This window comes from Corvus hawaiiensis, chromosome 8, assembly GCF_020740725.1.
Source record: "Corvus hawaiiensis isolate bCorHaw1 chromosome 8, bCorHaw1.pri.cur, whole genome shotgun sequence".
Classification (NCBI taxonomy): Eukaryota; Metazoa; Chordata; class Aves; order Passeriformes; family Corvidae; genus Corvus; species Corvus hawaiiensis.
Window position 1 is genome coordinate 10,011,649 of NC_063220.1, and position 110,143 is coordinate 10,121,791.

At 41.1% G+C, this 110,143-nt stretch overlaps 3 protein-coding genes and 1 long non-coding RNA gene across 7 annotated transcripts; 1 reads left to right on the plus strand and 3 right to left on the minus strand.

The window, feature by feature from the left end:
* Window positions 1-7,410: 7,410 nt before the first annotated feature.
* Window positions 7,411-73,109, minus strand: SHOC2 (SHOC2 leucine rich repeat scaffold protein). Of its 2 annotated transcripts, XM_048311358.1 has the most exons (10): window positions 72,988-73,109; window positions 72,107-72,257; window positions 47,992-48,926; window positions 34,881-35,018; window positions 22,611-22,741; window positions 19,688-19,876; window positions 18,284-18,406; window positions 16,053-16,190; window positions 15,452-15,569; window positions 7,411-13,580 (listed from the first exon to the last, which is right to left on the minus strand). In XM_048311358.1, the coding sequence occupies exons 3-10, from the start codon at window positions 48,692-48,694 to the stop codon at window positions 13,372-13,374; spliced, it is 1,749 nt and encodes a 582-aa protein (XP_048167315.1). In that variant the 5' UTR covers window positions 48,695-48,926; window positions 72,107-72,257; window positions 72,988-73,109; the 3' UTR covers window positions 7,411-13,371. The 2 variants fall into 2 exon arrangements, with proteins under 2 accessions (XP_048167315.1, XP_048167313.1); XM_048311356.1 differs by lacking the exon at window positions 72,107-72,257.
* Window positions 73,110-80,123: 7,014 nt separating this feature from the next.
* Window positions 80,124-84,896, minus strand: LOC125329322. Its single transcript, XR_007205124.1, has 3 exons — window positions 84,511-84,896; window positions 81,363-82,028; window positions 80,124-81,111 (listed from the first exon to the last, which is right to left on the minus strand). It is a non-coding gene; the product is annotated as an uncharacterized LOC125329322 (long non-coding RNA).
* A 71-nt stretch (window positions 84,897-84,967) lies between these two features.
* BBIP1 (BBSome interacting protein 1) lies at window positions 84,968-86,003 on the plus strand. Its single transcript, XM_048311089.1, has 2 exons — window positions 84,968-85,077; window positions 85,159-86,003. The coding sequence occupies exons 1-2, from the start codon at window positions 85,032-85,034 to the stop codon at window positions 85,332-85,334; spliced, it is 222 nt and encodes a 73-aa protein (XP_048167046.1). The 5' UTR covers window positions 84,968-85,031; the 3' UTR covers window positions 85,335-86,003.
* A 2-nt stretch (window positions 86,004-86,005) lies between these two features.
* On the minus strand, window positions 86,006-105,019 carry PDCD4 (programmed cell death 4). 3 transcript variants are annotated; one of them, XM_048311088.1, is made up of 13 exons: window positions 104,943-105,019; window positions 100,777-100,924; window positions 99,511-99,607; window positions 95,893-96,189; window positions 95,258-95,352; window positions 93,480-93,593; window positions 92,993-93,214; window positions 92,633-92,730; window positions 91,010-91,124; window positions 90,044-90,151; window positions 88,862-88,972; window positions 87,958-88,097; window positions 86,006-86,752 (listed from the first exon to the last, which is right to left on the minus strand). In XM_048311088.1, exons 3-13 carry the CDS (start codon window positions 99,548-99,550, stop codon window positions 86,692-86,694), a joined length of 1,401 nt encoding a protein of 466 aa, XP_048167045.1. In that variant the 5' UTR covers window positions 99,551-99,607; window positions 100,777-100,924; window positions 104,943-105,019; the 3' UTR covers window positions 86,006-86,691. The 3 variants fall into 3 exon arrangements, with proteins under 3 accessions (XP_048167045.1, XP_048167043.1, XP_048167044.1); XM_048311086.1 differs by lacking the exon at window positions 104,943-105,019 and adding an exon at window positions 104,615-104,746; XM_048311087.1 differs by lacking the exon at window positions 104,943-105,019 and adding an exon at window positions 101,848-101,957.
* Between the last annotated feature and the right edge of the window lie 5,124 nt (window positions 105,020-110,143).

The window sequence follows — 110,143 nt, forward strand, 5'->3', positions numbered from 1 at the left end:
TGGAACATAAAAGGCTCGTTTCAGCACTGCAGGAGGAGCGATGCACAAGAAACCTCTCTGGCTGTCTGCATGTTACTGGCATTGTGCCCCTCAGGCACTTCAATGCCTATGGGAGAAGGGAGAGTGAAATGTGCATTTTCTCTCTGCAGCACCCACAGATACACACACACACGTACCTCTGTGCCAAGCACAAGGCGAGTGTGTTTTTATGCAGTATTGTTTTCTTTATTCAGTTCCCTGTCTGGGAATTCTCCCTCCTTGCTGCATCCTGCAACGTGGCCAGAACTAAACACCAGGGGGCCATGCCTCAGTGCTGGGGAGCAGCTCCATTCCCCTTCCCAGGCTTCCCAGCATGCCAGCTCGCACGATAGATCCCACTAAAATTAGCCAATAACAGTGGAAACATAGTAAAAAATAAACCAAACCGTCTATGGACCATTCCTAAAATACTACAGGGACCTTCCATACCGCTCACTATCAGGTCCTCGCTCATTGCCTCTCATAAAACCCTGTACTAGACTACAGTGGGCTTTTCCATACCTATAGGACCACATAGCCAAAACACAGTGAAAACACAGCCAAATCCTTCCAGCCCTGGCCAGACCTAGGGTAAGTGATACTCCCCAACCTGCGGCTCCTGCTTGGAGCCTTGCTCCTGTGGGCACTCCCTTATCTGCTCCTGTGCAAAGGCTCCCCTCAGCAGCAATGCCCAGCTAGAAATAACCAAGCCAGAAGCACTGCCACACTCCTAGAACAAGGGCAAGCAGGTCAGTATTCCAGCCAGTCACAAAGGGAATGGCTCTCTAAGCCTGCACTGCAACAGCTTGCCCCAAGAGGTGGTAGATGCCTCGTTCCTAAAAGGGTTCATGGCCAGGTTGGATGGGGCACTGAGCAGCCTGATCTAGTTGAAGATGTCCCTGCTCATTGCAGAGGAATTGGATTGGACTAGGTGACCTTTAAAAATGCCTTCCAACCCAAGCCATTGTATGATTCTATGAAAAGTAGGTCATCCTGGGCATGCAGAGTGGCACCCAGGCTAGTACTCAGCAGAAAGGTTGGGCACCTTATAACCTTCCCTAAATGAAACCAATCAAGTTTCTGCAGCTCAACAAGTTACCCTTCATAAGCAGAGTCAGCGTACTGTTTAAGACAAAATTGAGACTGTGTCCCTTTAAAGCATTTAATTTCCCAGCTGGGAGACGCTGGCATTCAGTTACTCAGCCGAGGAGTAACTCATTCTTTCAAGCTCTACTCCCCAGTGTCCAAACATGTGCACCTGCCCTTTCCCTCCCCATTCTTCACCACCTACATTGCTACCTCTGGGCCAGGGACTGCCATCAGCAGCATTCATTCAATCCCTCTTGCGAAGGCAGGAGAGCCCCAGGTGAGCTGTAATTCTCTGGTCCATCACCCATCCCCAGCAAACTCCTCCAGCACAGCCAGAGCAAAGCTTCCAGTGAAGCAAACAGCTCTGAAAAGACAGGGCACAATAGAGAGCAGCCATGTAGTGATTGCAATTCCCACCTGCCAAGGTGTGGGTCTCACAGCAGGTTCAGGTCCTCATGGGAAAGGGGAAGCAGATCATACACCCTCTTCAAAAAACAGGTCAAAGCAAGCTGCTACAGCAGGAGACAGCTTTCTGTACGTCCCTGGATCACACAGGTTTGCCATCTGTGTCTAGCACAGTTTGCCATGTCTACATCAATGCAGGGTGTCAGCACTGGAGTTAAAAAGATCAAAGAGTCAGGGTGGCAGCAGCAGTTCTTGAAGGCTGAGCTGTGTAAAATGTCCAGGGAATAATTGCCTGAAATTGCCGGGTTCCCAGAAAGCAGAGCACGTCAGCGTGGTTTCACAGGGAGGGAGGCCGCCGGGGAACACAGCGAGACTTCCTGTGTTTTCCCTTATTCCTTACTTCACCATCTAGTGGCAAAAGCAAATAACACTGAGGAGCCATCCAGGAACGGCAGCGGCTCTGGAAGGAGATCGCACTTTGCACCAGCTCCTCCTGCTTAGATCAGCTGCCTCAGCTGGGGACATAGAGGAGGATGCAGGCAGCATCCAGAGCCCTGCAAGTCCCCCAGTCCTAAATCCTGGCCCTGTATAAACACTCCTCTGCACAGGCTGACTCCCGTCCCAGAGAGATCACTCTGCCCACCCCATGCCACTGTGTCCCTGCTGTCCCCAGCCCAGCTGTAGCCCCCAGGCTCCTGTAACTTCTCCCCCAGGCAGCAGTTCCTCCTTCCCCCGCCTATCCTCAGAATGGCCCCAGGTCCCAAGGGGACAGTAAGCGGGGAAAACCCAGGTCTCCTGGCAATCAAACCCAGCACAGGCTGAGCCAAGCCCCCAGAAAGAGATGTCATGGTGAGCAGAGCCCTTCCAAGTTGAGACTTTTCCTTCCCCACCTCAGCTGAGCTGTTAACCAGGGCTGCAGTGAGTAGAGGAAAAAAGGGTGTTGGAAAGGGACACATATCTCCAAGGAAAAACCTTCACTGTGGCCTCAGTCGGGTGTTACGAGTGCCTGAGGTGCTGGGGAGAGTTTGCCTTCATCAGCTTTCCAGAGCTGCTTTCTCCCTTTGCTCCCCCTTTGCCATGAGGCCATGGCAAAGGAGAGAGTTCCACTAAGGCCAGGCCTCCTTCCCACATCCCGGCCACAATCCACCCCCTTGGACATGGCAGGAATGCTTGCACATTGATCTGCTCCATGTGAGGGAAGGAGAAGGCACCTGTCTCTGCAAGGGGACTACCCAGAATGGGGAGGTCACAGTGGGTTCAGCCCCCACAGCCGAGCCAAGTGCTGCCCATGTTTGAACTCCGGCTGGTCCATCGTCCAACACCTTCCTAGCCTGTGTGGTGATAGCCAGGCGAGCCAAAACCAGAGCAAAACTATCTTCATGTGGTGGGTGCAGGATGAAAGGTTCTTCTCTCCAGGGCCAGAGTTTCCACCTTCACAGTGGTTTGCAGATTCTGCATCCATCATCGTTACTGCGCTCATTCCCACACTGCCTACAAGACAATTATTCCTACCCAGATTGCACAGGGACATTGCAGATTGCAAGGCACAGTCACAGGAATATTGCATAGGGATATTACAGATAGCAAGGTACAACTTGTTTTTTCCCTGAGAGGCTCAAATTAAGTTTAAACACCAGCTTTTGATGTATTTGCTTATTCAGCACTGCCAGTTGCTTTTCAGCAATACAAACTGGCTCTCTCCCCAGGAAACATTTATCCTATCTGGGAATCAAGGATGGTAATGCATAATGAGGACAAAGCACTTAGAGAAGGCAGGCTGAGTGAAGCACTATATCTCCACTTGCACTTTTTCAACTCAGATTTTCCTTTTCCCTGGAAGCATCCTAGGTACCAAGGGAAATTCCTGCCATACAAAATTCAAGAGCAAAATAATCCATGTCATTCCCTGAAGCGTAACAGAAAACCGAGCACGTCAGCAAGCATTAATCTCTGCTGCTACAAACTCTTACTTTTTTTCCCTGAGAAGTCATTTTCAACCCTGAGCAGAACAACAGCAGAAAATTCTTCTGCCACAACTTTGTCTTTGCACTCTGATGAAGGATACAGCAGGTCAGTGCTCCCATCAGCATAGGACGCCATCCCCATTTTCACAAAGCTTGATGTCTTTAACACCCTCTGCCGCTCCAAGAACAACTGATGGGAGCCATGGCTGAGGGAAGGGAAAGGAGGAATCTCTGCTATTTCATGTACATTCTGCTGTTCAGCTTGTCAGAGCCAGTGAAACGCAAGGGCAGGAGAGCGAGAGGGAAAGCAATCTCTGAGAAACACTGGAGCTCCCCTACAAACAGGGAGCACTGAACCCATCCTGAACTCTTTCTTTCCACTTGTTGAGGCCAAGCCATTTGCTGGGCAAAGACCACAAAGTGGGAATTGCCATACAGTATCCAAGCAATTCCAGAGGTGTAGTCCCAGTGCACTCAGACACGCACAGAAAAATAGAACAACTGAAATCTCGGCACCCTTTCATTCTAGCTAGGCTATAAATATTCCCCTAATCTTCAGAAAGGCAGCTCACTGCTACTGCAACTGGCTTTAACTGACAGCACCTCAAAACAGTTTTGCTGAGAAGCCCTTCTGATCCACCAGCCACCCAGCCACCAGGCTCACGTGCTTCCTTAGGGGGGTTTCCAGTGTCCCTAAGCACTGGGACACTTTGCCAGGCCAGCAAAGTCCTCTGGAGCTGAAGTCACTGAAGATCACCATTGATTCCTCACTACAATCCAGTTTCAGTTTTCCTTAAGCAGAGCAAAAGACAAGAATGGTAAAAAGCAATTGTGGCAATTTAAACAAATCTCTTTTAAAAATGTAAATTTTTAAATGTTTCTGGGGAATTACATGTCTGTATGAAATGAGAATGTCATTTTCTTATTAATACTTCACTAACAATTTAACTGTGGGAGCATGTGGGTTTTCCTAAAGCAGAAGTGATGAATATTATGAAGCATTACACATATTTCAGAACTCTTTATCGGACTGTTAAGCATTTTGTGTCACTTCAAAAATTAAACCATTCATCCTTATTCCTAAATGGTTTGGAGCACAGATTGGCCACAGAATTGTCATTTAATCAAACTTCATTCCTTTCCGAGTCTTGACATGTACCCCAAGCCAAATCTTTTATCTGGCAAGTACTCAGACATCAATCCCTTTACAGGGACTCTGAGACATGATGTAAAAACCTGGCTGTGTCCAAGGAGCCAACAGAGAAGCCGTACAGCAAGGCACAGCTGTGCCATGTGCAGCTGATCCATCTTTTTTATTTTTCTCTCCCAGCCATCTGTTCCCAAATCCTGTTTTTCTCTTGGTGTTTCCATTCTGCAGTAGAACTGGAGGAAAGGGGCTCATAACCAATACAAAGCAAGTTCAGGAGACTTGGCTGCACCAACAGGTACATGGGGCAGAAGTCACCGGTCCTACACCATCTTTTTGCTCTCCCTGCCTTCCTCCACTAACTTCAGCTCAGCACAGTTTGTGAGGCACAGGGGTGAGATACCTGGCTGCTGGCAAAAGAGGGAAATCTGAATTAAGAGAGGTGACAGTAAGAGCACAAGTGGAGAGGCTGTGATCAGATGGGAGTTGAAGAGCTCACAGGGGAAAAAGAGGCAATGCTAGAAAAGCCCCCCTCTCATGGGGGATTCTGCTACTTCCAGATATGGTTCTGTTTTAAACTGACTTCAGCCCTCCCCAACTTTCAGAACACTTCTTCAGAAAAAGCAGCAGCCTGGCCTCAGGACCATCCATCTGGTGGAGCCACAGACCCAAGAATCTTGGCTGTGCTCTCCTGACTGCCGGGCTGTGCCTGGAGCTGGAGCCTGGGCTACCAACAGCATCAATCAGGAGCTGCTGGCCCCAGAGTACCACCCACTCTCCACTTGGTGCAATTTGCTTTTAGGGAATTTCCTCCAGTGCCTTTCAGTCTTTCCAGGCAAACCTCTGACTCCCTGGTGCTGCTGGGACTCTCCCCTGGTCCCCCACATCAGAACCACATGGCACTGTCTGATGCGGCTTTTTGGGCAGCTGGAAATGCCTGGCAGGCCTAAAAAGAAGTGCTTGACTTAGAGATGATTAAAAAGCCTGAAATCAGAGCTGCCTTGCTGACCAGCAGCTCCATACCTAGTTGAATTTCTTGCCCACTGCTGCTCTGGCAAGGACAGATAATTCTAAGTTAGCTGTAACTTCCCCCTCAGTTAACATTACTTGGCATGGACTAAAAACGATGAGGGGCATCCAAAAACCTTGGGTCATATGGAGAGAAGAGTTTTACTGCACTGTCCTTACCACGGCTGTTTTCAAACACCATCTTAAGATTTTCAAGGAAAAAATGTATTTCCATTAAAACTGACCACATGAAGTTTGTAAATCCCTTCAGGCAGCACAGCTGTAATAATGCAGGACAGAATGCAAACCAGCTACTACTAGGTCAAGCAAAGCCAAGAACCAAACTACAGCAAATTAAGGATTCATGATGAGTCTTAACAAAGAAATACTTAAGTAATAGAAAGGAAAAAGAGGAAAGAGCTTTTAAAAGGAACACTTGTGCGCAATTTTGCAGATAGCATCTTACTTGGAGGCAGTGGGGTAGACTGATCTCTAAAGACTCTTAAAAGGTTTTGCAGTGGAAAAAAACAGTTGCAAGGCACACAGTCAGATCATTAACTGTGCAGCCCAGGCTGCCAGCTGCTCACTCAGAAACTCCAGATGGCTCCTCCTCTAAAACATCATCATTTGATCTTTGTAATCAAATTATCTCCCACTCTTACAATCCGAAGTGAGGCACGGAGTGAACGAAGAGATGATGTATTTTATTTGACTGAGATGGATTGCAAAAATGAAACAAATTAGCTTTCAAGGCACTCAGCCTCTTCCAGTATCAAAGCTAACCATCTCCAGCCCTTTAACACCTTTTTTTCTACCATGGCCATCACAAAGAGCTCACAGCACCAGGTGTGCTCTATAGAGCTGCCCAGTGTTCAGATTTTATGCAGTACTTGTACACTAAACAACATACAGTGGGTATCTAAAATGCTCAACCAGTGGAGAGCAGGACCTGTCACTGGAGAGCAGCACTGGGACACTGGGTATCCTGAAGCACTTGGGCTGGATTAATCACACAAACATGTCATGTGTTTGTCTCGCCAGGACACGCAAGACACCATCTGCATATTTCTGAGGCCTTTTGTACAGCCTTAAGGACATGGGGTGGCAGAAACAAGACATATTCTTCACTTTTCACTCAATTAGAGCCAAATCGTGTGGTGGTTTTTGAGGCCAGGCTCATGTGGGGGATGCTCACTTCAACCATGTGAACAAAAAGTGGTCACAACCAGCAAATTCCCCGCAGTCCAGGTGGCTGCTAAGCTCTGGCTGACACCAATTGCTGGCAGGATGCTCCCAAGGTCAGGGAAGATTCCTTTTCTTCTCTCTTTTTTAACTATGAGAATTTCTTATGTAGCTTTCTACAAAGACTTCAAGCAGGAAAATAAAACCCAACCAGGGCAGTCTCTAACTTCTCTTCCAAAAAAACCAGTAATACCAGAAATTTGACAGTATTTTCAGAAAAAGTTTGGCTTAGACAGTTTAAAAAGGTCATCTGAAATATTTAAAAGTCACATCTTCCAAAACAATGAACTCTTACTATCATGAAGAGAGCATTTTAAATCCTGGCATTATTTAAATCAGCACACTATGGAAAATTTCCTATTAATTCTGTTTTTTATACCTAGTTGCAAGAGATGATGGACGACAGTTACAGCTAATCAGAGGAAACAATTATTGCAGAGGGTGGCCTGTATCTGAAGTATAAATCCCGATCTGATCCTTGCCTAGTGGGATTATTCCCCACCAGACCTTAGTACTAAACTTTATCACCCACTCAACTTTAATTTTCGTAACAGAACTGTACTTTTATTTCACAAAGCAGTAGTACACAAAGAACAAAAGAGGTTGCTAAAGGCCATGAACTAGGAAAAAGACTCAGAGCTGGGACTAGAAAACCACAGAGAAAGGCAGCAAGAATTATCAGAGAATGGAAGAGGTTTAGTTTGAAGAGAAGCTAAAAAACTAGAACTCCATGACTTGGAGGAAAAAATGCTGCCATTTATGAAAATAAACCCAAAACCTTCAAGAGTGGTAAAAAGCAGATGAACAGGAAAAAAACTGTTCATAAATTTCTAGTTCTACAAGAACTAGGAGTTACCAAATGAAATAAGGTGGCGTAGTTTGAAACAAACAAAAGGAAGTTCTTTTTCACCTGGCATGTAATTATATTGTAGAGTTATTAGACAGAAGATGTCACAGAGGCCAGAAATACATAGAAATGTAAAATTAAAAAAAAAAAAAGAAAAAGGAAAAATAAAGTTTCTTCCGTGAATTCGTTTAATCTATCAAGGCTACTAAATGCAGTGATGCAGATGCTGTTTCCTTTTTGCAAGCCCTTCAAACTCTGGTTGGTGAGGTCTGGAGCAGTACTGCAGAGGAACTGCACATCCCTGTTCTGCACATCTGCCACAGCCCTGTGAGACAGGGGTGGATGGCAGGTGGTCCAACATCACAGCACGGGACAGCCACGCTTGCGAGAAGACTGGCTTGCTTTCAGAGTGCCAGATCACATATGGTTACAGGCACTGACTCAACTCAAGATGGAGATTAGGTATTTTGATCAGGGCCTCTACTGATTTTAATCAACAGAGATCTGATGAAATGACAGAAGCACTCATTATTGCACAAGTGACTGCTGCACACTACGAGAGCCAGTTCCAGCTTTTTAAAGCAACCAGCTACGCTCCTCTTCCTCATGTCCAAATTCCTGAGGTCTTTCTGTTCTGACTTCCAAGGATACTGGCTTTTTGTTTGTTAGTTTGTAGGGCATGATGTAAGCATGACTTTCTTGAAGCAGTCTGTGCAATGAGCTTCACAGAGCTGAAAGACATCAGTTTAATCAGTGCCACGGCAGCTTGGCAATACTGTCTTTTATTGAACCTGAAGATTAAATGCTGGTGTCTCCCTTTTAGGCATCACAATTCTATACCTACTTTAATTTTGTTGCTGCTGAAATGCAATTTGCACTAAAATCCAAGATTTCTTTTCCCCATCAGAGAGAAAGCTGTGGGATTTTTTTTTACTACATGCCCTACTAAACCATAACAAAATAAATATAAACGTTTTTACCAGCATTTGCTTTATAGAAGGTCTCCAGTCTACATGACTCTGAGTAAAGCAGTTACTTTCATCCAACTTTTGAAGTTTCCTGTAATTGCTCTACATAAAAATCTATATTTTGAGATCTTTCGAAGAGTGGTAAGTATATAATGAGAAAGCAGTTCTTATTAATTTGAGGTCCTGCAAAAGTAGACTTATATCCAGGTTAATGTCAGACTAGAAATACTAGAAAACTTTCAAAAGACTCAGTGGCAGCTTATTTACAAACATACTATTTATAATGAATGCATTGATACAGAATGACTCTTATAAAAAAGCAAGGCAATCTTTTATATAGACATAACAATCAACATTACAATAATTCAGATTAAAAGTACATTTTTGTAGACTGTTTACACTCTCACTTAGCTTTTAACCACAAAATTAGTGTGGTCTGATATTTTTCCACAGCAAAGGTCCTGTGCAGTCCTGGTTAAGATCTAAATCAGAATAATAAAAAAAATATTTCTTTTATATTTGCTAATGTGAAAACAAAACCCATTCATAGATCCTATCACTTGTTTGCAATTGTCCTTACTGTGCCTTGAAGTTTGTGTTGCGCAAATTACTGCCAACTGCACATTTCTAACTAGAAGCTACTCTGGCATGTCTACCTGATACAACTGAGGTGTGACACTGACAGGAAAATTCTTAGTTGCATCCAGATACAAAAAGTCTCCTGATATGGATTTGTGCTGATTCAGAAGTTTAATTTATTTGGGGGTTAAAAAAAAAAGAGAGAAAAAAATAATCTCTCAAAGTTTTCTAATAGTTAAATAAAAGATATTTCTCAAACTCTGAGGATTGAAGATGACACTTGAACTCCAGGTGACACAATGAGTTTAAGCACTAACCAGAGAGACAATCTAAGTACTAAATGAGCAATCACAACCTTCAAGAAGTCTAAACATGCACGCTCCTAGAAATACTAAATCAAAGAGAGGCACTGAAGCAAATATTCTACAATCCAAATCTCTTTCTAGAAGGGGTGCATGAAGGTCAACATTTCCATTGGCATCTGCCAAACTGAAAAGTCTCAATTATATAGCTATGTGACCCAACTTTACAAGCAGCATTTCCACTGCATTTATAGCAGACAATTTTGGGTGACAAATATGGGACAGCAAGAGACACAGCTTTAATGGGTTTATGCTAAAGAATTTTTGCAAAGAATTATCCAACAACTTCCTATGTAGTAAATTAAAACGCAGTATGTGACCAACACAAGTCACAACAGCAACTGTTCCTTCTTTTCATTGTTCAACCAATCTCTGAACTGCTTTATACCTTACCAGACTTCCATAATACTACCTTTTCTATAGTAATTTAGCTTGTTAAATCAAGGCATGATTCAGGACAGTGTCTTTATGGGGCATGACTATGCATGTACATAGGCACAGACACATGCAAAATTGGTATTTTGGCTATGGACAAGCAATCAAGGTCATAATTTTGACCCAAAGTAAAGATTGTCACATTTTTCAATAATCATTCTAAATTATTTCCCTCAGTATAGCAAGGAGGCTAAGTATTTAATACAAGTATTTGGCAATCACTTATTTCTCAATCTTATTTTCAAAAATGCTGTAAATAATTAATTTCTCCACCTTGTCTATGCTTTCATACATGTATAGATACATAAATACATTTTTTGTATTTATGTATACATACAGTTGCCAAAATAAAGTTCTTTCCATTCATACTTTAACTGATTAGGGCAAATAAAATTCTTACACATGCGTAAGCCAGTATGTGTGTTCAACTGAATGTCACCAGGCAATAACACCATTCAGAAACTACACCAGTTAACAATCCAACATCCTGGGAAATGCAAAAGTCTGTTATTTCAGGAGGTAAGACTGTTCTGAATAATCAAAATGGCTGGATTTATATGATCTATGTATAGATCTGGATATAAATCCATGTATGTACTTAGATGGATTTATATGCATGTATTCCCAATCTGTGCCAGATATTTAATACTTAAACTTTCAGACCATTTTAGAGAACTTTTCAAATTCTTCTGACTGGATTTCTCCTGTATCAAAAACCTCTCTCACACTGCTCTTATTCAAATCTCCCTTGAGACACAGAAAAAATAAGCATTCACCTCAAAGTGTATAAAATTAAACTCCTAAAACAGGGCTCAGGATTATCTGACATTGCAACAACCATACTAGTACAAAGATAGTTTGAAAAAAATATCCTGTTTTTAATATAGTAATGAATTAAAACATAGCTTTATTTATTCCTATAAGTGTACTGAAAAGAATAGCTTGTTTTTAAGTGAGTGTAACGAGCACTATTTTGGTAGCCAACTTCTCCAATTCACAGGAATTTATGTGAGAGAGGGTCAGCTCCAATCATACAGTCATTAACCATGTACCTTAACAAGGTGAATAATCAACATATTTACAAACTAAACAAATTCAATCCCTTGATCTCTTATAAAAATGGGATTCAGGAGCAGACAGGGAATGAGACCAAGACGCTTGGAAACACAAGGGGTCGCCACTTTTGCTTTAAGGAACCATATTAATCAAACCAGTTTCCCCCCTAGTGACCTGAGGGCACAAACACGGACTCTGCAGTATATTCAGAACTTAGATTACAGTCTTGATAATAAGCATTTCAGCATCTTCATATTTTAACACCTTAGTGCTGAGAAAGATTAACTCAGGCAGAACTGTAAGGAACTAGCCTTTTATAAACTAAAGTCTAAACTGAAAAGCTACAGTAGATGTAAAAAAAAAAGGGGGGAAGGGGAAGGAACGACAGAGAGAGTGTGTGAGAAAGAATAGAACATTACTTAGTAAAATCCAGTGACATCTACAATAGTTTTACAGCATGTTTAAGCCCTCTAAGGTTTTATATCTCCACCTGCCTTCCATTTAAAACTTACTCCTTGTTAATGAAAAGACATACAACAAAACAAAATGCAAATAGATCAAGGAAATACATCTAAATAAGCATGCCTGAAAGCCAGAAATAATATTCCCAAACTTCTGCATGTGAAACAGATTTCCCATGGCATCCACTGATTTGATTTTGTGCAAAAGGTACAGTCCTCTAAGTCACGCTACCCCAGCAGCAATTCCAATGAGTATAAACTGAACAGTTTTTGGGTAACCATGGAATGTGACTGCCTCAAGTTCTTACCCTCCTGAAAAAAGACAACTGGCCCTGCAAGTGCAGCAATAGTGTAAATCTCCCTGAAGCATCTTCTGCCTTTGAAACAGCCAAGAAATTAATGATAAAACTGATGTCCACTACCTACAGTGTTTCTCTTGAGCTACCAGCATCTCTGCACAAATGAAAAAGGTGCCTCTTTTTTAATAGATCGGTTTAATACTGAAACAGATAGGATGAAGTTAAAAAAGAATAATCAAGATACTGAACTGAATATTTTGAAGCAAGTGCCCCAGCTGTGGGGGAAAAGTGCATTTAGTTCAGCAGCAAAACAGCACAGTGTGAAGATATTGTGCTTGGACACAGAAGTTCCGTAATGGAAGGAGGTACAAGGCAAGTCAAGATATAAAACCATAGTACATTGTTAACCAACCTTAAAACTTACATATATTGCAGTGTTTAAAAGTAAGACACATTCATTTATTGTACAAGGTCTATAAGGAATCCTTAAAATTGCCTGTTGTAGTTTATGACTCAACATTGTAATAAAAATGTACATATATATTATTTCCTTGTCACTTAACTGTACTGTTAGACCTCATGGACTTGTTACTTCACACAACGAAAACCGCTCTTCACTGAGGATACTCCACATTTTGACCAATCTGAAAAGGTTTACTTGTGCTAGAAAAGACCAACCGCAAAAGGCTCAGTTCAGATATGTTATGCCTGCAACTGGTAACTCAGGGAAGCAATACCTAAAGGAATTCAAGCTTCTTTTTTCTTTTCTTTTTGTTTCGACTGCATCCTTTTCACCTGCCAGTTGTTCTGATGAGTATGTTTTTAGTATACAAACCGGTTGATAAAAATTCATCAGCAGAGGCATATAAACTCTAGATATGATTGATTAAAACAGAGCAAATCAGAATAAAACAAAATCCAGTGATTTACTCTGACTGTAAACAATATAAAAACACCATTTGCTTCAAATCTCAAAATAAGTTAAAAGAAAATCCCAACCTCAGGGCACATGACCCTTTCAGGTTTTGACACAAAAAAAAAAAAAAGAAAAAAAAAAAAAAAAGAAAAAAAAAAAGGGAGGGGGGAGGAAAACAGAAAAGTTCATTATATAAAGGTTATACATTTCTCTTAACTGAAAGTAAATCTAAACAAAACTGGTTTTGTCCCTTAAATTTAAACTTTGAGTTCATTGGCAATTGCTTTAAATGAACTGGCATTTTCAGATTATTCAGACAACTTCCATCAAGTTCAGCAAAGAAAACTCAGACAAGCATTTTTACAGAATAAAAAAAAATCTAAATGGCTATGATTCCTCTATTAGCAGAAACACATAATGCAGTCTTAAATTTGCCTTTTTATATTATTTATATATTTATATATATATATAATATAATATAAACCACATATATTATATTATATATACATATACAGACAATTACAACATTAATGCAGTTTGTATTTTGTACAGTGTATTGGACAATTCAATGAGCATCAGACCATGGCACGATATGGTCCCTGCATTTTTAGGAACTGAATGATGAAGGAGGGTCCTCCTGCAACAATCTGAGGTGGAAGGTGGCTGAGTGGGCAGTTCTCAATACTCATTATTGACAGTTTGCTGCAAAGAGCCAGCTCAAAGGGAAGGCTGTGCAGATTGGGGTTGTCATTCAAATACAGTTCTTCCAGATTCTCCAGTGTACCTAGTAAAAATAAAATAATAAGTAGTAGTAGTATCTTTTTCATTCATGCAGTTTATAACTTTTAGACAAAGGCTCTGAGTCCACTTGAAGATTCTTTCCTATACAGAACCTTGAGTCAGTGACCAGACTCCTATTTCCAAGAACAGCCAAGTTCTGTTCACCAATACCAAAGAAAGAACGAATTTTCTTTAGTTTTAAAAACATCCATTACTACATCTCCTTTAGGTAATAAATGAACAGCAAATAAAGAGAATAAGAGAACTGAGAGGGATTTCACAGTAGCCATTCAGGGCTATGCAAGTGCAGGCAATATTGAACAGCTATCTAGTCAAAAGGACCTAGAAAATACTTATACTACACAGTATCTATTATCTCTTTAAAAATATCTATATTATACCTTTAATGTAATTAGAATCCATACATTAAAGACCTGAAGCTGTATCTGTCATGTGCCACAGGAAAAAAGCAGAAGAGTGTGGCTTCTCTGCATAGCAATGAATTTATTAAATGGAACTAACCAGTGTGAAAATTTTTTCCTGAATTCAAATTTTACAACTTCCTCTCCTACAGATACTGCAATACAGGTTGACCAGAAGATGGAAAACAGAGTAAATCCTTCTTAAGACTTCTATTCCTCTTTCCAAAAACATGGAAGTCCTCCCCAAAATATTCCCCATTTTCCAGTCTTACATACCATAAACATCTATAACCTAAGAGACTATTTAATCTTTCACAAGAGAAAGCAGTAGGCAGGACTCATGGCATGGAAAACCAATCAAAAGGAGAAACTATAGAAGAAATAATGAGAAACAGTTGATACCATGATACATGAAACAGTCACACCTGACCATAATTCACTGCTCTCTCATGTGTGAAGACAACCAGCTTTAATAACCAAACTGTACTCCTACAATAGTATTTTAAATTTTAATTTTTACTGATTTTAATTCCAGAGTTTGTTTCCACAGCATCCAAACACTCTTCACTAGCTTATGAACTAAATTTAAAAACTCCAAGTTTAGATTATTTTAGGCTTTTCTCACATGGAGGCACAAGATGAGCAGCTGTAATGGCTCCTCACCAAAGATGCTGCGAGAGACAGACCACGTCTTCCTCAACTGCACATCACTGTTTCTGACCACATTTTGCTTGGTGTAGCTTGTCCCATCATTTTTTCCTCCATAATAAGCTCAAACTATAAGATTTTAACTTAAGTGGTCAGAATCATGCTCTGGGACTAATATAATGGAGACTAATTATGAAAGAAACATTGGCTCCCAGTTCCAGATGCTCTGAAACCCACCTAGTCTGAACATCACAGACAAAAAAAAAAAAAAAAAATCCTATTCCTTCCCTTCTGTAAATCTCCTCCACTTTCTTTTCTAACCTCATCAAGGTGAAAAACAATATGGGGGCCTATAAACAAAACTGTGTGCAGAAGGACTACCAGGAGAAACATTTGCTTCAGCAGCCTACACCTTACACAAGGGTTTTGTCTACACCATGGCATTAGAGTAGGATCAGTGCACTTCCTTTCCCTCTCCAAGAACAAATTTATAAAGTTGAGTCATGGATAACACAAAAATTGTGGGACAATTTGGAGGTAAGGAATGTCACCATTACAAGTTGGTGTCTGTTCAGCAGCTTTCTGCAGCAGAACTGAAAGAAGACAGTGCATCCTTTCCACTACAGTTCAGTAAGATAAAGATCGTACGCTCTAGCACTGTTCCTGTGGCACACGCTTCACATCAGGCTGTACGTATTTAGAAGTTTCAAATGAATTTTGTGGCTTTTACTGATGAGCAGAATAGATGCCTATGATATGTGCTTTGCCCAGACACACTGCATCAAACCAGACAACGCGATCTTACCAATTTCCTCAGGAAGGTGTGTGAGAAGGTTCTCTCCGAGCCCAAGGTGCGTCAGATTGGTAAGGTGACCGATTCCTCTGGGAAGGGTGGTCAGCTGATTGTTAGTCAGAACCAATTTCTAAGGGAAAAACACATTTTTACAAATTAACTTAATGATTTTTGCTTGTAATGACAGCAAGTAACAAGATATGTAGCTGACAAATGAAGGGGTTCTAATCTCCTGAATTTGAAGAAGAAAAATTTCAACGATTCAACATTTCAAACCTCTACTAAGCATCACTAAATGTGAAAGTAAAAAAGTGCATAATAAAACACATGCCTAATGTGTTTTATGAGCACGACTGAAATCATTCCTGGGGTGGTATTGCACTCATGGTACAACAGTTATTCAAACTTCAAAATTTTGTTTGTTCAGTATTGAATAATAAAGCTGGGGAACAACTAGTGGGGACTAATTACGGGTGAAGTGGCACAAGATTCTGAACTTTTGGCTCTGTGTCCACGCTCAAATAGTTTCCACTCATCCAACAAGCTGCAATTAAATCAGCATGGTGTAAATAAAGGACGTAAAGATGTTTATCTCGACCAATTATTGTTTCACCTGCAGATCCTTGAGGTAAGCTATTTCATTTGGCAAGGATTCCAGTTTGTTTTCCTCTAGATCTAACTCTCGGAGTTTCCGTAGATTTCCAATTCCATGGGGAAGTTTCTTTAGGAGATTGTTTGACAAGATAAGAACCTAAAAAAAGAAATAACAACCAAACACAGAATTTCAGTAACATAATAAGTAAATAACAGATTAAGATACAATTTTTTTATATATTTTCAAGAAATGAAGTCCAATATTAGCCTACATTTACATTAAGGAAGTAATTGGAAATGTAAAAAAAAAAACCAAGTGAGTGATTTAACATAATTTGTTTCAAGTCTTTAATGACATAAATATATACATTTAGAATATACTTCTTTCAAATATTATTATATGTAGTAATAAAGGCAAAGCAAAAACAACAGAAACCTCCTTTCTTCAAATGACCAAAGAAAAACAATTTCTTCCTGAATTTGCCTATCATTTTGTTATGCTTCCTCATAGCCATCTCATAATCATGTTTTACATTATTTGCTGTGCTTGCCAAGTTCTCCTTAAAAAGCTTAGTACTTCCTCTTCTCCCTATGTCCCTTTGGTTAAGAGCAAACAAACACACAGATGGGAGCACCTAAGCAGAACATTGGTTTTCCAAAATGGGCTGCCATCACGCACACCCATGCCTACTACAGTGCTGTCTTCTTGTTTTTCTCCTCCTTTCTGAGTTGAATTATAAATACCCCAGGTTCAAGAAGTCTATCCTTATTTGCAGGGTCAGTTAACAGAGTTACTCATTATTCCACAGGCAAGTTAACAGGGGTTACACTAATACACCATTTTTCCTCCAGAGAAGCCCTGCAGTTCTTGGAAGTAACCAAGCCTCATAACAGCATTGTGAGTAGTAAGGTAATGAATTACTGATTAAACAATGCTATTATCTAGTTATTTAAGAAGGCACATTGAAACATGAGGATGTGAAAGAGCAGCCAGTGTGGACCCTCGTGCCAGCCACACACAACCAGCCAAGGCTGCAAGTGCCTGTCTTCTACCAACAATCCCAGCTCTCACTGGCTTCACGTAATGTGAAAACACCCCAGGCAGGAACAAAATAAAAATATGGTGAGAATCAAAGTGAAAATTGAAGTGACAAAAAGCCAAAGCCTGAGGATTAGCACAAGCAGCATTTCAGTGACCTTCCTTTATGCACTACGACATGCACAGAGCAGTGAGAACAGTAATGTTTTAATCGCGTATCAAGAAACAAAGGCAGGAACAGACAATATTACCTACGTGCAATGCAGCTGACTTAGCACTGCTGTGGGAACCTTCACTTTTGTGTAAACATCGCCCCAACAGCCCTTTGTATTTGATTTTTTAATTACAGAGAAACGCAGTGGTAACAGGTCTGCAGACCAAGCAGCTCTCGAGCTTCAGCAGCCAACAGACCACCAGCAAACCCAGTTGTTAGAGGTTACTAATTTCCCAATCACATCAACCACACTTAACTTAAAAGGGAACTGGGCTATTAAATAGCTATTACTCTGTCATATAATTTTTGCCCCACACTGAAGGAACAATTAAATATTCACAGAAGTCACATTAGAAATTTGCAATTTCAAATATACCCTTTGTTACACTTCTTTAACAGATTTTTCCCAGCAGCTCACAGAGCCTACAAAGTTCACTCAACTGCCCAAACAAGTACCTCTATCTTTCTGTCCCTCCAAGGCATTAATTTGTTTCTGCTGATGGTACTCTGAGAAACTGGATGAGGGGACAGAGCAGGTTTAGTTCGTGCTTTTAACCTACAAACTCTTCCCCCTCAAAGGCTCAGAATTCGCACCTGGCTCCCTACAAGATTCACAGAGCTGCACTCAAGCCACCCCTGGCTCTAGAACGTTTCATTATGTTTTTCTCATCCCTGCTGCTTCCATGCTGGTCTCCAGGAACTGAACCGAGTTCAGCAACATTGCATTTACAACACTAATTCTCTGTTGAGAAAAATCTTCTTTCTACACCGCTACAAATATATCTGTACGTAGTCGTTTGTGCACACTCATCGAGGGCCTAAAGAACAACATTCAAAAGCCGTTGACAACAACCACAAACAGATGCAACATCACATTAAACAGCAAAGATACACGTACTTATTTAGCTTTATTTGACCCGAAAGTAATATTAAACGTGAAGTAGAGAATGCCTATGTTGCAGGCATTCACGTAGCTGTTAATTTATACTCTTCTCACCTCAAGAGAAACAAGCCCAGATACATCCTCAGGGATTTTTGTTAGCTGGTTAGTCGCTAAGTTCAGTTCTACCATACTCGTCCAAGTCCCAAAGTCCAAGGGGAGAGACGTCAGCTGATTGTCCTATGATTTAACATATTGAACGTTTAGGGTCTGCCCTGGCAAGAAGTTGGCAAGGCATCTGACAGATTGAACAAACTAACAGAAAAACTTCATTATAACACAGTCGACAGTGAAATCAGAAGAATAAAATGTTGGCCAATTTTTTTCAAATTCCACCAAACATTACTGGTACCAACCTAGAGTTACAGAATTTGTTACTAATACAAACTTAAGTGGAAAAATTAGAAATACATAATTCTCAAGATCTCACACAGTGGTTAAAACACTTTTTGTCCTATTTTTGCTGAATACAGTGGATGGTGGGTTAAAAAAAAGAACAGAAAGTTCACCATAACTTACAAAGGTGCTATCAGCAAACATCGAAATCCTAAAAATATATGGAGTTAAAAAAAAAGTCCAAACAAACCAATCAGGAGAATAAACACCACCACTAAAAAAAACCCACCAGAACCCACACACCAAAACCCCTGAGGGGGGGAAAAAAAAAAAAAAACCAACAAACCCACAACCAGAAAAAAAAAAAGAACCAAAAAACCCACATATGCTTTAATGGCTCAGAGTAAAAGCATCTGAAATTACTCTGAACATGCTACTGCTCAAAATGTTTCTAAAATATTTGATCTAGACCAGACACTTCAAAATCTTTTAAAAAATGGTCATACAAAGTTCTGGTAAACAGGCAAAGCTACAAATGGGTACGTGATAAAAACCGGACTTAATGCAAATTGAGGATTCATTTGTGTCAAACTATTCTAGAACAGTAGCTGAGCTTAGCTACTGCTCAAGCATTTCTTGAAATAGATCTATTAATAGAAAAATATCATCTCTTTTCCCTACTCCTCTTAAACCACATTAGCACACTAAAAAGTTCTTTTGCTGTGCTCTTCAACTATTGCCAAAAGTCTCCAGACTTAGGTTTTGAAAGACTATATTAAAAAAAATTATGTTACATAACTTTGTTTATAATGTAAACTGTAACAGTGTCTGAGGGAGAAATAAGCTAATCTACAGGCTTGTGTCCCATGTGAATATTCAAGAACTTTGCAAGCAGCTTTCTTGTTTTCATTGTTCAAACTCAAGCAAATGTGACAAAATCTTAACTAGTAACATCTTGATAGCACAATTTTAGACTAATACAGAATTGTTTCTATATATGACAGCAGCAGCATCCACTTCAGCGTGATAAATTCATTCCTTACATTATTAAGTCTGCCAGAATTCATGGAGCAGCAAACAGTGCTCCTCATTGATTTTACACAGTAGCATGTTTCTGTGCCTCACCTTCATGTTCAGCTTACTTAATACTTTCGCCCTAGAGAAAATTCCAAAGGGGATTTTATTGATGCGGTTGTGCTCCATATTGAGAGAGTAGATTGTGGAGAACTGGGACGGGCCACCCACAGGATAGGACTGGAAGCAGTTCCTGGCCAATGTTAAACTAGTCAGTTTGACAAGGCTGGATAAAAGACCCTGTAGAAAGAAGAAAACCACACAAGAACTTAGGACAGATTTATTTCAATGCATCTCTTTTCCCTTATGGGTCTAATTAGAAATGTTTTTCCCCCCTCAAGTCCATCCCCTGAGGAAGTGTTGCAACACACAAACCAGTGTTATATTTGATAAAACTTCCACCAGCAACAACCTCTGCTCACAGTCATCAGCCACTACCTTATTTCCCCCTTCCTCCCTGCATGCTGACAGATAGAAAAAAGCAAACATACCACATTTAAAAGCACAGGTTTGGGAGGTTTGGTAACTCTTTTCTCCTCTGAAAGCAATTTTTCTAATGACACGTTGCTCCAGGAGCACAGGGGCAGCGTGTCCATCCCCAGTAGCTGTTTTGGCTCCAGCATCTCACCCACATCCAAATGGGGCCCAAAGAAATATCAACCCCACATACTGGCTCCCAAAAGAGGCATTTGATAACTCCAGTACAAATCTTTGGTAACTTCATAAAAATCCATATTGTGATCACAACTGGTAGAAGTTTCTTGTTAGTGTCTTTTAATTATACTGTAATAGTTTCAGATAATCAGACAGAGAAAAAGAATAGGAAGGGTTTGAAAATTCCATTGTTTTTTCCTTTTTCTAAAATATTCCTAAGTTATTACTGCTCTATTTTTTTCCCCCTTAAGAAATGAAACAAGAAGCCTGTAGTTAAACTGGATAGCAACTGCTGTCCATTGAATCCAGAGTTTCATTTCTCTTGACAATCTAATTAGATTCTGAAATCCCAGCAGCCCATATCTCAGTTTATCTGTTAGTTACGTGCCAAGCACGTTGCTGGAAGTGTGGAGATGAATAATGAGATCTAAATTACTGCTGAAGTGTCACCTTTGCTTATTACTACACCAACCTGAATCCAGCCCTATTTGCTTAAGTATTACAGAAATTGGAGATTTATGCATGGCATTACATACCATAAATAATGCAACATCTGCAATCAGGAATGAGCAATAACAACATAATGATTCCAACCATATTCCTAATGTCAGTATTTCTGGATTGCCATTTGAGCTCTATAATCACTGTAAAAGCTTTAAGAATATGGCTTTGCTGTTTCACCAGGAAAGCTTTGGCTACTTTTATAAATAGTTTATTAACATTATTGTAGATAAAACAGGATCAAACAAGGACTTATCTTCATGCCCTGGCTAAAACTTTAGACACTGGGGGCATCTCAGCAAATATCAATGAAGCGTTTTTCCCCCTACAGATAAAATAATGGACCTTCAAATCAGTATTAATCTAACCTAATAATTAATTAGTATAATCTTTGATTAGGAAATATGGCTTCTACCTATACTTTAATTAACAGATATTAGTCCTAGGGTTAGGCAATCCCTGAGCTCTAACACACTTTATTGCTTCAGATGGATCCTGGCATTTCAAAAAGCTGGTTTTGAAGTCTGCTTGTATACCAAAAAAATATCTAAAATATGTTAGGTAATTCACTCTAATAGCCTGGAGTAATTAAATGCATTTGAAGGGAAGAAAGAGAGCTTTGGCAGTACAAAGAGAACAATGCTCTTACATCTGTGAGAGCTGTGGCAGTACTGCCTTCTTCCAGCCCATCCTTTTAAGATAAAATATTTATTAGGCATTGTGTCAGCAGCTTCAGCTATGTTTTGAAATTCTGAAATTTCTTCTACAAATACAGTTCTTTGTCTTATAGCACAGCATGCTTTATTTTAAACAGATTACAGTATAAACTATACATTTCTGCAAGCTTGAGTGTTAACATATTGTTGGCAAATACACCTGAAGAAGGCAGCACAGTCACAAAGAAGTTTGTACTACGGTGAACATCTTTTAAAGCAACTAATCACCCCTCACATTAGCTTTTTGCAATTACACCATAGTTGCTTGTGTAACACGTCTGGGTGGGGTGGGCTAGCTTAGCTCTCATCCTAAAAGCAGCCTGGTGGCTTTCACTCAGTAGCATTTTCTTAAATTATAGTCTTACCCAAACATTTATTAAACTCTCTGTTTCAGTCTATCACTGCTGAGTTCAGAAATTTATCTGAAGAAAATTAATTACTTACTGCCCTTTGTTACTGTAAATACTTTGCTGAATTCCAAGTGCATTTTTCTCCCCTCTATTTATAGTTTGCAATATACATCTTTAGATAACCTTTTAACTCGCTTTACACTAGTAATTTAGACAACTTGGGGTCATGGGGATGACAGCTTAGGAAACCAGTTTGAGCATCCTTAAAACAGAAGAGGCTATAAAATTTATGTTGTGTCATGAAGTCTTCATCTTAAAACATTCTAAAGAAATGGAATAAACATCCAAAATAAGAAACAATCACATCAGATTTTTTTTCTGACATCTCAGCAATTATTTCCAGGCACTAATGCTTCATGAAGCAGAAACATTGAGAAACACTTATCTAGCTTTAAGGGTGGGAATCTGGACTCATTATTTAAGGTTTTCTAAAGATACAGGACAGCATATACAACCACATGTATTGCTCCCAGTTTTGAGTCAAGTTGTATGACATTTAGTCCTTCAACACTGATTAAATATGCCTAATATTTACACAATCGACATAATTCACATTACATTTAGGTTAAAATAAAGGGTATTCCTCAGAGTTAAGATGGAAGATGAAAAAATTTCCCGTGTTGCACCTCCTTTACAAAACATCGATGTCCTCCAGCAGCATTCCCTCCCCAGTCCACTCCCTCTATTCCTCACCTCTGGTAAAGTAGAAATGTTGTTGTTCTCCAAGTTCAGCTCATCAAGTTCACTGCATTTTGCTAAAGACTTGGGAATTGCTGACAGCCTATTGTACCTCAGGCCAAGACGACTTAGACTGGACAGATTTCCTACAGGCAGAAAACAGGTGTTAATATACTGTGAGAATCACACATACACACAGAACAAGGTGTGACTTCTGATTCTTCTGTTGTCTCACACTCTACACTTCAAAATTTCAAATGGTGAAATGGAGCTGTCATCCCAAAATGGGAGATACACAGATTCCAGTGCTTTCCAATGCTGAAGTCAACCATGCAGAAGTAGATTGTGCATATTAAATATTATTCTGATGTTCTGCATAATATGCTAAGCAAGCAAAAGGCCCATGTCCTATTGTGAAAGTCCTTCTATCCTGATCTTTATGTCAACAAAACATACTATCATTTTCCAGAAGTCCCCAAAATGACTTTTTAAAATTACGGACAGTATCATTCAATGCCATGACTCATATTACCAGAACCTGGGCATGCATCATACAACTCACGTCCTGGCAAAACAATTTCCTCTGCAGGGAAAAAAACCCCAAAGCTTTACCATCCTCCAACAGTAAGAATGTCTTTAACAGGTGATAGGAAAAACCCAAAATTACTACATTTTCTGAGTGACACTGAAGAAAAAGTCTGGAGGAAGTCTACAAAAATCTGGAAAATAGTGCATGTAAAATTATTTCCGAATATTGCTTGCCTGATGGTCCCACCTGATATGTCTTTCTGTCAGGGAATAAAAATTTTGACAAACTTGCAACTTGAAAATTTCCAATCTGAAGTTCCCTTTAGCTCCAACCTTTACCATCTAACAAGTACTAAAGACCAAAATCAACAGCTCAAGGATGCTGTTGAACTATAGGGTGCTGGGGCATTCAGCCTCTCCTGCAGGTACCAAGGCCTTAAACTTCACTGTAAAGTCAACTGGCAAAGAAACTTGTCTTCTGGCTCATCCCTACAGTCAGAAGAGGTGTCTGTGCAGGTGTGGACTTCGCACCAGGGGAGCTTGTGAACAGGTTCACACAATCAGTTCCTTGCAAAACATTGCTGTTTTACATTCACTTTTACAACCACCCATGGCACAACACCTTTGTTCTGCAAAGTGAAGCACCAGACAGACAAATTAGAAAAGAAACACAGGATTTAACAAACGTCAAAATGAATAACCAGCAGTAATTTTAAAAGATGAAGAGGCCTTAATATGGACAGTCTAACTGCTTATTAAGTAAAGGCTGTATTAATGCGTATGCACTCATACAAAGGTTACTGGAGCACAGCAAAGGAAGAAGTAAATGCAGAGTCTTATCTGCTAGACAGAGAAAAACTTTCAACAAAGCAAGCGGCAAAATACCTCTTTCCTGAACCTGGTCAAAATATACTGTAAAAATGCCCCTATATTCCCAAACAGTTGGGAATGTAGATAATAAAAACTTGAAACTGGGAACAACAATGTTGTATGATTTGCTCTAGTTTCTAAAATGGAGAAGTCACCAGAGCAGTAAAAGTAAAATAAAACAAAACAAAAAAAGCAGAAAACAAAAAACCTTAGCTCTCCCATAAAACTGAAAATGAAAAAAAAAAAACCAAAACCCACAAACCCCTTAATACAGAACAAAAATTATCTACATCTTACAAGTCGAGAAAAAAAGAGGATGAGTTTTCAGTGCGTATCTGATATTTATCTAAGAAGCTTGGCAACAGATTTTACTTAGTACCATCAAGAAGTAAACAAAAGTCAAAACAGGTAGCTACACACCATTGCTTAACTAGTAGCATCACTAGTAGTATCTTCTTGGGATTTTTAGTTTGTTTTTTAAAGTGCTTAATTCTAAGCAAGTATAAAATTAATTTTTGTAGAAGCAGCAAAGAAAGTCTTCACTCAATCAGGAAAAGGCGTTTAAAATCCAGGGCTATCAATATTGCACTCCAGTGCACAAATCTTCATCTTTTCCTGTTAAATCCTGCAGTGCATTTACACACTAAAGAGAATAATTAAGATCTATTCTGATCCTAGAGTCCACTAGCATAAAGACACACATATGTATGTAATTTAGCTATTTCATGCTGTATTTGTGAGATGAGGCATTGCTGGATGAATAAAAAACTGGCCTTGCTTCACACAAAAAACATCCTACTGCAAGGCTCCAAGATCGTTAGGATGTGCCATCCTAGGGATGAACAAAGCACATCCTGACTGTTTCTCTAAATTGTTATTTAATATTTTACTAAAGAATGAACAACAAACTTTACACAAAACAAGGCATCAGCCTACTATTCTTTTCACTACCTAAACCTTGCGCTAGATGCTGATCTGGATTTTTCAGGTGAAAAGGACGAACAGGGAAGTAGACAGCATGATGCCAACTGTTGCTTAGCAATACAACATTGCTGTGCCAGTTCCCAGATTGTGAGCACAGCCTGTATGTATATGGCTCTCTTCCTACCAGCAATGTGGCATTTCAGAAAAATGAAACAAGGCAGCCACTAGAGAGTCAAAATGTACCGTAAGTTTCCAGAAGAGAATGACACACGTTGGTTATCCGCATGACATTATCAGAAAGGAGGCATAAATAGCAGCTCCCAGTAATTTTTCCTTATCATAAGTAGCATTTCTTAATAGAACTTTATCACTGTTTCTTTACAGTTATCTTTCTCCTCCATGGAAAAGGTATGCAAAGGCATAACAGAAGACACATCCCATGTGTACCACATTCCTTACGACTGTTTTGCACACCACAGCACTAAATACAGTTATTCCTGAGGACAAAACCAGTAAGATTTCTGCTAGAGCTGCATCTGCTAGAGCACCTCTCCCATTGCTCCTGGAAGGACTGTCCTGAGCCCAGCTGATGCAGGCAACATGAGCCACCTTCTCATTTCAAGCCAGAATTTATTTACAGCCGATTTACTGCCACTCAATCTTCAGCAATCTTTTCATCCTCAGAGTTCATACTCACACCTCATTGTGAATGCATCGAAGTGTGAAACCCTTATTAGCTTTTATCTTCACATGCTGGACAAGCCAGATCTTAGTCTCACCTTCACAAAACAGGATGACCCTTGCAGCTCTTCCTCTGCTCAGTGTGTTCAAGCTGACTTTTCTTTTTAACAGGAATGCACCAGTACAATGTTAACATTTGCTTCCACGGTGCAGGGGCCAACAAGCTAATGTGAAAACCAAGTGACAAACTGTTTTACAGCAGAAACTGTTACAAGTTGCTAAAGATCACACCTTGTGCACTGAACCATCAAATAATCTCGTTTACAGTTCCCTGAGCTCAGGGTTACCTAGCTGATACTCGTATTTGGAGTTGCTTTACAGTGCCTGCACTCATCTCCATCATTTCCAGCTCAGCTATTGCTTTCCAGATGGAACAGCACTAGGTATCTGCTGATGGGCTGTCAGGTTAGGTGTAAGAAATAAGGCAAGAAAGGTAACAACTGATCATGATGAGCTCAATCAGACTGTCATCAGGACCATTTGCAGATGCACTTTTGTCACTGAAGCTGTACCTCAGCAGCTCCTCTGAAACAACCCCTCGCAGGTAATGACTCAGAAAATGCTGCACTAGATGTTCACGTACGTGACAGTTTGATAACCACAAGCGAAAAGCAGATACTAGCAGGAAAAGCAACAAGTAAAACCCCTTCCAACTTGTTCTCTTCGAGAGCCAATTATGAAAACCCTTGTAAACTCAACTGCCTTATTCACTGGTACTCCTAAAAATAACATCGTAGACCAAGCCCTAGACACACACCAGGCCTAAGCAAGTAACTGAAAAATTGCTTTAGTTCAACTTTTGTCAGAAACAGTCACTCTTGGGAATCAGGTTTCACAGACACCTTATCTCAGGTCCATTTTCTCACCAGCAGAGTACAAACACCCATCAGCAGGTTCCAGCTCTCAGGGTTGAAGCAACCTAAGCACAGAACTCATAATCCCTTCACTGGAATGACTGCATGTCTCTCTCAGGATTAGCCGCTTCATTTACACAGAAGTGAATTAAAAACACTTGGAAGCATGCAAATCCAGAAATATTAAATTAAACTGTTACTATAAAAGGGACGCGAAATAGATGGTTTAAATTAAATTCTTTATTAAAAGTACTTCAAAAAATATTAATCAAAGGAAAAACAGGTGTTTGCCAATCCCAAAATAAAGAAAGGAAATAAAGCAGGAAACTACGTTAACAAAAACGTATTTTTTAGTAAGACCACCTGAAGTGGTTCAACAATACATCTCTTTTTTAAGTATTTCAAAATCAAGAGAAAAAAGAACTGGTAAGCTGAATAATATAAAGAAGTACAAATTCCCAATTCAAAATTCTACCCGTGCTTTTTAAAGGGAGTGACAAATGCTCTCTTCTTCTGAGATTTACCACACCTCTTCCTTTCCCTCCCTTAGTTAAAATAATCCTTCGAATTCCCTATCCTTAGATGAAGGGTCATTATTAATGTGAAACTTAGCTCATCGAGCTAATTTGCTATAAGGATCAGCTGTTTTCTTTTAAATAAACCGAAAGCATCAGATCAATTTAAAAATCTGTTCACTAGAGAAAACTCCAGCTGATAACATTAAAAACACAAACTGGACTTATAAAGAGCTGTGCACATCAAAACCCCGTAAGACCATAATCAAAAATAGACATAAACTTCAGCATACAATAAAAAATTGCAGGAACTTGCTACAAACAACATGGCACTATTAAGTATTTCAGATGGTCTAACTTGTATAAATATTCTTAGATTTTGATTTGACTCAACTTGGCACACAATGAGCAGTTACCTACTAAAGAACATGTTTTACATGGCCACATGTTACTTCATAGAGTGCCACGTGCTTAATTCACTGAGGGATCTTCTCCTAGCAAGGAAAAATTGCTACTTTGCATACAAAAGATACCAGGTATCATTTTTTACAAATTGAAAGCAAGAGGTACAGCCAAAATTAATTTTTTTTAAATTAAACTTGATGTCACTTTAAAAAACCATACATGAATTAAATTTAATACGCTACATGGTATTAATCTTGCAGTGAGAATAACAAAGATGACAATATGAAATAAATTTCAAATTGTATGGGAGATAGTAGACATGCTAGAGATGGGCAGTTGTGGATAGAGATTAAACACTGCATTCAGATATTTCAACAGTGCCTCCTGGTCTTAAAATAGCCCTGAGTCAGAAGATGCGTGTACCACACTTGGTACTTACTATATACTAGTTTTCCAGATGTCAGCCATACTCTGTGACAACTTTTTAACTGTTTAACAGATTTTTAGGTGAAAGGAGCTGTTGGCATGTTTAATCTAATCTCTTATCAGAAAGCAAACCGGTTCCCCTGATAGCTGTAGAGTAAAACGAAAGGCTTCAGATAAAGTGTTTTATTTAACCTTCAGTTGCACTCCACAAGCAGAGAGCAACAGCACAAAGTGACTGGTCCAAAAAGACACCTCAAAAGAGGAAACTAGAACAAAATTCCAGAGTCATTATTCTTCTGGTCTGGGGACAACTCCTTCCTAAACCAAAGCCTGTAGGTTTGTATGAATTTAAACTTGTGTCACCGGTTGCCATCTGAGAGAGATCAAATCCTTTCTACAATCCCTACATCCCTAATGTATAATATGGTCTGGCTAACAGTTGATGCCTGAGAAAAATAGGGAATGGGCACAGAAAGGTGATGGGGGTGGGAGGGCAACCACTCTTAGCAGAACTGCAGAAGAGATGAGAACCCCTCCAGATTATTGCTACTAACTACCAAAGCCAAAGCATGAAATGTAATTATTCTGTTGCAAATACAAAAGTATAGTTAAACACAATACAAAGTTTGACTTAATTTTACTGGTTTAACAGTAAAGTGACTTTTAGTGTATTTTAATTTTTCTTTTCCGCCACCAAAACCTTCTCATATACCAGGCAGGCCAGTGTAGGAAGCAGAATCAAATTCACAAATTACCAAAGTCAGCAGGGTCCATCATTTTTTGCCCTGCTCAAACCAAAGTGCATTATCCTCCTCCTGCAAAGTCTAGGAATTCTCATGAAGATGTTACCTATTAGAAAACTATTTAACATGACTTTAAAATTAGTCTCTATAACCCCTAGGAGTTTAAATGCCATCTGAACAGAGCAAAGAGTTATCTCTACTTTCAGTCTAACGGTATCATCCAAAGACAGGTTCTCCCTCATTATTTCACTATTAAAAGGCTAAATTGTGACCATATGGGCAGTCAGTTATTTTCCAGCTCTGATTCCAGACTGTAACATTGCTGACTGTGTATGTGTGAAAGATGCACACAAGATACTTGCAAAACCTGAGTGACAGAAGCTCAGGTACCCATCATGTACCACACCCAACACCTGCATAAGGCTAGAGAGCACAAACTCTTAGTGACACATTTCTGAAATTGTCTAAGCAATGAAAATTCAACTTAAAATTCATTTAATAGGCGTTCATCAAAATGCATGTAACTCACAGACCTGCTCGTCTCAATTCTGATGTGTTCCTTTGAATCACTCTTTGCTTGTGCCTGCTTCTCACATAAAGAAAATATTATAGCCTTTTTCTTTCTGCAGTATACTAATCATTCTGAAAATGCTGAGCTGCAGTTATAATACATCCGTACACACCGCATCTAATTACTGAGTGATGGTACATACCCTCACTAAAATAACTGTCCCCACTCTAGTCTTACCAGGATGAATATCCAACCAAAATACAAAATAAAAAATATTTTCATAAATACACTGAATCAATGAACTCAGAATTAATTAGCCACTAGAAGCTATCCTAACCTTGAATGGAAGCAGTACTTATATATTTAACTATATTGGGTTTGCATTGGAAATGTATTAATTAAAACATAAAACCGAAATTATAATTAGCTAAAAATGATACAAAAAATACAAAAATATTTCACATTGCAACAGAGACAAACAACAGCTGGACCTTATTTTGATCTATCAATGAAAGCATTGCATTTTACTCAATTCACACTGCATACAGTAAGACAAAGCAACTGAAATTTATTTAATTTAATTTTTCATTGGTAGTCTTTTTTTCCCTTTTCAAATTACTATTTAAAGCCCTTCTGTGAAATGAAAGACTTATATAAATATAAATCACATTGTATGAGCAGTTTATACCTCACTGGCAATGCAATAAAAACATTAACCTTTCCTAAGTGAAAGATGCATTTAATTTTTTAAGTCTGCCCTACTATACAAAGCAAACATATAAAATGTGTAACACATGAATATACCTTTATAATTTTAGCTAATTAAGAAAAGTGAGAATTATTTTATGCAGACCAGTTCTGGTCTGGGTTCCACTTTGTATCTTCCCTGCAGTTAAATGATGCCCAACAGTAGATACTGGGAGAAGAACCTAAGGAAAGGGGAAAGGACACCCTGAAACTTCCTGAAGAGTGAGGGAAGATTTTAACAGTGACTTCCCAAATGTAGAAGCAACTGTTCTGTTTTCCTTCTGCATAACTGGCATGTTGAGCTTTTAGCATCTACATCTACCATGCAAACACTGAGACCAAAATGTCCCCTGCCCATCACATGCAGTACTGTCTGATTTTCACTAGTGTGAGGCAACACCTCACAGCCTCATCCCTGCCCTTCCAAACTTGGAGGACAAAATGAGCAAGTCACTTCCCACTTGACACTTGCCTGTCAATTTCGCTGCTTTACATTTACTAAGTCTAGAATTGAAGCCAACAAAAACCAGAAGTTTCTTTGCCTTTATGAGACCACCACGAGAACTACACAAGGCTTATAATAACACAAATTTAGAATGTAAGAGTGGGAGCCGCTGCTTTCAATCAGATAAAGAAAAGGCTGAGCTTATTGCAATTGCCCAACAGTAGCAGAATCCAATTAAAGAAGTTTCATTAACAGAATAGTCCAAGAAAAAAAACCTTAGACAAAGCACCAAATGTTGACCAGATCTCCCATAAGTGAGCCTATGCTTGATGCTACCAAGCACAGAATGCTCACTGACCAAAGCACAAGGTCATGCTTAAATGATGAGAGTATGAATATTGCTGTGAAAGCTGGAGCAGAAGCCTCTACACTTTGCTCCATCAGAAGGGTGAGTAATGAATAACATCAAACCCATCAGTCGCGTCTGAACGTTGCCCCCGATCACTAAGAGAGCTGCAGGTGCTCAGACATTTCAGAACAAGACTTCTGCTTTTGCTAAGCCAGCCAAATTTAAAATATCATTTTAAGTTAGTTTCACATTTCTTCAGAAATATCTTTATTTCTAGGCACTTAAAGCTCTCAACCACAATTTTGCATAACCTGAGCCATACCAATTCCACACGTCTGGTTCTGGTCAGCACTTCATGTTTTATCAACTGTAGGCTTTAAGAGCACAACAGTGTTCTCAGACGTACACCAGGGTAAGGTTAGAAGCCTGGTTTGGAGCACACTTTCAACCAGCAAAACCAATAAATAAATAATATTTAATTTCATGAAAGCTGTGATTTCAGCTTCTGAGCTATAGTGCCACAGCAAAGGGCAGGAGTGTAATGAAGAGCTGTAAACATGCCTCCCATTTTCCTAACCATCTCTTAGGAACAGTGCTGTATCAGACACTGGAAAGTGTGTCCACTGGAAGAATTTTTTGTGCTTTCAAAGTATAATTTTGGAACATTTACAACTGACTATTCTTTTTCTTATTAAAATTTCTGTTGCCTTAGATGTCTGTAAATATGGCACATTTGACTAAAATCAAACTGCACACGTAAGAACACAAAACTAGAAAATTACAAAGCAGATGAATCTGATTTTTTTAAAAGCTGTAACTCTGCTTCTATTTCTTTCTCAAATAAGTTTTTCTATGCTTTTACATAAGAAATTGTGAACACATTTGTACTGAATGCTAAAATTAAAAGTTCAAAGAGGGAACACTCACAATGCGGTAATTGCAGGACAAATTATCTAAGATATCTTGTAATCCTAAGAAACAATTTACTCCACCCAAAATTTGTTTTCAGTCTCAACAGTTCAATTAATAATTTTAATATAAATGTTATGTTCTTCACCTTCTTCTATATAACTTTTGGATATATTAGCGTGCCAGCTAAGTATACAGAGATAAGACACAGTGTAAATAAAAGTAGCTAAGAATTCCACCCCCCCAAAAGAAAAAAAAACCACCCCAACATGGTAGAGGGGTGCAATCTGCAATGAAAATACTAAGCAGCTACGATCCCACTATGATTTTGATTCTGGGCTTGAGACTCTTGGAATGTGCTAAGACATTCCACAAAGCTCATTTTTTTACAGGAAGTTATCTAATATAAAAAGTACTCTATAATTTTCAATCAACAGAAATACAGATATGAATGTATTAAGCCAATATCTACAACACAAGGCATTAGGTCACTTCCTGACAACTAATATCTAAAATTGACATTTGTTACTGCACAAAAGCATGCTTATACAGCATTAGTTGAGGGAAGAACTTGGTATTTTTACAGAGTGGGTATATTGGCTCTGCTACCTCTGTAATCACCGCTGATGCATAATCCCTTCCCTGCCACTCCCCTGCATGTCACCCTCACGTCCCCTCCCCACAGCTCCACAACATTTCAGTACATGCTGTTAGTTACCAAAGAAGCTTTTTTTAAAAATTGGCAGATTTAGAAATCTTTCTTTGGTAAAACCAAAACTTGTTCAGATAGTCCAGCAGTTACTTTAAGAGGGTTTTTTTGATGGAGAGAAGGGAAGGGGTCCTTTCTGAGGGGAGGGAGAAATAGAAAAGGAAGGGGGCTGTTTGGTTTTCAAAGCAGCGTGACAAAAACATCCTTCTAAAGAAAAACCGAGGCCCACAGTGGGGGAGGAGGGGACAGACCCAGCAGTAATGGAAAGTCTGGTCCATAACAGGAGGCTCATAGGCTCACAGAACATCAAATATTTATAACGAGCAAATGTGCTTGGTCTGTTTTGTCCCTGCTCTGTAACCCACAGAGTTTGACCGAACTGAGAACCATTAACAGCACTCATACAGTGAGCGTCCTGACATCTGGAAGCGTGTAAATGTTGCAAGAAAGGCTAGTTGTGGCAAACACCAGCAGATAGCCAGGAGCAGGGAAGAGGCAGAAACTGCAGCGAGAGACAGAGAGGCCGAAGGGCCGCCCCCAGCGCGCACGCAGGCGGCCACGCGCCATTGACTTGCCGGGTTTTTCTCAGTACTCAAAGTTTCTTGCTGAACAATCCCAACCACAAAGCAAGCTGTAATCTAAAAATCATGCCACAACTTGCTTTAATATGTTCAACCAAAACTGTGATGACTAAGAAATAAAGCCAATGTTGCTGAACTGGCTACGGCTGCCTTTTCCGCAACGTGCATAAATGTAGGCTGATCATTATCATTTAAGATGGAACCTAAAGTTTTTCTCTTCACTATTAAATTCTGTTTGCAAACTACACGAGGTGCAAACATGGATTGCTGATTTTAAGCTCTTATTTAAATACTTTTTTTTTTTAACTTACTGTTTACAAAAGATATTTTCCAGTGGAGCAAAAACTGAACTAGAGTAAGGTTAACGACATGACAGCTCACTGCTCTCTCTTACTATTGTTCAGCTGTCTTTGGTGGTTTCTTGAGCTCTAAGACATTGATATTCGGCTCAGATAACCACATAAAGAGACAGCTACCTACATTTAAAACCGAGTAACTCCTAAACCCTATAAAGACAATGCAAGGGAAAACCAAAACAAAGTAAACAGAGAGAAATCCAGTCCAGCCAGGTATAAACCTGACTCAAAAGAAACCACCTAAGCTTACAGAAACTTTTCAGAAGAAATAGGTGAGTCCAAACTATCCTGACTGCAGATTGAGCAATTTCCTATCTATCACATGTGACTTAACTGCCTAATAAATTTGTGCCTCTCCTACTCAAAGACCTTTCCCTGTAAGTACAGTCATGCAGCATATTACAAGTGAGATTCTTCTGGTCCTCTGAGAAGTTCAGTGACTACCAGGCACTAAGCAACTTTGTAAATCATACTACTACTCTGCACAAGAATTAACAGCATTAGTCTATAAGCCTTGAATATGGAAATCTCACACTTGCTTAGAGAATTTTTCCCATAATTAACAGTTTATCCAGAGAACTCACTCCCTAAATGTGACACATACACTACACATAAGTGTTATGTAAAACAACATTCAGTAAGATTTACAAAATAGCTACAAAAATAAAGGCTGTACTTATGAATGGTGTAAGTTAGATGCAAACTCCAGATGGAATGGGATCTCCAGAGTTTAAAAATATCATCGATCCAGGAAGGAAGTTTAGTTCCAGTGGATACATCATCAATGTAAACTCCACTCAGGTCAAACTTCCTCAACCAAAAGCCACAGTAACTCCACATTCAACAGTTTATTGCTAGAAGAAAAGCTGGAGTGTCACTAAATGGTTCCTCACGTTACAATGCATTACAGTACATTAATAAAATGGTCAACAATGAATACCATTAAACTTACAACATTCATTATTCTGAGTATGTTCTGGTGACAAACAGAGCTTAAAAACAAGATGGCCTTGTTTTCAGTCTTTTTAAATTACAGCAGCCATCTTTTTCTGCCATCTGTTTAAAACTGATTTAATGAGATAGGAAAAATTTTGTTACTTCATCCCATACGAGATTCTGAAACCAACCAGGACTGTGTTTATATTAGCCCATTATTTCCAATGTAAGTTGCAAACTCTGTATTCTATTGCATAAAAGCATGCGGACTTGGGAGATTTTTTAGATGTTGCACCAAAGAACATAACGTATACATAATTAATTTAGAACATCTATTACATTAGTTCCATTTTTCTTTAGTCAAAGATGTTAGTTAAAACTATCTGCCAAAGTACTACACTTCAACTACAAGTTTTTTAGCCTTTCATTTCTTTATATGGTCAGTTTCATTACAGAATGAACAAACAAACAGTACACATTTGCTTATAAACACAGAACACCTTAAGATTTAGAAGCAATGGATTTGGATTTTTTTCACTGTAACTCTCATTCTTAAATTATTTAAAGTAACATTTAAGGTAACAAGCACACCTTGCTTTTAATCTCAAGCATGAAGCTGCCTTGAGCTGAACACCAGTCATTCTACAGCCACTGACAGATACTCCTTAGATTTGTTCCACTTACTGAACATTTTGAAATAGTGATTTATTTTCTCTTCTCCAGCCTCTTAACATACCTATGGTTTCTGGCAGGTCCAGGAGCTCATTGTGCTGCAAGTCAAGGTTGGTGATCTGCGTGCAGCTTCCAATCTCTTCTGGAAGATGCTCAAGCTGATTGTGCGCTACATCCAGCGTTATGAGGTTACACAACTCACCTGCAAGCACACAGGAAAACCAAACATAAAGGTCTTTAATGTACAGCTCTCGACAATGACCTCCACACAGAGATTAATAGAATCAGATGGATTTTGGGATAAGCTGAAAAAAAGCTACTGCTACCATAAAGTTATACATATAAAATAAGGTATTACAGGATCATAATTTCCTCAGTCAGATCTAAAACCTGATCAACAGTTTTGAAAAGCTCAGATAAAGCTTTAATAGATTCTCCACAGAAATGTTATTTATTGATTGATTTTCTTCTGACTGTTCAAGCTGTGGAATACCAGTACAAAACTTTTATCTTACATTTGTTTCAGGCTGACCAGAAGTTTAAAACATCACTAAGTAAATGAATTGTATTAAATTTTGAGAAATTAAGATCTGTTTCTATATCATGAATTATTTCCAGGCACAAAATCAACAGTTAAGAGACAGCGAAATTATCTGGCTGACAACCTAGATAATCCAAAGTCCTGAGTGCTATTTTTAAACTTTTTTAGTCATCACAAAAAAAGACAACTTACGATAAGTAAAGTGTATGCAAGCAGACTTATAGCAATTAAAAGTTTGAAATAAAAGGCTTATCTGTTAAGCACTAAAAAAGTTTGGATTTGCTTGGAGTTTAGAGTCACTTTACATGGAACTTCTTCATTTCTGACATTTATAAACCAATTTAAAAGCACAGCTAGGCACAACTCTGTTAACAGTAGTTTCACCTATTTTTATGTCAAACACACTGTGTTCTGAGCAAAAGATTGTTGGGTTTGAGGAAAAGGAAAAACCAACTGTGTGCATGAATACAGGTGTATGCATTCACATTTCTTGTATCTGATGGGGGTGAAACTAATGCATATGATTTAACACCTTCCACTCTCTCCAGTAAAGATGAGGTCACCGCATTTGTATATTAGAGCATGACTCAGTGGGTAACAAATTTGGAAGAGTAGCAAATTCCTTTTGAGGAGCAAATATCTATTTTAAGCTTCAGCACTGTATCTTTGACACAAGGATTTTCTCACAGGCCTGCAGGATTATCTTGGGCAAGTTCTGACGTGTAGAGTGTCTACTCGTTAGGTCAGCAGATAATCACAATTGGTGATTTAATAAACCATAAAATACTATGAATTCAGACTCTGTACTGAGTTCAGGCATCATGTAGCCACAATACTCACTATGTATCACAGAACAATTGTGAAAGGCCAAGAAAAAAGTCAACCTCAAAGCTTCATTATTCTGTTTTTCTTAGATTGTTCACATATAACTTGTATGTTAACATATCTTATTTCCCACACTAATTAAACCAAAAGGGGATGTTTTTCTAGAAGCTAGGCAGATGGAAATGTAAAGCTGGTGCTGAAGCAGCTACTCCACCACTGTGCGGCCCTTCTCTTACATCGAGTGTATTCCAGACAACCAGAGGCAACATCAAATGTGCTGTATCCAGCACTGCATAAGCCACACATTTCAATGCCATTAACATGCAGCAGAAAACAAATGTAAGAAAAAATTGAGCAAGAGTTAATGGTCTGTGGCAATGGCATCTTTTTATTATTCATGGAAACAAGTGGGCAAAGTGTAGAATGCAATTGGAGGAAGAAAAGCTTGAGGAAGACTTAAACATCTCCCTTTAAACAAACAAAAAAAGAGCCTCACAAAATTTTACTAAGGTTACTCAAGAAGCCTCACACACTTCAGGGCAGTAGTTTTCACTTCATGATTGCTGTTTTCATTTGTTTTCACTTCAGACCTTAACCAATGATGTCAAATTTGAAATATGGCATAAATTCCATTTCATTGCACTGAGTTCTCATTTCCTTGACTCTTCCCACTCTACATCTGCTGAAGTAGAAGAAATACTTGGGCGTTTTGCAGCAACATGTGCTGCACTTCATTTTTGCACCTGCTGATATCTTTGACAACAGCAAGCTACATGTTTGAAACAAACATCTTACTACCTAATTCTGAGGAGGAAAAATAATGAAAAGCGATGCCTATGTCTCTCTAGAAAATTAAGGGCAACCTAACACTTTAGTTTAATTTGGATAGCCATACTTAATATTGCTATATTAAAGATGCAGGCATTATTTTAAAAAGCAACACTGGTAAGCATTTAATAAAAATATTGAATGTTAAAATAGATTGAGGACTGCCCAACAAATTTTAGACTTTAGAGCAGAAATCAAACAAAAGTTAAAGCCCTATCATGAAGCATAGTGATTTAAGGAAAAGAATTCAAGAGACATCAAAATATTCAGCTTTTAATTCACATTGCTCAGTAAGGAATCTTGTTCTTGAACGTAAGGATACTTATGGTTTGACAGTATTTCACCAAAATGGGTTTATTGCTCCCTCTAAGGTAGGAGAGGGAGACGAAATGCTGTTGGCACTGAAATTTTTTCAATACTTTAACTTGAATTGCTGAGACACAACAGAGAGCACGCAAGTCAACAAAAATCACTTAAGGTACATTTCTCCTGTTGCTGTCCATGACTTATGGCAAAAAAATCTTACACCCAGTATGCTTAACAAGGTGAAAAACATTTGGGTGATGTGACAGAGACTCAGATCACAGAAGTGAAGAGCATGAACCCAGTCTACTAACTTAAACACTTCATTTGAGATCGAAATGAAAGAAAGTCTCAGAATCATTTCATAACCCTAACAGCACATATATAAAGAGGTTAACTCAGAAACAACAGGTAATTAATCAGAGATAATCACAGAATATTCTGAGGGGGAAAGGACACACAAGGATATAGTCCATCTCTTAAGCGAATGGCCCACAGGGCGACCGAATCCACATCCTTGGTGTCATGAGCACCATGCTCTAATCAACTGAGCTAAATGGTTTTTTACATCTTCACATGCAAAGGCATACAGAGGACCAGCTGTGGCATGAGAACTAAAATATGGGGTGTTCAAGTATGTGTGAGACCAGACACAGTGCATAAATTGAAAGGCTCTTCAGAGCACCTCACAGACTGAAGGCTGTTACTGCATGTGGGGCTTGAACACCTACGATGAGGTAAAAGGAAGAGCAACTAGGGATGGTAAGAGTTGCTATGGAATCTTTAGTGAAGGGGAAAGAGAGGAATCAAGGTAGCTCAGAAGGACAAGTGTAGGAAAATAGAGGAATAATGAAATAAAAGGGTCCAGTCCCTTACAAACTAATGCTGGTCATGTCCTGTGGCCCACCAGCACCACCTGCCCTGTCTTTTCTTTAAGCTCTATTTTCCTGGGTGAGAAGCTCTCTGTTCTGAGGTCTGAGTACCAGCAACAGTAGTAATGTGACCAGTACTACTGAACACATCCCAGGCCGTGGAATGAGAAGGGCTCTGGACACGGCGAGCGCGGCCACCCAAGCAGCAGCCACACACCAAGGGTAGCTCCTTACCCTGCTGAGTGACTGCACTAAACTACCCATGAATGGCCACACTGTGCACAGCACTGCTCACAACAGCAGCTCTGTCAGGAGTTACACCAGCACAAACACATGGCATAAACAGTGAACACAACAAATAATGATCTGTAACTACAAAGAGACCAAACTGGAGGCCATCTGCATAATGCTCTTCCCAGGAGCTGATGTTTCAGTGAGTGAAAGTGTCCTTCTTATTGTCTGAACAGCAGCAGTTGTACTGAGAAAATGCTTTAAAAAAAAAAAAAAAAAAAAGAAAAGAAAAATAAGTTTCACCAAGATACAACTGAAATCTGGCATTTTTGCTTTGCCAGGGTAAGAAGGATATGTCAAAATCAAAAAGAAAGTTTTCCTAAAGGAAAGATTTGTTCAGGTACAAAAAGAAACATGTCTAATGAGTAAGGAGCTCATGATCTTATTCATAGTAACAAAATCCACATTTGCAATTTTTTGGTGTACTACATAAAATTTGCTGAAACACATTTTTATCTTGATTTAACAGAAAGAAGTCAGCTAGAAATGTGCTGCAGATCAAAATCAACCTTAACCAGAAAGCAGTTTCCTGAAGAAAAAGCCATTCCTTTTCATCATGTGGACAACTCCAGCATCACTTCACTAAAATACTGTTCAAACACCCAAAACCACTACAATAAGGCAAGCACTACTTTAGGGAAATACTAAACACAGGCAAAATGAACTAACTCTTTTTGCCACAAGTAATGTCCAAATCAGACAAGTTCTAAGCTCACAGCAGTGAATAAAGGATTCTCTATGGACTACTTGCAACTGTTTTGAAGGGATAAGCACCCTCACAACAATTAAAAAGTAAACTGGTAAGGTGTTAGGGGTTTGGAGTTAGATGTTTTTGGGGGGGAGAGGTTTTTTGCCTTTTTTTGTTTGTTTTTTACTATATTGCACTGTGATTGCAAAGGAAAAAAAGGCAATTAAAGCTCAAAGTCTGCCAAGAAAGCAGACAGGAATTGCATGTACTAGCTGGCTTGACAATAAAAGATTTTAAAGTAGGAGCAATGCCCATTTGAAAAACATAAAACAGCTTCTCTATAAATAACCTTCACAAAACAGTCAGTTACACCCTAGCGGGTAGTTTTTAAACATTTGTATTTTAAAAGGCTCTAAAAAAATCACACAATTCACATGCATTTTTCAGAGAAGTTACTTTGTGAAGACTCCAACCACCTTCCATTTAAAAAAATTTTTTAAAATACATCTAAGTATTCACCTCAACAATCCTTAAAAAAGGTGGGGTGAGGAATCACCTCACTGTTGTTCTCATACACACAAAGAATAAATGTTATAGCATGACAAAGCTAAATATACCTGCTTAAAAAAAACCCAGCACAATGAAATGACTAATATTTTCAGCATAATGAGACAGAATTATAGTCCTATTTCATGGCCAACTTTGAAAGCCTGTTATGACAGGAAGGCCAGGTAATATGCTCTGACTTACAAAACTCTGGAAGCTCTTTTTGGCCATTTTAAATGTAAAACACATCTTCATCAAAAAATACTGGAATACACACAAATTAACAGTTGGAGAGAGTATATAGGTCAATAGCAAAGAGGCTTCAGAGTCTCCAATCACTAATTCAGTCAGTGGGCACCCCTCTTGGATGGCAAACACAATTTGTAATGTAGCCTGTTTTCCACTGGATTAACAATGTGCCTACCCATGCTTAAGCAGATTGGAAATTATGAAATCCTTCACAACATGATAAATGCTAGGCCAGATGACACAGCAAGAGGATCAAGACTCTTACTGAAAGTAGAAGGAAGAGGAGAATGCAAATATTAGTGGGACTTCAGGCTGATGTGTCAGAACATTGGTCATAAGCTAATTTGTAAGTATTAATTATCCAAAATCAGCAATGCTGGGAACAAGTTAGAAACAGCTCCCATAACTTTCGTAGTTATTCATCTTTCACTTGGTTCTCTGCTGGGAAAGGAAAAAAAAAAAAAAAGGAAAAAGAGTTTTAAGTCTATAAAAACTCTTTGGGACAAGTGTCCTGATTTTAGAAAAAAAAATTTCAAACAATTTTACAGTTTTGGAATCTTTTGCCTCTTTATGAGATCCGAGTACATCACTGTGACAGACAGTCTGAGCTCTTTGTGCTGTATTACCAACTGCCAAAAGAACAGGTAAGCAGTCAGAGCTACTCTGAATTATTACTGCACAACTGTAACTTACACGGAAGAGTTACTGAGGAGAAAATGCAATTTTAATATGGTAACGAGTGACTTATCGACAAAAGCTAAAATACTCATATAAGTAAGAAATAAGCACAGTAATATTATTCACAATTTGCAGAATGCACACCAGGATCTAGTTGTGGGAACCACTCAAAAGCATAGAAGTTACACTGAGCTGAAAAATAAGACCCAAAATCTGCTCTAAAACAAGCTTCAACAAGACACAACAGCAAACACTTTTTATTTATTGCTTATAATTGAAAGCAACAAATATAAATAAAATTAAAAACATGTTCAAACAACATCTCAAATACGAGAAATGTAGAAAAAAGTCTTAGCAAGGGCTCAAGGCAAGATTTGAGGTGGACAGTAGAACCTCATTTGAGTGCCAAGACAAAGGCAAAGCCTTGCACCTAGCAGGGAATAACCCTGTAAAAAGGTACAACCTTGCACCAGGAGGTGAGAAACAGCTCTGCAGGGAAGGACCAGGGGTCCTGGTGATGCTGAACCTGGGGTAACACCTAGATCCTGTCCATTTTGAGTGTGGAACAAGCTCTCTAATAAGAAAGGCCCACCATCTCCCAGGCTACATTAGCAAGGGCAGCCTGAGGGAAGCCATTTTTTCCCTCTGTTCAGTACTTTTAAAAGTATTCAAACAGTTAAAATAATTGCAGCATTGATTAAAAAAAAAACACGGGACTTCTAACAAGCTGTCGGTATTTACTGGAATTACACTTGGGGCATCATCCTAGTAAGCTCTGCGAGTAGATGAAAAAGGCAGGACTACTTTATCATTATCCTAAAGCCAGTCTGAAGAAAATGTAATCAGGAGGAATTTGAGTAGCTGACAAGACAAAACTGCATCCCCACAACAGCTTTCACAGGAATCAGAACCCAGATACTAAAGCTGAAGCTGGTCAAAAGGAGTTCTACACTTTTCCTGCAGCTCAAGAAAACCACCAGAACTGGCTCAAATAAGCAGTTACCTCTGACTTCTAGAGAGCAACATACATGCATCAATGCCTATACTTATTCCACTCCTGTTCAAAACTTCATGCTTTTATCACATTAAAATACAAATGTATAAAAATATTCTCAACCACTGTTTGCAGACATTACCACACCAATTAAGCCCAGAAACACAACTTTTTTTCCTTCAAATTGATGAAACAGAGGAAGGTGTTCTTAGATACAAATAATGTAAATAAATATTTCTCTGTACTGTCAGTTCTACTTAAAAAAAAAAGGGAAATGAAATTCAGAGCATCACTGAAAAGCTTTGTAACTAACAAGTCGTTTAATAAGGAGGCACCACATTCAGCACGGAGTCAGTAGACCTGAACTAACGTAGCTGCACACATCTGGTCCACTGTCTATACAGCTGAAAACAAAACAGGTGCAAGTGTTATGAAAAAGAGTTTCGTAGCAGTGAAGAAACCACAAATGATCTAAATATTGGGTAGATGGGGGAAGAGAAGAACAGAAGAGAGTCTCAAAGACATTCCTGGTCTGGTGTAGGCAGATTCCCAGAATTACATTCTAAAAATATTTCCCTTGCAGAACAGCTCTGACCAGATTCTCCCCAGAAAAAGAGTTGCATTCACAGACAGAAAACACAATATTTGGAGTCTCAAGAAACTTGCAGAAACTATGTAAATGTAATTTCAACCACGTTGACAGTATTATTTCTATTTGAGTTGTGTGTGCTAACACGACAAAAATATTCAAAACCAGTATAAGATGCAACCTTGTCTTTACAAAGAAAATATTATCAACTTGATTGTGCAAAACAATTCCTTCAACACAACATGGAGGAATGCAATAAAACTCCAAATACAAGAAATGCAAAAGGCTTGCTTAAGTAACAGCCTGAAAACTGAAACAGTTGCTTGGCCTCATCCCAAAACAATTCCTCTGGTTTTCATCCTTCTCATGCTGAATGCCTGACTCACCAAAGCATTCACATTCTTCCATTCTAATCTTCAACTTTTTGATCTCAGTGGAATAGGCAATTTACCAGATAAGGAGATGAAGCTGGTGTCCACCTTGAGAACTTGTCCCCACAATCATCCCTCCAGACTTTTGGCAAAGTTTTCACATGGAAACCTTTTTGTTAAGTTTTTATTTCATGGATGCCACCAGAAATTGAATAGCCAGGTGAACAGGTAAGTGCTGCCTTGCACTTGGTGTGTGCATGTGTGTGTGTATATATGAGCATATATATATATATATATTTTTTTTTTTTTTTTTTTTTTTCAACATCTGCGTAACAGCGACCTTTATGGTCAGGAACAACATTCAAAGCAAACTTGTGGACCTTGCTAAAGATGAAAGGCTTTTACAGGAGTTTAAAGGAAAAAAACAGCCAAGCTTTTGGAAGAGGACTGTACTGAGGATTACTGAAGAAACAAGCTGCACCAGCCTCAGGAAATCCCTGATACGAAAATAGCTGGATGTGGGCAAGGAGTCAGGTTAAGCCTCATATATAAACTTACTCTGTTTCTACGCACATGTTTGCCTAGGGCTAGAGTCAGAACCAGGATACTGGGCAAGATGCACTCTGAAACGATTTATTACCACTGTTGGGTAGGATGCAATTTGTAAGAAAGTCTGGGCTCACAAAGAACGACACAGAGCAGCTTTGCCATCAAGAAACTTCCGTCAGTGGATTCTCACCACTATACGTAAAAACATTACAACATTACCTTGTTTCAGGAAGGTGTGGCTGAGCTAGTGGACCAGGACTCCAATGAGCTACACCAGGTTTTGTGGTACAAGACATGGAGGGCAGTGGGGAAATGGAGAAAAATATTCTGAAAACATAATCTGATGAATTTTCAATGGCTGTCTGCAGACAGTAATCCACCCTTCCTCACAGCACTTGCAGTGCACTTGACAGGCTTATATACAACAAGAGCAATCCCACTGAGAGGCTTCACAGTGAGCTGCAGTGAGCCCAGCAGATCCCACAGCTCAGTGTGGGCCAAGCGCGGTCCCGCTCTCCCTGTTCCAGTTCATGCTCTCCCACTCCTCCTCCCACACCAGTTCCAGGCTGATCTGAAACTACACTGATTTCAACCACCTAAAGTAATAGACAACAAAAGCAGCAGCTGGGAAGCTGCCAAGAGGGGAGTGGATACTGCCACTTTCAGTATCATGAAGCTGTTATACATCAGCACGTCCATTTCATGGAAACTCCCACTATTTCACCTGCAGAGCTTTTGGCTAAACATGAAAAAAACCAAACCAAAACAAAGTATTTGAGTATTTTTATGTCTTAGTCAAACAAATATGATTATATTTGAAAATACAACAATGCATACCAGGACCTCAGCTTATTACGCAGTCAACTGAAGTAATTTCAAATTGCATTAAAAATGTAGAAGCAATATAGATGTTGTCAGGAAAGTGTTAAGAGAAGTCTGATAAATGACTAGCAGAAATTATTTAGTATGTACCTACCTACAATACAGCTTACCTATAATAAAACAACTGATGCAATGGAATGAGAGGTGCCTAATTCTGGGGGGAAAAAAAAGACCAGAAACACACATGTCTGTTTACTAACTATAGATAATAACACTTCCTCTTTCTCACTAAAATGTCTGTTTTAAATGCAAAGCAACTTTTCCTCAAGTGTAGTCACCAACTTTGTGTTATTTAACTACTAAAGACAGTTGAAAGTCCAAAACGGAACCAAACTTTAGCTTGTTTCCTAGCAGCTCAGAGCTGGCAGGTTCACCTCTTCCAGGTTTTCCTCAAGACAACAAACACCTTAAACAGGTCAGTCATTACCTTAAACAGGTGAGTCATAAGGTAGTTTCCAGGACCACCTGAGAACAAATGTAGGCAACAGAGGGAAAGTGTTGCATCTAAGACAATGGAACATTACTGGCACAAAAACCAACTACTCAAAAACATAGTGGGTGTTAGAAAAAAAGGTCTCAATTATCAGAGCACTTAAAAGTCCCTACATTCAATTTATTTCAATGAGAGTAGAAGGAAAATAAACTTTATTTTATAAGGCTAGAGACTAAAGATTCCTAGAAAAATAATTAAATGGGATGATTGCTTACAAATCAGGTGACCCTTTATTTTAAAGCATCAAGATCCTAAAGTTGGAAAGCCGTTTATTCTTATACAAAACTGCAATTTTTTGTTTAGTAACAGTGAAAGCCATCACAAGTCTGTAGCAAAAGGGTAAGACTTTAATGCTATCCCTCCTTGAGGGAACAATAGCAACATTTTTCAAACTGAAGTCTGGATCTTTAATTTTCTTTTTGTCCAGGCCAACCTTTTGTAGCACATCTCCCTCCAAAGGACAAAGTAAAGAAAACCTCGGATTCTTTGCACAGTGCGCACCAGATCAGCAACATGAGCACATCATAGTTAACTGCTGCAAGACTCTTCCTCTCTGGACAAGTCAGTGGGTTACATAAGCTTTGAATTTTTAAAAATATGAACAAGCACACTAGCATGCCATTGTGAACCTTAGGCCTTAGAACAATGGGGCATTTTTAAAAAGAATTTGAAATGCTCTGCATGATATTGCTTTGTAAAAAGATAATGGCTTCATTTTACTTCGTGCTCTGCAGCAACAAAAATTTCTGTGTTATTTACAAGGTGATAATGTAAGTGCTTGCTAGTTTATAGTATTTAGATACTGTACTATAAAACATGAAAGGGATTAAAAGAATCGAGACTTAAAAGGGAAGGGGTTTTTTTAACATGCATGTGAAATGTAGAGAAACAGAAATTCCACTGGAAAGTCAGAAATACAGTTCCCAGTAGTTTCATTTTTCAGCTGTGTTTTCAACTCGAGTATTTCATCAAAAAAAGTAACGTGAAAGTGAGTGACTAGAAATCAGTTGCAGAAGTTAAACTATCTTATCTGGTTTTACTCTGATGAAAAACATTTTCAAATGCTTGTTCTATGTGTTTTGGCAGTTTAAATTATTTGTGTTACTTAAACACCAATTAATTTTGTTTTTCAGCCAATTCAATTTCAGGCAACCTAGTCTGAGAAATTTACTTTGAATAAAAGAGGATGCTGTTGAACATCACAATTTCCCTTTGAAATTCTTCGTAAGAGTGACAGTTGTCTTGCATTTGTGCTTCTGAAAGGCCTTCCACAAAGAAGTGCTGACCCATAACAAGGAACATGAGTATTATCACAATACAAATACAGGGAGGACTAACTGCTGGGTACAGAGGCAGAAGTAAAGTAGTTAATGTTCTCAAGCTAGGGTTTGGTAGAGAACTGAGAACAGTGCCTGTACACTTATCAAGACAACAAAAAAAAATAAAGAAGAAAGAAACAAGTCACATGTTCATGACACAAGTACCTACTAATTTTCCCATGAAGCAGTTACACATGATCTCTTTCAAGACTACTGTGAACAAACACAGATATTACATACTTTATGTAAACCACATTGAACAAACAAAAGAAACAAAGAGGGGTCCAGCAACAGCAATGTCTGCAGTGTAAAACACACCTAGGAAAAGTTTCTAAAGCACGACTCCAAACATTAGAATGCAACACCTCACAGAAGATTTTCTTCACACACTACTAGTATTACCTTAAATTTATGCAGCACTATCCCCAGTTGAACCTCAGAAGATTGCTCCTTGCTAGATTATACCTAATAATTGAGCCACAAACAGAACCAGGTACAATACTGACAATTGTATAAGAGCTCAACCAGCTAAATTGGCCACAGTTTCTTCAATGAATGTAGAAACACGCAGTATGCTGGGTTTTCTGTAAACACCAGCCCCATGGTTTCCAGTGTGATTTGTTGATTGGTAAAAAATTCAACAAGGTTGTTGAACTTAAACTGAAGTGTCGAAATAGGTGAAAATTGTAATTCCTTCATTCTCCCAGGGGAAATTCAAGGGATTGCTGAGATGCTCCTGACAACTCAAAAACCACGTGGATCAGAAAACATCAACCATTTCATTCCTGCCTAGCAAAAGGTACTCCTGTGGCTCCAGCAGAATCCATCCCCAGCAACACCAACAGCTGGAAGCACCACTGCATTTCTTCACTCCTGTTACCCCGGACAAAGCTCTCTGTACAGGACATTGCTGGATTAGCAGTTTCAGGCATGTCCAGTAGTTCCTGCCATCAAGAACACGTTATCTTACGTATCTTTCGTATCAACATGCAAGATAAAGAGCAAACACTGCTGGCTTGAGAAAGATCTGTCAGGTATACAAAGAGCATTTCCCAAGCTTTGCAAAATTATTGACCAGAGTGGCCACTTCAGTAGCAACACACTCACTGGCTTGGACAACAGGAGAAAGTCTCACAGCAGCTTTTGGAAACAGGGCATGGAATTATTACTCACAGTGTTACAAGGGCTTTCACAAGGTTTTTTTTCACACTTGAAGAAAGTCAAAGCAATTTCTTAATTCTGTGACGTTTATGTTCCCCCACCTCCAAAAAGGGCTAAACTATGCTTGCATTTTAAAAACTGGTGATAGAAAAGAACTACTGATGAACAGAATCTCACTTTTATGGGGCACACACATTGTTCAAACATTGCTTGAACAGTGTTATAAAGACATTTTCCATGAAGCAGAACGCATTAGGAACAACACAGAAGTTTTTGATATACAGCTAGTCCAGCACATTTTTTTTAATAAACCATTTAAATTAATAAGGCACTTTCATACTGTTTCACCATCTTTTGAACTTCTGTGGCAATGTCTGGAAAAACAAACACATTCATTACAAAGTCATAAGAATCTTCAGCCATGTATACAACATTTGGTCACTTCAGAGTCCATGTATTAATATATTCATGACTTATAAAAGGCAGAGACTTGCACAAATCATTAACTTAGATTATTAACTGTTACAGCACCCAACAGCTTGCTCATGGTAATAGCATGTAGCTACTTATTCCACCCTGTATTACTGTGGTCACACCCCTCTGTAGCATGCCCATAATGTGTTTATAACTTGGAACAGTTCATAAATGATTTATAAAAAAATCTTAAAATAAAAAATGTCCCTGTATCTCTTTTTTTTTAAACCATCTGGGCTCTCAACGCACAATATGTGAAAGCACAAAGCAAAGATGAACACAAGATACATCTGATTTTAAGATGACAGATGAAGAAAAAGGGCTTTTTTTGTTTTAAAAAATACACATATATACAAGGTATTGACTGTTCTCAAGCTAACAGTGGAACAATATGATCAAGAACATAATTTTATATAGTTTTAAAGAAGTGCAGTCGCAAAAGTGACAGTTTATGTATAAATAACTGAACTGCAAAGTGAACGTAAAAACAGCATCACACTTTCAGTCAGTACAATCACTTACCAATTTCAGCAGGTAGTTGTTTGATTTTATTCTCTCGTATGCTAAGCATGGTGAGTTTTGACAAGTTTTTGATATCCTTTTCCACAGTAGTTATACGATTAAAGCGTAGGTACAGAGTGGCGAGGGAGTTTAGCCTGTACACCACCGAGGGGATTTCTCTCAGTTTGTTATGCCGCAGGTCAAGCATGCGCAGTTTCTTCAAGTTATCAAGAGAGTCAGGCAAACTGGTGAGTGAGTTCTCACTCAGAGCCAGTGTCACCAGGTTCACAAGACAGCCCACCTCTGCCGGTAGGCACTGCAGTTTGTTACTGTATAAATAAAGTTCTGTTAACTGCGTTAGCTCTTTGATAGCTGATGGAAGCAAGTGTATAGACCTCTTGGACAAGTCCAAGCGCATAGAATTCTCTTCCCGGCATTTATTTAGCTCTTTGATCACTTCAGCATTGCTGGATTTTTTGCGAGTACCTGTGGCAGGATTAGGTCTTTTTATCGTATTGTCCACTGAAAAAGCTACCCCAGGCTGCGTGCTACTGGAGTCCTTCTTTCCATCTTTGGCATCTTTCCCTTTGGTCTTAGGCTCCTTTTCTTTGCTCTCTTTCCCAAATCCTCCAGAGGCCTTGGCCTCTTTCTCCCTTTCTTTTGATGACTGGACTTTTGGATCCTTCTCTTTACAGTCCTTTTCTTTTCCTAGATTACTACTCATGGTGACTCAACGTTCAGCAAGCACTGCATGAAATCAGTTTCTGAAGTCCACAAGAACAATTTAATGCTGAGGCAACAAGGATCCTTAAAACACACAAGTGTTGAACCCAGGGAGGAGCTTCAGAGGTGTGGCACCCATTTGCTACATATTGGTTCTGAAGGCACTCTTTCCTAATCCTACTATCAGGAGACTCAGCTGTAGAGATTGGGTCAAATGCTCCGTATCAGTATTTCTGGAACACAGAGAGAAGAGAAGCCAAAGTTAGTGTAAATATAAAACTTCCAGTTCAATATTGAGTGTTTCTACATCAAGCCTGTGCTCGCTAACTCAGGTTAATGATTCGTCCTTCAGTTCAAATGTCAATGAAAAACCCAAGACTAAACCAAAAATACTACACATATTGCTCACAAGACCCACTGTGGTACAAGAACTGTACTAATTAGTATAGTTAGGGAAGAAAAATTACAATTCTTAAACATAATACTGCCTTTGGTACTACATTTGAGACACCATCTTACGTCTTACCTAGTTCTTAGCATAACCCTCTGGTCATCAAAATGAATATTCTCTCTTCTCTCAATGCCCAATCAGCCAATAAATACCTGCTATAATTTTAAGTGTCTGCCTCTTCAAACAAACCTGTACAGGCTTATTCTTTCAGCACAAAAGAATCTCAGCTCGATCTACAGTGAAATCTAATATGCTACAGTAACACAAACACTTTGCCTTGAGATCTCTCTCCTGACCAGCTCTGAACCGCAGGTCTCTGCTTTTAATGTGGAGCAGAACATTCTCACCAGCTTCACATCCTTTGAAGAACCAAGCACAAGGATTCTTAAAATAAACCTATCAAAAAGTCAGCTGAAAGCCCAGAAGAAATAATATATTATGCTTCAAGAAAAGCAAAATTACCAACAAATTTCTCTTGGGAGTAGGACACAATATATCTTTACCTTATCTTGATTTTTCCCCCTCAATGACTAAAATTCAGCCTAGTAAGTGAACAGATGTCTGAAACCTGTAAAGCCCCATTTTTACAAAATCATCATGCATCATGGAAAGTAGCTTTTCTTCATGTTTCAATTCAAAACACACGACATGCTCAAGAACTTCATGACTCTGAATACTCTGAAGAGGTTTTTGAATGTAATTTGTGGAAGAGAAATAAACAATCAATGGCAACAATAATTTCATGTCTGCATATTAGTCCACCTTTTAGCTTTGATATGCAGCATCCATGACTAAAGAAAGGTCCTTTGTTTCACAGCCACCTTGTTTAAATACTCTTAAAACATCCACAGGAGCTGTGTCACTGTCCTTGCATTCCAGCTTCTGCATAAGTTCATAAAGCTTGTAATCAAAATCAATTAAATAATATTTTGCATACTTAAGCCATCAGCAAGTACTATAAATACAAACATTTTTTAGCAAAGCTCAAGTAACCATTTTTAATTGTGGTCATGTTGTGTATGCTTACCTTCAAATATAAACATGGACATGGAGAACACAAAGCTGCACACTTTGCTCCATAGATATATATTCATTCATATTTTTTTTAAAAGGTAAAGAAAATCTATTTAAAGACGATCCAAAGGACAAGGCACTTTACCCCAGCTGCAAATCAAGCTGTTTAGTAACAATTTCTTTCGAGTAACAAGCTCAAAAGAGAACCTGCCTCAGGAGGTGCCTTCCAGTCCTTCACCCTGATTCATTACTGCTACAGCATCACCAAGTGTGCTACAAACACCGTAATATCAAAAAACAAAAAATGAACGCCAAACAATCAAAGAAAACCAAAGAAAAATAAAAGAAAAAAAAAACCACACAAAAAAATCCCAACATTGCCTCCAGTTTCTGTGTTCTGGACAACTTTGTCGTATTGGACCATGGCTGAATGCTAGGAGCAGCAAGCAAAAACAGTTTTTAACTTGGAAATTTTCTGCACTGTTGAGTTTTCTAAAGCAGCACAAGCCAGTTCTTTACTGTATCCTTAAGATTTCCACATGGCTTTTACACCATCCATTAACTTGACCTATCTTCAAGATTACTAACCTCACTAGATTATATTTAAACCTTCTCAGCAATGTATAATCCACATGCTTGTAAACCGCCAGTAACAGGAAATGTAATGACTCCCAATGCAAAAACACAGCTGAGTAAAGGGTGGGAGCCTGAAACGCTTGACAACACATTTTCATCATGAAAAAGTAACACAAAGAATCAAGAACAAACACAGTTTCTGAATTCCGATAATACACACAACACAGACGGGCAGCAGTGCCAGAACAGCCACTGCTCCTCATCGAGGCCCTGAAGTGTGATGTTGCAGTGGGGATACGGATCCCCACTGCAACAGTGTGAAATACTCAAAGGGCTGCTGCTCTCTTGAGCTTTCATTTTAATCAAATTTAGGACCCACCAAGAGATTTGTTTCATTTCTTATGCACACAGCAGCTGGAGGAGGTTTAGAAAGAGCCTCAGAAAGGAAAGACTGCTGGAGATTAGCACTGCTGAAAGCAGCTTGGCAGTGCAAGCGCTCCAAATAATCTGCACGCATTTCACTGTCTTTGTTAGCAATAACTTTAATTGTACCTAAAAAGAAGTTAAATGCTCAACTTCACGTAAGTTGCTCTACATGATCTCTATTGAAGATCATTCAAGCTGATGGAGTTACTCACATACATCAAGTCAAACATGTATGTAAACTTTTGGGCATGAGTATAATTACACATACTACAGGGGAAGCTAAATATGTTTCAAAAGGTTATTCATATTTTTCAAGCCCTTCTAGTTAAAGGACAAGAGTCACCATCAATTCTAAACTACAGGCAAACAAGCATTCATTGTATCTCAGAAGGAGAGCTTCTTTTAGAGATATTTTTAGCAAAAGGAAATTCAGTGAAATTAGCTAGTTCTGCCAACTACTTCCATTTTCCAATGCTGTTCAAACCGACTTCCTGTCAGTATTAATTGACATAAAAACATTTAACTATTATGTCCTGCAGAACTTGGAAAATTTAATAAGACTCTTGCTTGGCACAGTATGTGAGGGAAAAAAAACTTTCAGAGAAGTTCAGGAAAATAATCTCTTCCCTGTTCGGAATATTATTTTCTTTTAAGTAAAATATTTGTAAATAGCTATAAATAACCAACTTCAGAGCTTTGATTCACTCCTCCTGATGCCTGGTGAACATAACCCAGATGTATTTAGTTTTTTCTGTCAACTCTAACTGATGAAAATTCAGAAACAGAAGCAACTTCAGCCTAAACTGTATCACCTTCCTTACTGCCTGGAAAAGAGTAACATATCGACCTGGTATATTTTAATGATTTTTTTTTTTTTTTTTTTAAATATGTACAAGTAATTGAAAAGAGTTCAGTTTTTCTGACAAATACAACCTAAAACATTTATGCAATAAATGCTTTATTAGAAGTGTGGTAATGTAGGAACATTATGCAATTCTAGGAATAACTCTAAACTAATCACTGCAATTTGGCAATATAAATACCGATGTTTCCTGGTCACTATCTAATACAGTATGAGGCTTGAGATAAAGGATTTCAGCCAACTGCTATTCAAATAAGGCTGTAAAAGCCTTAACTGTCTCCTACCCACTATAGCAAAGCAGTGGGACCCCCCAGAAAAGGCTGTTCCCTGAATTACTCCCAGCAGTCCTTCACTTCCCAGAGGATGCGTTCAAGTGTCTTGTGACTCGCAAGTATATGAAAGTTTCCTGTGAGTTCAGAGACACGGCTTGAAAAAGAAATCGTTAAACGAAATAAAAGAGTCTCCCACAGCTGAAACATTTCCCTCTCAAGTGATGAGGCTAACCAACAGTGGTCTTCTCTGCCAAAGGAAAATCATCGTGGCACGTCATCTTACAAAATGGTCACTTTACAGCTCCACCTAAACCCTCACTGGTTCCCTTTCTGTGTTTCAGTAGCCAAACCAGGCACTTCAAACCATGAACATTGCTAATATTCCAAGCATGTAATATCTAAGGCATCATTTTCACTAAAGTGTAACACATTACACTCAATGGAAACAGCAATGTAGCTGGAGACACACAGGCCGGCATTTGAAAAGAAAATTTTTTACTACATGTATAACTTTGTATCACAATAGGAATGATTTTTCTCTTTGTTCTGTGATCATAATAAACTTAACCCACACCACAGCTAGGGCTTCTCAACCTAAATAACAGCATAAGATCATTCCGAATATTAAACATGTTGAAGAAATAAAGAATCAGATCATATTTGACCCTCTGGAGTAAGCAGACAATTATTCTACTACAAAATAAAAAATAAAATATTTTGAGATTGCAGTTCTGATCTAGGTGTTTCTGATTAGTCAGCCCTAAGTGATTCTTACTGACAAGGCAGAGTTCAAATGCGATCTGGTAATTGCAGCAACACCTCTTCACAAACAAATACACACTAAAAAAAAAAATCCTACGCTGTTAAAAGTATTTACCTTTTAATTAGAGCAGCATGGGACAGATCAAAAACATTTCATATTCCACTACACCACAAAGATGAACACATCAATAAGCAATGGATGAAATTTAAAGCTTAGACCAAGTGGCTGCAATGAATTTCCATTCTCAATACCACATATGCAAAAAAAAATTTAAAAACCAACCCAAAAAAACCCCAACCACCATAGTCACTACTTTCATTTGGAAACCCAAATAGCTTAAGCCAACAAGTCACTTGCAAACAAAGCACATTCTCTCCTACAATTTGCTAGCTTCAAACATCTGACCTACAGAGTTTTCATCTGCATAAATGCATTTCAGCTTCTGCCACTGCAGCCACCACGGACCAGCTGGGAGCAAACTGCTGAATCAGTCACCAGCGGTTGCACAGCTCCTCTAAACACAAAACCTCATTCAGAGGTATGGAGACAGCACAGGAACAAACCAGCCATCAGTCCACCAGAGATCAAAAACCACCTCATCTATCTCAACAAAAGCCTGAAATATGCCAGCTAGACAGCTTCTCTTCTTTGGGAAGAAACCTGTTATTCCAGAGTACAGGGTTCTCAATGGCAGCAGGCACTAATACTGTAATGGTTTGTCGTGCCAGCTACCCTGGTTGGCTTCTTCAGTAGAGAAGGCTGACCATTAAATTCATCTCAGTCCTCTAAGTGGATGGCCAGCAGATGGTAGTTCACAGACTACCAATTTAGCCTCATTTCAATACCCCAGGATGTGGCACAGCTTTCACCCTAATCCCCTCTCACACTGAGGGAGCGGCTTGATCACTGCAGCCACAGCCTGAGCCTGTGGAGCTGGGTAAGGAGGAGTCCTGGGCCCTGACAGCCCAACCAAGCCCTTTAGAACATCTTCATCTGCCTCAGGACTGCAGCCAAGACCATCCCCTGACCGTTTGCTGCTTCCACGGCTGCTTAACAGCCGAGCATAACCCCGTCTCACATTCAAGCAAAACCTGGGGGTCGAGGGAATAACTGAACAAACATCAGTCCAAGGGGGCAACAACTCCATTTAGACCATCTCTAAGGGCTTCCTTACGCTTCACTTGTGGCATCTTAAATCTCCAAGCACATCTGTAACTATAGGCACCTAATTACAAACTCATGTGCAATTACACCCGGAGTTACTATAAATAAGCAAATGAGTTTCTAGAGATTTTGGAGGTTGATTGTGTGCTTGCAGAACCAGGCAGATCTCCTAGGACATCCCATCCCAGCTTCTGACACAGCCGTGCCCTTCCAGGGAAAATGGGCAGGCACATAGACATCACTGCTGGGTTTGAAGCTTTGGAATCCGTCTTTTCACCCACTGGTCACCAGCTTTGCTGTCTGTGGAAGTACTTCACTGCACTAAGTGCCAGGTCACATACCAAAGTCCAGAGCTATCAGGACAAAAAAGCTCCACACTTGCAGACAGAAAGTCACCGATGCAGACAGAAAGTCGTCTATGCCTTAAGTTCCTAGGAGGTAGAAATAATCTTTTGTGCCCTGCCTTTGAACTCACCTAGCAAGTACAAAAATACACAGGCTGTGATTCATTCTGTGCACTCCAACATTACTTTTACGAAGCACTCTCTCTTCTTCTCCTTTGCAGGAACAAAAACCCACTAGTTTTTCAGCCAAGTTATAAAATACCATTATGTGTTTTTGTAGAAGCAGACTCCAAGAGCAAAGAATTCTGCTAACGCCATGCAGCAGCTTATTTTAATATGTAAAAAGGTACTTTCTGCATGTGTGGCCCCCCAGCATGTACCTTTTGAGCTGCATGTCTCCATTTCCATGGCAACTCGCTGTATCAGCAGGCTACGTAATCCTGCATAATACATGAAATTTGAAAATCCTAACTTGCTAGATGAAACAAATTTCCCAGATTTAGTGCAGTTCTAATATCTCTTAAAGGGGTCATTCTAAATGGATATATTAGCCCAGGAAAACCCAGTTCATATTTTTGTGACCATACAACTTCTGTATCTATAGTGGCATATGACCTTCTGCAAGAGCCAGTGCTCCCAACCCACCCAATACCCTCCTTTGAATAAAGATCACCCACTTGTAGCAAAAACCTAATTTCCAACATGAATTTCACTATTACCACCACACAGACACAACAATTCAGATCCCTCAACAGTTCCTACAAACACAGGAAGCAACCTGCCACACACAGTTTTGTTACAAATTTGGCAGAAAGTGGCACTGGTCCCACCAAAGGCGATGATACAAACTACAAACCAGCATCAAATATTTCTCATTCATTCATCATTTCCTCTGAGCAATAAAAACAACTTATCAAAACAAAACCTACTAAAAAGGAAACAAAACATGAATGACAAGCAAGAGAGAAAGTAAACACACAAAGCAACAACAGAGGAACACATTATTTACTAATTATCTATATTATCAACAAATTTAAGTTATTTTGACCCTACAGAAATTGGGACAAAGCACACACAAAATCCCATCACAGTTAAACAAAAATTGCTCAATTACTATCTAGGGTAGCATCCCACCCTGGTCCCTAACAGCAACACAGAATTATCTACCAAAAAATCTTGTTCATTGTAGCAGTTCTCCGTTTCTTTACCTCTGAATTTGATGCAGTAAGTTTGCTCACCTTCTTCAACATGCTTTTCTGTAATAATTATGACTATTTCACAAAGTTCACTGCTGGATGATTCTCAGTCCCTCAAATTTTCTGACCATAATTAGTGACTGTAAGTCACTGGATCATTTTGCATAGGAACACTATGCAAGAAAAAAAAAAACTATCTAAAAAACAACTTAAAATGTATTTTTAACACTATTCTGAACACAAAAAGAATTGATGACTATCTTCCATGTTCTAGCAGACAAAGCCACAATAACTACATTACTGCAGCTCAGCACTGAACAATATCTGGTCTCTCTTCAATTTTTTTATTTTTTAACTAAAATTATTTGCAGTTTTTGATCTTCAGCTAAGATAACAAAAGCCTGGACATATTTGTTTTATTGAACACCTAGTTTAAATATAACTAATGCATTGAAAAGGAAATATGCAGTAACATTTACTTTTCAACTAACATTGTGAGTTTGGAAGATACAGAAGTGTCTGTCAAAGTCCAAAAAAATACTTTACCCACAAGTTTCCAATTACGCATCTCCTCATCTTTAAAATCATTAACATATTTTGGATCTGACCAGTTCTTAGAAAACAACTAGCTCCTTGAAGAGATCAGCATCCTTCCCAGAGAAAAGATAACAATCACAATCAGCATCAAATTTGCTCTAAGTGTACGTTTCTGCTTCATTACAACTAAATTAAATTAAATTTATTTTAAAATTGCACAATGATCAGCTAGAGTTCTTTCTTTATGATGGTATATTTTTCCACAAGTTTACATTATATATTTAAATATTACAGGAAACCAAAACAAATGTAGAATATTCTGAATGAAAGTCAAAAATATCTACACATCTCCCCCCCCACCCCCCCCCCCTACTGCTTAAGCAATGTTTTTTTCCAGTGAAGTTTTTTTTGTTTGGTTTTGTAATCTGACTCTTTCAGATAAATGCATCTTACCTGGTGAAAGTAAACTGATTCAGGCCAAGTTAATATATATATATAGAACATGAGTACAAAGAAATTGCTGTGTTTCAGTTAACTAGATAAAATACTCTCATCTCCTTTCTCCAGCAATCATTTGCCTAAACATGATGTGACCAACCACTTCTGCCATCCAAGTACTCAGATGCAAGAACTAGAAACTGTCAAAGAGAAATGGTATTCTTCCTGTATTATGTGTGCCCACGCCAGCTGGAGTCTCATTTTTAACTGCTACATTTCTGAGGTTAATTGCATTCTGCCCACTCAGTTTCAACTGGAATTTGCATTATTCCCTCCCTGTCTTCATCCTCCTGTGCTGCATTACTGCACATGGTTAAGCAGATTACCACATTCCAATGGACACCATGTTCCAGTGGATTCCATGTTCCTGGATCACTGCTTGAAATGATGCTCAACCACAGCTGCAGAAGCCAGAGTAACTTAGAAATACCTTGGGGAACTTTGCAAATTAACGGCACCATGGAAATGTAGACTCATTACAGACCCTGAGGAGGTGATGAAGAACAAAATTGCTCCCAAGCCTCTTTCAAAACTTTCAACTGTTTTCCCCCATTGAGCATAACAGAATTAAACACAATGACATAAAGCAGTGAAGTATTATTGAAACAAACAGATGCATTCTATAGGTGATTCGGGTAGCCCTGTATACAGTCAGCGCTCTGTGGCAAGGGCTTCTTCAATCACATTGATCTGTATTAGACTTCACTCCTTCAAGTTGACATTTACCAGCATCTGCCTGCCAGCCCTTAGGGTTTTTTGGATTGTTTTGGGATTGGAGAGAGGGGCCTTGAGGGAACATAAGAATAGAGGGAAACGGTAAGATAATTTACTTGGTTCAGCTGTTTGCAAGACTAACAGCTGGTAAAAGCACGTTGCTTTGTTCAAGTTGAAGGTAATCTTAACACCAATTTCGTAACTATGGCATTTTTAGTTTAGATTAGGGACTTCAAATCTATTAAAATGTCTGGTGCCACAGTGAATTTCACCATATATCCACTCCTGGCCACTCAAAATCTAATAAGAAAACTACGAGGACTTCCTGTGGTAACAAAGGTCTGAGTATTTCATACACCCTAAGCCTGCTTCACCTCCTCAACACCAACAGCTTCTGATACAAGGCATTCCCACAGAGCAAGTCAATCCCAGGGGGGCCAAAACAGGCCTTTCCTTTCAGCTGAGACACCCTCCTGCTGTCCTCCCCGCCTTCCACTGGGTCACAGCAGCCATACAGAGGAAAAAGCTCCTGCCTGGAGCACAGGCAAGCTGAGAAACAGGCAGGAGCTGGAGCAAGAACAAGGATGGGAGGTGGGCAGGCACCGGTGATGGGCAAGAAGCAGCTGATAAGAAATTCTACACAAGAGAGCATCACAGACATAAAAATACTGAGAAAATAATCAGCCAACAGGCACCACTCCTGCACCTACACAAGGCCTGAAAGAGGGGTCTTAGAGATGGCAAAAGCATGTAGTGACAGATATTAAACACACTGACAAGTATGGTCACCTAAAGCACTTGAAGCTGTCTCGTTCACACCTACCTAATTCTGATTGCTTTATATTGCAAACTTAATTTTCGTAACTTCTTAAGAGTATTTTTATTTAGCTTTTTACATGTTTTCTTCCCCATTCAACATTGAATGTATTAGCATTACGAAAAAAACCAAAAATGACAGCATTTGAATTCATTGCAAGTTCATCCCCATTCTTACAGATCCCCAAGATGATCCCAGAGATTTCTTTTCCAGGATAGAAGATAAAAGTGAAGCAAACAAGGACAAGAAAGCTCTGTTCACCTTCCTGTGAAGGAGCATGAAATGTCCAGATCTACCATGAATGCTCTTCCTCCTCACCCCCACTGTCACAGTCCCTGATGCACAAAACACCAAAGCCCCAGCCTGGCACAACACTGAATACCATTCTGCTCATAACTTTGAGCCTGATTAAAACATTATTTCATATATACTAACAATTCTGGAAAACACATGATAAATTGGGTCTCTTCACAGGAACAAGATGTTTTCCTTCAAAAGGAAAAAAAAAGGAAAAAAAAAGTAAAAAGAAAACCACTATGATCCCTTCCAAGCAGATTCTTCAAAATCTGTTCAGATGAGGCATCCTTTTCTTTTCTTCCAAAAAAAACCCCAAAAGGTCTTCAATTACATTTTTCCTAGAAGCAGTGAAAAACATGATTTCTGCTTGTCAAAAATCAACTCAGTGATAGACTCTTAGCACACTTGAAAGGCTTGTGTACTGCAAAAGTAGAAAGTAGCAGCAGTGCTAACAAGAAAATTGTCATGGAAAAAATTTAGATGCAATCTGAATAAAACAATATTGTATAAATGTTACAACAATACCTTTTACCTCACAACTTTCCAAAAAATTAAATAAGGTAATGGAAATCTGAAAAAAACCTGATGAAAAAGCAGGGTAGCTTAGAGCTACACTATAGTTCATATCATTATCCTAACAAAATTAAAATCAAAATTGAACTATATGCCTATTTATAATGAGTGACATTTTTGCATCTCATTGCCCTGTGTTTTAGACAGGAAAGAGATGCCATAAATGTCTACATAATTCAGCAAGAAACTGTTTATGAGCATTTAAAATGCAACCTCTACAGCAGGTCAGGTACAACAGTGTCTCACCAGGCCTGCTGGTCTCCAGGTATTTGTCCCTTGCAGAGTCTGTTTGCATTGAACAAATGGACCAGAGGATTGCACTGAACTGTGCAAGCTCAGAACAGGGGATTCCCTGCACTGGGATTGCCCACATCTGCTCCTCTCTGACCTGCAGAGGTGAGGATGTTCTCAGCTCTTTGCAGAGTGGCCCTGAACTCACCCAACCTCCAACAAACAGCTCAACAAAGTGATGGTGCCTCAATTTTTGCACTGATGCACAGGGCAGGAGAGGAGGATTTCAACCACCTAAGTGACATTCACATGAGTTGCACAAGCTGAACCAACTCAGATTAAAAGACAGTGAGTCCTTTTCAAACCAAGTATAATCCAAAAATTATTAGACATATGCAGAAAGAGCTCAGAAAAAATATACAGCCTCATAAATTGACTTGAAGGACTGAACAAATTTTAGTACGACAATATGCTCCAGAACAATATGTTCAAAATGAGGGTACTATATTTATATACGAACAGTATGAGGATACAAGGAAAATATCTGAGGACGTGAGAACAGAGCTCCCGAACAGAAGGAAAAAGAAGAAACTGAAACACTGTAGAGGTACCTGACACTCTAAAAACAAAACAATAAAAATTAGTTTAACAAAGAAGTTGATTAACTAATTTTTACTAATACCTGCTACCCGCTTGCACCTTTTTTACTCAACCATTCTCAAAATAGTGGGAAAGGAAGAAAAATCACAGGAATGACACTTCCAAGGAAAACATAAAGGATGAAAAAAAGAGAGCAAACACCAGTACAGGTAAAAGAGAGATGAAAACCACCAGCACATACCTGAAGTGAGACAGGAGTACTGGGTACAGGCTGCAAGGAACTCTAAGTATGACAATGGACAGGAATAACCAAAGAGCAGCAGCAGACAGACGGGCAGGACATCAGAACTGGGTAAGGAGGATGCGTGGAGCAGGACCTAAATTGCTGTGACCCCTGCAACAGGGCATGGCCAGTGGCATCCTCCCAGCAAGGCACAACATATGCCAGAGCTGTATTCCTCCACCCCATCCCAAGCCTTGCTCCATCCCTCCCTTTGCTGCAAGGCAGGAAACAGGCCAGTTACACCCAGTCTTTTATTCCCATGCTGGGGCTAAAGAATCAGCATGTATATGAGGAAACCTCCTCTCTGCTGGCAGCCCCCAGCTCCTGTGATTCTTGGACAAAAGGCTGTGCAAACAGGGGCAGCTTCTCTCCCCCACAATTCCTCCTTCCTCCCCTTCTTACATTCTCTGACAATAATTCTTCAAACAGGAGGTAGAGAAGAAGTTGCAATCTGAAGAGCTGAATATCACTGAGTGTACTGCACAAATTCCTACCAAACCAAAAGCTTCTGTAATTCTTAAGAGAGTAACATAACTAGTCTGACAATTGTCAGTACTGGCTTAGTATTATATTTAAATGCTATAAACATGAATTTTCAATTTTTTAAAAACGAATATACACATAAAATCACTTTATATTAGATCAGCATCCTATGGGGATCAAATTCAGACATGATGCAAAGAAGAAAATTTTAATTTTAAATGATTCTTGCTTGCTAAGGCTAAATTTGATCCGTTCTTGTGAGGACTACCAGTTGGAAACACAACTGAGAGAAAATGAACCACAGCCTCTGTTTTTGACACACTGTGTGCTGTCCTCTAACTCCTAAATTCCTCATGTCAGATCTGTGCAGATGATACTATTTCACCGCTCACTTTTCTCACAACCAACTTTTAGCTTATTTTACAGAGCAAACGACATTATTACTAAATCCAGGCCAGATGATCCCTGCCAACACTCAGACTCATCACTGTGGGCTGCATTACAGCATGATCTTACACAGCACGATCTCGTTCCTACTTCCAGCATTTATCAATAAATTACTATTTTGATCCAGGAGCTCTTCATCTCTCTCCAGAAGAATGTGGTATCTTCAAGAGATGCTTCTACGGGTCCACTTCTTCTCATATTTATAAACACACCATAACTGTAGGAACCTGCTAGAAAATTGTCCTCCATCCTTTAGCCATGCTACCACTATGTTTAGATGGGACTACAATGTGTTATCTAAGAAAAAAATCAGTGTCAAAGTATTTACTGCCCAAATAGCCCTTCCACCTGTCCTTTAGAAAAAGGAAGCAAATCATTGCCCTGCAAGGCAGTTCTGGCCTGTGGACTGCTTCCAAGCCATGCTGCCCTGCATGCTCCAACATATTAGTCATGCTTGCACATACAATATATATAGAAGCTGCTAACAGAGATACAAAAGACTGAATGTTAAATAAAAAAGGGAGATAACACAGCAAATCCAATTTAGGCTGAAAAAATACCATCTGTTCCAGTTAAAATTTCTTCCTCATCTGTATTATCATCAGGAGCCCTCCGTTTGTTATTTATTATTTCTAGATAATTGTTTCTAGATAATTGTTTCTAGATAATTGTTTCAAATATTAGGAGGTTTGCACAAAAGCCACATTACTTATTCAAGCACCACTAGCTATCACCAGAAGTACCAAAATAAAGTTGGAAGTGAGCCACAAGTGAGTTTGATAAACTTCACAAAGTGCAAAGTAATTCTCCCCCCTACCTTTATATGTATGTATGTGTATATACATATATAATTATAATAACATATTTACAACTATGTCAGCGTATCAGAGCACCTCATACTGAAAAGTGACCCTTAAAGGCAAATGAAAAGCTTGACCTAAAAGAACCATTTCCTTGCACTGGCTACTTACCCTGCTCTGTGATCACCTGTTGAAGCTTTCCTTTGTCACTGCTATTCAAGCTGGGATATTTTATTTACATTTGGCTGCAAGCACTAGGCAGTGGTTAGTAATACACTAATAATCAAAACCAAACAGTAGCCTTGGATGTAAAGTGCCCATGATCACATGAGGTCAGAAAAAGGACTATACAACCAGTTCCCCCCATCTGACTGATAAGAGAACTTAAGTGCTCACTAGCTGTTAATTAGGAGTTTCAGCAGCAAGGAAAATGAGAATCCAAATGAATCCTAAATGCAGGGATTCTAGAGTTATCATCTCTATAATGCATCAATAAAAATTTTATTTTGGAGTAGCTACCTGAAAAGTGGTCAAAAACTGGTGAAGAGAACGCTTCCAGCATCATTAATTCTATTCTATTAATCAGGTTCTCCCCATTAATTTTTTCGTAACTGAAGAGCAGCACATTTGTAGTGGATGAATATATACAAACACCTGAAGTACTTATGGAAGATCCATCAGAGTGGAACCCCACAAAAGAAAACTTGCTAGTTAGTTCCTTATTCTTACATTTAGTTATAAAGCAGGCTATACAACACTGAATTTACATAAAAATCATAACTAAGATATATCCAGGGCTGTTGCCCATCTCACCCTCCAGTGCTTGAGAAAGTTGCTTAAACGGGAAAGAAAACTGGCTTTAGGAAGGGATTTAAAAGAGTCTCAGCATTAATTTTACACTCTGCACCTAGACAACTTGAAATTCAGTCCATGAGCTTTTACAGCCACACACAATCCAAGCAGAACTTTTTGCTCTTCATGTGACATACAAGTCACTGCTCTATCACTGAAAAAGCGCATGAGAAAGTTCAAATCATTATTAATTCCTATTTAGAAACAGCAATTTGAAAGTAGCACTCACCTACAAACTTCCCATGCTCTCTCCCTTGACTTTTATTAGAAAGCTTTATACCTCTAGACTTCCAAACAGTGATGGAAGTATACCAGTTACTTGGAGAAAGTTCAGGCATGCACACATACCTGAATGTGTGCATTAAGATGAACGAAGGCAGGATACCTCACGTTACCTCAGGATAAGGGAATACAGACAAGCAGTAGCAATGAGTAGCTTTCATGCTCTGTATACCCTTTTGCCTTGCATTAACTTGTTTCTGTGTCACAAAATAAGACATTTACAGCCAAGATTACAAAAATTTATTCTGGACCACTTCTTTTTGTTGGAAGATATTTCAACTATTAATTATGTCATTTCAAAGACCAAGAGGGAGAAAAAAATCACGCTGTAAAGGTACAAAGAAATGAGAAAATCAGTCGAAGCAGCTCTCAAGCATACATTTAGATTACCATGGTATACAACTGATTCGTTTATATTAAATACTTCTGAAAGAGACAGCAAGCTGGCCCAGAGAACCAACAGCGTGCAAACTGTGAAAGTCTCCCCGCTAACATAAAGCAGGTTTAAGTGGAAAAAAACAAAACAAACCAGTTTCAGTAGACACTGAAAACCACAGGACTGAAAGCTGTGACAAACACAGATTTCTCATTCCAAGACTTACATGTTGAGAATAACACAAAGATTTGCCTACAGAGACTGAGGATGTATGTCCACAGCTGATACACACCATGAGCTTTGAAGCTTAAGATGAGAGCACCTTTCTTTTAGTATTATCAATACAGAGGATCATTAAAGAAACAAGAGGTCACATAAAGACTACAACCATTTCAGCATCCTTTCATGTCACATGACTACTTGTTACCACACTGCACGTTCGAAGATGTAACACACTACTCTCTGTGGCCAACATGCTGCTCTCTCACTGCCAACAGAGATCTCACTGCAGTCCTGGTTTTGTGCCCATTTGCCTTGCTCCACCTTGCACTTGTCTGGGAGGAGTGAGGAGTTTGGGGTTGGAATCCACCTCTGTTTCTCAACCATGGTGAGCTTGGCATCTCCAAGCCACATCCTGGGACTGGGTTTCAGGTCCCAGTGGCTCACAGGAGGGAAGGCAGAGCTATCCCACTGCCATTGCTGCTGGTGAAAATCTTCCCTGTGTGTCTTAATTTCTCTACTCTAATGCAAAAGGGATAGTGCACATCACATATAAAGGCAAGAAAGTTTATTCAAAACTATAAAAGGCTACAAGATCTTTTTGATACTGCAACAGCAAATTCAGAAATAACTATGATTTTCTCAGGGCTTCTGAAGCAGAACACTTCACCAAAGGCAAATGCACATCTTGAGATGTGAGCAGCTGCTCCAGAAGAGAAAAACTAGTTCCTTGTTCTCCTCTCTCTCTCTTTTTTATTTTTACACAACCTGATTTTGAGAAAAACATTTGGGTTTTCGTTACCACAGGAGGGCAGGAGCATGTAACGCTCCTGTCGATTTCTTCTCAGAGAGAGCAGAACAAACAGTGGGAGCTGGAATGCAGAAAGAGCCAAGTCAGAGACCCGGAGCGTGATGAAAATTCAGTCCTACCAGCGGAGTTAACTGCTTGTTAATGAAGGCGTATGCATCCCATCTGCTGACTACAGAAGAGCTGGAATGGGTTCAAAAACAGCCCAAGACAGACATACCATCAAATACACGATATGAACGTTGTGATCCACACTCAGTTTACCCTGTGGATTTTGGCAGGGCTGACTGCAGACCCAAGACACACATGGGCACTGAGGTGACAGGACATGAACCGTGTCCTTGTCACGCGTTAACTGTCACTGCCCGGTGAGAACAGGAATCCTTCCAGCAGAATTTGTTTATTCATTAATTCTGATTTCAGGAGAAAGTTCTGGCTTGCACCCAGCAGCTAATTGGTTCAATAAACAGCATCTCAGTTTAGAAGAAGAAAACATGATACTACAGTGAGAGCGTGTAACTGAAAGCTCGATATCTGGGTATGACTTAGGGCTTCTCCGAAGAGCTGCACTGCAAAGAGAGTTTTAAAAGACAAGACAGGATACAGTCTAAACGCAAGAAACAACTACCAACATTCATTTGAAGACTTCTTATGGGGAAGAGAAAAGAGAAATTACTACTGTCCCTAATGATGACCCAAAACACAGAAAACAAATTTATGGATGAAGTCACGGAGAAAAAAAAAAAAATCCAGCTTGTTGTATTTAAATTCTGAATTACAACTCACAGGTATATTTAAACTTCTGCTCCCTCCTAGCTAGGCCTGTCACACACAATATGCTAAAAGCAAAGCTGCCAAATAACTGAGTATTCCAAAAAGCAAGTATGTAGTCCACCGTGAAAAACAAATATGATAACCTGAAGTCTGTGATCATCCACACGCTGTCAGAGAGTTCAAAAGAACTGGAGGGACTTACCGAAATAACATCTGCTGCACAAAAACAAGCTCCCAGGTATCTTAATTTGTGCTATTTATTAATATGAATTTCCCTTTTCACAAAAAGGAGCAATCTAGAATTTTAAATTCAATAAAGCTTATGCAACTGCCAGTATTATAAAATTCTCTTAAGTAAGTAATATTTTTGGTTTTGTAAGTACTGAACAATAGCCATCACATTTGAAGAACTATTAGAAAAGCAATTGTCACAGATTGAACATATTCGCAAGAATATTTGAGCTGAGGCTTCATTTAACCCATACATCCCTTCAATAAGAAATTTGTGCAAATCACTCCAAATTCTGCATATTATATAGGATTTTTCTTGGCTTTAGACCCTTTGATTGTACAATCATTTCTCTACATTAAACATTTTTAAAAGTCATGTACTCTAATGTGCTACATCAGAAGCAACAGCAAAATGGGTTTTCATGCTAAGTCCTTCACATTCTGCTGTGATAAGCATTTTGCAGGACTACACAGATGGATTCTCTGTTAGCCCTTCACTTCCTTGTTTAGGAGGTCACTTTTTTTTCCATTATTTCTTTTTATATAGATCTATTTTTGACTGCAGTGGACTTTTGTTTACGTATTAAGCCACCTGATGCCTCCAGGAGACATATAGTTTGCTAGTGAAGTCATTTTCTCTCTGCTACACACAGTGACTCCGTGTAACTACACACTTCTAAACAGGAGTTGGTATTTGCAGCAATCTGCAAAAGACTCCTGGCTGGGCAGTTATCCCTTGGAATTCAAACAAAAGCACAGTTCTGCTTTTCTGAAGTAGAGGGGGAAGGGGAATATAACAGAGCACAAAACTCCAACATCACAATTTCAGAAATACATCTGTTCATCTAATGAAGAGAATAACGATCGCTCAATTATTTCTTTGCCCTGGACAGCTGCAGGTTGATGGGGGGGTGTTGAGTTGGGAGAGAAGTACTGAGAGAGATTATAAGGTGTTTTAATTTCTTTTCTAATGAGGATGGAATGATGCTAGATTAGGTCTAACACAAACAAACAAATAAGACCAAAGCTAAAAGTCTGAACCTTTCCATGGCACAATGCACTTTACTCAGCACCTGCAGTTGCACTGTATGCAGAGCTTTAGCTAATTATCTACAGATTTACTACAACCTTCATTACTGTGCAATATAAGCTTTGTGACACACTGAATAGCTTTCTTTTGTTAAAAAAAAAGTACCTATGCAACAGTTAAAAGACAGCTTAAAAGAGCTTTTTTTTTTGCTCTAAGTATTTTGACACAACATGAGTATTTCCTCCCAGGACAATTCTGAATAACCACTATTAATGCTGTGTATTACAAAACAGATCATAACTTTCAGCATAAAAAAAATTTAAAACAGTCAGAAATCTTATTATATAGGGGACTGGACAGTTCACGTGCTACAATTACACAGACTACCACTACTGGCAGTCACAGGACAGAAATCCCATAACAAAGAGAAAGCAAAATCCCCTATTTGCCAAGATTTAGATAGCTGGAGCACAGGCAAGAGAAAGGAAAAGGAAAAGAGAGAAGCCTGACTCCCCACTATCATTGCTGCACCTCGGCTACAAACAAATATTGGGCCCTGGTTGTTTTGGCTGCCAGTCAAGTATTTCTTCATAAAAGTAATAAATACACTTACTTTTCTTCCCAGTCAACACAATATGCTAGACCAATGGATTGTAGCGACCATTCAAACCGTCATGAAACTCTTCAATTTCTGATTTAATACTAATTCCTATTAGGATGTAGACACTGAAAACACAGCTAAAAACAACAGTAAATCCTAAAGAGGTTTTGCCATATTTTTTGAAGTACTAACAACGTCATCTGTAATATCTAATAGGTAATTAAAATCCATATATATCTGTACATGAAGTATAGATACACTACAGTTTAGTGTTCACAGGTATTGGGGTTTCAAGATTATTTTTATTCTTTTACATAACATTATTTAATCTTGCATTTTCATACCCATCACTATAAATAATTATTCTAAACTTCTAATAGACACAATTTTTTGACAGGATAAGTGTTAAAAGTACTGTATTATAGTAATATATGTTGTTTGCAGCACTATGCAGAATACTTCATACGTAAGTGAATCATCAATCATCATACAGAAGTCTTAAGTAAATTTAGGATTCTCGCAATTCTATCACTTACTGTTTCAGAAAACAGTTTTTGTAATTTTAATTCACAACAAGATCATTCTGCATATCCTTAACCTGAATAACTCACACTGCTTTAATACATGCAAACAAGTGGAAGAGTGACAAGCTACTGATACCAGATATATTAAAAGAAAAAACCCCTAACATTTGATTTAAACATCCCTTTCTTGATGCAGTTTTCATACACTAAACCACGTAAGACAGAGTGAACCCTAGGATTAAAACTGATTAGCCACAAAATATAAATAATAATTCATGTACCACCCTTCCCAAAATTTGACACATTACATTAATAACAAGTCTATAGCCACAAGAAAAGTCTCTATGCATCTATTAATCACTAGGAGTCAAGTACGTGATACTAATCACTGTTCTGTTTAACAACTCTGTAAAGCAAACTTTTGACAGATAGGTGATGGAAATCTGCCATCAATTCCCAAAAAGTGTCTGCTTTCAGTCACATCCCTGTATCGACACTTTCACTAAGTCAACAAATGTTTCAGCACCAAAACAATGGTTTCACATTCCTTATGCAGAAAATCTTCTCACAGACATCCATAGGATTTCTGGAATTAATGCAAAACGAAATCTCAAGCAAACATGTTTTGCAACCCCAAATATAGTGAGTTTAGAAATAGTTGGTGAAAAACTGCTCAAGCTTGAAATTTTTTTGCCTCCAAGTGCATGTATCAACCTGTGGGCTGAAAGGAGTGGGAGACTAGAACATGGCTAAGTTAAAATTGCACCTCATCACAAACAAGCCTCACTATTTAATAAGGATGCACTTCAGAACCCCTCTCCAAAGCAATACCAACCACGAACGAGATCTGTGCTACAGAAAGAACCTATTTTAAAGCCTAGCAGTCAAAGCAGTGAGTGAATTGAGATGTGCTGCAATATTTATGCAGCCATTATAATGCAAATGCGGAAGGTATTAGAAAGGCTATTTGCATTGGTGCACAGCCCCTTCAGTCTGCGCACAATGCCGACAGAAAGAACAATTAGGATGCATGCATAACAAAAAGACTCCGACCACAGGGTAGGCAGGTCCACTGAACCGGATACAATATCTACGGGATCAACAGGGCTCCATGGAAATACTGTCTGCTGGATCACACCATACCTCTTGTTCATACTTAGAATATGAAGCGTCCTTGGGCACAAAAGCGTATAAGGGATTAGCACAGCAAAGGTGAGAGCAAGCTACAACCCATTTAACGCGAGCACCAACCTCATGTCTCACAAGACAGCAGCTGGGCTGGAGCACAGCTCGGTCCCCAGGGCTGCTCCTCTCGGCAAAACCCCCCCACCACTAACAGCAGCAAACTTTCAACTAGGCTAAAAAATAATAAATTAAAAACGGGTACATACTTTCCTGTGGCAAAAAAAAATGTTCTCCAGCACTTGTTGTGACAGAAAGGGAGGCAGGCGTGCAAACCACAATCTAACATACATCCACTCTGAGAACAGACTATGCTTTTGCAGAGAAAGCAAAAAACAAACTAACAGACTCAAGTATTGCCTTTTTTTTTTTCAACACGTACACCTGAATGGTAAAACAATACTAAAAGAACCAAGTGTACAGGCAAATGGTTTTTTTCTACAGGCAAGCCAGATTGTTTTAAAATGTTCTTTGACCGTGCACCCCAGTATTTATCCACATGAATTCACAGCCTCTTAATATATCCTCACACCAGTCAGCATGTCTACAATTATGTGATGGGCTCTGATCTCTCACGTATCTCTCCTGTAGAGCAATACAGATAAAGTACTTCTTAAACCGTGACAATCTTAAAACAATCTAAAATCACCACGCGGCACAAACTTACTTTTTTAAAAGAAATTAGAAACTGTACATAATTTCTATACAAAAAAATACATTACCTGGAGGTTAATGATGAAAAAATTCTTAGTCATTAAAATTCCCTTTTCATCCAGAGACCCGGATATACTGAAAATGCCTTTACTGAACCGAATTTGATGTTGTAGAATTCCCAGATTTGTAATAGTACGTGATGTGTATTTCACAACAGAGTCAAGGCAAAGCAATGCAACAATAAACAAGCAAATTAAGGTCAATGGCTAATACTGCAAACATTACCTTGCTTATTATAACAACCTGTTACATTTTATCCTGGTCCATTTTGTAACACAGCAAGACCACTCTATCAAACAGACTAGACTATGTCAGCCAGTACAGTTTCCACGAAAAGGAGAGTTCTTTTTGTCTGTACAATCAGTTGTAACTGGCTTTTTAATCTTCACTACTGCATCCTCCCCAGCCCTCTCACACACACACAAACCCACCAAAAAGAGAGACAGAAATATCTCCTCTGAGATGCAGTTGCATGCAGCAAAAATAAATACAAGGTACTACAACGACAGAGCGGAAAGCAAGCCTCGCTTCAATTAAAAGAGCACCACTGAAAAATAAAATCAAAAGCAATGAGCCTCGAAGCGTTCTGGGTGAGAAATGCCACTGGCCAAGCTGAACGGGAGGGTATGGCGGGCTGGACATGAGGACATGGCACCGGCTTTTCCTGGACACCTCAAACCCAGGCACTGGGGAGGGCAGGGGCAAGGTGGGCATCAGGGACAGCCATCCCGGGGGCTGTGGTGGGACATGGGAAGGGGCAACGCTGCCTTCCCCTCCTGCGCACACAAGTTTTCATCTTTCCTCAGACACGAAGGAGAACCTGCTCCTAGAGAGACACGGCTCCTTCCTAGCACCCACCCAAATTCTCCACAATGGTGTTTTGGAACCACTGAGATCTCTTATTAACTCAGTTTTATTTCCTTACTACCATACTAAACCTTCCCAAAACAGAGCTTTGTTATTTACTGGGCTTCCTCAGCCTTGCCAAGAAGGAATCACAGAATGTGATCCTTCCCATTCCGAATATGCAGAAGATGCTTTGACAGCCGTAATTCAATTACCACGCACGAGCACCATGCCCACATGCAAGCACCTGCATCCACCTATTTCAAGGGTGCCGGACACAGGTCGACAGGTGGCGGCTCGTGTGGTGACAAGCGAGGACTGCCACACACACACTGTTCCAGCAGAAATATGCTTTTCTAGAAAGCCACAGCCAAGTCACAATCAATCCAAGGGTTTCCTAAAGGGCACACGCACAGCAGTTATCTTCCAAGCAATTAATCTCTGTACATAGGCTAACAGCGCAGGAAGACAGCTGGAGAAAATATTCCTCGTCTGAAGGAATCCCTTCAGTCACACGAAATTCCTGGAGGAGAATACACTCGTCAGTGAGATTTAAGTGTCAACATAACAAAGGAACGCCCCTCCCAGCACCTCCTGCCTTACAGATATGTCAGGCTGGAAAGGAAAAACTACACCGGGAACAGCAGCTATTCGCAACCAGCACTGTTCATCGACCCTCCCTTGCCATCAGCCCAAACAAAAAATGCTGGGCATTGTTTCTAGAAAGAGTAGATAGAGGGACATGGAAGAACACAGCATCCTCTTTGAGGGTTCCTCGGTATTCCTCAAAGGAAGGCTGTCGACACAAGGAGAGCCTTGTCTGGAATCATCTTTGTGTATTACAAGGTTACATATAAAATTAGTTTTGCCTAATATACACGTTTTGCCTTGCCACACGTGCAGAAATGCTGATGGCTGACAAACAACCTAAAGTTAAAGGAATACGGCTTCAAATTAGTAAAATAATCTCCCATTTTACTCGTCCACAGCAAAGAATAATTGCATAGAAAAACAAAACAGTCAAATCCAAATCATTCAAAGGGAATTAAGAGGATGAGGGTGTTACTAAAACTAAAATGTATGCACAGTAGTGTAATAACAAATTCATAAGATACTGTAAATCTTTCCTAAAACCAGACTAGGTTTATATCAAGATCACCATACAACATATGTCTGAAATATGGCTGTAAATAAGTGTGATTTAATTTGACCACCACCTACTTTAAGCCCTTGATTTTATAAATAGAAGTATATAATAATGACTAGTGATTTAAAAAAAAACCAAACAAACATACACACACAGTTTAGAGGGTAAAAAGAACAACATATGAAGTCAAACAGGCAAACAAGAAACCGTAGAAAATTAAGACCCTGAAGGTAATTACCAAAACGATCTTAATTTCTATTCTGATAGTTAAAAAAAAATCCCCACCAAGTACTGCAGCCATGACAATACACACAATTACAACTCCTCGATCATGAATATTCTGCCTCAAAAGTGTCTGCACATGTGCAGAACTCAATGCTTCCACAGTCCCATCTCAAAAACACAAAAATTACCAGTACTATTTCAGCACTTCGCAATTGTTTTCCCACACGCTGTGACTTTTTGTTCCATGTCCATACCTGCTCCTAAATAGGATGGACAAGTGGAGCAGCAACACAGTTTCACCAAACTTCAGTTCTGCTGAATTTCTGTGTAGCTCACACCCAGTCGCAATTTTAGTCAACGCGGCCGTTCACCTTCCTAAGGTTACTACCGCTTTTGAAGCATTTCCTAGAGAAAGACACGAACAACTCGGTGAAGACGCCTTCTACAGCCACAAATACACGCGGGAAGCTGTCACACCGCTTTTCTCAGTCACACCTCTCTGTTTTAAATACCGGGAAAATCACCTGGCTAGACAGGAAGGCGACGACTTTTGAAACGAGATTCTGTCTCCGTGGCTCCATCAGAACTGCCACAATAAATACATCGGACGAAACAGGAAAAGAGCCTCACGCCTATGCGAGAGGGTGGGGGACCGCACTGACACAGGCAGAGGCAGCTGTAATCATTACCCGCACGCCGGTAATCATTACCCTGAGCGCCAGTGCCACTACACACACGCCAGCTCGCTTCAATTTCGCTGTGCCAGCTCCCGGCACCGAGAGCTGGCGGGGAGGAGGAGAGGTGAGGCTGTGAAACGGAGCTTCCTCCTTTCTTTTTGTTGTTATTGTTGTTGTTGTGGCGGTCGCTGCCATCGCCCGGCGGCGCGGGGCAGTCCCTCGGCCGAGCCCCGCGGGGGCGATGACCGCCCCCGGCCCGCCCCACCTGCGCCGGGCCCCGCGGAGCCGGGCGAAGCAGCCCCCACCGGGACGGGCACGGGCTCCCCGCCGGCCGCCCCACCGCCCCCACCTGCGCCCCGGCCCTCCCCGCCTTTGTGCCCGCGGCCTCCCGCCGCCCCCGGCCGCCGCCCGCTGTCAGCCGCCGCCCGGCCGAGCCCCCCGGCCCGCCCGCTCCGTACCGTGCGGCTCCGCCATCCTCCCGCGGCGCGCTCGGCTCCCGCTCCGCGCCCGGCCCTGCCCTGCCGGCCACCGTCTGTGCGCACCGAGCCGTCACGGGACCGCCCGCCCACGGACCTCCCGCGGCACTCGGGGCGGGACCGGCGAGCGCGGACACCGAGCGCTTCCAGGTTACGGCGGAAGCGCCGCGTTGCCAGTGGCGACGGCGGGAGCGGAGCCGTGCGGGGCCGTGCGGGGCCAAGCGCTCCCGGCGCCCGGGCCGGCTCCCCGCGGGGCTCGGGCGGGGCTCCCCTGCGCTGTCTCAGCGCCGATCGCGGGTCCCGTGGGTGGGTCCCGGCCCCGCACGCCCCGCTGAAAGCTGCCGTCGTGCCAGCGCTGCCGAGGTGTCCCCGGGTGAGGAGAGCAGCCCGTAGCTCCGTTGGTGACCCACTGCAACTCATTAAAGTGTTTCAACAAACAGGAAGTGTTTTCCTGCCATTCCAACCGCTGAACTGGCGAGTTGGCCCCCGGCGCAGCTAGGATCGGGAATTCTGGTGGGATGGGGGGTGCGGAGCAGCTCTCCGCAGTGCTGGACGCTCAGGGCACAGCCACCCGCTCTTGCTGCAAGGCACCTTTAGCTGCTGAGACATCGCCAAAGAGATGGACACGGGGACCGCGACACTCCCGTGTCTCCTTTCTCGACAAAATCGGGACTATTCCCAGCTGGCAACTACTGTAACCTCAGACCAGTGTGCTGACTCTTCTTTCTGTAGCAGGTATCTCAGGCTAAGCCCAACCAAGCTGCCCTTGCAAGGGATACGTGGGAGCTGCAAGAAAGGGCAGCAGCCGTTCAGAAGGTGACAACCACACCTCTGTGTGGACAAACACACTCACGTGTGACAGAGCACCTGCCATCAGTCGCCCTTTCATTTCGGATGGGCTTTAAAAGCAAGTTCTTAGACGACTTGTTAGAACACATCTTTCAGTATTTTGCTGAGAAAGGTTTAGCTTTTTTAATGCTAAGTTCTCAGGTGGTTGCAATCAGTTCCCCTTTCAAGCCTAGATGGATTCTGCACTGCAGTAGTATCTCAACTTCATAATTTCTAAAATAAGGTTCAAATTAATAGGAGTCTACTAATTGATCTCAGTACTTGCTGGTCTGGACTGGTCCCACGGGCTCACGTTCAGCAGCTACTTCAGCAGAATCAAAACCATGAGTAAATTCGGGAGCCATTTCCTACATCAGATAGTCAAATATGAGTATCTGCTATTTCCATCAGGTTTTTTACAACTATTGGCAATCATCTGGGCTGATTTCAGTGAAACAAGGATATTCACATTCAATTATCAAATACCAAAATTCTACCAATTGCCTTTGTGTGCATCTGTGGCAAACCAAACAGTTCAATGTGGTTATGTGGGCTTTTACTAATAAATGCTGGACAGCATTAAAAGCAGAATTGGCCTTTTGGTGTATTGGATCACAAGGCAGAAACCAGTTAGAATTTCCTAGTGACAATATTTCTTACAATGACTGGATGTTTATTTGCTGTTATTAATCAGTAAAACTTCATTGTGGACAGTGCAGGATCCTCTGTAAGACATGGAAATGCACAATTTGCCTTGAGAGCTTGGAATCTGAAATAAATGTTTCTTGTGTGACTTAATTGAACACAGTTATTTGCCTTAAAAAACTGTAACACTCTAGGGAGGATCTGAATGTTTTGTTGACCGTGTACCTTTACGTTTCTCAGGCTCTGTGTGCAAAGTGTCACTGCCCAGTTGCCTTAGCATCAAGAGACTTACAAAGGATATGTGCTACATGTACTCTGGTTCTGTTAGAGATTCTACTTCTGTTTCTAATGGCTTTGCTTTAAAATACATTATTTGAAATCTAAAGAAATGTTACTTTATACTCAAAAACCCTGATCTGTTCTGAAAAGCTGATATAAAGCAGAGCAGGACAATTGCCACAAGAGATAAATCAGCCAAGAAATTTACACTGGTAACTCCACCCTTCTGCTGCAAATCCTTAAATATGTCATATGAGATTAGACTGATACTATGGTAATACTTGTGCCAACAATCAGAACTAACAGACATTTTTGCAAAGGCAGAATTCATGCATGGAAGATTTGTTTTTAATCTGCCCAAATGGAGTAGTTAATTTTATACCCTCCTACTGGATGCTGGAAAGCTCAGCTCCAACCTACTCCCAGTCTCAACCAGCACTGTTTGTCCCCAGATCTCATTGGCACCGACCTGTCCCAGAGCAGAAGGTGAATATAAGAGTTCACAGTCCTTGCAAGTATTAGTTAGTTAAGGGTCTCTCAGGATCAGGTGACTGTGCTGACAGGCCTGTATTTTGAACCTTGTGGGTACTGTGACTGAGCACCTCTCCTTAAGATAAATCCACAGACAGCAAGTCAGAGGTTCCTCAGTCTTTGTTGCCCCAGAAAACCCACAGGACTGTACAAGGACCTTGAATTATTGCCATCCACACTGAAATGAGCAGGAGGAGAAATATAATTAAAGAGCATTTCATAACCTACATAGTTCTGAATTAAGGTTTCAGCGGCGATTTCATTTGGACATTGCCTAACTTTTAAAGGCTTGGCTTTGCAGCATTCATAATGTTCCTGTAACACCTGTAGCATTTCCTGTGCTCCTGAAAAGGACAACTGTTGGTGCAGGACCACACAGCATCACAGCACCTCCGTGGGCCATCAGCTGTGCTGGCACCTTTGTGTGTTCAGCACAGACTCCTGCCCCTTTTACTGAAAGAGAAACAGCAGCAGTGGACTGTTATCCTCCATCCAGACCAGCAGCAGAAGGGGATGAGTGTTGGAATTTGGATTATTCTGTGGATTCATAAGACCACTCCTAAGGCTATTTAGTATTTACACAGTTGTTTCAAGCATGTTTCTACAAAACAGTGTGATTTATTAGGAGCTAGCTCTTACACAATGGACTAAAATAAAGCAATTAATTAGTTAAGCTTGCTTAAGCCAACCATAAGATCAATCTAGCAACTTCAGAATCATCTTTGACCAAATTCAGATACCTCTGATATATAGTCCCACTTGCCTTCTTTTAATTTAGTTGCTGCCAGACTAATGAATTGACCCTTTCTCTCTTGGTCATGTGGCCTTTTCACTACCTCCTCCCAGCTGTAAAATTTTTGTCATCCAACTACCCAAAAACCTGCTCTCCTCCCCCAGGCAGGCAGCTGCTGCTGCCTCGGCCAAGGACACTCAGCTCCAGTCGTTTCTGTGCTGCTGCTGGGGCAGACAGCACAAGAGGCAAATTCTTTGCTGGCTGAGCCAACATGAAGACCAGCCTCAGGGAAGCTCTGTTCCACTTCCAGCTCTGCAAGTCAGGATGTCCCAGCAAGCACAGCCCGTTGTGCCCCTTCCCACCCACATACCCCTCTGCTCTGCCCTGTGTGGGGCTGCTTCCCACAGCTCTCCCTTGCTACTCTGTTCCCTCCCTGCTGCCTGTGCCTGACCTCCACTCTCAGACTTGGATCACCTGTTCCTTCCCCAGACTGTCCCTCCTTTCTCAATCTCCAATAGGACCTCCAACTTTGGTTCCCCACGCCAGGTCCTAGCCCAGTCTCTTGTCTGGTTCTTCACATCACTGCCTATCCCCCTGACTTTCCACTTTCTTCCTTCTTCTTTCCTTGTACTAAAATTCTGTTGTGTCTTCTGTCTGCCAGTTCCTTGCCAACCAGCCTCAACATAAAACTCCTCTAATTCCCAGTTGTTCTTTCTTTCTTTCTGTATCTCAGTCTCCCACTATCATGTCTCAAATCTCCAAATTCCATCCTAGGTTTTACCTTCCTCTCATCTACACCTCAGTCTATCCAGACCTCCCTGCCATATCCTATTCCTTTCCCTTGAATTGTCAGTTTACCAGATGTTTGTCTTCAGTCTCTTGGCCAAGGGTTGCAAGGGGTTTAGTTATTTTGGGGGAGAGAGGCATGTTTTGAAGGCTGATGGCACAACAAATCCCGCTTCATTTTGTGAGCACCATACCCATCATGGAAATAGTGTATGCCTTTGTCATTCTTTTCTGCCTTCCCCTCGAATGGCACCTTGGCTCCACTGCCTTTATTATGAGTAGACAAAAACTGGGAAGGCTGGGCCACTTGGCAGAAGGGGAGAGAGGAGGGCACAGAAACCAAACCTGGAGGATGCACATGGAGAGTCAGAGCCCTTGTCAATGTCTAGAAGCTGATACTCAGGACTGACACCAAGCTCTGTCCCATTGAAATCAGACTCTGATTCCCCAGAGCAAAAACTTTTGCTTGGGGCAAGATGCCTTTGCAATACAAAGAAGGATGCAAAGAAGGAGGAACCTCAAAATGTGGTTCTCTGTTGAAGGACTACAGTACAGTAAGATGTTGCTATTTTTACTGTCTCTTCCTTTTATATATTCAGAGCCAGGTCTGCTTACTTGAGCGACAAGAAGTTATTTTTGCTTTTTTCTCCAATTGTTTTTACAAAGCAAATGTGTGATAAAAGGACAGAGTACCTGTGTTCTCAAAAACAAGCAGCACAATTTAGGATTTTAGAACTACCATGTAAAAACTAATTCTGGTCCTGCCAGCTTCTACTTTCATTAGCCACCTATCCATGTCTGTTAGCAATTTTTTAAACAGGCTTTCTAGGTCTTACAAGAACTCTTCCAGGTGGAAAGACAGGACATATCAGCACTGAAACAGCACATCCAGAATGTCACGCATGAAGTTATTTTCTTATTTACCTGTATGCACACAAACTTCTTCCAGTATGTGCTGTGTTCCAACTGCCCCAGCAGTTCTTAAGTTTGTTTAGTGCAAGGAAAAACTGCAAATCCAGCAGGCTATCAAGCAAGCTAATCTTCAGTTATACAAACGGAGAGTCAACCAGTTCAAACAATTTATCTTTCAAAGTCAACACGACAAACAACAGAAACAAGCAAGAGCTTCTTCATTCACAACAGACAATAAACTGTATTTTTTTAGTGTAGCTATTCTAGGCAGGATAGTAACAGCTGTTAGAAACTCCTGTTTTTCTCTGCAGTGAAAGACAGGGCAAATTAAAGGCTTCAGTTGCCTGTACTTTGAAAGGGGAGAAAGGCCAGAATGAAAAACTCAGTTAAACTGAAACAGATGCTGATTATTCCAGCTCCAGTCAGGACATCCCTGAAGAAACCAACCTTTCTTGATTTAATTTTCTTTTCTGGTACTTGCAAATCCATTTCTGACATCCCAGGAAAACTCAAAAGGACAAAACAGGATCCAACAGGACACTCTGTGTTCTGGTAGACAAGCTCTTAGCTTTGGTCTGCAGCACCTGAATTTCAGTAGATCGTGTGCCTACCAAGGACTAACCACATCCAGGTCTAGTATAACTCCCACAACTAAGGGGCAAGAGGGGATGAGTACTCTCAAAAGTGAGTTTAAATCTACAGAGGTTGAGCTTCCTCTGTAGTCAATAAGATAAGCCTGTGCTTAGGCACTCTGAATCATATTCTGAAGAAATCACTTTTTCCATTGACCTCATGCAGACGCTGGGGAGTTGAGCTTTCCAAGGGAAAAGCCACTTCCTCCCTAGGAAAGTGCATTCAAGTCTAAGTAGCCCTGGGTTCACCAGCTTTTCACATGCCTCACGTTGCTCTGGGACCTGGGAGCTGCTCGAGTGCTGTAGGTCTGTGCCTGCAGGTGATACAAGGCATCTCCTACCATTCTACCTGTTTCCTTTGGCTCTCATGGAAGTCTTCTAAAACTGGCTGGCACCAGTACTGTGGTATGGTGTGGCTCGGATTTCATTTACACTGCATGTTGTTTCATGCCTTCAGAGATCCGTGGAGATTAGTACCAGGCTGACTGGAATGGCACGGTGCATAGGAATGTGACTGCAGCCCAAGTTTTTGTCTGCTGAACTTCATACAAGGGCATATCCTGACTCCATTCCACATAAAAGAAGGATCAGGCTTCCACTTCCCCCTTGTCCTCTCTGATCTTCCAGTTCTCAGCAGCCACAACAGAGTGACAGTGTAGCCTCTCCTGAGAGAGAGCCTGACCACAACCAGTTCTGAACCGTATCATTTCTAGCTGATAAAGGTGTGAAGCTAAAGGAAGGAGGCTCCCACAGTAGCCAAGAAAGGGGAAAGGTCTCTGGGAGTGGTGGCTCCAGCAAGGCAGAACAACTTTATTACAAGTTTTTTTGAGATTGCTGTAAACAACTCACCTGTGTCCTGAAAGTGGCTGGGAGTGGCAGCACGTCCATGCTGAGCTCTGTGAAACAGCAGCCCCTGCCCAGGCACGTATCTCTGCCAGCAGGTTAACCCAGGCCACAGGCACAAGCAGTTTTCCTTGGGATTACAGCTTGTCACTGCTGCAAGCTCTGCTGCCTGAAATGTGGAAGGAGATGAAGATCAGCTGAATAGGAGAGTCTCCAGGAAAACAAACAAACAAACACAACCCTTGTTCGCATCCTCACAATCAGAAAGATATTCTTTAAAAGTGACCCAGGAAGAAAAAGTTGAATTTGAATAAAATATTTGCCTGTTGGTCTTAATAGCTGCAGCTCTGCTATTTTCTCTTCCTCTTCCAGAGTGCCAGCAGAGATTGAGTGCTGGAGTCAGGGATGTATTTCCTGAAGGGTGACAAATAGCAATAAAGCCTAAAGTCAATTCCACATTGAAATTCTTACATAAATTGTTCCTTCCTGAAGAAAAGAGATGGATGAAAAATATAATCAGAAAGTAATATGAAATAAGTAATCCTACAGTTCAGTTACAGGAAGTGAAAAGAACAACCCCAACAATCGGTCAGGGAGCCAGGCATTACAGGGAGTACACCTATAAAGGGAGGTTTCAGCTGAGGATTTCTAAATGAAACTGTGAAAACTAAATCATTCAGGTGCAGATAGATCTTCCAAAAGGAGATAATGAAACTCCTTCTGCCCAGAGCCATGAAAACTAGAGCAGAGTGAGTGCCAGCAACCCTAACATTTATGATTATTGTGGTATTACACAGGAGCCTTGATCTTTGGCGGGGGGGAGGGCAAGGGGGGGAATTGTACAAGAAGAGTGTTCTCATTCAGAGGCTGAAAGCCAAGTGTAAGACCAGAAAAATGACACATATTTGTCACAGGCACAGGGAGCATGAGGAGAGAAAAGCAGTCAGAGTGCTGCCAAGCTTTTTTTATAGGCCATACGCACAAGGAGAGTGTTGGAGAGAGCTCAGAAAGATTATTTTTTCAACACACATTATTAAGAGCCTGGTTGCAAGGCTGGGAGGAAGCACAGAGATGTTTGAAATGGCAGCAAGTAGGCAGTGGAACTGGTCATCACAAGCTGATCTCAGGAAAAGAGCTGATATCCCAGTAATAGTCTGGAACAGATGAACAGGGATGGGCTAGGGAAAGACGGATCTTGAAGAGGAAGGAGCGACACAGAGCAAAGGGCTAAGAACAGTCCTGCATTGTGAGGACAAGGGCTTGGTTATCCAAGAGTTTTCTTTCCCTCTCTTGTTTCTCAGGGGGAGGAGTGGTGTTTCAAGGGAGAATAATACAGTCATTTGACTGTGTTAAGAGATTTATGATTTGACTTTACCATGTGTTAAAATATTGATTCTCTTTCTAACATATGCTTGAGATAGTGACAATAGCTTTTCTATATAGAAGACTGACTTCTGCAAACAAAAGGTGGGACTTCATAGTAGGATGCAGCAAGGATGGGTAAAAACAAAGCGATGTAAGTGAAGCACAAGTCTCAATTTTCTTCCACTCAATTAAATAAAGATAGCAAGAGAGACACTGAGCAGTGTGTGGCAGTGAGAAGCTGGAACAATTAAACAATAATCTGACAGACGGTGCACTTACGGGCAATTACAGCAAGCCTCTGCTGGCACTTCAGGGCACGAGGCCAAAGACTTGAGCGATTCAAACCCCACGAGCAGAGCAGTAACCTCCTAGAAATGCCAGTGTAGAGCATTTGGCTTAGGAGACCAGAATGGGACTTACATGGAGCCAGGTCTCTGCATTTACCAGGTGTTAGCAGGAAGAGTGGCCTGTCAAAAAGCTGTTTCTGTGTCCCTTGGATAATGCATTACCAGGCACGTCTCTTTGCCTTTTGCATACAGCTTGAGGATCCCACTGCATCAAACAACAAACTTAAAATAAGTATATTCAGAAAGCTCAACTAAAAGAAATCATTTGTCTGTCAACTCCCTTTCAAAATAAGGACTGGGTTACACACCAAGCTATCAAGCTTCAGGCTCTGAAGGCATTTGGGACTCCCGCAGGAGCCACACCAGGCTTTCTGTTCCCCGCCTTACCCCACCCAGTAAACCCAAACCACCTTCCTCCTGTCTCTGAAGCTGGGCTCTGTGTCCCATGGTACCTACCACTCAGCAGCTTCAGGGACAATTGCATGAAATCTGCAGGTGTGTGTCTGAAAGCACTGGGATGCATTGTTCAACAAATGCTGCCACACTGCATTTCTGATCTTGTCAGCACACAGAGAGGTGAAACAAGCTCTAGATTTTTAGAAAAAAAGAAAAGAGGGAGAGATCCAAGTGGAAAGCAAACACAGATCAGGTGCTGTTAAAAGCTTCTTAAACCGTCAACAAAATATTTACTTAAACTCAGAACAGAAAGTCACCTTCAAGATGGGTAGTTCTCATCAAAGTGGCTTTATTTTTAAACACTCCATGTCTGGAGCTACATGATTATACAGGACTCTGAACCAAATTTTTGCTTTTTAAAGTAAGGACTTGATTCCAGACTTTCTTGTCATATGGAAAACATGAACTTGAAAGGCTCAAAAAGCAGAAGGAAAATAAAAAGCATTTAAAATGTATAAAGACAAAAACCAAGCCTCATAAATAAATGGGACTGGCAACATTGCTTCACCTAAATGCTCTTTTCTTCTACTTAGTAGGAGATGTTTCTCAAGACTTGAAATAAGTGTTGTTTTGTATCTGCAGGGCTTTCAGCAAGTGGCTGCCAAATTACGAAACCCTCTGGATTCCAGCAATGCACATCTCTGCTGTCTGCTGCACTCGGAGTATCTGGGAACAAGAGGAGGAAAACAAGCTTATCATTTATAAAATTATTGCTGGTTTTGTGGTTGTGAGGCTCTCTGCAGTGCACAAGAATAACTTGTTTGTGACATCAGTAAAATAAGGATGTGCAACCTAGAGCACGTTGTCCTCTCCATGGATACCACACTTACGCTTTCTCAAATAACACTGGGTTTCATCCCAAGGTTGAGTCTCAGGACTCTGGGAAGCTTCGTGTCATGGGGACACAACTTGAGACCTGGGCACAAGGACAGCCTTGTTCTGACTTCTCCAGCCTTGTGGAGTGGCACCAAGATAATGCACTGACTCAGCACAGTCCCATTGCAAGTGCACGGTGCTTTTACCCATGGAAGGGGTTTGGCAAACAACTTCCTAGATATTCCTGGCAACTGGAAAGGCCCATGAGAGAAATGAATGGGTGCTTGAGCATATGTCGACCCCAAAGGCCAAAAAGATTAAAAAATGGAGTATAACTATGCTTTCTTTAGGAGAAGAGATTGGATTTCTCATCTGTAACTGGAAAACTCACAACTTTTCTTGTTTCTCTTCCAACTAAACAAGGGGACTTAGGTCCTCTATGAAATGCTTTTCCCTCCTCTTAACTATAGCCAACACTGTTCCAGTGAATAAATACCAGCCTTACTCAAAACTAAACCCAGTCTTGTTTTTAAGGCGCTTTGAAAAGTAGGACATTAAGCTGCGTGCCCATGCCTCCCTCCCCTCTCTCATCCAGATCTCCCAGTCATGAAGGTGGTAACTATGATTTTTTTCCCAGGAAAGGAGAAAAAGGAAGGAGGCATCTTAAAAACAGACTTACTAGAAACTGTTGAAAACAACCTTCACAATCACGCCTGTCCCAGTGCTATCAGCTTTCTAGATAGGCTGCCAAGCTGGCATTTGAGTAGCTAAGAAAATAGATCTAGTACAGGATGCCAGACTCCTCAGTCACGAAAATGCTCAAGTAACAAACTCAGTTGACCATTGTTTCTTATCACCAAGCAAACAAACCCCGTTGGCAGGAAAACTGCTATTGGAAAATGATTCCCTGCACGACTGAGATGGACTCCAAATGCCAGTGCTCACATAATGCTGGACTCCAGGTGGCCATTGGCACTGTGAAGGACACTGGCAAAAAAACCTGGCCTGCAATTTGATTTCAACATCTTGCTTTCAGCTCGTTTCTGTTGCTCTGCAGGCCATATTTGTTACCACAGGAATAACTCCTGCTTTCACAGTGCAAAAATTTCAGTCATAACTGGGTATCTTTTATGTTCATTTTTAGCCAGAGCCATCTCTAAGATGCTGGATCAGTTCTTAAAAACAAACTAACAACTACCAAATTACTGATCTGCAAATTGTACTGTTTTAAATGCACTGGTTTACAACACATCCATCACAAAGCAGTGCCTCATCCTTTCACTTCCAGTCAGCACAAAATACTGATTGGCACATGGAAAAGCACATCAGACAAAGGAGCTTTTCCCACTGAAATCAGTGGGAATGCTTCTGAGCACTTCAAAGGGTAGAGAAGGATGTCCCCAGCAAGCACATCCATTTTACAGCCTCATCAACAGAAATCTTCTGACCTGAAAGTGGAATATGTGAGTAAGAACAAAAAGCACTCATTTCTGTGCTGCCCAGGACCAGCCCAGGAGTGTTATCTTTGGCCAGCGCCACAAAAGGCAGGAAAGAGGAGCCCTGCTCTCACCCTCCGTGGGTTCTGCTGGCCTCCAACCCAGCATCAGGCGAGGCTTCCAGCACAGTGGAACCGGGCTACCTGAGGGACTGTCAGCTTCCTACTCTAAGTTTCTTAGAGGAAAAAGGAAATAGTTCTGGAACAATGCAGACAGAGGCTTTAAATAACTATCAGAGGTGCCACTTACTGGAAACTAAAAGTTTTATCACTGCTCTCCCAGCAAACCTTGGATCCCACAGCTGACAGGTCCACCTGAGCTAGCAGAAGGAAGCACGCAGACAGCCACCATCAAGGCAGAATGGAAAAGAATTATCAGCAAAGATTATTTTCTCCCTCATTTTACTCATCCACGGCCAGTCCCTGTGCAAAGCGAGAAGCCAGATCTCAATCCCAGAACACGGAAAGGAGCCGTCCCCGCCTGCCCAGGCCAGGTTAGCAGGATTACCAGCCTGAACTGCCAATCCCCAGGCACACAGGGTGTGCAGGGCACACAGGCAAGCTCATCAGCAAACTCTAAAATTACAACACATCCCGGAATCGGGGCTTGCTGGGGCATCGCCAAGGCACAGGACAGGTGAATCCCTCTCCACCGATCCCGCGTCACACGCGGCTCCCCGCGGGGGTTTCCCAGGGAAGCTGCTCCCGGTGGCAAAGATCCTCCAAAAGGCGGACCCCTGTGGGGGGCGTGGGGGATCTGGGTGCACTGGCCCGTCAGGTTCGGCAACATTTAAGCTCTCAGTGTTTAAAAAGACACCGGCTTTTACTGCTGTTTACATGTCAAACAGCAGCATGATTCACATCGTGAATCCCGAGGCGCTGCCTGGAAACGAAAACCGGGACGCGTACGCCCTGGCCACGCCCGTCTGTTGGACGGTGTCTGCTGGGGATTTTATTTACAGAAGCAGAAAATAAACCAAAAGCGCCCCAAAGCCTGAGTTCCGCGGTGGGCCCCGGCAGGCGGGCAGGCAGCGGCTCGCCAGGGCCAGGCAGGCCCACGCAGGTGGAATGGCTCCGCCCCAGCGCAGAGCCCGGCGCAGCCAAGGCGGGGGGCGGCACCCCGGGATCCCGGGACCGGGATAGCCCCGGGGGAGCCGCTCCCGCCCCGCCCGGGGCTGCCCAGGCGCAGCGCCACGCCAAGGACTACAGTTCCCAACGCGCATTGTGGCCGGAGCCCCGTTCGGCCTACCACTCCCAGCATGCACCGGGGACACGACCGGAGTGCATGGGCGGGGCGCCGCGCAGTGGAAGCTGGGAGCTGTAGTTGTCCCCGGGGGCGGTGCCGTGCCGGAGCCGCCATGCCGGAGGGGACGGGAGCGCTCCGGGAGGTGCTGCCCAAGCAAGGTAGCGGCGGCGAGCACTGCCCGGCCCGGCCCGGCCCGGCGCGGCGCGGCGCTCGCTCACGGCCCTTTTCTCTCTTTGCAGGGCAGCTGTCGGTGGAGGACACGGCTGCCATGGTGCTGTGCAAGCCCAAGATCCTGCCCCTCAAGTCGGTGTCGCTGGAGAAGCTGGAGAAGCTGCAGCGGGCGGCGCTGGAGGCGGCCCAGGCGCCCGAGGCGGCCCCGCCGCCGTCCGCGGGGGCCGCACCGCCTCGGCAGTAGCGCGGGGAGGGTCGCGCCCGGCGGCACCCGCGATCGGAGGTACCGCTGTGTAACGGGGCTGCGGATTAAAGCGCGGCCTGAACGCAGCCGGTGCTGCCGGGCTGGGAGGGGAGGCCACGCGTCGGGCGCTGTTGGTGTAGAAGTTGCGCTGGTTGCTGCCCAGGCGATGTTTTAAACGCGTCTAAATTTAGAGGTACCAGAGCCCCTCGGACTGCGGGAGGAGGGCGAGTTACACAACCCCACTGCTCCAAGCCGGGCTTACCAAACCCGCTCGAGCACTGAAGCGCTTGGCTCCTAAAGCACAGAGTATTCCCGGCCCTGGAACGGCTATTCCCAGCATTTTGGAACACTTGAAATCTTGACATGAAACTGAAAAACAAAGGAGAGGCTCCACCGTGTTCCTGTAAGCGAGTTCCCTTAGGTCCATCTTGTTCTTGAGCAAGGGCTTGGCAAAGCTGTGCTGCAAAGACACGTTCACAGTATCTCTGCCAGCCTAGACGCTCCTACGCAAGTCAGTTGTGTTTTCCAAAACAGATCTCGTAAATACTTATTTAACCACGAGCTTAATTACTCTGTGCTCTCCTCCTGACGGCAATACCAAAGGGCAGCGTTAGATGTACTGCTTAATTTGTTCTGTGTAAAATAAATAAAAAGGAGGCAGAAACAAGAGCTTCACAAAAAATATTTTTAATATGTTTTACCAGAACTTTTCACTTTTCCAGTTACATAGAAAAAAAAGACAAGTTTGGTACATGGGGGCTGAAACCAACCAGTGTTCTCCCCTGAAACAGATGAATTTGTCTTGTGACCCAACTGTATTTTCTTGGGCTCTTTAAAACAAAGAAACTGCTATTTTTTTTTTCCTCCCAAAGCACAGTATTTCTTCAGCAGCAATGGAAATGGGATCACAGCAGCTTAACTTGACCCTTCTATAATAAAGCTTTGTATAAACCAGTGATTTTATGATGACAGCACTGTCTTGGAAATAGCGAGCGGCAGTCAAGACATCGATGCACACGTGGAATGATTAGGTCATAAACATGGCACATACAGAGATAGCTTATTTGAAGGCACCACCACAGCAGAGTGGCCAGTTGTTCTACTATATGCCCAAAGAAAGAAAACTTCTTCCTGAAATATACAAAACTATTAAAAAAAAAAAAAGAAACAATTTGTACCCAAAACATGTGCCTCTTAAAAAAATATGAACTGTGCTAAGCAACTCGTAAATCTGGCATGTCCTAGATGTGTATACATATATACATACACACACCAGAGGAGCATACGTGTTTGTATAGATCGATAGCAAGCCATGTTCCCTTTCAACTTGTAAGGCTTCAGGAGGCAGTTCTCACATTCAGTAGCTTTCCAGCTTAAGACGACCTCCATCTCCTTCACTCACAAAGCGCTTCCTGCCCCTGTAAGAAAGTAGAAAGTATCTTTTCACCAATTCAGAGTAGCATTGCTTGGTTTTTCTCACTGAGAAGAATCTTCTCTTGGTCTTGGAAATCAAATATAAAGTCTAAGTTCAGCAGGGTTAGCAGTGATCACAATGTCAGCTCAGCTGCTTAAAAATGCTTGTTTGGAAACCTAGGGATGGCAGGTTTCTACCTAAAACTGAAGTACACAAACCAAAACTGCCTCTCAACATAAAACTGGTAACCAAAGTATAATCAAGCTTTTAATGCAGTGATGACTCTCAGCCCTCCCACACCCCCAAACCTGCAAAACATTTGACATCAACACACACACAGTGTTTTAAGTGTAAAATCCACAAATGGAGGCTGTTCTTGATAAAGATGCTAACATTTCGAGATCCAAATTTACCACAAGCTGTTGAGATGGTTTAAGAACTCTAACAAAACACCCAAAATAGAAAAGACCTGTTAAATAAATAGTATTCCCAATGCATAAAACTGAATAATAGTTCTAACATCCTATTTTAAAATTTACATGTATTCTCCAGAGGAAATTAAACTTATTAACTGTTTTGTGACCAGTTAGGAGATGACAGCATACTGATGAGCTACAGTTCAAACAGCATTATTTATGCTACAAGTAACCAAACCATAACAAACCAAAAGCACTATATGTATCACAGGACAGATAGGAGAGATGGGGTGCGTAGAGCTTATCACATGTTAGTGTTTGTTCTTTTTTATATAAACATTAGGACTGGTTGTCTCATCTTAGAACTCTAATCACATTGGTAAGTTTAAACCATTTTTGAAGGATTTTTTTCTCATTTCCCCAGTATAAGTGACAGTTTTCCACTGTAACTACATGGACCATTGTGACACCTGGATCTTCCAGCTTGGTGCTGCACTGATTTCTACCAAGAAAATCAGGAAAGCAGAGGAGAGGCAGCCTTTATCCTCTGGGGAGCACTGAGGGGTCCTGCCTGGGATTCACAGGAGGCTGCCTTGAGTATTTATCCCAGCCTCCATATAACAGGTTTCACATCAGTGCAGCTTCTTAATACACTTTTTACCAGTCCAACTGTTTGTCCATCCTCCAGTTTCCACTTCCAATCAGTAACACTTTGGTCCTAAGATGCTGCTTTCTGTAACCTATGATAGAAATGAAGAGCACTGCCTTTGCCTATATACAATGAAACAAGTACCTTGAAGGGCACAGGTCTCTCAGTGGTTTGGAGATGATTCCAGCCTGAAAGCATTCCTCTACAAAGCGCTCGAGCACAGAATAGGAGTGTGGCACATCCAGGTTAATGTCTGGGATTTCACAGTAAACCCGTTCATAGCCCTGCAGTGTAAGGATTCAAATAATCATCTGGTTATTCCATGATTTTATTACAATGTTTTTAAATACCCTTCTGCACTACAGAGGATTAATTTTTTTTATATGGTTTCACACATATGTGGATAGTTCCAACAAACCTAAAGCAGAGCAGCTACAAGTCAGTAGAGAAATAAGGTATATAATATCAGCCAATACCATGGCATTATACAAATACCTATCTACATAAAAACACAATCTGAACTTTTAACTTCTTTAGAAGTGAGAAATCCAGATAGTACAAAATCTCTATGTTAGCCTGCCCGTTACTACGTGGGTAGTAATATGGGAAGAAAATTAATATGTCTTCCAGGTAAATGAACAAAATGTGGCCACAAACGCAGTTTATGCAGCAGGGAAGAAACTACCAGAGATGACTTCATCACTTCCCACCAGCAACTCAGCTGGGCGAATTTTTATGTAAGTCTTGGTGTGGTCCCCAGTCTGCCCTGGGACAGAACTGCTGTCCTATACTCATCCTGAGAAGTAAAGTCACAGATGATTCCAGCTGTGCAAAATACTGGTTTCTATATGGCTCTACTTGACATTTGTAATTAGCAGGCCTTTATTGTACTATTTCAGTTACAAAGAACTACCAGATAAAAACAGAAATTTAAAAAATGAAGCAATATTGCAGCATTTTAGATGATTCATTTTAACCATTTAACTGCATAAAGGCAGCTGGAAATTTTGGAAGACCTTATGCAAAGTTCTCTAAATGCCATACTTACTCTTTTCATTTGGTCCACAGTAATGACAGAAGACTTCCACAGAGTTTTCAACAAATCCAGTATCATTTTAAAGGTCTTTTCTCCAGTTGACTCCAAAACCAGTACAATGGCCTAAAACAAATCATGCAAGTGTTTTGACTAAAATGAAAACAGTGGCTCAGGTACATGGTGTGTGAACATATGAGGTACAGAAAGGAGTGAATGCATTATTAGGAATTTTCTGGGGAAAAAAGCCCATTTGATACATGCACTCACCATTTCAGTTTAATATTATTATTATTACTTGAAAAGAAGAACTGATGAGAAGTTCATTGGGTAAGATAAAAGGTATGAAAAACCAGAAAGGACTAGACAGAGCGAAAAACATTGCCTTTCTGTCTCTGGTTTCAGCACTACACAGCTGTATCCATATGGCTGCTGCAGTACAGAAGGCAATTAATTAATTTTGTGAAATCAATTTTGTATCCATGGGGTTTTAATTTTGTATCCATGGGGGTTTCTTATCTATGATTTTAGAAGGAGTCAGAAGCTTAAAATCTACAATACTCCACAACCTCCATCAACTGAAATGATTCTGCAGTTCTATTGTGAAGGAATTTTCTGTAACAAGTCAATTTACTGAAAAGGAAATTTTGGAGATTGTGGGTGTTCAGCTTTATTGGTAAACAACCATTTTCCAATTTGGCAGATAAAAGAGTACAAATGGGAACCGTCTCCCATATAGGCTGGGTCTGAAATATGTGAGCTTTTACAAATGTGCTGGGTGAAACAATCCCACCCCGAAAAAGGAAGCTCTATAACTTACCTGGGTATTCTAATGGGTGTTACCTGTTTTGTTATCTGAAACTAGAAGGAAATAAACACCAAAACAAAGCATGGGAGGGCTTTTTTGCTGCTATTCCTCAGCAGAAAATAAACTGAGATCTTATTTTCTTATTTTCTTTGTAATAGTCTGAATTCAACTACTTAACGCCCAAAAATTACTTCTGGATCTTCCCAGCAGCAGCTTACTTGTTGCACAATGCACACACAAATGAGCACACAAACCATTAACTTTACATGGAACAATTTAGTTATTCAAATAACAGAACAAGCAACCTAAGCTTCAGATGCCAGTTATATTATTTGCATGCCCACATCAAAATACCAACAATTATTAAAGGGACTCTGATTTCTCCTTACTTCATATACAAGTTCATGGTGAAAATGGGGTACTTCCAGTTCCTGAAGGCAGCGTTCAGCTTCCAATACATCTCCAGAAAGCAAATACTCTTTCAGCAACATATCAATCTATTGAATTTTAAAACAAAAAACCCAACACTAATTAGATACAAAATTTAAAAGTTGTCAACTGTTTTGATAATCCCCTATCAACCCAGCAGCAAGTCAGTTCCTTGAAGTTGCTGCCAATGCTTTTATACATGTAATTAAATTCAGGTATTAATTAAATGGAGATGTTACCAGTAACCTGAAACACAGTGTAAGCCAAATACCTATCCACAGTGCTGATACACAAGCACCAAAACCAGTGCTTTCTGAGCTGTGTATCACCCTAAAAGGTGAATATGGGTGTGATTAAGTTTATCTTCTCCCTTGAATGCCTCCTCCTATCATCTGTTACACTCCCAACCTAGAAATTGTAACATGACCTTTTTCCTTTAGACCTGCTGCCTTCATAGCATGGATCTCTAAATATTCTTGTTTCTTCCTCTCTCTTTTTTTCAGTTATTACTGTGCTTTTTTTATCAGCAACACCAAAAAAATAATAGTTTATCTAGTCTAGTCAGTTTCATCTCGGCTCTTTTAATTACTTCATCACTTTATACTGTGAGGTCTAAGAAAGCTAAATGCTTACAAATTTTGCTTAAAGCAAAAAAAACCCACATACTTGCAATACAGAATATGGCACTAGCATGTTCCCACCAGTGACAAATACTACAAAATTAACAAAATTATCTACATCAGTTTGTAAAAACTACTTCGTCTAACTCAATTATATAAAAAAGGAAGTCCAAACAACAAAACAAAACCAACACTCATGACATAAGACATCATTTTAGTACAGAATACATGTCACTCTTCCCTCTACCCCAAACGAGGTAAGCTTAGACCAACAGCCAACTGGAGAGAGGGGAGTTTTGTCATTACCTCTTTGACCAGGTGTTTCACAGACTGCTGGCCCCCTCCTGCCCCCCACACGCTGTCGATGCGCTTTCCTCCCTTGCTCATGCTCAGCAGCACCGTGGCTCGGTCCAGCGCAGCTCTAAAGGCAAAGTCAGTGCTTAAATTGTGATTACAGAACTTTATCAAATGCATCTGCAACTTCCCCCATGGCCATTTCTCCTCAGACAGAGCTACCAGATCTTTGGGAAGAGGTCAGGGTTATCAGCTCCATGGGGACCATCTGGATCAAAAATCCAGCAAATAAGCTCCCCACATGGTCTTTCTGTCACCTTTATACTCCTGGTCATACCATGGGTAAGGACAGGTAACAATCCTGTGGACTGAATCACCAATGCAGAACCTGAAACATCCTCACAAAAAACAGCTGAATATTTTCTTATGCAGAGATGGATTGTATCCAGGCTCCTCCGGGAATGCAGCTTGGCAGGTGGAACTCAAACAAAAAAGGCCTGAGTTGCTGCCACACTCAAGAACAGTTTTTCTACTGAAATACTATTTTCTGTTTGGATCTAAAGAATTATGAAACCTTTAGAATTTAAGCCAAAGAAAACACTTCAGAAGGTAAATATGTAGATGGAAAAATGGTACAAGCTAGGGATGCCTGTTTATTGAAAAAATAATAAAAAGGGAAGTAAGGTGAAAAAAAAGAAGTCTCAGATACAGTATGTACCCTCCATGTAAAGGAGGAACAGTTCTCCCAGTCCTCATGCTGGGGGCAAGCCAATAACAATAACTCTATTCACCAAGATTTAATGAGCAGGAAAGACTGGCCAAGAAATAACAAAGGCAGCAAAGCATCCCAGATGTGCAGAATGCAGGCCACAATCCTTCAAATCACAGGACACATTTGTATAAGTGACAGACAATTTTCTCAATTTGAGCCCCCGAGGTAGGCAGCTAAGCACTGCTCTTCCTTCTGAAAGTGCCCAACTATAATCATTGCAAATGCAACTTCTGGAAGACACAGGAGTTCAGCACCTCCACACCAAGCCTCAAACATACACTTATGGGGGTAAGAAAAATAAAACATGACTCATTATTAAAACATCCCTCTTTGTCAGAGATTGCTCCTTCAAACTTCTCACACTGACATGGAAAACAATTGTACTTCTTGACAAATAGAGCATTACAGAGAAAGTCTCAGAAATCACTGCATAAGCTTCAAATCTTTGTAAGGCAAAACAGTTAATCCCTTGTGTATTTCACAACATATTTACAGCAGCTGTCCTGATGCTATATTTACCCATTAATCACATTAAAGCTTTTTCTAAGACAAAACCTTCTATAACCACTTCTTGTTTCAGCTCATTTTTTCACCCTCGAGCATAAGCTGGACAACAAACCTGACAAACTGAACTCAAATGTATTAATACATTTTTCAGAACTCAGTATTTCTCCTCTGACTTGAGTCATTCTGGATTTTGTTGGTTTTGTTGCAGATTTTATGGGTTTTTTTTTTTCATTTTAAATTAAATTTTAAAAAAAGTTAAAGAACTGCATGATTTATTCTGAAGCTGTAAATTCCTGATCATCATCTTTGACATTTGGAATAGAAAACTGTCTCTATACAGAAAGCAAGGAAATTACCGAGCTTGGACACAATCCACAGTGCCTTTGTAGCCATCTATGTAGGTACTGCTTAGGATCCCATCTCCAACAGCTCTAGCAATGAACTGGCCCACCAACTGCAATAAAACAGAAGCATTTTTAATGAAATGCTGAATTTCAAAGAATTTCTAAGTAGATAATTACAATGTGCTTGGTTTTCAGATTTTATTTAAATGAGCTGTTTCAAAGTGAAAACACAGCCTGGGTAATTGGGAGAGGATTACAGACAGTAAAAAAATCAATAGATACTTTTCAAAATACGGAGTCTATTTCAGTTTATTTGACCTATATTAGCCACAAAAAGCTTCTGACTACTGTCATAAAGATTTACAAATATACCTGCGGTGCCCTGGGAGAGTCCAACACCAATTCAGGTAGTTCTTTGAGCAGTCTATCAAAGGACTTTTCCACATCAGTTTTGCTTACTACTGTCCCACAAAGGTCGGAGATAAGCTTAGATGTCATTTCCCTGTGACTAGCCTTCCCCTCTAATGCCAAGGAAACAGCCAGCACTGGCACACTGTATTTCATTTCACCAAGGTTTAAATTCTTCAGCATCTCCTAGATAAGATTTGAAAAATGAAACAATGAGATTTCATAGTTTTTATTATTTAAATATATAAATAGACCTCAAATAAATATTTATGTGCTTATATTTATACAATTTCATATATGCTTCTGCTCATGTGCTTAATATAACTGGGTATTCTTATAGTACATTTCTTGCCAACTTCTCTATAAATTCGTTCATAGCTAGCAATTGCATTACCCTGTATGCTACAGCTTTGCCCCCTAAAACAAAGAAATAAAAAGGCACAAAACATACCGAAACTTCGTTAGTATCTCCATGTTCAAAATACTCCTGGATGATCGGTGTTAAAGTTTTTTCAAATGCTCTTTCATCAAGAGGTAAAACTACTGTTTCATAGACACAGTTCTCCTGTTTTAAAAGACAACAAAAGCGGATACCCTTACTGTCTCTTCTTGCACCTTATGCACCACTATTAGCATTAAGACAGATTTTTTAAAATCCATAATGATTTGTTCTTGGTAGTCAATATTCTTCCAAAAAACATTAGCCTCTGTCTCTACTATTAAAGCGTAGACAATGCTGGCTAATTGTCATACTTCTTCATATTTTGAATTTACTGTTAGCTGAATTCAACTGAAAGACTGAATTTACTGTTAAATAATGGTAAATTATTTAACACCGAACCCTGTTCCTAGGATTCAATTGATACCACAGGAGCAAAGGTCAAATGCCTCCATACTGAAGGGAGAGCAACAGAAGCTCCCGTCCCAGCCCAGTGAAGTTGGCTGTGCCACAGCACCTTCCCCTGCAAGTGGCACTCCCATCCCTGGCAGGAAACCTGCCTTGTTCCCTCTTCCTTAGTGACTGTGTGACCAGACAGGCGGTGCCATGCACAAATCACAGAAAAGGCATTTTCAGAATACTTGTGAGCAAAGACATTTCCTAAGGGAAAAAAGTCACACAGCAACTGCCTCATGCATCACCTGTCCTGCGGAGCTCCAGCAGCACCAGATCTCCCTGCTCTAATTCAGTTCCCTACTCCACACCTACAGAAACAACATTCAGAGTAATACTACAGAGCTGAACAAAGACATCTGAACAAAGAGGTTTTTCAACTAATGTTTAGTTGAAACTTTTCATGGTCAAGAAGTATAGCAGAAATAAAAAAACCTATCCTTCCATCATACCAAAGTTACACAGAATGTTCCTTCTTCAATAAGCTTTGTTCTATGCACTTGTCAGCTCCATTTTTAATGGCTATTTCAGTTAATGTAAAGTGTCAAATTTTAGGGAAAACTGATTTTCCCTGGAAGAAGACTTTGATATTCCCAGATACCGTTCTTTCAGCAGCTATGGCTACAGCAAACAGCCTCTACTCAAAGGACACCACCACTGTTCTTATGTCATACAGAACGTACTTATGGTCAGTCTTGCAATTGTATTATCTCAGAGACTTTAGTAATCTGTGTTTGTAATCAGCATTTCCCTTTCAGTGATAGAGATCCCCTCTGCCCAATAAGCTTTGCTTTCTCTCCCCTTGCCCCAGTAATATGGCTGTAAGATAGAATCTTCCATAACATATTCTAAATAAACATATGCCAATAAAATACCCAGGCTATCGACTTCATGCTGGTTTGAAGTGTTTACACCAAGCAGACAAGACATTGGGTGGGCTGGGAACACAGGGAAGAGAAAAATCTATAAAGGATACTGTCCCCACTAAACTCCCAACCTGAGCAAGTCTGTGTTGCATTTTTAACACAGTGCCTGTGTGCAATATAGAGCAGCATTGCAACATCCACCTCCATGGGAATCAGCAGTGGAGAACACACCTGGGAAAGCGATGCTGCTTACTCAGGCATAGAAGGAGGGCTTGGGGGTAAGATTTGTGAGTATTCCACTGTGACTTCTATACCAGCTGACTTTTTACTAGCCAATAATCTATTCTTGAGCATAAAAATGAGCATTTTGTAGTGTAGTGTAGCCAGGCTGACATTCATATTAACTCACAAGGCCATTGAAATCGATAAAAGGAAATATAAACCAACACTGCAAAGAAACTATTTGCATACCTGGTCATCATCATAATTAGGATCCTTAATATCTACTTCTTCCACATCATACACTTGACCTGGTGTCCCCCAAACTCCTTTACCACCTGCTCCACCTGGCAAAATATGGGAGAGTAAGTAAGGACCGCCAGTTGACAAACACTTCTGAGTTCAACACAACATTCTTTAACTTAAAAGTGATCTATCAATGATTGTGTCCATCTCCTGACTAACAATATATGCTAAAAAGGGTGTGTTTGTCTGACAAGTTCCCAGTTCCACAGCCACTTTTCATCACTTTCCAGTAAGACACTAGAAGCAGTATGGAACTTCAAAAGAAGTACTGAAGTTCAGTTGAAACTGTACTTTCAAATATAACCATGATTTTGCATTAGTAACAGTCCTGTGAACTACCAACAGTTCAAATTTGTGTATTAAATCTACTAAGGAAAGGTACTTCCCTCAAAGACAGATGTTGATTGATCACAGACATTATATTTGCTGCTACCTGCTACTGGCACCCACTAACATAAAGGGCCAAATGCCTGCACAGAGACTGTGGTTTATGAACACAATTCCCAGCAGAAAAAAATGTACTGTGCTTTGAACAAATCTTTATCTTTCTCATTCTACTCTCTTCACTAAGCTACACAAACCTTTCTTTGGTAGACCTCTTCCCTTCCCAGACCGGGATCGCCTGTCCAGGAGTTTCCCCTTTGGGCTCGTTGGTACAACTCCAATCTTCAGTGTCTCTCCATTCTCACTAACAGAGTCTCCTCTCCCAGAATCTCTAGAAGAGTTTTTCCTCAACCGTCTCTTTGCTTTAGCATTTATTTTGGCTTCGGTAATTGAAGTTGCAGGAATCCAATTTCCATTGATTTCAGTTTTTCGTTCCTCAGACACACCATTTTCTTCATCACCGGAAAATGGAGCATCATTTAGATTCTCAAGTTCTTAAAAAGAAGACAGAAAAAAAAATCTTTTATGTCAGAATACCAAAACGCATTGCATTTAGAAAGGATTATAACATTATATAGAACTCTTGCTTCCAACAGTGTTAAGGCAAATGTTGTTTTTAAGATATGTCTACATATTGCAGTAATAAGGAGTTTCTTATTCCCCTGCACAAAATATCCACAATCTAAACAGAGCAGATGTCAAGAACTGGAAAGCAAATTAACAAAACCATACATAAATACGTAAACCACAGAAAACCCCACCCTGGTTAAACAAAAACCATCAGAACTCCTCAGTGCATTAGATCTAAGTGCCTCGTTCTCACTCCACCCACTCTTCTCTTGCTTTAGAAACAAAGAAAACTGCCAATAGAGTAAATTCTGTAGGAACTCACTGATGTTAAAAGACTCCTCACCAAAGTGAAATTAACTCCGTAAATCATCAACCAACATTCCCCTTATTCAATTCAAGGAATTTCAAACACAGCCCACTAGCAAGAAAACCAACAACTTAGCCATAGAAAAATATAAAAACATCACTACTTTTATTTGTTGTTTTTAAAGTTATGGGGGAAAAATGCTGTTCAATACAAAGCTTGGAGAGCTTGGTAATGAAGACTCATAGAATACATAGTCCTTTGAATCAGTGGGATCTCTCTTCTCTATGGATTGTCCTTCACTGTAGCTTCTGTCAAGACTTGCTAAACACAACACAAATATAATAGGTTTGTTCTGTACCCAACAAGAAACTCTCACAACTTAAGGATCTGTAAATGTCTTAGAGCACTGAGAAGTGCAGTAACTTCACTCTCTAAGGAAGCTAAAGCACATTTCATGTTTAGGTCTAAAGTCTTACAAAGTTAAGTTGTCCCCCACTTGTGCTGTGTGGTTCAGCAGGATGTCTTATTCAGAGCACTATAAACAAAAGCTTTCACAAGCTATTCTTCCCCTTCTTAACTAATCAAGTTAAAAAGAAAAGAAAAGAAAAGAAAAGAAAAGAAAAAGCACCTGAGGACCTATTTACATTCCAGTGAGTACCCTGGGAGTCCTTGCAAACTAGAAGACATGCACAAAGCAAACAGCCTCAGCTCTCTGTTACACAGTTCTCTGTTTCTTGAGAACTGAGTAGAGTCCTAAAGACACAACCCATAGCCTGGACACTAGCAGGGCAATAGGAGGGCACTCCGAAGAAGCTGCTTTTCCAAAACTGCTTTACAGAAAAGCTCACTGCTATAAACCCAGAATATGAAGATATTTACATTTGAACTTAGCTAATATATTAATTCACCATTCTGATACTTTCTCATTAGCAACATGCATTTGGCAATACTTCTCAGAAGTATGTTTTTTTCACTTCAGAACAGGTTAATGAAAAATTGTTTTGAAAGCAAAGTGCATTAATGAAATATTGCCAATCTTCAAGCATTTACCCATATCAAAGAGAATACTACTCTACAAACGGAGAAAACTTTGATGGAACTGCCTCCTTTGTGATCAAAGAAATAACATTTAGACACTGGTGTTCACAGATGTGAATGCTACAGCTGAGCAAAAATGCAGCCATTCCAGGCTAAGCTTCATCTTTCCACTCATTACTCCCACAAAAGCATTCCTTTTACGCTTGCAGCAAGCTAAAAAAGAAAAGCATGCATCACATCCAGGAAAAAAATTCTCACAAGCAGCTTTCTCAGTTTGTCTAACATTTTAATAAAACAATGAGAGATTTGCATAAATCTAACAGAGGGGGAAAAAAACGAGCAAACCCAAACAGGTTTCCTTCCTCTCATTCCCCAGGAGACCCCATCAGCAACAACCAGCTCTTCTCAGTCAAATGCACACAAATTCTTCTTCATGCTCAGTCTCCCATGAATTTCTCCAGTTTAGACCTGAGACCTGGCTGTCCAGAAACTCTACTCTTTGAAGACCACTTCCTTCTTCCTCAGTTTCCAAAGAAAATGGCCAACAACTAACACAAGTCAGTCCTGACTTCAAAAGCTAAGGATTAAAGGGGAGGTTACAGTCCAACCTCCTTACACAATCCTGATCTCAGGTTCAAGACTAAAGGAAATCCTCCACAGGAAACATCCAACCCATAAGAATTAATATTTCTCACTGCACTACTAAACTGTTTTTTATATAACACTGTCACTTCCTGCTGCAACCTCTTTCTCCATAATATGGTAACCAACTGGCCCTCCACTATTAGTTACCTAGTTAGGCTTGAAAAAACAGGCTGAACACATACATTATTTTCCAAAAACTTATAAAATAAAATGAAATAACAAGAACCTATAAAATGGTGCAGATATTCTTTCCAGCTTCTCATTTTCACATCATATAACAGATACATATATAGGCAGTAACAGTCTTGGATCAACTTTAATACTTTGTTTACTATATATTAAGAAGTTATCCAAATTTATCTCATTACCCTGCTATTAAGCCTAGCAGGCTCACTTAAAATCTGTGCTTTTATGGTGTTACCTTCATTAAGAAAGCCTTCTACCAATTTAAACTGTCCAAACTCACTCAAACCAGCTCTCCTGCAGCTTTCCACCTATTATTCAAATATAATCCTAAAATGTGGAGAACCAAGGTATCTTCTGCATTAACCTAATTTTGCTTAAATATCAGAACATCAACATCAACTCCATATGATTATGGAATATGTTGCCAGCTCAACTGCATTACTGCCATCTTAACATAAATACCTGTTATCCTTAAAAACATTCAAAACCTCTTTGACATGAAAGAGTCAGTGCAGACCATCATAATGTTTGGAAGATACAGGAAACAACATGAATCTGTGTTACCCTGACTAAGCATCATAAAAGAAATGTGTGATATGGACAGCCAATTTCATGGCAGTCTTTAACATGTACTTCCTAAATTTTTCCCATGCCAGCCCACTTCCAGTCAAGCTCTTCAACATTTTTCCCCCCTAACTTTAAGGTAAATAGTTGCATAAAAACAGAGTTTGTACATCTTAAACACACCTGCACACTTCTAAGCTTATTCTTTTCTTCACATCAGCACTACTTGAACTCAGATGATAACGAGGCAAGTGCAACTACTATTCAGTAACTTACAGAAATGCTAACTTTATTATTTTAACAAATTTTAAATAAATGTAATAGAGCAGGAATCTATGATATATAATTGAACTAACTATTCTGTAAGTTTTTGATGATTGTTTTTTAAGCAGTATTGTTAAAAAATTATCAGGTGATACATTTGTTCTACAGAGAACATTTCTGGTCAGCTAAGCAATTTTAAGTAAAAAAAAAAAAAAACAAAACAACTGAATACATTACTTACCTGGTGGGGTAATAAAAATGTGTTCCTTTTCTATTTCCATAGTTGCTTAATAGAGCTGACTGTGAAATGTAAAGTCTTAATGTTTTCCCTCCAAGGCCTAAACAGAAATAGAAAAGCTTAGAGAACAAAAAACACTAGACCAAAGTAAAATGCAAACGTTTCACTCACGAAATATAAAAATTGAGGAGGTTAAGCTATAATTAACTATTAGTAACAGCTGAAAAGTTCCTGGGAAGGTAAATGGTGTAGCAAGAGAGAAGCACCACCCTCCAAAACATCTAAGTCTGGATGCCTTAGCAGTTACCAGTTCTGTTGCTTATGAAGGGGACAAAAGCCGTTACTTTAAGGCTAAAAGCCCCATGTATGCAGCTTTTTTTAGCTGATAAAAGCCACCTCTATCAATCTAGACTGTCCTGTTCTGCCAAGTGGTTATCCATACAAGCATACAATACCAATGTTACTATTGCATCCACGAGAGAAACGTTCTTCATGTGAATGATGCTGATAAAATGGTACCAATTTATCGAGTTCAGCCCAGCCCTTAGAAAACAAGCTAATTTCTGATCCGCCCCTCAAGGACATAGTCTTTGTTTTACTGTCTGTGTACATATAGCTATCATGCTTTCACATCTGTGCTTCTGCACCCTTCAAACGCTCCTGGCAACCACCATTCAATCTGCGAGGGATAAAGTTCTCCATGTCTAAACACTTCTCTTTTTCTGTTCCTGTTTCTCCCCCTCCCTAGTAGCTGCTGTTCTCCAAACCACCCCAAGTCACTGTGAATGGGATGGCATCATCCATCTCTCCTTTATGTACACAAAAAATTAAGCAGTCCCAGAATTCCCTCACACACTTTTTCACCTGCAAGATTTTCACAAATCCCTTCATAGGCCTGGGAATATTACTGGTATTTCTCTATGTGCCATAAGAATTCAGTAGCTGTTTTTTCCCCTATCTCATCCTTTGCTGCCCTGAAAACTGTTTACTGTTGAGTGGTAAGATTGTGACAAGGAAGGACTGCATTCCCTTCCCCTTTTCTTCTCTTCCCCGGTTTTCCCCTTTCATGCCCACTTGCCTGCCACAGACCCATTAACGGCCAATGATTCATCACAGACCGTTGGCAATAAAGAAACTGGTTTGGGGCACAGCATTCAGCTGTCATGGTCTTGTATTTCCCAATGCCAACCCAAACAGTTCCCAGCCTTCTGCAATAAGAGTCCTCCCTGCCCCACACATTTTTTAAAATAAACATTTTTTGTGAGTTACCTCAAGCAATCATTCAGGAGTTCTCCAGTGTTCCCAGTCACTGCTGGTTGAGAGATTTTTCCGTGTGGGTCTCAGTCTAATCTGCGCAAACTACCTTGTAAGAACAGTTTTACTCTTCCTAGTGGAATGTTCCATCAGTTGTCCACCTCTTGGTAAAAGACAAAAAAGGAAAAAAAACTGTGTTAAATAATAATCACAGCTTTCATCATTTGCAACCAAGTTCTAAATTTCAAGTGGAGAAATGCTCTTCCTGTACAGGACCCTAGTTTAAATCCTCCACCTGTGGCAACATAATAAGTAACAACCCAACTTCCATGTGGTGTCTTTCTGAGATTCAGCAGCCTACTTTGTTTATAACAAGGATGATGGAATATCCAAGCCTTACAAGTCCTGCTGTCATACTGATCAGGAGATATGAGATACACTCTCAGTTTAGCAATGCACATTCTCACTAACTCAAACCAGCAGATTGCTGGGGCTTCAGGATGCTGGTATTTATCACTGCATCCAAAACCCACCACTTTCTGATTTGCAGACTTACACCACACAGCACTACCGATCAACTAGGGAACACAATTTGCAAAACCGCCTTAAAAACATCAGAATCCGTGTTAGAGATAATACAGGAACAAAATGGACAGAAGCCACTTTAGGCAGAACACAAATGCGATGGAAATTTTTAAGATGAATCAGTGATATGAACAATACTTTTACAGTAATTCGTAAGACAAGGATATTTTTCTAAGCCACTGAAATCCACCAGTAAAACATACTCGGTGCTCTGTACCCACTACCATTTCTTGCACTTCATCTAAACAGGCATTCCACCTCAGCAGGGAAATTAACCTTTAGAAGCAACACACGCTGCAGGACAAAGCTTCCAGAAGTTATCAAGACCTCCCGTGGGCGCAAAACATCCCTGAGTAACTTCCACATAGCACATACTTTTTTTCCCCTCCTCCCTAACTTTAAGCAAACACCCCCATCACCGAGGCTTTGGCGACCTGCCAACACCAGCTGCTGCTCGGCAGCCACAGATACAAAAGCCACGTTAAGATCCGGTACTCCTACCAAACCCGTGCCGCTGGCCGGGACCAACGGCGGCGCAGCGCCGGCGCTGAGGAGCGGGCGGGACTGACGGCTCAGGCCGCCGGGGGCCGGACCGCGGGCTGCAGGCCGCTGGGCGCGGGGCCGAGGGCTCAGGCCGCCGGGGCCGGGCTAGCGCACAGGCACAGGCCTAGCGCTGGCTGCCGCGGCCCGGGAGCGCCCGCAGCCCCCGGGATGCGCCCGCAGCCCCCGGGATGCGCCCGCAGCCCCCGGGATGCGCCCGCAGCACCGCCGCTCCCTCAGGGCCGCCAGGGCCGGGCCGAGTCCCCTCAGCCGCCGCCGCGCGCGCTCCCGCTGCCGGCCGTGCGCGCGCGCGCTCCCGCCGCCCAGCCCCGCCCCCTGCCTGCCTGTGTTTTCTGCCCCAGCGACACGGCCACCCGCGGCGCGGCCATTGGCTGGCTGCCGCCCGCCCCGCAGCCAATCGGCGGGCGGCGGCGGCGGTGGGCGGGGCCCGGCGCGCGTTCGGCTCGGAGGGAAGGGCGGGGGAGAACAGCTAGGGCGAGACCATCGCGGGTGGGTCGGTGGGGCGGAGGGGGAGCGGGAAGGAGCCATTGGTGTGGGGAGGGGAGCGGGGGCCTGAGGCGCGCCTGATAAGCGCCCTCCATTTCCCTGTGAGACACAGCTCGGAGCGCCTACGCCGGGATAGCATCGCCTGAGCCCTTCCATGGAGGGGCTTCACAGTGGCAGCTCCCGGCTTATGAGAGAACGGCTCCTCACATCTCGCCTGGGGGTGCTGATTGTTTGCACCGGGGCAGCCGCCGAAAAGCGGCAGCTGTGCCTGGTTCCTTCTCCACGTGCTGTTCTACTTCTTTAATTAAAAGTCTTTTTTTTTTCCTTTCTGAAGCAAAACCGTCAGAAAAAGAATACATTACCTGTTCTCTGCGTGTGTTTCTCTCTGCTAACAAGGGGAGTTGCGGCCTTTGGCTGCCTCCCCGCACAAGCCCTTCCCTCAGCACGGGGACAGGGTTTGGGCAGGGCGGCTCGGAAGCTCCGCTGCCGCCTCAGAGTTGGCGGCCGCGATTCCTGCCGCTCAGGCAATCCACGGGAAAGAGGTGCTGCAGCCACCTCCTCCCCTGCTGAAACCCTTAACACGCTGCAGGTTTAGGATTGACAGCCAAACCGGGCATGTCCGTCCACAGCCTTCCAAAGTTTCCACCTTGTTTTAGTTCACATTTACCCTGTTTGCTCTATGTGAACTGCCTGAGGGCACATACCTAATTAGAGATGACAGTCTCCTCTCATTGTCATGTGTTCTGCCTCCATTTAGGTCTCTCTTCAAAACTCAGCTCACCCTTTGTTTTCTCTCCCTAATTTGTCACTCCAGAGAGCCCAGGCAATGAGGGAAGCAAACACAGATCCCTTCTGCTTTGGTACTTGTGCATTGCAGAATTTTCCAGCTGCCAGCAAGAGAAACATCCTCAGTTAACCAGATTATGACTTGACTTTTGTCGTATTATTACATATTTTGCCAGTATAATTCTACTCCAGATTGGTGTACTTCTGGCTGAAATAAGAGCCAAAATTCCCTTGAGTAAGAGCCTCTGATTAATTTACTGGCCTGGCTCTGCATGAATCATCCAAAATAGGTTTAAGATTTAAAACAAAATTATCTGTTAAAAGAATGTGCAGCACGATTGCCATGTTTTCATGATACTTTCCCCATCAGCCAAATGACAGAAAGAAAATCTTTCTTGCTCATGAAGACACTAAATTGCAGAGTTTTCAAGTCAGAACAGTACAACGTGCTCACACAAGACCTTTTTCACACGCGACCTAGAGGCAGCTCTAAAAGATGTTGTTTCCCCATCAATCAAAAAATAGTTCCTAGTTTGCTCTTTGCACCTCTTCTGACTCGTGCGTACCAAGCAAACCACCACAGTGTCATCACCGAGATTTGGAAAATAAATTCTAGCTATTAACATGGATCATGGAATGCAAATTCCCCTGCAAGGGAGAGTGGGGCTTTAAAGAGATCTTTCAGTAAAGAGGAAAGAGGTGACAGAGAAACTGAAACAGTAACCAGAACCTGCACAAGAGAAGATGGCACAAAATACTGCATCATACCAATTTTACATTTTAAAACACCGTGGAAAACTGCTGGAGGATTTTCTGCTGAAGTTCAGGACTGGATCACTTCCAAGAGGCCTAAAAGCTGGATCAGTAGTCAAAACAAGATGAAAACCCCCAAACCATCCAGCACACCTCCAGACAAGAAAACTGAGGTTTTTCTTTCTTCTGCTGAATGTCTATTAGCAGCTGGGTTATCAATCACTGAAAATCTCATCTGCACATACTTTCTGATTTCTAAAGCACTGTGACCTGAAAAAGAGCTGATGTGCATGAAAGATAATTTGTATTTTTCCATAGTATCAACCAGCCTACTAAAAGACATCGCCTCTTTTTGCCTTTCTAACCCCAAAGCTGCCTGCAATAGCCAGAAGAAAGCTGATCACATGCTAACCTCTGAGCTGTAGAGACCTGCTCGCTCCCTCCTGCCCTCCCTCCCCCAGACATATTAATAGCAAACATGCCACCAAAATCCCCATAAAAACAAAACAGCAAAATTCCTTCTCCCATAGCAACCAAAAAAAAAAAAAAAAAAAAAAAAGGCCAAACAAACTAAAACCCAACCCAAACTCTTTGGACCGTTTCTGGTGGATTTGCAGCTCGAGGCAGCCAGCGAGGGGTGTTCAGCTGGACCCCGCTGCCCGACACCTGCATCCTGGGTTACCTGTGCCGCGCCACAGCCGCCCGGCCCCTCCTGCGCTTCCACCCCTACAGTCGCCGATCCCCTGGAGCAAAATGCTCGCACGGAGGCGAGCAGGTCACTTTCTAGCAGCCTTCCTTCCTTAGAGCCTACTGGGTTGTTTTCAAACTCTCCCCTCCCTTTCTCACATGCTGGCCAAGCCCTCCCGTAACACCCAGGGGAGGAATCCATTGGCTGGAGTTCCCCAAAACGCGTGGAGCAGCCCTTCCCCCCGTCCGATGCCTGGTGCACAATAGACACCGCGTGTCTCCGCGCTGCCCTGGCCGGGCTGCTGCCGGCCTTTGCTTCTCACCGAGCTCTGGCTGAGCTGTCGCTGGGGTGACTCACGCAGGGCTTCCGACCTCCCGCACCAGAGACAGCAGTGAAAAGCAGAGAGAAGTTGCCTTGGGTTAGAAACATCACTGAGCGTTTCCCTTGTGCTCCCCACTGCGGATTTTTCGAAGTTTTACTTTCTGTTTTAAATATTTTCGATAGGCAGCATCTGTGCTCCTGACACCTCAGCAGTGCTGTTCGATTACAGTCTAGTCTGTTACTGTGTCACTTGGAATAAGAATTTCCACACATAATGCAGACAGCAAAAATGTATCCTATCTGTTAAATCAATCTGCTCTGTTCAGTTGCCTGTCTCTTGGCCTTCTGCTTTCTTTCCCTTCAGACCACTTTTATTTTTGCATCTTCGGCAAAGGTGCCTTCATAACATGAACTGCAAGCACAGCAAACCCATTCTTCTTCATCAGGCAGCGTCAGCTCCAGGTTGAAAGGGTACTAAAACACGCCTTCACTTTTTTTAATGCTCAGTAATGAGAGCTGCTTTTGAACATCCTCGTGCAGCTCCATCCGAGAGCTGGCTGGGAACGGGGCTGTGCTGCAGACCTGCGAGAGCAGCGCTGGTCGGGGCCGGGCGCCCTTGCAAGGTGGAAAGGGATCGCGTTGCGTTTGCCCGAGCACGGAGACTGAAGTGTCACCCACTGCCATGGCTTTGCATAAACACTTCTCCGAACCACGGCCTTCCTGTCTCTGTCGTGGCTTTCCAGGACTTGCCCCTCACATTGCACAAGAAGCCTCCCCTGTTGAGGGTTCTGAGTACACCCTCCTGGCAGCGGCAGCACCGGGTTTGCTCTGTAAAACTGTTCCAGGCATGTCTCCTCCGTGCTGCCGTTGTCATCTGTTCATTCTTGCCTTAACAAAGGGCAATCACGCATCTGAAAAGACGCTTTACTGGAAAGGGCTGAACTTGTGAAATGTTCGGAAAAATTAGAGTATTTAAGAGTTCCAGACAGTGAGTTCATTTAAAAGCTAACAACCAGAAACACAAAATGCCACCTCTACCTCAGAATAATTGCCCCTTTTTACTGGTTTACTGTGGGAGAAAATCTTAGGGAGCCATTTATTAAAACAAGGTGTGTTATTGCCTTGTAATTATTATTTGACAAGCTGAGGTCCTATGATTAATAAATCATGTGCCTGCTTTTTGTGTGTATATAATCACATGCTCTATATTTATATGGACAGAGGGTTGCAGAACATTTACCTTTGTGCTTAGGACTGGCAGGAACTTCTGTGCTATCAGGTCTCCTATCAACGGCACCATGTGATATAATCCTTATCGTGACCTTGCCAAGTTCCATCCTCAAAGCGATTCAATATTTTGCATGCACGACTGCAGTGGGGAGGCCATTCCAGAACCACACTGTCAAATGGTTGGTAACGATCTTCTAATCAAAATGTCTGATGCCTCCTTTTGATCATTTATTCTGTACCAGCACTGGCCCTTAGCACCATCAGCTCTTCTTTCTTCCCTTCCTGAGAGTATTTATGCAGAGAAAGCCTCATGCTCTGAGTATTTGCTTCACAAAATGAAGTGAGATAGCCTCTCCTCAAGCTCACCCCAGCCTTCAGTGCAGCCTGGGCTGCACCTCTCCTGGTGCCTCCCAGGACTGCATTTCTCGCTTCCTATTTCCACTACTGGCAAGTCTGTTACTTGGTGATCAAAGTGCGAGCTGCCAGGGAGCTTGCAGGAAAGGCTTTGGTCATTTATGCCTATGACCACCACTTTCTGCTATCTACCTTTCTCTGTCTAACATCTCAAGCCTCTTTTGTCCTGAGGTTGCTTCGTATTTTCTGTCATCAGCAGTTTCACCAGTTCTCCAGTAACATTAGTGCCAAGCTCATTTACAAAAGCACTTTGCCAGATCTGCAGAGTGATGTTTAACACTCCCCTGGTAACTGCCCTCCAGCCTGACAGCCCCGCTGCTCTTACACCAGGTCTTTAGGGGGTTATACCTTGTGCAAAATCACCTCTCCCTTTTCTTAAGAACTTTCCACATGACCTCATATGAAATGTGCAATGTAAGTCCAGAGAGGTGAGATTCACCCCATTTCCTTCACTAGGCAAATGGCTTGCAGCTTGCCTTACCCAAGGAAGATAAATAGGTTTGATAAACCCATTTCATCTCATGCCATTTACCTTCCTCTCTTTTGCTAGCCTTTTCTTCACCATTTTTTTCTGAATCTGTCCACATACTGTTAAGCTGAAACCTTCATGCCTCTTCTTGCCCAAATCAGTTCACTTCTTCCATACAGGTTTGCTGTGCTCCTGTCCCTGACTGAGGGACCTGTTAAAGACATCGGGCCAGTTCTTCCAGAGCTCTGGCATGTGGATTAGCCCGTTCCTCTGCCTTCAGCGCAGGAAGCAGCCCTGAGATTTGCTTCTATCCGGTCCACAAACATTTCCATACCCCCATCCTATTATCCCTCACATCTGCAACCACATGATTAACATCCTCAGCAAAAGTTAAAGCAAAGTATGAGTTCAGGTTTTGCCCATGCCCAACACATATTAGCCTCTATCCCCTATAATCTGTTCTTCCTCCTGTTTTCTTCAGCCATATGCAACAAGGAAAAACATTTTCCCATTTTTTATTAATGTCCTTTAAAAGGCAAAACTCCAACTCGTTTTTGAGACATAGCTTTTATACCCAATTGGTTCTTTTGCTTTTTAGAATGATTCCTTCTGTTCATTCTAAGTATCATTTCTGAGGTATAAATTCATTCAACTGCGGCGTCTGTCTTCAAGCTTTTCCCCTTACCTGGGTTTTATCTGCAGTGAAGTTAACTAGAATTTTATCCCCTGTCCTGGAGTCTCATCACAGTGAAATTTAGACATGTAAATCCCCAAGCTCCTAAGGAAATCTGGCTATATGGATTAGTTCCTGTTATTTATTTAAATACGCCCCTTGGAAGTCTGAAGCTGTATCAGTCACACCTGCCTTCATACAAGAGATATAATATTTTGAACAGGATACTGTTTATGCCTAAAAAACCTCAAGCATCTCAAGTCTCCAAGAAAAAATTTGACCAAAGTGGATTTTCGTGATAGTTCTAGGGTAAAAATAAGTAGCTCAGTGGTGGAGCAGAAGTAGATTAGTTGGTCTTTTTCCAGTTTTTTTCTACCTTATAAATATAACTGTGCCAGTCACCTTTTGTGATAAACACTAACAAGATGTTTTACCTCATCGGGGCCAAGGGCCTCAGCCAAGGCCTTTTCCTGACCATTGAGGTCTAAATGTCTACATGCTTCTCTTCACCCCACTTCACATCTGCTTTTTTCTCCACCTCTCCTCTCCCTCCTTCTGGCTTTCCTCCCAGAAAACAGGACACTGTCCCTAAGTCCCACCACTGGACTGAAGCCAGAGAAGTGTCAGCATACAAGGATTTGACATTTTCAGCTATGTTGCTGCAAGGCACAAAGGTTTGGCCTCCCACAGCCCAGCCCGCTGAGGCAGCCAAAGAGTGTAACATCTCCTGAGGTCCTGGCAGGTGTCTGAATGTGTATCCAGCCTCCTTGGCAGGCTTGGACCACCTGGTCTGGAGGGAATCAGTGCTGCTGCACCTTCACCATAGCCAGAGCTAATAGGAGAGCAGCAGCCTGGCTGCAGTGTTGGTACAGGGAAAACCACCTCTGGTCCTCAGTAGTGTCTCCCTGGGTGCCGAGGTTGATTTGCCCCCTGTTGAGGAAGGTCCTCATGGTCTTCCCATATGCGTATGGCCAGTGGGCTGGAGGGCTCGTGCAGAAGATGGGGCTGCAGTGGCCGTGCTCAGCCCAGGGGCACCATACCTTGCCCTCCAGGCCCTCCAGGTCACAGGCTGCACTCACCCACCTCACCCCACACCATGCCAAGGCAAGCTGGACTGCAGCCTCAGGCACAAGAGATCCCACAACAGCCCCTCAGTCATGTGCACAGGGCTCCTGGGGAATGGAGCACAGCTTGGGAACAGTGGGTGCTGCTCCCAGCCAGGTGTCTCCAGGGCACTGCCCAGGCTGTGCTGACACTCCAGGTGGGCTGAGTGCTTTCCCCCATCTCTGCCCACCCCAAGGAGCCGGCCTGGCACTCTCACTGCAGGGGAAGGTGGGGTGTGTCTTCTCTCTGGGGCATGAGCCACAGAGTCAGCACTTTGGGGCTGGGTTCCCACCTCTGACGCCGACTTACTGTATGACCTAAGGCAAGTCACTTAGCTGCTTTCCTGCATTTCCTGACTCTGCTAAATGCCAGGGATAATAAGTAACTTTGTGTGAGTGCTACGAAGCTTTGAAATCTTTAGATGAAAAGGTGCTGTATAATTGCAAAGCATTTTTAATAATGCTAATCATTCACTTCACTCTGCATTGCCTGACAGTCTCAGGCTGCAGCAGCCTCCAGCAGGCAGCCAGGGAGCATCAAGCTTTGCTCAAGTGCAGCGTTTTCCTGAGTTTGTTTCTGTTTTGACCTCATGCTGGTCCAAACAGGAATCTGAGCTCAGCTCAGGACCTGACAGAAAGCTGCAAACTCAGAACAGGTCCTGGGCCTTGCAGGCAGGAGCTTTCTGGAAAGCAGGGGTATTTGGGGGAAGGGATTTAAACAGCTGTGTTGACAACACAGACAATAGGTATCTGATTCAGGCTGAGGGGGGCTACGTGAAAGGCTGCACGACACTGAAATTAAAGCAACAGTCAAGAGCAATGAGAGGGAAGAAAGGAGGATTACTTGGGTTGAAATGCTCCTGGTTTGGAAGCAGCCACAGCCACGTGTCCCAGGAGATGCCTGGCTGGCACCAGCCTCCTCTGCATCCCAGAGAGCCTTTATCCTTTTAAATGCACTCTGTCAGGGATGCAGAGGCTTCTGGGGCAGAGTGCTTGAGTGTGAACATTAATCCAGAGGATTACAAAGGCAGGGCTTTTGTGAAGCACTGCAGATAGAAAAAGATGAGGTTATCTTCTTTAGTTAGGCCTGCAGAGCTCATGTTTAACCACAATATTATTTTTATTTGACTCACTAAAATGACAGTAGCTAGTGATACCTGCAGCTCATTGCAGTCCAATACCTCCTCTTCCAAACAGAGGAGACTCTGTGCACTGCTGGCAACTCCTGTGATTTTATCACAACTTAGATGCTTTGGGGATTATATCCTAAAATCCCAGCTCCTTGAAACAAGGGAATTTTAGCTTTCATTTAT

Excerpts from the sequence above, each read along its gene's own strand:
- BBIP1 (XM_048311089.1), top strand. The coding sequence starts at position 85,032 with ATGCCGGAGGGGACGGGAGCGCTCCGGGAGGTGCTGCCCAAGCAAG. Across the intron at positions 85,078-85,158 it reads GGAGGTGCTGCCCAAGCAAG|GGCAGCTGTCGGTGGAGGAC; the intron begins GTAGCGGCGGCG and ends CTCTCTTTGCAG.
- SHOC2 (XM_048311356.1), bottom strand. The coding sequence starts at position 48,694 with ATGAGTAGTAATCTAGGAAAAGAAAAGGACTGTAAAGAGAAGGATCCA. Across the intron at positions 35,019-47,991 it reads ACAACTACCTGCTGAAATTG|GTGAGTTGTGTAACCTCATA; the intron begins GTAAGTGATTGT and ends GTGTGCTTGCAG. Across the intron at positions 19,877-22,610 it reads ACATTTCTACTTTACCAGAG|GGTCTTTTATCCAGCCTTGT; the intron begins GTGAGGAATAGA and ends TTCTTTCTACAG.
- PDCD4 (XM_048311088.1), bottom strand. The coding sequence starts at position 99,550 with ATGGAAATAGAAAAGGAACACATTTTTATTACCCCACCAG. Across the intron at positions 92,731-92,992 it reads ACTCTCCCAGGGCACCGCAG|TTGGTGGGCCAGTTCATTGC; the intron begins GTATATTTGTAA and ends GTTTTATTGCAG. Across the intron at positions 91,125-92,632 it reads GTGGATTGTGTCCAAGCTCG|AGCTGCGCTGGACCGAGCCA; the intron begins GTAATTTCCTTG and ends CTTTGCCTTTAG.